This window comes from Macaca fascicularis, chromosome X, assembly GCF_037993035.2.
Source record: "Macaca fascicularis isolate 582-1 chromosome X, T2T-MFA8v1.1".
NCBI classification, from domain to species: Eukaryota; Metazoa; Chordata; class Mammalia; order Primates; family Cercopithecidae; genus Macaca; species Macaca fascicularis.
Genome location: NC_088395.1, coordinates 110007737 through 110146362, shown reverse-complemented (window position 1 = coordinate 110146362; position 138626 = coordinate 110007737). Strand labels below are relative to the sequence as shown.

Genomic DNA, 138626 nt, shown 5'->3' with positions numbered 1-138626 from the left:
CTTCAGAGACACCAGCCTGCTTTGCAAGAACTGTTTACTAAAAAAATCTGTCAACTTTGAGGAACACAAAATGGGCTTACTCCTCTTGTTATAAATGCTGATAACACTTTTGCTCCCAATATAGTCTGCATTCTACTAGGGTACTACTTCATATGTGGACATCAGGTGTCAATGTCACACCCTAACTTAGGCTGCAGGTTTAGCATAGTTTTTAGACTTTCAGATATTTAAAATTACCACTCCTTCAGAGGATCACGTTTCTCTAAAAATAATTTTTCAAATTATCCCAAAATTGCCCAATTACCTCCAAAATGAGGCACACAAGGCTGCTTTGAAGAACACCTAGATTGCCTCTTCATGCACATTATGCAAGCAGTGATTCCCACATTAGAAATAATACAACTAGGCCAGGCGCGGTGGCTCAAGCCTGTAATCCCAGCACTTTGGGAGGCGGAGGCGGGTGGATCACGAGGTCAGGAGATTGAGACCATCCTGGCTAACACAGTGAAACCCCATCTCTACTAAAAATACAAAAAAAAAAAATAGCCGGGCGTGGTGGTGGGTGCCTGCAGTCCCAGCTACTCGGGAGGCTGAGGCAGAAGAATGGTGTGAACCCTGGAGGCGGAGCTTGCAGTGAGCCGAGATAGCGCCACTGCACTCCAGCCTGGGCGACAGAGCGAGACTCCGTCTCAAAAAAATAAATAAATAAAATAAAAAATACAACTAGCAAAAATGGTTCAAAATGTGTTTCTTACCCTAGCAAAAGTCCTAAATAACATAACTTTTAATCCCAAAGCCCAGCAAAATATTCTAAATTTAGTAGCTAGGATTGTTATGGACAACTACAGCATCCTTGATTTCCTCTTAACTAGTCAAGGGGAATTTTATGCTATAGCAAATACTTCTTGCTGCACCTATGTACTACGAGATAAGTAGAACAGCTGAAAAATAAAGCCATTTGTTTCCTGGACTAATAATCATTTTGTTTTTGATAATTGTTAGTAGTACAGTTGGCTCACGTGTCCTGCCAAAGTTTCAAGTGCTACTGCACAAACATTGTCTTATTAGAGTAGGCAACAACTCATCCTGCAACATAATGAGCAGAACAGACTTATTCTAGTCCTACTACAAATTACATCCTCCTTTTTTTTTTTTTTTTCCCCAAGACAGGGTCTTACTCTGTCACCTAGGCTGGAGTACAGTGGCATGATCTCAGCTCACTGCAACCTCTGCCTACCGGGCCCATGTGATCCTCCCACCCCAGCCTCCCAAGTGGCTGAGACTACAGGCAAAAGCCACCACGCTCGGCTAATTTTTTGTATTTTTGTAGAGATGAGTTTTCGTCATGTTGCCCAGGCTGGTCTCAAACTCCTGAGCTCAAGCAATCTGCCCGCCTCGGCCTTCCAAAATGCTGGGATTACAGGCGTGAGTCACTGGGCAAGGCCCAGATTACATTCTCTAAACAACCTCCTGATCAGCAAAACCTTGGCAATGGTGAAAACCTGTATATCGTTGATTAATTATCTGCAGCTTGACTTTGTAAGGGAGGCACTAAGAAAGAAACAAGTAGCCCCTCCCTGTCAGCTAGGACCTGGCCTGGCCCTATCAGTTGGGACTTGCTGTTCTACTGCTAAACAATTTCACAGAATGTCAACATCAGACAAGGCCACTCTGGCCATGATGGATCAAGACATAACAACACCACTGTGTAATCAGATCTGAACACAGATAAAACATAAACAGTGTTTAAACCATAAACGTGATCAAACTTCTGGGTAATACGAATGGCTGCTGCTTCTTTAATTACATCTTTGTCTTTCCTCTAATCATCCCTTCTTATAGATAACACTTATTGAAATACCCAATTATAGAACTACCCTGCTTCCTGACAGCATCCAATCAAGAGTAAAGCCCCACTTCCTTAGACCCTCCCCAAAATCACTTAAATCCAAATCCTATAAGTCATTCCTAACGCTGTCTTACTGAGGTTCCCCCTGATTCCTCATGGTGTGCACTCTCCCTTACTGCAATGAGTAATACATCTATTATCTCACTTTTATCCCACAAGAAAGAAATGATCGTCACCCCCATTTTACAGATAATAAAAGTGAGGCTCAGAATTTAACATTCCCAAGACTGATCAGCTAGTCAGCTGAGAACCCACACAAGAACTACGACTTGCTTTTTGCAGTGTGCCACACTGCCCTTAAAAGAGTGCTTAAGGGGGAATTCTATTACGTTCCTGGCTATTCCTCTAAAGAAAATTTCATTTTCCAACAGTCTGCATCTTACTATTAGTTGACATATTGACATATCATCCCCTCCATGATTATCCTTGGCCACTTTGCTCCCATTTGCCTGGCACACTATAGTTGCTCATTTAACTCTGTGTGTGTGTGTGTGTGTGTGTGTGTGTGTGTGTGTGTGTGTCTGGGGCTGTGCCTGGTTACTAGAATCACCCTAACCATATCTGCACAGAACAAAAACAAGCAGAATCTCTTCCTTCAGGTCCCTTCCAGGCTGGTCCTAACAGAGCTGAGAACTTGGCAGGCTATGGTGAGGCTGCTGCTAGCTCAGCCCAGGGGTTTCGAGGGAGTGTGAAGAAAGGGGCCCAAGCTGCCTCTGCAGGGCTTCTGACTGTCTAGTGCTGACAGTGGAAAATGGCCATCAGTCACCCAGCAAGGATGAAGTGGATTCTTACTGCCATCAGCCTCCTGCCCACCATGTGCTGGACACAAGAGGAGCAGGAAGGGGTTCAGATGGGGTATAACATATGGCTTCTACTCTGGGGAGCTTACCTCAGCCTCTCCTACTGAGACTGTCTCCTTCCTTCTCTTGTTTCCTTCTCATGTGGGACCAAGTGTTGAGATGCTAAAAGAAATACTCTTGGGGGCAGAGGGTAGATATGCTGGCTGATGTGGGCATGAAGCACAGGCATGAGAGACTTTAGATGAAAAAGGAAGCATTCAGGTCGGGGGCAGTAGCTCACTCCTGTAATCCCAGCACTTTGGGAGGCCAAAGCGGGTGGATCACGAGCTCAGGAGTTTGAGACCATCCTGGCCAACATGGTGAAACCCCGTCTCTCCTAAAAATACAAAAATTAGCCGGGCGTGATGGCGGGTGCCTGTAATCCCAGCTACTCAGGAAGCTGAGGCAGAGAATTGCTTGAACCCGAAAGGCAGAGGTTGCAGTGAGCCGAGATCGTGCCACTGCACTCCAGCCTGTGTGACAGAGCAAGACTCCGTCTCAAAAAAAAAAAAAAAAAAAAAAAGTGTAAGCATTCATTGACCTAGGGATGTCAGCTCTAGGATAAAGACCAGACAAGAAAGTCTCCAGGGCTGGGGAGGCGAGAGAAAGGGAAGGAGGAGAGGAACAAAGTAGGGAAGAAGGAGAGCAACAAAGTTTTAGGCATTTTATGCAGCAGGGGCTTAGGGACAGCTATCTGAAATGTGTCTTAGGGGAACAAGGGAGTGTGCCTGGAGGCTGCATTTGTTTAAGGCTACCTTATTTGAATTATGCATTCATTTGGGGTGGCTTGCTGAGCAGTTGGTAGCTTGCATCAGTAAAAGTAGAGCTAAAGCTGCTCGCAGTCCCTGCCTTAAGGTGTTGTGAAAGGAAAATAAATCTCAGGACCCCAAAGTCACTAAGCCCGGGAAAAGTCAAGCTGGGACCTACATCAGGCAAACCTGCCTCCCATTTTATTCCTAAATAAGATAAAAAAGCTACATACCTCCCTCATAATTTGTCACAAGGAAATTTCTTGTGGGATTCAAGATCTTTACGCTAAAACAGTTGTTTAATTTCACCCTGGCAATGTAAACTGATAGCTTATCTTCACAGGTACCAGAAAACACACAGACAGAGCTCAAAGTTACTGATCTGCTCACCTGATTGCTTCCTCTGCCCTATTGTTTATGTAAAAATGTAGATTCACTAAGCCAGACTAAGGCATAAGTGACTATTCCTCTATCCACCTCTCACATGTAAATTGTATATTCAGTGAAAGACTAATCAGAGACTCAAAAGAATGCAACCATTTGTCTCTTATCTACCTATGACCTAGAAGCCCCCTTCTTTGAGTTTGAGTAGCCCGGCCTTTCTGGACTGAACCAATGTACATCTTACATATATTGATTGATATCTCATGTCTCCCTAAAACGTAGTATAAAACCAAGCTATGCCCCAACCACCTTGAAAACATGTTGTCAGAACTCCTCAGGCTGTGTCACAGGCACGAACTTAACCTTGGCAAAATAAACTTTCTAAATTTATTGAGACCTGTCTCAGATACTTTTGGTTCACAGTGTCATGAGAGTGACTCCTTCCCTGGGCCAGGCAGGAAACAGAGGAAGCTAGTGAGATGGGACCAAGGAGGAGGGTCTGGAGTTTTGAGAAGGGGCTGGCAGGGTCCAAACTGTGTCAGATTCAGTGCCTTTTTCCTGAGAACCAGCTGGGTCAGTGGCTGCTATGGGCTGTCCAAGATTGTACTCAGGACCTTCCCTCAAGGGCACTGTGGCTGGTAGGGGTAGAGATGTGTGCTGGACAGAGCCCACATGTAGGAGCTATAAGCACAAGACATCCTCTCCCCACAAGGCCCTAGCCTAGTGTCAGGCCTCTGAGCCCAAGCCTGCACAAATACATCCAGATGGCCTGAAGCAAGTGAAGAAACACAAAAGAAGTGAAAATGGCCAGTTCCTGCCTTACCTGGTGACATTACCTTGTGAAATTCCTTCTCCAGGCTCATCTTGGCTCAAAAGCTCCCCCACTGAGCACCTAGTGATCCCCACCCCTGCCAGCCAGAGAACAACCCCCTTTGACTGTAATTTTCCTTTACCTACCCAAATCCTATAAAACGGCCCCACCCCATCTCCCTTCTCTGACTCTCTTTTCGAACTCAGCCCGCCTGCCCCCAGGTGATTAAACAGCTTTATTGCTCACACAAAGCCTGTTTGGTGGTCTCTTCACACGGACGTGCGTGAAATTTGGTGCCGTGACTCGGATCAGGGGACCTCCCTTGGGAGATCAATCCCCTGTCCTCATGCTCTTTGCTCCGTGAGAAAGATCCACCTACGACCTCTGGTCCTCAAACCAACCAGCCCAAGGAACATCTCACCAATTTTAAATCGGGTAAGCGGCCTCTGTTTACTCTCTTCTCTAACCTCTCTCACGATCCCTCAACCTCTTTCAATCCTTTCAATCTTGGCACCACACTTCAATCTCTCCCTTCTCTTAATTTCAGTTCCTTTCCTTTTCTGGTAGAGACAGAGGAGACACATTTTATCCGTGAACCCAAAACTCCGGCGCCGGTCACGGACTCGGGAAGACAGTCTTCCCTTGGTGTTTAATCACTGCAGGGACACCTGCTTGATTATTCACTCACATTTCAGAGGTGTCTGATCACCACAGGGACGCCTGCCTTGATCCTTCACCCTTAGTGGCAAGCACCACTTTTTGAGGGACAAACACCCCCCCACCCCTTCTCTCCGTGTCTCTACCCTCTCTTTTCTCTGGACTTGCCTCCTTCACTATAGGCAACCTTCCACCCTCCATTCCTCCTTCTTCTCCCTTAGCCTATGTTCTCAAGAACTTAAAACCTCTTCAACTCACACCTGACCTAAAACCTAAACGCCTTATTTTCTTCTGCGATGCTGCTTAACCCCAATACAAACTCGACAATGGTTCCAAATAGCCAGAAAACGGCACTTTTGATTTTTCCATCCTACAAGATCTAGATAATTCTTGTCGTAAAATGGGCAAATGGTCTGAGGTGCCTGACATCCAGGCATTCTTTTACACATTGGTCCGTCCCTAGTCTCTGTTCCCAATGCAACTCGTCCCAAATCTTCCTTCTTTCCCTCCCGCCTGTCCCCTCAGTCCCAACCCCAAGTGTTGCTGAGTCTTTCCAATCTTCCTTTTTTACCGACCCATATGACCTCTCCCCTCCTCCCCAGGCTGCTCCTTGTAAAGCCAAGCCAGGTCTCATTTCTTCCTCAGTCTCCGCTCCCCCACCCTGTAATCTTTTGATCACCTCCCCTCCTCACACCCAGTCCAGCTTACAGTTTCATTCTGCGACCAGCCCTCCCCCACCTGCCCAGCAATTTTGTCTTAGAAAAGTGGCTGAAACTAAAGGCATAGTCAAGGTTAATGCTCCTTTTTCTTTATCTGACCTCTCCCAAATCAGTTAGCGTTTAGGCTCTTTTTCATCAAATATAAAAACCCAGCCCAGTTCATGGCTCGTTTGGCAGCACCCTGAGATGCTTTACAGCCCTAGACCCTAAAAGGTCAAAAGGCCATCTTATTCTCAATATGCATTTTATTACCTAATCCACTCCCGACATTAAATAAAACTCCAAAAATTAAATTCCAGCCTTCAAACCCCACAACAGGACTTAATTAACCTCGCCTTCAAGATGTACAATAATAGAGTAGAGGCAGCCAAGCAGCAACATATATCTGAGTTGCAATTCCTTGCCTCCACTGTGGGAGATACCCCAGCCGCATCTCCATCACACGAGAACTTCCAAACGCCTAAACCTCAGTGGCTAGGCGTTCCTCCAGGACCGCCTACCCCAGGAACTTGCTTCAAGTGCTGGAAATCTGGCCACTGGGCCAAAGAATGCCTGCAGCCCAGGATTCCTCCTAAGCTGTACCCCATCTGTGTGGGACCCCACTGGAAATCGGACTGTCCAATTTGCCTGGCAGCCACTCCCAGAGCCCCTGGAACTCTGGCCCAGGGCTCTCTGACTGACTCCTTCCCAGATCTTCTTGGCTTAGCGGCTGAAGACTGATGCTGCCCAATTGCTTCAGAAGCCTCCTGGACCATCACAGATGCTTTGAGTAACTCTTACAGTGGAGGGTAAGTCCGTCCCCTTCTTAATCAATATGGAGGCTATCCATTCCACATTACCTTCTTTCCAAGGGCCTGTTTCCCTTGCCTCCATAACTGTTGTGGGTATTGACGGCCAGGCTTCTAAACCTCTTAAAACTCCCCAACTCTGGTGCCAACTTGGACAATATTATTTTACGCACTCCTTTTTAGTTATCCCCACCTGCCCAGTTCCCTTATTAGGTTGAGACATTTTAACTAAATTATCTGCTTCCCTGACTATTCCTAGGCTACAGCCACACCTCATTGTCACCCCTTTCTCCAGTTCAAAGCCTCCTTCACACCCTCCCCTTGTATCTCCCCACCTTAATCCATAAGTATAGGACACCTCTACTCCTCCATCCTTGGTGACCCATAATGCGCCCCTTATCATCCCATTAAAACCTAATCACCCTTACCACACTCAACACCAGTATCCCATCCCACAGCAGGCTTTAAAAGGAGTAAAGCCTGTTATCACTCGCCTGTTACAGCATGGCCTTTTAAAGCCTATAAACTCTCTTTACAATTCCCCCATTTTACCTGTCCAAAAACCAGACAAGTCTTACAGGTTAGTTCAGGATCTGCACCTTATCAACCAAATTATCTTGCCTATCCACCCCATGGTGCCAAACCCATATACTCTCCTATCCTCAATGCCTCCCTCCACAACCCCTTCATTATTCTGTTCTGGATCTCAAACATGCTTTCCTTACTGTTGCTTTGCACCCTTTATCCCAGCCTCTCTTCGCTTTCACTTGGACTGACCCTGACACCCATCAGGCTCTGCAAATTACCTTGGCTGTACTGCCACAAAGCTTCACAGACAGCCCCCATTACTTCAGTCAAGCCCAAATTTCTTCATCTGTTACCTATCTCAACATAATTCTTCATAAAAATACAGGTGTTCTCCCTGCCGATTGTGTCTGACTAAACTCTCAAACCCCAACCCCTTCTATAAAACAATTCCTTTCCTTCCTGGGCATGGTTGGATACTTTTGCCTTTGGATACCTGGTTTTGCCATCCTAACAAAACCATTATATAAACTCACAAAAGAAAACCTAGCTGACCCCATAGATCCTAAATCCTTTTCCCACTCCTCTTTCCATTCCTTGAAGACAGCTTTAGAGACTGCTCTCACACTAGCTCTCCCTGACTCATCTCAACCCTTTTTTTTATTACACACAGCCAAAGAGCAAGGCTGTGTGGTCGAAATTCTTACACAAGGACTGGGACCATGCCCTGTGGCCTTTTTATCCAAACAACTTGAGCTTACTGTTTTAGCCTGTCTGCGTGTGGCAGCTGCCTCTGCTTTAATACTTTTAGAGGCCTCCAAAATTACGAACTGTACTCAACTCACTTGCTACAGTTCTCATAACTTCCAAAATCTATTTTTTTCCTCACACCAGATGCATATACTTTCTGCCCCCCTCCACTACCTTTCAGCAAGCTGAACTCATTGCCTTAACTAGAGCCCTCATTCTTACAAAAGGACTATGTGTCAATAGTTATAATGACTCTAAATATGCCTTCCATATCCTGCACCACCATGCTGTTATAAGGACAGAAAGAGGTTTCCTCACTATGCAAGGCTCCTCCCTCATTAATTCCTCTTTAATAAAAACTCTTCTCAAGCCACTTTGCTTCCAAAGGAAGCTGGAGTCATTCACTGCAAGGGCCGGCAAAAGGTGTCAGATCCCATCACTCAGGGCAACACTTAATGCTGATAAGGTAGCTAAAAAAGCAGCTAGCCTTCCAACTTCTGTCCCTCAAGGCTAGTTTTTCTCCTTCTCATCGGTCACTCCCACCTACTCCCTCACTAAAACTTCCACCTATCAATCTCTTCCCACACAAGGCAAATGGTTCTTAGACCAAGGAAAATATCTCCTTCCAGCCTCACAGGCCCATTCTATTCTGTCGTCATTTCATAGCCTCTTCCATGTAGGTTACAAGCCGCTAGCCCGCCTCTTAGAACCACTCATTTCCTTTCCATCGTGGAAATCTATCCTCAAGGAAATCACTTCTCAATGTTCCATCTGCTATTCTACTACTCCTCAGGGATTGTTCAGGCCCCCTCCCTTCCCTACACATCAAACTCGGGGATTTGCCCCTGCCCAGGACTGGCAAATTGACTTTACTCACATGCCTCGAGTTAGGAAACTAAAATACCTCTTGGTCTGGGTAGATACTTTCACTAGATGGGTAGAGGCCTTTCCCACAGGGTCTGAAAAGGCCACCATGGTCATTTCTTCCGTTCTTTAAGATATAATTCCTTGGTTTGGCCTTCCCACCTCTTTACAGTCCAATAACGGACCAACCTTTACTAGTCAAATCACCCAAGCAGTTTCTCAGGCTCTTGGTATTCAGTGAAACCCTCATACCTCTTACTATCCTCAATCTTCAGAAAAGGTAGAAGAGACTAAGGGTCTTTTAAAAACACACCTCACCAAGCTCAGCCACCAACTTAAAAAGAACTAGAAAATACTTTTACCACTTTCCCTTCTCAAAATTCAGGCCTGTCCTCAGAATGCTACAGGGTACAGCCCATTTGAGCTCCTGTATAGACACTCCTTTTTATTAGGCCCCAGTCTCATTCCAGACACCAGATCAACTCGGACTGTGCCCCAAAAACTTGTCATCCCTACTATCTTCTGTCTAGTCATACTCCTATTCACCGTTCTCAACTACTCATAAATGCCCTGCTCTTGTTTACACTGCCAGTTTACACTGTTTCTCCAAGCCATCACAGCTGATATCTCCTGGTGCTATCCCCAAACGACCACTCTTAACTCCCTCTTAAAGTAAATAAATAATCTTTGCTGGCAAGGCTATGCTGAACCTCCTTGGGCAGTCTCTAATTGAATGTCCTGGGTCCTCCCAATTCTTAGTCCATTAATACTTCTTTTTCTCCTTCTCTTATTCGGACCTTGTGTCTTCCATTTAGTTTTTCAATTCCTACAAAACTGCATCCAGGCCATCACCAGTCATTCTATACAACAAGTGTTTCTTCTAACAACCCCACAATATCACCCCTTATCACAAAATCTTTCTTCAGCTTAATCTCTCCCACTACAGGTTCCCATGCCACCCTAATCCTGCTCAAAGCAGCCCTGAGAAACATCATCCATTATCTCTTCATACCACCCCCCAAAAGTTTTCACTGCCCCAACACTTCAACGCTATTTTATTTTATTTTTCTAATTAATATAAGAAGACGGGAATGTCAGGCCTCTGAGCCCAAGCCTGCACAAATACATCCAGATGGTCTGAAGCAAGTGAAGAATCACAAAGGAAGTGAAAATGGCCAGTTCCTGTCTTAACTGGTGATATTACCTTGTGAAATTCCTTCTCCTGGCTCATCCTGGCTCAAAAGCTCTCCCACTAAGCACCTTGTGACCCCCACCCCTGCCAGCCAGAGAACAACCCCCTTTGACTGTAATTTTCCACTACCTACTCAAATCCTATAAAACAGCCCCACCCCTATCTCCCTTCTCTGACTCTCTTTTTGGACTCAGCCCGCCTGCACCTAGGTGATTAAAAAGCTTTATTGCTCACACAAAGCCTGTTTGGTGGTCTCTTCACACAGACACATGTGAAACCTAGTATGGTGCCTTGTTCATGGCTGGCCTTTATTAAATAATCAGAGAACATCCTCCCATCTCTATTCATATACATAGGAGGATAGTAGAATCATTGGTGTTCTTGAGATTTGATCCTTCAAGTTTTCATCCAGGAATTAGAATAGAGGGCTGACTTGGTCCATCTGTATATCCATCCTGTTGTTCATCCCACAACCACCATAGCCACCAGCACAGTTTCTGCTCCTCCTCTTAGAAAGCCCCAATTCCAACAAAGATACAATGCCTCTTTCCCTTTCCCCAGCAGCCCTGATGATACAGTCTCTATTTTTAAAGAGAACCTCCCTCAACTTCTTCTCCAAATAGGAGCTAATGAATAGGAAAGAAAGTATTGCCAGGCCTAGTGGTTCACACCTGTAATCCCAGCACTTTGAGAGGCCAGGGTGGGTGGATTGCTTGAGCTCACAACTTCAAGACCGGCCTGGGCAACATAGCAAAACCCTGTCTCTACAAAAAATACAAAAATTTGCCAGGCATAATGGTGCATACCTGTAGTCCCAGCTACTCAGGAGGCTGAGGGGGAGGATGGCTTGAGCCCAAAAGGCAGAGGCTGCAGTGAGCTGAGATCATGCCACTGTACTCCAGTCAGCAGTAGAGACAGACCTTGTCTCAAAAAAAAAAAAAAAAAAGTATTAATTGACATCCAATTGAAACATTTTTAAAGCACTGACAAATGTTACTAGAGCCGCTCACTGGAAAGAGAGTGGATTTTCCCAAAGCATGACCAGAGATTGTCAGCTCCACTGGATGGTGAAAAGTCTAATGTTAAAAAAAAAAAAAAAAAAAAAAATTCCGCAGGCAAATATATTTGGGGAAGGCTGGGTTAACTAACGTTTTTTGCTTTTGTTTTGTTTGTTTCTTTGTTTTAGTGTCTCTTTAGCCATGCATGGTGGTATGCACTCCTAGTCCTAGCTGCTTGAGAGTCTGAGGCAGGATTGCTTAATCCCAGGAGTTTAAAACTGCCATGAGCTAGGAGTATGCCACTGCACTGTCACCTGGGCAATAGAGTGAGACACTGACTCTTAAAATTTTTTTTTCGGCCAGGCACGGTGGCTCAATGCCTGTAATCCCAGCACTTTGGGAGGCCAAGGCACACAGATCACGAGGTCAGGAGATTGAGACCATTCTGGCTAACCCGGCGAAACCCTGTCTCTACTAAAAAATACAAAAAAAAAAATTAGCCGGGCGTGGTGGCAGGCGCCTGTAATCCCAGCATTATGGCCTCTAAAAGACAGAGATGATAGAGTTTGCAGCTTGATGCCATTAATTAAGCACTTACTGTGTGCTAGGCTCTGTACTAAGTGCTTCAAGTGCATTAATCCTCATCACATCCAGTGGATACTGATGTTATCTTCGTTCTTTAATTCCGTCCCACATCCCAATAGCCCAAGGTCTGGCTTGAGTTGGCAGGCTTCTTGTCTCTGTTACTAGCATCCAGCTCCCTCCTGGCCAGTGTCTTCTTGGCAGCATTTTCCCTTACCTCACCCTCAGGAACTAGTCCATGCTCCATCCTTATCCTATCCCAGACAAATGCCAAAGTCCCAAGTGAAGCTATAAAGACCTGATATGGTTTGGCTCTGTGTCCCCGGTCCAAATCTCGCCTTGAATTGTAATCTCCATAATCCCCATGTGTCAAAGGCAGGACCAGGTGGAGGTAATCAGATCATGTGGGCGGTTTCCCTGATTCAATTCTTGTAATAGTGAGTCTCATGAGATCTAATGGTTTTAGAATCATCTGGCATTTCCTCTGCTTGCACTTATTCTCTCTTCTGCCTCCCTGTGAAGTGATTCCTTCCACCATGGTTGTACGTTTCCTGAGGCCTCCCTAGCCATGCAGAACTGTGAGTCAATTAAGCCTCTTTTCTTTATAAATTACCCAGTCTCAGGTATTTCCTTATAGCAGTGTGAGAATGGACTAATACACCACCCAAGGCATTCTTCTTGCCTGCTACCTAGATAGAGCCAATTTATCAAGACAGGGGAATTGCAATAGAGAAAGTTTAATACACACAGAGCCAGCTAAACAGGAGACTGGAGTTTTATTATTAGTCTAATCAGCCTCCCTGAAAATTTGACGGGTAAGGTTTTTCAAGGATAGTTTGGTTCTGTGTGAACTCTGGCAGTTATCAACCTGCTTTTTTGTCCCACTACCTCCTCCCCTTTGAAAAACTGATAGCAGTAAACCTTATAGCCTAAAAAGGAAATAGGAATAGGAAGAATACAGATATGGATATTCAAGAGACAATCATAGGGCTGTGGAAAATGGTCCTCATGTGCTGATTCCACGTCTGGTTGGGACCACAGAGGAGTCACTGGTCCAGATGGAGTCATCCAGTCAGTTGTCAGAAATGTAAAAGTCTGAAAAGACATCTTAAAAAGCCAATCTTAGGTTCCACAATAGTGATGTTATTTACAGGAGTAATTGGTAATGTTGCAAATCTTGTGACCTCTAGAACAATGGCTATTAATCATTTAACTACACCTATATCTTAGCAAAATTCAAGCCCCTTTCATAATCTTAAACTTGTGGCCTTGCGTTAGTTTTATAAAGGCAGTTTAGTTTTGGGAAGAGCTATTACCATTTGATCTATAAATTTCTACCAAAGTTACCTTGGCCCACACCCAGGAATGACCAAGGGCAGTTTGGAGATTAAAGGCAAGATGGAGTTGGTTAGGTAAGATCTCTTTCACTCTCATAATTTTATCACTGTTAAAGTTTTTGCAAAGGCAGTTTCAAAGAGGTCCTCTCTACTGAGGACCTCTTTAGAAGCCTTTGTGGGATGAGTAATGTCCCTCTTCCAGACTGGAGCCCTCAGCTCCAACCTCCTCTAGAGTCCTCTGAGCTGACCCCTGTGGCTGAGCTGGGCCAGGGATATGCTGCCTCCCTCCACTGCCAGTGTCCAGTTGAATGCCACCTTCAATGCACAGGGACCAAATGTGTATTCTTCAAGTGTGAGCCAACCTGGTGCCACTGAATCCTGCAAAAAGGCATGCCCAGGCCCTGGAAATGTTATAGTAGGTAGTCAGACATGAGCAGGGCAGGAGAGGGCTCCCCCAAAACTAGGAATGTCAGGCGACCATTAAGTGTGATGGTCAGGTGATTGTTAAACTGTCTCTCTAAAATAATTGGTTGCAGTCGGCACCAGGGAATGTCTCCCAATAGATAGAAAAACCTGAAACTGGTTATCAGCAGCTTCCTGATAAGATCTCAGGAGTTGGGCTAGTGGGTTCAAGCATGTGCACTAAGAGGCAAAATGGCAGAGTTTAACTGGTATATGGCCTTCCTTTAGGAACACTCAACTGGTAAGGGAAGAACGCCTCATGTGAGCATGCTTACAACTTCAGTAAACATACTGTGCATGCGGCCCCTCCCAAGTACTGGCAGGCCAGAGCACGTGTGGACAGCCCACCCTAAGGGAAGAATCAAGAGAGAAGAGATGCAACCCCCCAGAAGCATGCCAACATATAAAACCGCAAGTCAAAGGTCAAACCATGCACTTGAATCTCTCACATCGCCTGCTTGGTCCTCTTACAAGTATACGTTGCATCCTTTTGTTCCTGCACTAAAACTTCTTCAGAAATTTTCACTCCTGCTCTAAAACTTTCCTCAGTCTTTCCCTTTGCCTTATGCCCCTCTATTGAATTCTTTCTTCTGAGGAGTCAAGAATTGAGGTTGCTGCAGACCCGTATAGATTTGCCACAAACAGGAAGACCAGAAGTTTCAACAGCTGCAGACAGAGGGTAGGGGTGAGGTGCTCAGTGCAAAGAGAATTCTGGTGGCAAGGGGATCCTTCACCTGTGGTGATGTGTGACCACTCTGGGCAGTGATCCAAAAAATTAAATTCACACACACTCACTTCTTTCTGGAGCAAGCAGAACAAATGTTTCTTGCATCCTACTCAGCTCCAGCCCTCCTCAAGCTCCACCCATTCCCCCACCACACCAAAAAAAAAAAAAAAGATTAAAAGTTCAGCTATTTTTAATTTTTTGCTTCTCCAAAAGTTGGCCTGGAGCTCACAACTATTTTCCTCTTTTCTCTACACTGGAGTTTTCATAAATTTGAAACTCTCTTAATCCTTTAGGCCATGGGCTGATGAACCTTCTGAAGTAACCTCTTTGGCAAACTGCATAGGTGGGTGTCAGTGGGGAGCATGCTCTTGTTGAGGGCAAGAAGGGCCTTCCTCAGCCCTTGCAGGCCAAGACTGCCTCTCTGACCCTTGTCTGACATTTCCTGCTGTTCTTGGCTATACAATTCCTAAAATCCTTAGAATCTCCCAAGCGATGCCTTTTTGTATGCTAATGAGTTGACTGATGGCTGGCAGCAGGTAGGTAGCCTCAGGATGGGAGTTGGTCACCAGAAAGACCAAGGCAGGATTAGAGGATTGTGACATTCAGCCACACCCCCAGCCTCCTAGGAGGGGAGAGGGGCTGAAAGTTAAGTTGATCACTGATGGCCAATGATTTAATCAATCATGCCCACATAATGAAGCCTTCATAAAAACCCAGAAAGACAGGGTTTGAAAAGCCTGTGGATAGCCAAACATGGAGTTTGAACATCTGCCCACGAGGAGGATGGCACATCCCAACTCCACAGAGACAGAAGCTCTTGTGCTCAGGACTTTAGATCTCACCCTATGTATCTCTTCATCTGGCAGTTCACTTGTATCCTTTAAAATATCCTTTATTGAACCTGGGACGCAGAGGTTGCGGTGAGCCAGGATCGTGCCACTGCACTCCAGCCTGGGCAACAGGAGCAAAACTCCATCGCAAAAATAAAAATAAAAATAAAAATAAAATAAATATTCTTTCCAACTGGTAAAATTAAGTAAGTGCTTCCCTGAGTTCTGTGAGCTGCTCTAGCAAACTGATCAAACCTGTGGAGGGGTTCATGGGTGTCAGGCCTCTGAGCCCCAACCAAGCCATCGCATCCCCTGTGACTTGTACGTATACGCCCAGATGGCCTGAAGTAACTGAAGAATCACAAAAGAAGTGAAAATGCCCTGCCCCGCCTTAACTGATGACATTCCACCACAAAAGAAGTGAAAATGGCCGGTCCTTGCCTTAAGTTATTACATTACCTTGTGAAAGTCCTTTTCCTGGCTCATCCTGGCTCAAAAATCTCCCCCACTGAGCACCTTGTGACCCTCCACTCCTGCCTGTCAGAGAACAACCCCCTTTGACTGTAATTTTCCTTTACCTACCCAAATCCTATAAAACGGCCCCACCCTTATCTCCCTTCACTGACTCTCTTTTCAGACTCAGCCCGCCTGCACCCAGGTGATTAAAAAGCTTTATTGCTCACACAAAGCCTGTTTGGTGTGGCACATGACAGTGGGAACCCTGATTTGTAGCCAGTTAGTCAGAAGCAGAGGCAAAATAACCTGGGGCTGGTGATTGGCATTGGAAATAGGAGACAGGCTTGGGGACTGAGCCCTCAACTTGCAGGATCTGATGCTGTCTCCTGGTAGGTAGCATCAAAATTCAATTGGAGGACAGTCAGCTGGTGACTGCTGCAGAATTGATTGCTTGCTTGGTGTGTGAAAAATTGGGAAACGCACAACACAGTTGGTCACAGAAGTGTTCCATGTTGAATGTTGTTGGGTAAGAGCATAAGAATAACAGCTTATGTTTTTTTCTACTCAGGCATCTATCTCTTCCCCAAATCTAGCTCCTTCTGTCCTCTGTGCGGAGAAGACTACTAGGACTTAAGCTTCTGAAGGAATCACAGCATTGGAGCCAGCACAAGCAGCACTTCCTAGAAATCTCCAAGGCTTCAGAGCTGATCACACTTGGCTAGGGCTGAGCCCAAGTTCCATGGAGAGAAAACTTTACAAGGTGCCGTGGCACCTGCCTTAAAGAGGGCAGGCACCCTCATCAGGGCAGGCAACTAATAGGAGCCCCTGGCAGCTTGGGAGTTGGAAACAAATCTTAGAAGACAGACTGAAACTAACAGCTATTAGTTTTTGAGTACTTGGTATATGTCCAGCCCCGTTCTAACTACTTTATAGATAATTAAGCATTGAATCTGTGAAACACTCTTATAAGGAAGGTACTGTTATCTCCATTTTATAGGCAGGGGAACTGAAGCACTGAGAGGTTACATTGGTGGTAGAATACAGAACAACATTGTGAACCTAGACAATCTGTCATCAGATCCCAGGCTTCTAACCACTAGGCACACCACATGTACATGAGTCCCCTCTCCTGCTCTCCACTTCCAGACTTAGTCCTTCACTCAGGACCTGGTTTCTGATGCCTGCAGGCTTTTTAGTGTTTTGCTGCAGTCGGGCTCTGGGACAGTGTAGCCTTAGGGCACAGAGCAGGGAGTGAGCCCCTGCCAGGAATCTGCGGAGGGCCAGGAAAGGAAAGGAGGGAGGGCAGCAAAGGCAAATACCTGGAAGCAGCTAGTAAGATAACAGATTAGTGAGAATCCTCTCCTCCCCGCAATACAACTGCATCCCCCACCTCTCCCAAGTATACAGCTATGCATGCACTCACATGCACATACATCTGTGCTCAATTATTCCAGCCGAAGGGGAGAGCAGGACTGCCAGAGAAGAGGTTGCTTGTTAGTGAAGCAGTTTGGCAGATGTGCCCTCCAGCTGTTTTTGAAAGAAGCCAGAGCTTTGGGGACTGGGTTACCTGCAGAACTCCTGGAGTTTAGAGAGTACCTCCAGAGAGGGCAGATGCTGAGAAGATCCCGGGCTGCGCTGCAGGACAGGCCCATTCAAAACTCTGTGAGCCAAGCTTTGTGGATGACCTCCTGGACTCTTCTTGATCAAGCCCTAAGACTCCATTCTGGAACCTTCCTAAGGCAGGCTTAATGGCAATTTTTCTCTGGCCCTGATTATTCTGCAGAAACCCCTCCATCTTCTCAGTCAGTGGGCTACCTGAAAATAGGACTCAGTCTTCATCAGTTCCTTAGGCTTTGACTCCTCTGCATAAAAACAGTCTCGGTGACCCCTCAGTTTTCCAAGAATAAGCTGGCTAAACATGAAAGCGAGGTCTACCCATAGTGCTTCTCTCCCAAAGGCTCACCGTGCTGTGTGGTTAGAACCTACCTCACATCATCAGACATCTCTGCAATTGGCACCTACTCTATTTTTATTCTTACTTTTACAGGCTCACATGTACTTATGCGACTCAGTTCACCAAAATGAAGATGATACTGTCCTGCATATCTCCTAGAAGTTTTGAGAATCTGATGAGCTAAAGTCCTGTATGCCCTTGTGAAGTACACGAAGTGCTCTATGTGCTACAAGACACATCCGTCTCACCCACCAGCCTGTGAGCTTCTTGTCTATCTGAGTGTTCCCTTCCTAGTGCCCAACAGAGTACTTTGTACATAGTAGACTCCCAATAAAATGGCGCTTCATGAATTCAAGATATAACTGGGAAGAACTGCAGCATTTTAGGATTGCAAATGACTATCAAGCCTCTGTTACTGTGAGTTGCTTCACGGCCCACGCCTTGGACTAGGCCCTACCCGTAGTCCCCAAGAGCAGCATCAGATGACACAAGTGAAGCCGACATCACAAATTTTTCTTTAGAAGGGTACACTGGGAGTAGGGCTATGCTGGGCTACGAGGAGATTGGGTTAAGCAACTGTCTCTCCCCTCATTAATAACAAGGAGGTGGGAATGAGAGCAATACCTGGGACCAACACTGTGATGGTAGAAAGTGAGGGGAGACAGAAGAAGGCATGGGGACTTTTGGGCTCTGACTTCTTGTTCATTCCAAACTGTTTCAGATCCATTCGATGTAAGCAGAGTGAAGAGAGAAGGCTGAGTGGGACCGTCTCCCTCTAGCAGCAAGCAGACAGCCTAAGACTCAGAGAGGGGAAATGATCACAGCCCCATAGACCTGCAGGAGCCCCTTTGAGGCCACCTCCTTCAGTTTACAGTTGAGGCCCAGAAACCTGAAGTAATTTTATCCAAGGTCAAGAACCAGGGAAGGACACAGCCATGACTGGAACCCAGGCAGCCCAACTCATAGATCAGGCTTTGTTTGATTCCCTACCCTCCCACAAAGGGGAATGGTTCTTTATTATTCCATATGCCTTAACCAATTTGACCTTCACAGCAAGCCCAGGAGTCAGGCAAAGGGCCATCATTCCCATTTTATACCAGAGGAATCTGAGGCCCAAACAAATTTTTTCATTAATAGTACATATTGGGCCGAGTGCAGTGGCTCACGCCTGTAATCCCAGCACTTTGGGAGGCTGAGGCGGGCAGATCACCTGAGGTCAGGAATTTGAGACCAGCCTGACCAACATGGAGAAACCCCGTCTCTCCTAAAAATACAAAATTAGCCGGGCATGGTGGCGCATGCCTGTAATCCCAGCTACTCGGGAGGCTGAGGCAGGAGAATCGCTTGAACCCAGGAGGCGGAGATTGCAGTGAGCCAAGATTGCACCATTGCACTCCAGCCTCGGCAACAAGAGCGAAACTCCGTCTCAAAAAAAAAAAAAAAAACAGTACATGTTGGTGACATGGCCAGGAACGTAAGCTAGTGCTCTTAACAGAGCAGCTGGCCAGGCGCGGTGGCTCAAGCCTGTAATCCCAGCACTTTGGGAGGCCGAGGCGGGTGGATCACGAGGTCAGGAGATCGAGACTATCCTGGCTAACATGGTGAAACCCCGTCTCTACTAAAAATACAAAAGGCCGGGCGCGGTGGCTCACGCCTGTAATCCCAGCACTTTGGGAGGCCGAGGCGGGCGGATCACAAGGTCAGGAGATCGAGACCACGGTGAAACCCCGTCTCTACTAAAAATACAAAAAATTAGCCGGGCGCGGTTGTGGGCGCCTGTAGTCCCAGCTACTCGGGAGGCTGAGGCAGGAGAATGGCGTGAACCCGGGAGGCGGAGCTTGCAGTGAGCCGAGATCGCGCCACTGCACTCCAGCCTGGGCGACAGAACGAGACTCCTTCTCAAAAAAAAAAAAAAAAAAAAAAAAAAAATAAAAAAAAATAAAAATACAAAAAAAAAAAAACTAGCCGGGCGTGGTGGCGGGCGCCTGTAGTCTCAGCTACTTGGGAGTCTGAGGCGGGAGAATGGTGTGAACCCGGGAGGCGGAGCTTGCAGTGAGCCGAGATCACGCCACTGCACTCCAGCCTGGGAGACACAGCGAGACTCCGTCTCAAAAAAAAAAAAAAAAAAAAAAAAAAAAAAAAAAAAAAAAACAGAGCAGCTGTTAAGGGCATTACAGCTGGTCAGCCACCTGCGTTTGAATCTTGACTCAACATTATTACTGTCTGTGAGACGTTGAGGGAAGTTGATTATCCTCTTTGGGGCTCAGTATTCTCAACTGTAAACTAGGGAACGATTAATATTACTAACATCACAGCCTGTTGTGAGCATGAAGTAAAGCAATATATGTAGAGTTCCTGACATGGTTGGAGGCACGTAGTGAGTGCTCCATAATACAGTAATTCTTCCTTTCTTTCTGCTCCCACCCCAACCTCAGTGCCTCTCTCTTCAGGAGTCCAGTAGGAGGAGGGGGAGGAGCAGTTTGTAATAGAGCTGAAGAAGCTTTGGGACACATAACCAACAGTATTCTCTTATCACCTGGCCCTAGCTCCTCCTGCCTCCCTCCTTCATCCCACCAAGGACATTGGACAAAAGAGTATCCAGAGCGGATTGGCACTCCATTTGTGTTCCTGAGCCGGCAGCATGCAAAACCTTTAAATATAAATTTAAATCAGCAAATCCCAATTGCCTGACGTTGGAGGCAGAAAAGACAGATAGGCAACAGATGTGGAGGAAGGAGCCAGGAGGACCAAATACCCCACAGCTTGGGGTTGGGGGAGGAGGTAGAGATAAAGACGAAATGAAGGCGAAGAGACAAGTGTGCACAAATACGGATGCTTACCATGTGGCCGAATCCCTTTTCCCCTAGACAGACAGTCAAGCAACTTTGTGGCCTGGTAGGACCAGGCCTCCTTGTTTCTTGGTATTGCTAAAACCAAGGTTAATGTCAGGTCCTGACACTGGCCCAATGACAATCCTAGCCAGCAGGAGCTTGACTCAGAAGAAACGAAAAAAAAAAAAGATAAGCAAGCGCTCTTTGCAGAAGTCTTTCCCTTTTATGACCCCATATATATTTGTCTGTTCCTTTCCCATCTATACCATTTTTCTAGTTTGTAGGAAACTGGCCTGCTTCTGTCTTGGGACCACTGCAAGGGAATGTTATTCCCCAGCTATAAAGTAGGTCAGAGCCAGACTGGAGACTTGCATTCCTGTGTAGTTGTCTCCATTGTCACCACTCAAGTATCAGGGATTGCTCTTCCTAAAAACCATGTCCTTGGGAGCAAGGCTTTGTCCATTGTTTTCTCTTCTCTTCTCTAGCAGAAGGTCTCTAAAGGCTACTATCCCAGAACTGGCCATCTTCAGGCTGAAGCTAGGTTGGGCTAAAATGATCAGCCTTCAGTAGAAATCAAGGCTGAAACAGGTGAAAAGCAGGCTGTCTGGCATTTCCCTACCAGGGACCCTTCAGCTTAATGTCTGGGTATACTCAAACACCATCCCTGCCTTTGTGTTCATAATCTGTGTCCCTATTCAAGAAAGGTAGTTTTCTTCCTTTCTCTCTCTCTCTTTCTTTCTTTTTTTTTTTTTCTTTGAGACGGAGTTTTGCTCTTGTTGCCCAGGCTGGAGTGCAATGGCGCAATCTCGGCTCACCACAACCTCCGCCTCCCGGGTTCAAGCGATTCTTCTGCCTCAGCCTCCCGGCTAGCTGGAATTACAGACATGCACCATCATGCCCGGCTAATTTTGTATTTTTTAGTAGAGACGGGGTTTCTCCATATTGGTCAGGCTGGTCTCGAATTCCAGACCTCAGGTATCCACCCGCCTCAGCCTCCCAAAATACTGGGATTATAGGCGTGAGCCACCACGCCCGGCCTGGCAGTTTCCTTAAACCAGCTGTCGGGTGTCTTGGCCCTCAGCTTTCTGAGCTATGCTGCCCATTTCTCAGAGCAGCCGGGGGAATCTCTGGGCAAATATAGTGCTGCATCTGTCAGAAGAAGAAATAAAGCTTTTTAATGATCCTTGAGTGAATAGAGAGAGTAGTTTCATTAAATACAGGACTGCCAAGCTGGCAGCCTTACTGATTAGGCTCCTTGGGTCAAGTTCTCAGCACAAAGATGGTGGAATTGGGATTATGAGGAACAAAGGGAGCTCACATCCCAGTGAGAAACATTCAGGATGTGGAGGCCCCTTGCTGGTCTCCAACGAGGTGCTTTTGTTTCACTTTTGGTGCCCTTCAGCAGGGGCACCTCTTCCAGGTGGACCAATTGACATCCAAGGACAGGTCTAAATGTTTAGGTGCCATGGACTCGATGTGTTCCTTAAAATTCATATGTTGGAAACTAATCTCCAAAGTGACAGTGTTGGAATATGGGCCTTTTGGGAGGCTCCAACCACATGAATGGATTAATGTCACTATAAAAATGGCTTGTGAGAGTCGGTTCACTCTCAAGCCCTTCTGCCTTATCCATTTGAGGGTGCAGTGTTGGGGACACAGCAAGGCCCCATCTTGGAACCAGAGACCAAATCTATTGGCGCCTTGATCCTGAACTCTCCAGCTTCTAGAACTGTGAGAAATAAACTTATGTTCTTTATAAATTACCTAGTCTTTGGTTTTCTGTTATAGCAGCACAAAACAGACTAAGACAACAGATGTTTGGCTTCTGGTCTCTTGGTATTCCCTGCTCATTACCACTTCCCTCTCAAGGAAGAAGAAGAATGAAGCAGGAAAGTGGAAATTTGCATTTGCTGAGCAAGTATTGGTTGCCAGACACTGCTTTGGGCACTTTCCTATACCTTATCCCATTTCTTTCTTTGTTTTTTTTTTTTTCTTTCTTTCAGGGTAAGGGGTGTGCTTCAGGTGCAAAGAATTTCATTGACTGGAATACTGTTAGAGTCATATTATCATTATCAGTTTATGCATGACCCACTTTGTATCATTTTATTTCTATTTTTTATTTATTTATTTTTTTCCTCTATATCACCCTTCTCAATCTGATCTTTCATGATGGATATGCACTGTGTTTTTTTTTTTTGAGACAGAATTTCACGCTTGTTGCCCAGGTTGCAGTGCAATGATGCAATCTCGACTGACTGCAACCTCTGCCTCCCAGGTTCAAGCAATACTCCTGTCTCAGCCTCCAGAGTAGCTGGGATTACAGGCATCCGCCACCATGCTCGGCCAATTTTTTGTATTTTTGGTGGAGACGGGGTTTCACCATATTGGCCAGTCTGGTCTTAAACTCCTGACCTCAGGTGATCCACCTGCCTCAGCCTCCCAAAGTGCTGGGATTACAGGTGTGAGCCACCGCACCCGGCCCAATATGTACTATTAATGATATGCACTCTTGTGTGTTTGATTTACATAAATGGTATTGTTCTGTACATCTTTTCTGCTTCTTTGTTTCGTGTAATATTACAATTACTGAAAGCTAATTCTGTTGATAACTGTGAAACTAATATGTTCATTTTAACCACTATATAATATTCCATGATTTGCATATTTTGCATTTTATTTATCCATTCTTCTGTTGATGGACATTTAGGTTGTTTTCAATTCCTCTGTATTACAATAGTGCAACAAACATTTCATGCAAGCTACTTTGTGTACCTGTGAGAGTAGTTCTGGGGAGATATAGAAATGTTGGCCAGGCACGGTGGCTCACACCAGTAATCCCAGCACTTTGGGAGGCCAAGGCGAGCAGATCACCTGGAGGTCAGGAGTTCCAGACCAGCCTAACCAACATGGAGAAACCCCGTCTCTACCAAAAATACAAAATTAGCCAGGCGTGGTGGCACACGCCTGTAATCCCAGCTACTCAAGAGGCTGAGGCAGGAGAATCACTTGAACCCGGGAGGCGGAGGTTGCGGTGAGCCAAGATCGTACTATTACACTCCAGTCTGGGCAACAAGAGTGAAACTCCGTCTCAACAAAAAAAAAAAAGTTCTACCTTATAATTAGAGAAAGACAAATTAAAATGGCAGCAAGGTGCTCTTTTCTCTATCAGGTTTCTTGTCTCTTTTTTACCCTAGATATTCTGGATTTTCATCAGTTTTGCTCATATACATCACAAATATTATTTTCTCCAAATCTGTCATTTCTATATTCAATGTGCCCATTCTGCCCTCTGTAGAACAGAAACATTTGCTTTTAATGGACTCTAATCAGATCCATTCACTTTTCCCTTTACAGTTTGTGATATCCATACCTTGTTTAAGAAAACCTTCTGGCCGGGTGCGGTGGCTCACGCCTGCAATCTCAACAGTTTGGGAGGCTGAGGCAGGTGGATCACCTGAGATCAGGAGTTTGAGACCAGCTTGGCCAACATGGCATAACCCCGTCTCTACTAAAAATACAAAAATTAGCTGGGCGTGGTGGTGGGCACCTGTAATCCCAGCTACTCTGGAGGCTGAGGCAGGAGAATCGCTTGAACCCGGGAGGCGAAGGTTGCAGTGAGCTAAGATCACACCACTGCACTCCAGCCTGGGCAAGAGTGAGACTCTGTTTCAAAAAAAAAAAAAAAAAGAAAAGAAAAGAAAGAAAAAACCTTCCTACCCCAGTGCTGCAAAGATATTCTCCTGCTTTTTTTGTTTTGTTTTGTTTTTTGTTTTTTTTAGACGGAGTCTCACTCTGTCACCCAGGCTGGAGTGCAATGGCGCGATCTCGGCTCACCGCAACCTCTGCCTCCCGGGTTCAAGCGATTATCCTGCCTCAGCCTCCTGAGTAGCTGGGATTACAGGCACATGCCACCACGACCAGCTAATTTTTGTATTTTTAGTAGAGACGGAGTTTCTCCATGTTGGTCAGGCTGGTCTGGAACTCCTGACCTCATGATCCGCCTGCCTCACCCTCCCAAAGTGCTGGGATTACAGGTGTGAGCCACCAAGCCCAGCCTCTCCTATATTTTTATAGTTGTATAGGTTTGCCTTTCATGTTTAAGTGTGCAATACCTCTAGTGTTTATTATGTACATGGCATGACATAAGCATTTAATCTTATTTTTCTATGTAATAAGTCAATTTCCCCTATTTTATGCCTGTTATTCATAGCATGGACCTTTCCTGTGGCTCTTGCTTCATGAGCAGTAAGTCAAGATACGTTCACCAAGCTCCTATTGTATTCAGAGCCCTGAAGAAGGATTCTAGTGGGGTTTGTGATGCAGAACCTGCCTTCAGGAAGTACGCCATCTAGCTGGGAAAATAAAACATGGACAGAAGAAAAGGTTTTGAGAGTATACACAAAGCAACACCTAAGTGAGGATAAATAGAAACCTTGGAAACTGAGAATACATGTTTGGAGGGTCAAAAAGGGAGCAGGGTACCCATTCCTAGGCTGGGATGGATAAAAGGATTGGACTAGAAGTACAGGGACACCATTCGATATTTTCACTCTGAGATGATCCTCGAATCAAGGTAGCTTTATGCAGTTGCCACAGAATGAAAGAGGAGATAGGAGATACTGAGACTTCACCATTGGCCACCATTTGGCCTTGCTGGTCCGCTCAGAGTTTCCTTCCCATGCCCTCCTCCTTTCTTATTGCTCCTCAGCCCCAGGGTACTAATTAATAAGGAAGCAAGGTCATTTTTTACTGCAGTTCAGGTACCCAGTCCAAAAAATCTCCCTGAATCAGCTCTCCATTCTCAGAACCATGGATTAAATTGAAGGGAACTAATTCAAAATAATAGTAATAACACAAAAACACTAATAACAACAGGAATAATTGTAACATAATAACCTCACACCCTTTCAGGAGCTCATGTCTTCTCTATGAATATGATCTACCTTGGTCACCAGTGGAAAGACAGGAAGCTGATTGAAGGAGATTTTGTGGAGTGGGTGCCTGGACTCTGGTAGAAAGGGACCTTGGGGTGTGGCAGACACAGGACAAGAGTTCTGGACTTAGCTGCCTTTCTCAGCCTAAACTGGCTTTTAGTTTGCCTGTGACTTTTCTATTTGGCCAGAAAGGAAAAACTGTGGAGGTTTCAGAGAATTTCAGCGCCCCCTCCTCCCCAAGCAGGCCCCTTCTGCCTCAGGATGCTGTGCCATGTCACAAAGGTGGTACATCTTGCCTTCCAAACTTGGCCCTCCCAGGAGTCTACATTGCAAAGTACACACCGATTACCCTCAGCAGGGCAGCCTGGATTTAGTGTAGCCCACATCAGGAGCTGATTCTGCTCCTAGTAATCTCCTTCTGCTTTAGCGGTTTGAGACTCTGGAGGGGTAGGTGGGAGGGGAACATGGGGGCAGGTGGGTGGAGGGAGAAAAGCAAACAAAACTCATCAAAACCAACAAACAAAAAAACTACAGCTCCCTACTCATTAATCCTCTCAGGGCCTACTTCTTACCATGGCAACCAGTAAGCCTCCAGGCCTCCTCAGCCCTCACTCCAGTTGTTAGTAAAGAGAAGAGGCTGGCTGCTTTGCTTAGGATAATTTCAATACTGGGCAAATTAAACTGGTCCTAGGGAGCTGTGGAAGTTGAAGGAGGAAAGAGGCAGAGAGAGGAAAGGGGATGCTGAAGTGAGGAATAGCAAGTTTCCATTAGGCAGCCTGTCTCAGGATCTCTCTTGGGAAGGTGGTGAGGGCCTCTAATGCCAACCTGTATTAACCCTCAATGGTCTTGATGAAGGCCAACCCTGCCCACTCTCTTCCCCATTCCCCTAAGGCAAGATGATGCAGTGTGTGGGGGTGTCAGTCAGCTCTTTGCAGCATAAAGTGATTTGCTCCGTCTTGAACCAAAGGCAAGAAGAGGAGACATAAAGTAAAAGTCAGCAGGGTACTCACTTTCACTTCACCCAGAAAGCAGCTGGTCATTGGTGAGAGTGTAACTCTCTAAAGAAACAGAAGGCACATTCCTCAGGAAAGGTTCTGGGCAACTTAGCTTCTCTGACCTCCAACTCCGCCTCACCAAGTCTCCCAAAGGCACCATTGCCACAGCCCTCATTTGGTTCCATCTGATCACAGGTCACTGAGCCCCATGGATGCCAAGGTGGGCAGTTTTTCAAGTTACATCAGAGGCTGTATAACTCCCACTGGCTTCTTTCCTAAGAAACTGAGGCTGGAGCCAGATTCCTTGATCCAAATAATGAGCTGAGATTTGACTATGACATCACTCCTGAAGCTAGTCCCCGGGCAATTCACATTGGTCCTACAACACAGAGGTATGAATGAATTCTTAGATCCTTTCTTAAATTCCTGCTTTGACAAGGAAAAGAAAGGCAGAATGTTGGAAAGGAAGGACTCAGGTGAGGCCCCTTGGTGTTTTTGTCCTGTCCACAGCTAGTGAAGGGTTACTTGTTCATTTTGTTTTCTTACTTGGTTTGGCTTTTCCTATCGCAAAGGGAAATAGTACTACTTCCTCCTTAAAAACACTACCTTTCTTCCTCTGTATGTCCTCCTGTGCCTGATACTGTCTGCACACTTTCCCATTCCTTTAATGAGTAGCTAAGTCCCAGAGTCTAAAAAAAAAAGCATCTCCGCTTCAACCTCAGCCTACAAGACCTTAATAGCTTAGGCATATTAATTTCTGAGCCAGAAAAGAGTCTTGCTTTCACTCACTGTCAAATGTTTATTGAAAGTCAGGTAATTTGGCCACCGCTGTATCTCTAGTACTCCTTGGCACGTGGTAGGTATTCAGTAAAGATCTTTTGTTTGTGTTTTTTTTTGAGATGGGGTCTGACTGTGTCACTCAGACTAGAGTGCAGTGGTGCAATCATGGCTTACTGCAGCCTTGACCTTCTCGGTTCAAGTGATCCTCCCACCTCAGCCTCCCAAGTAGTTAGGTGGGACTACAGATGCTTACCCCCACACCTGGCTGATTTTTAAAACTTTTTTATACAGATGGGGTCTCATTATATTGCCCAGGATATAGTGAAGAAATTTTAAATGAATCTTACTATATGTGTAATTTCAGAGTTTGTCGTTCACTTAAAATAACAGCAGCATCTAAAGCTTCCATTTATTGAACAGCTACTGTGTCAGAGCCTGTGCTGTGGACTACATATGGGCATTCTAATTTAAAACTTAGGACATTTTTGAGGGACAGAAACTGTTATTAATTCTGTTCCACAGATGACAATCATGAGGCTCAAGGATGTTGATTAATTTTCCCACATGGTTGATAAATGGCAGAGCCTAGTACCAAACACAGATACCTTGGACTCCAAAGATTGCCTCTCTATGCCTCTGGTGATAGGAAAGAGCCCTTGAGACTAAGATCACTATTTGGCTTTCTGACATGCCAGTTAGCTTTGCACAGAAACAGTTCCATGGCCACATACTTTGTTCTCAACCCTAGCAAATCAGTTTATCCAAAGGGGCTCAGGTGAGAGTGTGCTAAGTAGAGAGAAGTTGCCAAGTACCCCTTTCTACTTGTAAATATCCCTTACATAAGTACAAATTTTCCGTTTAAAAATTTTTATTTCCGGCCGGGCGCGGTGGCTCAAGCCTGTAATCCCAGCACTTTGGGAGGCCGAGGCGGGTGGATCACGAGGTCAGGAGATCGAGACTATCCTGGCTAACATGGTGAAACCCCGTCTCTACTAAAAATACAAAAAACTAGCCGGGCGTGGTGGCGGGCGCCTGTAGTCTCAGCTACTTGGGAGGCTGAGGCGGGAGAATGGCGTGAACCCGGGAGGCGGAGCTTGCAGTGAGCCGAGATCACGCCACTGCACTCCAGCCTGGGAGACACAGCGAGACTCCGTCTCAAAAAAAAAAAAAAAAAAAAAAAAAAAATTTATTTCCTACAGTCTTCAGAGCAAGCATGAGAGAGTTTTGTTACAACTACTCAGTTTTCAAATAAGGACACCGAAGATCAGGGAAGTGTTATAAATTGTCTAAGGTCACACAGCCAAGAAGTAGTAGAACAGGGGCTAAAATCCACTCTTCTGATTCTAGAACACCAGAGTATAAGCCACTGGATCCTTTTGCCACATAAAGCATTAGAAACCTTGCTTTGTGTCAGATGCCAACTCCCACAAAAAGATTGCTTCTTGCTGGTGGCCCATGCCTGTATTCCTGGCTACTCAGGAGGCTGAGGGGAGGATATCCTGAGCCCAGGAATTTGAGATCAGCGGAACAACACAGAAAGATTCCATCTAAAAAAAGACTGCTGCATTTTATTCAGACTAGGGTGAATTAGAGCCCCAGTTCTATGTCCCAAATGGCTAATTGACAATTGAGAAGAAGGCTTGCATCTCACATGTTCTGTCGGAATTCGAAACACATCATCAGGAAAACCTTTTTATGTCTTCTAAAAGTTGCTGTCTAAGGATTAGCAGCCTCCCTGCCACCCCACAACAGGCACTGAATGAGGACTGGGAGTGCACATCACTCCCCTCCATCTGTCCTCTTTCCCCTCTGAGTAGTCTTAATTATTTTGAAATTTCAATGAATTAAGAAAACAGGCTTCCACCTAGAGATGTCATCCACCTAGAGATGACAACACCTCTCTTTGGAAGTAGGTATTGGTCATAAAGAGATCACTGCTTTATGGGGCAAAAGCCATCAGATTACTGGGGATTTTGCACCAGCCTAAGTAGGCTTAACTCCCAAATGGCAAAGAGGCTTTGATAAGGATCCCTCAGAATTCTGTTAGTGATTCATGTGGGGCTTTCCTCCTCCTCACTTCTCTCTACTTCTGTCACCCCAGCCCCCACTCCTCCCATAATAAGAAGCAGTCCTTCCTTGCCTCTCCCACTGTCAAGGGATTCTTCTCTGAAAGAATAACATTCCCGGCCAGGCGCGGTGGCTCAAGCCTATAATCCCAGCACTTTGGGAGGCTGAGGCGAGTGGATCTCCTGAGGTCAGGAGTTCGAGACCAGCCTGGCCCACATGGTGAAACCCCGTCTCTACTAAAAATACAAAAATTAGCAGGGCGTGTTAGTGGGTGCCTGTAATCCCAGCTACTCGGGAGGCTGAGGCAGGAGAATCACTTGAATCCGGGAGGTGGAGGTTGCAGTGAGCCGAGATTGTGCCACTGCACTACAGCCTAGGTGACAGAGTGAGACTCCGTCTCAAAAAAAAAAAAAAAAAAAAGGGGGGGGGGCTGGGCCTGGTGGCTCATGCCTGTAATCCCACCAGTTTGGGAGGCCGAGGGGGGCAGATCACCTGAGGTCAGCAGTTCGAGACCAGCCTGACCAACTTGGAGAAACTCTGTCTCTACCAAAAATACAAAATTAGCTGGCCATGGAGGCTCATGCCTGTAATCTCAGCTACTCAGGCGGGTGAGGCAAGAGAATTGCTTGAACCTGGGAGCGGAGGCTGCGGTGAGCCGAGATACAGCCATTTGCACTCCAGCCTGGGCAGCAAGAGTAAAACTCCGTCTAAAAAAAAAAAAAAAAGAAAGAATAACATTCCCTGGGCTTCTTCACTGAAGTTTTCATCTTTGCTGCCTTGGTATCAAAACTTCTCATTAAAAGCCCTGAGTGAGGCCGGGCGCGGTGGCTCACGCCTGTAATCCCAGCACTTCGGAAGCCCAAGGCAGGCGGATCACAAGGTCAGGAGTTCGAGACCAGCCTGGCCAATATGGTGAAACCTCGTCTCTACTAAAAATACAAAAATTGGCCGAGTGTGGTGGCAGGCGTCTATAGTCCCAGCTACTCAAAAGGCTGAGGCAGGAGAATCACTTGAATCCGGGAGGCGGAGGTTGCAGTGAGTTCTGGCCACTGCACTCCAGCCTGGGCGACAGAGCAAGACTCTGTCTCAAAAAAAAAAAAAAAAACCCTCGGTGGGAGTGACCTACTTAGCGCAGCCCTCACAATTAGACAGAGAGAAGCCAAGGGGAGGAAGAGATGCAGTGGCAGGGGTGGGAAGCTCCCCCAGCGAGGTTGTGACAGGGAGTCCCCAAAACCCAGGGACTTGAGAGGCTGAATGGCACCTCTGGAGGCTCCTGGCTGTGGGGATGACCACGGTGCGCTGCTTACCTTTCATTCTTCATTCACTTGTACACATGAGAGGCAGCACACATGCTGCTGCCCTGAAGACCATGGGCTCTGGGGCCAGGCTGCTGGGTTTACATCCCACATATCTTCCGAGATACGTGACCCTGAAAAACCATTTAAGCTAGCCATGGTGGCTCATGCCTGTAATCCCAACACTTTGGGAGGCAGAGGCAGAAGAATCACTTGAGCCCAGGAGTTCTAGAGCAGCCTGGGCAACATAGTGACACCCCAGCCCTAAAACAAAACAAAACAAAAAATTTAATTAGCTGGGTGTGGTGGCGAGTGCCTGTAGTCTCAGCTACTCTGGAGGCTGAGGTGGGAGGATCGCTTGAGGCAGGAAGGTCGAGACTGCAGTGAGCTGTGATCACACCACAGCACTCCAACCTGGGCGACAGAATGAGACACTATCTCAAAAAAAAATAAAATAAAAGTAAGAGGAAGAGACTAGAGTGCACGCGCTCTCTCTCTCTTACAGAAAGAATGGGGGCTTGGAGTGGCAAAACAGGTTAACGGGAGAAAGAAGAGGAGGCCTGGCTAGCAAAGACGGTCTTGTTATGTAAATGAAACCTTACAGGTAGCAGCCCTCACAGAGAATAGGTGGTAAATGTTCCTTTCAGACCTTTAAAGTTGTCAGAATCTCAGTTAATCTTTCCTAGATCCCAAAAAGGAAAGGCCTTTGGAAACTCTGGCTGCAGTGATACAGATTTTCTCTACAAATGCAAATCTCCCCTACAAAAGACAGCTTTGCAAGGCTACTTGAGTTTGCAGGCCCTCTGAGCAGTCATTTCAAAGTATGTCAAAAAATTATATTTTGGGTAAAATACTTTGACTTCCTTCACTAGGAAGAAGGCCCTCAGCAGAACCTGACCATCCTGGCACCCTGGTATTGGATTTCCAACCTCCAGAACTGTGAAAACTAAATTTCACTTGTTTTTTTAGTCACCCAGTCAGTGGTATTTTTTTATGGCATCCCTAGCTGACTAAGACAATGATGCTGCAAGAAACTTTGCCACCAGAGCAGCTAAGATGAGCCCCCATGGAGCAACTGACACTCAGCACTGTTGTCCAAGCTGGGGCAGGCACCAGTGCCTCCTCATTCATTCTTGTAATTATTCATTCATGCATTCATTTACAAATATTTAGCTGGCACCTACCCTGTGCCTGGCCCTAAGCTAGGTGCTGTAGGGTGCACAGCAATGAGAAAATCAGGCCCAGGCCTCACCCTTGTGGAGCTTAGAGGCTACTAAGGAGGAGCATCTCTGAAGAATCACACACACCAATGTGAGACACAATAGAGTTTTTTAAAAACCCAAGATGTTGTGAACACCAATAAGATTGGGTAAGGGGCCAGGAAAAAACTCCGAGGCAGCTGGGTGAGGTGGCTCACGCCTGTAATCCTAGCATTTTGGGAGCCTGAGGCGAGTGGATCACTTGAGGTTGAAAGGACACAAAGATAGATGTGTACCCGCCCCCCACCCGCTACACCCTTGTTCTGCTCTCTAATCTTTGCACATACCAGAGATTTCGTAAGTTCTGTGAGTACCTGGTTTTCTGCACGTACCAGAGATTTTGTTTTGCACATACCAGAGATTTTGTAAGTTCTGAGGCAAGGTCACAAGACGTGTTTAAGTAAGATAAACTCTTGCTGCCATAAACCTGCTCTCCCCCCTCAAAGTTTGAACCAAAATATCAGAAATGGCGGGAACCAATCATAGTTAGCCAAATCGCCTTGTTCAAACACTAGCCAATCATATATCTGATTTGTATAATAACTCTATGCCCACTTTTCTTAGACTATATAACACTGCTCGGAGCTCAGTGGGGGAGCTCTCCTGCCCGTCTCGTTTCACGAGCGAGGGAGAGTTCCAGGTTCGAACCTGTAATAAAGATCCTTGCTGCTTAGCTTTGACTCTGGACTCTGGTGGTCTTCTTCGGGGAATAAACGGTCTGGGCATAACAAGGTCAGGAGTTCGAGACCAGCCTGGCCAAAATGGCAAAACCCCGTGTCTACTAAAAAAATACACAAATTAACTAGGCTTGGTGGCAGGCACCTGTAATCCCAGCTACTCAGGAGGCTGAGGCAGGAGAATCGCTTTAGCCCGGGAGGCAGAGGTTGCAGTGAGCCAAGGAACACCACTGCACTCCAGCCTGGGTGACAGAAGGAGACTCCATGACAAATAAATAAATAAATAAATACTCCAAAGAGGTGATGTTTAAGTCTGGACACTGGGAAAGAAAGAGAAGCCATCAAACAGCAAAGAGTGAAGGAGAGATTGGTGCAGGTGGAAGGGTGAAGTTAGTTCCTTTCCCCGGTCCAGGTCATTTCCAAACCGTTTTGTCTTAGAGTGGTGAGGCTCTCTGAGGTCTGGATGCTTGTTGGCTTTCACTTGCCAAACTCTGACTGCTACCACATGGGCTTTCCCAAAGCCTAGCCCACAGACTACACGTATCAGAGTCACCATGAAAACTTGATAAGATACAGATACCTAGGCTGCACTGGCCTGAGAGCATTTTAGTGAGCAGTCATGGTGGAGCCCAAAAATGGTGAGGCCCAAGCAGTAATGGTGAGACCCAAGAATGCATTTTAACAAGGACCCCAAGAGGTTGCTCGAACTTGGAGAATCTCTTTTTTGTTGTTTTTTTTTTTTGAGACAGAGTCTTGTTCTGTCACCCAGGCTGGAGTGCAGTGGTACAATCTCGGCTCACTGCAACCTCTGCCCCACTGGGTTCAAGCAATTCTCCTGCCTCAGCCTCCCGAGTAGCTGGGACTACAGGCACACACCACCACGCCCAGCTAATTTTTGTATTTTTAGTAGGTACAGGGTTTCACCATGTTGACCAGGCTGGTCTCAAACTCCTGACCTTAGGTGATCCACCTGCCTTGGCCTCTCAAAGTGCTGGGATTGCAGGCATGAGCCACCGCACCTGGCTGGGAATCTCTTGACATACTACCTAGTATGGGGAAAATGGGTTGGTGGCAAAAACTGAGCTAGTAAATCACTGCCCATGTTTACAAGCCTGGGTTTAATAGTGACTTTCTCTCAAAAGCTATCTCTGGTCTCTGCATGTCGTTTTTTCTAATAATCAGGCTCTGAAGAGTGTAGGCTCTCTTTAGCTTGGAATTTCTTTCTTTTTTTATTTTTTTTTGAGATGGAATTTCGCTCCTGTTGCCCAGGCTGGAATGGAATGGCGCAATCTCGGCTCACCGCAACCTCTGCCTCCCAGGCTCAAGCAATTCTCCTGCCTCAGCCTCCCAAGTAGCTGGGATTATAGCTATGTACCACCATGCAGAGCTAATTTTTTTTTTTCTTTTTTTGTATTTTTAGTAGAGACAGGATTTCTCCATGTTGGTCAGGCTGGTCTCGAACTCCTGACCTCAGGTGATCCGCCCGCCTCGGCCTCCCAAAGTGCTGGGATCACAGGCATGAGCCACCACGCCTGGCCAGCTTGGAATTTCTATGTGGATTTTTTTCTTAAGGAGACCAACCCTCCTGGTTTGCCTGATACTCTCCCAGTTTTAGCGTTGAAAATTCTGTGTCCCAGGAAATCCTCAGTCTTGATATTAATTGGTTCCCTAATATCTTTGGCAAATGAGGATGACAGGTTAACTTAGTGTCCTAGAGAAGTACCTAGCTGGGTTCACCTAGAAAAGGCAGGAGTCACTAAAACTCTCCCCAGTCTCCCTATGGCCAAGGTGCTCCCACCTGCTAAACTTGCCTTCTCGTCCATGTGACAAGACGTGCACAGAAAATCTTCTCCCTCCAACTCCCCAGTGTGCATGCTTTCTCCTGTTTCTTTCTGGACAGTGTCATATCAAAAAGGAGACATGACAATAAGCCAGTAGGTCCCACAGCATAACCAATGTACTTGAGATGGAATCATCAAAGCTTTACCAAGGGCTAAGTCCTGGTCTTAGAAACTGGAGCAGAAGGAAACTATCAGCTAACATATTCACAGGGTAATAGAAAAGAAGACATATAGCATCGCCATGGCAACCAGCCTCCAAAGGCCCCCAGCACCTGCTCCATTCTACACAAGATTTCCCCAAACAGGGATATTTCTTACTTCCTTGTTTTCCTTTTCAATAAAGATGTTAATTTTATTTCCCCTCATTTGTGCTTAATGTTCCAGTAACAATTTAGTTCCTTCTGAGCTTTCCCAGCCCCTCCCTGTCTCTCCCAAACCTTTTCTTCTCCTGTCTCCCATCCTTCCTTTCCCTTTGATCTCTGTTTTTTTCTCTGTCCCTACAATTCCTGTCCCTGCTTCCCTAGACAAATATTTCCAACCACCTCTCTTCTTCCAGAGCTAAGCCCTCTTCCAGGATGTTTTATCAGCTGTGGTTCTGATGGCCTAGTAAGTGCTGGTCTTTGCACTGGGTGAGTTCTCTGTGGGGCTCTCTTGAAATCCCACACCTCTGTTCTGGTGTCCTGCCACACCACCATCCCATCTCCCTGAGCTAGAGGACACAGTTTAGTAAAACCATTTCAGCCCACAGAGCAGATGAAGGGAAAGAAAGGCTGCAGGGTGGAGAATAATAACAGCTGGGGTTTGTTGAATGTTGATCATGTGCCTGACCCTACTCTAGAGCTTTATATGTATTATCACATTTAATCTTCATGACAATTCTGATGGCATAGGTTTGATTGATTGATTGATTGAGACAGACTCTCGCTTCATCACCCAGGCTGGAGTGCAGTGGCAAGATCTTGGCTCACTGCAACCTCTGCCTCCCGGGTTCAAGCGATTCTCCTGCTTCAGCCTCCCGAGTAGCTGGAACTACAGGTGCCTGCCGCCACGCCCTGCTAATTTTTGTTTTTTTAGTAGAGATGGGGTTTCACCATGTTGGCTAGGCTGGTCTCGATCTCCCAATCTCAAGTGATCCGCCCGCCTCGGCCTTGTAGGTATTATTTATGATTTCACTTCACACATAGGGAAACAGAGACTTAGACTGGTTATGACACTTGGAAAAGGTCATGGAGCTAGTAAGTGGTAGTGTCAGGATTTAAACCTACGCAGTCTCACAGCCAAGTCTGCCTCCTTTCATGAAGAGGTTTCAAAGGAAGATCTTGTCCCCATTCATTGAATGAGAATGGGGTCCTGGCAAACCCTTTCATCAGCATTATTTGAAGGGTGTCCCTGGTCAATAAAACTGTCCTGTACACAAAAACCACATGTCCTTCTGCTTAGGTCCATGGGAGCAGTGAAGCAGAAAGGAAGTGGAGGAGCTCTCACCGTGAGCCTCTTCTCTCTTCAGTTAATTCACACATTCCCTCATTTGTTCATTAATGCAATACACATTTAGCAAGTATTTCCCATGAGTTAGGCTCTGCCCAGCCTATCCATAGGCAACTGTGTTGTGGAGAGACCACTGAGTGTCAGGAACCCTGTCTATGAAGCCTGTCTCTCCACTTGCCATTTCTGAGCTTGTTTCTGGGGACAATGATGCTTACGAGTTCACAGAAATCATGGCTATAGAAGCACCTAACGTGATGCCTGACATAGAGGAGTCAATTTTCTAGAGGCATAATCACTTCTACACGGGAAAGTTGTACCAGAAACAAAGCAGGGTGGTGCTGAATTTTCTGAGGTGAGATGGGCCTGAGGGTGCTTGGCTCCTACCAACTCTCAGGGTTGGCTCTCTCAAAGCAGGGAAACCCAAGGCTGCCCATGGCATGACCCTACTTATCTCTTAGAGTGAGCAGCTTCCTCTTTCCAGATGGTTTACTTCTTGTGGTAGAAAAAGAGACCCAGCCCTGTGCAAAGCAAGCATTTGATTCCAAAACCAACCTTCTGTGCTGACAAAGTCTCTAGATACAGACAGACACTGCTGAGGCGACATTATTATTATTATTATTATTATTATTATTATTATTATTTTGAGACAATGTATGCCCAGGGTTGCAAGGGAAGGTGATTCCACAGAACAGAGATTAAATAAATTATTTGGGTAAGGGAGGAGAGTGCAAAGAATTTTAAGGAAATCTGGCCATTTCCATTTCTCTCTCTTGCTTTCCCCTCTCTTATCCTCTTTATTCTCTCAGCTCCGATTTTAGAAGGAGAATGAGTTACTGAGTAAATAGTGGAGGAAGTAGTTTGTGTGTGGATAATTTAGCTGACTTTTGGCTTAATATAAAAGGACTCCCTTGGCCCCAATGCTGAACATTTTCTGCAAATTAACAACCTGGGAAGGCCAGATTGCCTGGGCCTGTGCCTGTAAGGGAGAGTTCATGGCTACAAGGTGCAGTGCACAGTGTGTAGGAGTGCACATGGGTGCCTTGTGGAGAGGGGCCAAGGGGAAATGTCACAAAGCACAAAGCAGAGGACAGGTTTGAGCTTTTGGAGGAAAGCAGTAATGTGATGGGGGCAGCTGGCCTGGAAACCAAAGTTTCTGAGACCTTATCCAAATCCTGCACCAAATCGCAGATCACCTTGAGCCTGTCATTTCACCCTTCTGTGGCCTTCAAAAAGAGGAGATTGAATTAGATCTTTAATATCTGGTCATTTCTAACGTTATATAACTGGTGGTTTTGCATAAGATGTTGGGGAGTATGGGGGATTCTAGCCCTTCTTGTTCCTTTGCGCCAGGCAAGAATCTCCACTTGAATTTCAGTCTTTTTCCCTTTCCTCGCCAAATCAATATGTTTCAGGCACCAAATGGAAGCCACAGGGCACTTCTAAATCGTCGAAAATGACAGTCAAGGCTATTTCCACCTCTGCTCATGGTAGTGCTAGGCCAAGCTATAGAGCAGGGTTGAAGAGGGTTGGTGGCAGGAGTCAGGAGGTGGTGGAGCAAAGAAGATTTAACCCCTTAAAAAACAATGTACCGTATTCATTTCATCCGCGATTTGTCTGGTGGCTGAAAGGATCCCCTTACTAGGATGGAGACAACTTCACCATAAGTCACAGCAAAGTTTGATTGGGAGGAAGTATTGATCACAACTACTCACCGTTTCTTAATATTTAAGGATCCAGTTTGTTCCTACTTGACTAGAGCAGCCAGTTGGTGGATAGGCCTACATGGCTTTGTCTCTTGACTTGATGATGAACTTGTTTGACTTTGGGAAAAAGGCCTATGCCATCACCAAGCTCTGTGGAATGCAGGCTGGAGAAAGTTTCGTTTCTTCCCACGAAAGTCTCCAGGAGGTTGGGCACAGCGGCTCACACCTGTAACCCCAGCATTTTGGGAGGCTGAGGCAGGAGGATCACTTGAACTGAGACCAGCCTAGGCAACAAAGTGAGACCCCCATCTCTACACAATAAAAACTTAGTTAGGTATGGTGGAATGCACCTGTAGTCCCAGCTACTCTGGAAGTTGAGGTGGGAGGATTGCTTGAGTCCGGAAGGTCAAGGCTACAGTGAGCCTGTGGCTGTACCACTGTACTCCAGCCTGGGTGACAGAGTGAGACCCTGTCTCAAAAAAAAAAAAAAAAAAAGTCTCCAGGGGAGCATTTAATTCCTAGGAAAGCAGGATGCTTGTCCTTTCTCTACTCTCTACTCATCTGCTGAGCCCAGAGGGAGTTGCATGGCAGAATCAAGGCTCATGAACGGATCATTCTATACTTCCTATTGCCCCATTCTGCAGATGAAGAGAATGACCTTGATTCCTACTGGGTATCAGGAGACTTCAGTTGATCTCTGGAAGATGATACTCTGAACCTGCAGGTGAGTAGAGGTCTGAGTAGATGCAGAGCAGTGGAGAGGCCAAAGACTGAATATGAAACTGGACATGAGACAGACACCTAAATATTTTCTGAACACTAACTACAAAAAGAAGCCTTATATTATTTCTGCTCCAGTCTATCTTTTTGGTTGGCTTGATTTTCACCAACTTGCAAACATGGTATAGTTATGTTTGGGAAAGTGGAGGTGGAATGAGAGTGGAAGTATAAAATGTGAGGCAGAGAAGATACAGATGTATAGTTTTTAGTCTTCTTTTTCCCATCTGTAAAATGAATCTAAGAAATACTGATAATAGCAGATCACATTCAAACTAGGAGTTAAAGACACTGAAATTTATCTAGTAATTGATATGTATTCCATCAACTGGAAACAAAGGATTGTCCTGATCTCTGATAATTTGGACACACTTGAAGGCCAGAAACTTCTCTTTCATAGTAACTAGAACTCCTTTCCAGTCTTCATAGGGACAGGAGAATATTTTTGGGGTAAAGAAATGTGGAGGGACCTATGAAACCATTAGAATCTATGGTGAACTGAGTTCTACACCAGGATTATTACTATTACTATCATTATTATTATTATTATTATTATTATTATTATTATTATTTTGAGACAGAGTCTTGCTCTTGTCAACCAGGCTGCAGTGCAATGGCTCGATCTCAGCTCACTGCAAACTTCACCTCCCGGGTTCAAGCGATTGTCCTGCCTCAGCCTCCTGAGTAGCTGGGATTACAGACGTTTGCCACCACACCCAGCTAATTTTTGTATTTTTGGTAGAGACGGGGTTTCACCATGTTGGCCAGGCTGATCTCGAACTCCTGACCTCAGGTGATCCACCTGCCTCGACCTCCCAAAGTGCTGGGATTAGAGGCGTGAGCCACTGCGCCCAGCCTACACCAGGATTTAATTAATGCAATTAACATGAGCTAAGACTCCCCAGGCCCTGGCCTGCTTAGCACTAATTAACAGCTGTTCCAGGATTTGATCTCTGGTCTGAGGCTTATTCTTTCAGTTTAGCCTTCTCAGGAATCTTCTGACTGCTGCTGGTTGCTACTTTATGTTGAACAGAATCTCAGCAAACATTTAGCCAGAATCAGAGCCATCAGAAAAGAGCCACTTCAAATTCTCTACCTCCAGAGCTCAGGATGAGCTGAGCTCCCTGGCCCTCACTTCTAGTTTCCTCCTGGGTGTTTCTCTGCAGTGCTAAAATATTCATCCCTACTCAGTGGACTTTCTAAATAGTCCTCTTCTACTTTATCCTACCATTTCATATACCTAGTTCTGCACACGGAGAATAATTTGGTCTCCAAGTGCTTTTGCTTAAGGTGATGCAACTGAGTAGACTTCCTGGATCTATGCCATGGCTTGTCTGAAAATGTCAAGTCCTCAGCATCCTATTTGTCTTTCCTGAAACTGGACCATAATTGAGGCTGGTTGTACTGGATTTGCAGTTGTGAAACAGCACCTGCCTTTGACTCAGCAGTGGGCACACTGCTGTGGAAAGTGAGGGGATTATAGAACACGTGGGATTTAATGCATGGTTAGAAAGGCAATGTGAAGGTTACAGAAAGAAACTGACAATGGGCAGGAAAGAAAAGTCAGAGTTCTCAAAGCAACACTCTCTTGGTGTCTGACAATGATGTTGCTGACAGTGCAGGAGTGGGTGGCAGCAAAAGCTCACGTGTGTGACCTGCTGTGAGGTTTGGAGTTGCCTACTGTCTGATTAGCATCTGAAGTGACTCTTTAGGAGTGCCTGTCATTGATTAGAATCTGTGATTTGGGGCCATATGCAACATAACTCTGCAAAATGAATACCTCCCTTACCTTATACAAAGAGAAGTGACTTAATTTGGCATCTTACCTAGGGATTCCAATTATTCTGGGCAAGTGACTGGCTAGAAGCACTTCATTAGCACAGTAAATGTAGAGTTCTCAGCCACAAAACAAAGACAAGATCTACCTGCACTCAGGATAAAAAGGACTAGTCATCACACTCCAATTTCTTTGGCCACACACTCTTGGATCATAATTGTTAGCAACAGGGGTATCATCTTCAGATTACCAAGGAGAGTTCTGTGTATGTGTGTGTGTGTGTGCATGCACGTATGTGTATACTCAGATAATGAACACTACAGAAGTGCAAGTTTAGGCTAGTACATCATTTGTAATGTTAAATTTATAATTTTGGCGTATAACATTTGCCAACTATAACTATATGATTGGTGTTAGTAATGCAAATTCATATTTCTGCACAATTCTATGTAGTCATCAACCAAACCGTTCTTTACTTTAATGTCCAGTGTCCTATTACAACAAACATTGAATTTATTCATGATAAAACCAAAAAGGAAAAACAGAAGAAAAGACAGGAGAACAGACAGAAAGATAGACTGAAGGAAAGATAAAGTGAAAAGATTGAAGGGGGAAGAAGGAAGGAAGGAAAGATCCTAAATAATTGGAAACCACTCAGAGAAACACCCGCCTGACTCTTCTAGTGAGGAAGGTGCTTATTAACAGTTGCAGGCAAATATATATGCATCATCAGAGATAATCATAAGATTATCTTTTCAGGGTTCTTGGGCATGTGTGTTCTGTAGGGTTGGATTATTGAAGGATAAGCTTCTTGAAAGGGTGTCTAGCAGGTGGTGACCTGTGTGATGTGACTAGCAGAAATATTCTGGGATAGACAAAAATGAAGCTCATTACTGCCTGCTGAAAAAAATAGTCTATTTTCTAGGCCATATAATAAATGCCCTACTCATAGGCTGTGAGAGGCACTCAGGCCCTGGGGCATTGCTGATGACTCAGGCAGAAGCCTTCTTTGGGAAGGAATTACATTAGTGACCCACTAGAATGTTAAGCTACATGGGGGCATGGACTCCATCTGCTTTTCCACTGTTGTATCTCCAGAGCCTAGAATATCTGGCATCTGGCATATGATTTGCACTCAATAAATATTTGTTGAATGCATGCATGAATTAGTGGGAGTGTGATCCATTCCACACTGTAAGTATTCATTTTTCCAAGTTTTGTTGCTTTTATGTTATGTAAGGGCTTCATGCCTTACATAGCATGCATTATCACAATCCCCAAATGAGTAAAATAAGATATTCATGAGCATGATCACAAGCAAAAACCAATTTACCTTTGAGGAGAGGCGTGACATGGTCTTATCATCCCCGAACAAGAAAGTTGCAGAGTTACGAGAGCCAAGAGACAAGGAAAGTCAATGCAAACTCTGTGGAAACCTTAATGAAACTCTTCTGCACAGCTAGTGAATTGCTCTCAGGTGGCTGATGTGATGAGTAACGATTCTGAAGGTTCATCCAGAAGGAGAGAAACGATGCATATCTGGATGCTAGTCACTACACCTTCCCTAGCTGGAACTTCACCATTCTGTTGTTCCCTGGATTCTTAACAGAGAGCCCAGCAACAGAGGCAGGGCCATTGTTCACTGGTGCCATCCTGGTGCTGATATCTGGTTTGTCTTTGGAGACTGAGAGGAATTTGGTTAACCTCTCCACTGGCCTCCCCCAAGTTCACATGCTTCACGTTTTGTTTGCAAAACTCATACCTGAAATATTCTATTAAACAAAAGGATGAAGCCAAGTCTTCGAAGCATCAGACTTGAACCAGTCCCTGTCCAAAAGTCAAGAGAGCACTGAATGTGTCTATCATATTTGCAGTTTTGTTCTTCCTTACTCCACCTGAGTCTAGGACTGTGAAACCTCCACCACCACTACTGCCCCCACACACTAGGCACCATCCCCTTAACTCCCAAGGGTGAAAGAGCTTCCTGCCTCTTATGCCAGTGCTCCTCAGCACCAGAAGTTGAGCCTCCGCTTTCAAGTAAATTGTCATATCCTTGGTAGTTGAAAATAACCCTGAAAAGAAAAATTCACACACAGCAAAAAGATGCAGCCTTGCTCCTTAGAGATCCAACCGAAACACCACGGTCATTGTCAGCAGATTTTTAAAAAGGTATCTGTCTTTTTTTCAACCCCCCTCCAACTTCTTACCCTAGTGCTTCTGACGGGTAGCTAAAGCTCTGAGAATTTTCTCAGATTGGGGAACACAGACTGCCTTTCAAAGTACCCCTCAGCTCACTCTCTACTTCAATAAGTGAGATAGGCAATCCGGGGGCCATACCATCTGGGTAATTGGAGTCAAATCCAGAAAGGTATGCCAAATGGTTCTCCAACTTTGCCCCCCAAAATGTAGCCCTAGAAGTCACTGAATTTACCAAACAATACCCATCCCAATGCAGACCTGCTGCTCCTCAGACTGAGATTTCAGGGAGCCTGCTTGTCAGCAGGGCACAGTTGCAATTTTCCCTGCATAGGGCTGAAATGTGACAGATTCTTTTCTGGAATGAAACACTTGCGAAAATGCGCTTAATCCATTTTCAGCAGCTTGGTAGTTTTTTCATGACAAAATAATATCTTTCATTCGGAAAAACATTTTGCCTATTGTAGCTTCTACACAACTTCAGCACTGCAAGAGAGCCAGTTCTTGGGTGAGTATGGCAGCCAGGTGCAAAACAGGAAAAGGGTGCGATACATTTTGGGACATGACGATGCATATGCTCCATAGTTTAGTGATGAGAAAAGACAAAGGTTGTGGGGCGAGGCTCAACACAACTTTGTACCCTTCCCACAGCAGAAAATGCTGAGTTCATCTTTGGAGAGTGTCGCTTTCTGTTGTTACAGGGAACTCTTCCAATTCACACCTCTCCTGCTGCTTGTGAAGGCCTAGTGCAGCTTATCCAGTTCTTTACCTCCCTTTCTCCCTTCTATACCCCAGGAGCCTGCTTCCAGCACCCTAGGAAAGCTGTATCTCTTCATCATGTCAGCCAGACATTTGATCATAGCTACAGCCTCTCACAAGAAGGGATCTTTCCTCCCATGAAGCTGACCCTGCTATGATCTCAGCACTCAGAGATCCAATCTAGCACACAGGAGGTGGGACCCAAGACAATGGACAGGTCCCCAGGGGCCTATGCCTTCCATTGGCTAAGAATTCCAGATGACGGAGTGTAAGGCCGCAGACCTAAGGGACAAGGGAATAAAAACTGCTTTCTCATTTTTCCTTATTACCATTACCTCGTGCTGGCCTCTCTCTGTGTGTCAAACTTCTTGTTTGACAGAGAGAGATGCAGAGGCACTGAGCTTGAGGAAATATTCCTGCCCAGGATGCATCTTTTAACAAATGTTCACTTATTGCCTATAGTGTGCTGGGGATTTGGTGGATGATGTGTCTCTGCTCTTCAGGGAGCTCGAGATAGTAGGGGAGACAGGCAAGTAATCTGGTAATGTGACAGTGTGACAGAATGCTGCGAAGGTGAGCGTCCTGTGGGAACACATTGGAGAGTCTCCTATCCTAGACCCAAGGGACATGGGGGCAGCTCCGGAAGTCTTCCTTGACAAAATGACAACAAGACTCAGTCCAGAAGGGTAAGAGTGGAGGGAAAAGTACTTTGGATAAAGGGAACAACATACAAAAACAGCAGGAAGCTGGAAAGACAGAACAGGCAACTCTAGATGCATCAGTGGGACAAGCAGAGTGACCAACCTTGGGCTGCAGCCTGAGAGCAATGGGGAACTGTTGAAGGAGGAGAAGTGACATGATGAGTTTGCCAGAGGAAGTGAGTTGCACAGAGGAGACAAGAGCCACTCCCTCCCCGCCCCAGCAAGGAGCTCTGCCCTGGGACGTTCTGTAAGGCTCAGTTCCTGCCCGTGGAGTGGGGATCATGATGCTTAAAGGAAACAAGGAGAGGGGGTGAGCAGGTGAAAAGGCAGCTAAAGACGTCTTAGGATATTTTACATTTACTGACCATATAGGCATTATTTGAGACTTGTAATGTTCTCAGTCCGAACTCCAAAATCTCAACTCCCCTGTCAATATTTCAGTGTGTATTTAAAATTCTCTTCTTACCTTTTCATTTATGATTTGAAAATTTCTCTTCCTTAATAATAACACAGCCAAAAGGGAGCTACTGCACAGGTTCCACCCATGCCTGCCTCATTATTAATCCTTCCATATAGCCAATAGGCCATGTGGAGGAGCTTCCAATCCCCTCAAACCTTCTCTGGCAAGGTTGAGGAGGCCGCAGTCAGCTGCGGGATTGACCCTCGGAAGGTGGCACAGACCCCTCCCCACAGCATGCAATCAGAACTCCCCAGAGCTGGCGGGAGAGTCAGCTCTCCCTGAGGGAGAAATGAAAACCTTTGGCTTCTCACTGTTGTTGTTTTGGAGGAGAGTGTGAGAGAGTGAAGATACAGGGGAGGTGGAAAGAGAAAACTGGGGATGGAGAGAAAGTGAGGAAGAAAGAAGAAAGGGAGACAGACACAGAAAGTGAGACGCAGAGAAGAAACAGCAAGGAAGATTGGAGATGGAGATGGACAGAGGGTCCATGAAGGAAAACTTCAGGGAGAAGGGGAGGAAGAGAGGAGTAGAGTGAAAAAAAGAAGATAGAGCGAGAGGAAATGGGGGAGGGGAGAAGTCTCAGAGGTGTTTAGATAACACACTGGAACTTTTGAGGAAGGATCAGGCAGGAGAAAATGGAGCTTCCAAAGCACCTGGTTGCTGTAAGCAAATGTGCAGGAGGCAAGGGAGGAGGCCAGCCCACCCCTCTGCCTCTGTCCTCCATCCAGGGCTGAGGGCCGTTAGGTCACTGCTCTTGACCAGCTGCGATTCCTCTGAAGCCTGCAAAGCCTAATGTGTCCCAGCCCTGCTCTGCATCTCTGTCCCTTCCCATGAGCCAGGCTGGGGAAGGAGAGTCTGGGAGGAGGAATTCTGAGAGCTATAGAGGACCCCGAGAGACGACCTGAGGGAGGAAAGCAGGCAGGGGAATGGCTGCACAACTACAAGGGTGAAGTGGGATGGGGGCAGGTAGACAGACGAACAGACAGACAGACTGCACCTGAGGAGGGTTCCCAAGTTCCTCTGTATCATGCATCCTCTGTGCCTCTGTCCAGAGAGTTGGGGGAAAGCTGTCCCTACCCTCAGCCTCTTCACTTTCTCTCTAACCTGAAGCTGTCAGTTTGAGAATACCTGGTGGCGCTGCCTAAACCCTCTCAGGTCTTTTTCCCCCTGGTAAAAATCATTAGGACTTTACTGTTGGGCTCCAGCTTGGCTCCAGGATGAAAGGAAAGCTGGTCGGGGGTGGGAGGTGGGGGGCGGGGGGAGCAGGGCCGCTTACATGTCCTCCTGCAGCTGGGGAGTTAGAGGTTGGACAGAACACCTCCGGCCCTCCCCAAGCAGCCACGGCAGCCCAAGCTCCTCCCCGGCACACAGGCAGGCTCTGAACCCCACTCCAGCTGCTGCCGACTGTGCCTTTAAATTGCTGCTTTCGGAGGGTGCATCTGGGGGAGGTGGGAGGCAGGAAAACATCTTCCTACCGGTCTCCCTCCTCCCTCCCCACCAAGACTCTTCAGGGTTTAGAGAGTGATTGCTGCCCAGAGAGAGTCTTTTCCAGCTCCCGGCTGGCAGGCTAAGGCCCTCCGGAGCCCAAGGCAAGCCCAAGCAGAAGCCAGTAGGGTTATCTGTGTCAGGATCATTTCCAGGGGAACAGTTCTGGCCCCTGGCAGGTAAAGACGGGCCAGAGGAGAAGAGGCAGAAGAGGAGAGAGAGCAGGCTCTTTGCGAGCAGCCCAAGTTGGAGAAAGGCTCTGTACTTTTGGCGTTCCTGCAGGGATATCCCCTCTCACGTTGGCAGCCAGGCTGAGAAAGGGCTTCAAGATCCCCGCGGAATGACAACTCTTGTTCCTGCAACCCTCTCCTTCCTTCTCCTCTGGACCCTGCCAGGGCAGGTCCTCCTCAGGTGAGCTGAGTGGGGGTGAGAAGGAGGTGCATGCAAACACTAGCCAAGGGGAATGGGCAACCTGGGCATCTGGCACACTTTCCTCTAAGTTTGCACAAAGCCCACAGTCTGGAGGGCTTCAGGGGAGGACACGCCCTCCCCCCCCCCCACCGTTAGGACCCCAAGAGCTTCTTATTAGAGATGTCAAGGCCCCGGTCATGCTGGGAATGTTTCTGCACAGGTGGAGGTTTCCTAGGCCTGGGTAGGGGTTAGGCAACTAAGCCCCAGAATGGAGGGTGTCTGTCCAGCCGCCTAACCCTGTTTCCCTATCATCTGGGCCACACACTGCTGAGATCGCTAAAAATGACAGAAACATCTGTCAACTGCCAGCCCAAGAGGCTTCAAGTAGCAGGGGTTTGGCCCAAGACCACATCAGGATGGAGCTGGGCTAGACATTCTTTGGCCTTCTGCAGTCACCCTGCTTGTGCTCACTTGGTTGCTCCCTATTCCTTGAGGGGGAAAAGGTAGCAGTCACTTCCTGGGCTTGCAGGAAAGACATCCTTTGGGCTCCCTGTAAATGTTCCCCCACCAACTGCCCCTTTCTCATTAGACCAGGAGCCAGCCTAGGTTGGCAGGGTGAGTTGAACAGGAAAGATGGCTGTAGCCTGGGCTGACCTGGTCATAAGAGGAGTGCCTCCAAAGGTGGAGGGGGTCAGTGCCACTACAGCATACTCCTCCTCCTCTTAATCCAAGAAACGTCTCAGGGCTGCTTGCCTCTGCGAAGCCTCCTGCTCCACTGTTTGCAGACACATTGGCTGGCAGGCAGGCAGGGATGCAGAGCAGGGCAATACACTTCTAAAGAGTGAAAAGCAGCTCAAAGTGGAATGGCAGCACAGCTGGAGTTGACAGGAGGATGCAGGCAGAAGGGGGCACCACACTGGGCCTTGCAGGTCCTCCAGGAGGGGAGGCTGCCTCAAAGCCCAAGCTCCAGTAACAGCGTTCCCACTGGGACTTGGAAAGCAGAGGCAGTTAGAGCAAAACAGGCCCTTAGAGAGTCTGGAGTCCAAGTCCTTCATTGTACATATGGAAACTAAGGCCTAGAGATGGGGAGTGACCTGCCCAAGGTTGCTCAGCTACCTAGCACCAGAGTTAGAGTTCTCTCCCTGTGCTGCCCCAGAACCTTGTATGAGAAAAATTGTCAGCTCTGGATCCTCCTAGGTCCTGCAGGTGTTTAGGACTTTCCGGGAATGAAAGACAGGAGGGAGTGGCTGCACACTGTGACTGCTCTTAGGTCCTCAGACAAGTTAGCTCCAGAAGAGGGAACTGCAACAGGGGCTGGGGCCCAAGACTGCTAAGCCCATAGCCTGTCCCAGGATACTAGGTCTAGGATTAGCAGGAGAGGTGACCTGAGAGTGGGGCTGAGGACAGTGGGGAGGGTCCAGTTTCTCCATGTGCAGGACCATGTGGCCTCCCAGCAGGCAGGTGGCAGGTGGCCAGCAGCAGCAGCACCTGGCTAGTGTGGACATCCTGTGGTGAAGTCACAGACTTCTGCTTGCTCCAGCACCACCACCAGCCTCCTCGGATTTTCAGAGCCTGCCTCTGTCCCCAGGGTAAGGGCTTCCTCTTGCTTAGAACATTCAAGGAGGCAGGACTCTAGAAGGTCAGGGTGGGGCTGCCACTGACCTTCCCCTACTTTGGCTCCTTGGCAGCCCACCCTGGGCTGCCTGCACCATAGTAATTGTGATAGATAGAGCTAGTTTTGAAGTCAAGAGCTCTGGATTTGAATCCTGGCTTTACCACTCACTAGCTGCATGATCGTGAAGCATTCACCTCACCTTGCTGATCCTCAGTCTTCTCATTTATATAATGGGGGTGATCATAATACTTAGTCGAGAGGACTAATGTGAGAACTAAACTAGATAGAGTGTGTAAAGCATTTAGCATGGTGCCTTAGCTATTTTTATTATTCTATCGGTCACTGGATGGTACGTGGATCTACTGGGAAAGAGGAGCCCACTGGCTCAAAAAAGACTAGTCCCCAGCAGGACAGCAGTTACGCCACTGCTCAGTCCCATAGTGTGGCAGCAGCAGTGACAGTGGTGGAGTCGGCTATAGAGCAATGACAGCAGGCAGGAGGGAGCAGGAGGTGCCTGGCCCAGCCTGGAGTCCAGCTGAGCTCGGCCCTGAGCACTGCTCCTGTCCCCAAGGTTTTGCTGAGCTCCTAATCCCTAGTTTATCTGTTAACTGGCAAGTTGGTAAGTAGGCATATGGAAGGGGCTTTGCTGCTGTTAGAGGGAAACCTGTTAGGGGAAAAGGGGACTGGCTTCTAAGCTATGCCAAAGCACACTGGCTCCTTCCTCAAAATCAAGCTGTTAGCAGGGAAAATATGGGAGTTGACCTCAGCATGTCTACCCTACCGGGAGGCTTTTCCCCATCCCTAGAGTCCTGCTTCCCCACCATAGTTACCAAGACTAGTTCCCCTGCCTGCAGTGGCATGGCCCTTAACTAAAACGTAGCTCAAACATAGCTTCCTGCTGGAGCACACGCCAGAAGCCAAAACTCCCTCTTCAGATGCTAGGTCCTACTTCCTGAGCAGCCCAGCATAAAGCCCAAGCAACTGAAGCCAACTCTTAAAAATAAAAGTTGTCCTTGAGCCCTTCCCATCCTTGACTAGGCTAGACAGGCAAAACTTTGTCGTAGCCACATCATTTCCTGCAAGACATCACTCATTGAGTGTTTTCCAAGTACCTTCAGAAAGAGAACACTGGATGAGGCCTCAGCCTAGGGTATGAGTCCTGACCCTGTCACTAGCTCTGAGACTTTGAACAAGTCATTCCTCCTTTTGAAGCCTCAGTTTTCTCATCTGTAAAATGGGAATGACAGTCCTCACCCCCATCTCACTGAGAATTGGGAGGGTAAGAAGATCTACTGTCTGTGAAAACGCTTTTCTAGTACTAACAGGTAAGCTGCCGTGTTGATTTATGGCTGTTTTTGTTCTCGTTTTGCAAATGGCACCCAGAGACCCATCATCTTCTGTCCTCCTGCCTGAGGGGTATGGAAACGGAGAGTCTGTGATAAATGCAGCACATAACTGGCCTCAGACTTTTTTACCTCTCCTGTCCAGGGTGGCCTTGGCAAAAGAGGAAGTCAAATCTGGAACCAAGGAGTCCCAGTCCATGTCCCCCTCTGATTTCCTAGACAAACTTATGGGGAGAACATCTGGGTATGATGCCAGGATTCGACCCAATTTTAAAGGTAAGAAATCTTCATCCTATAAAAACTCCTCCCTCCCCACCACCTTTGGCAGCACACTACCCAGCCAGCCCCTATTGCCTCCCCTAAGGAAAGGAGGCTGGAGGTCCTGGGCTAGGGCTAGTTCTAACAGCTCAGAAGAAGCCTCCCCACCCCATTGCCCATGGGCGTGTGTAGCTGGCACTGATTTCTCCCAGCAGTGCCCTGCCCTGAAGCTCAGGGAGGGAGTTCTGGAAGCTGCTCCCAGCCTCCTGGAATGCCCTGCCAATGGCCTATGCTTTGTTACCCTCAGGCCCACCCGTGAACGTGACCTGCAACATCTTCATCAACAGTTTCGGCTCCGTCACTGAGACCACCATGGTAAGGGATCTCCCCACCCCCCACTTCCAGCCTAGTGTGAGTCGGAGGAGCCCACCAGATAGCAAGCTGGCATCTTTTGCCATATCAGCCCAAGGAAGGCTCCTTCTCCAGTGAAAAATGCCTACTGGCCGAGATATGCTTCCAACACTCCTCCTCATGGCCCTCCTGCCCATACAGGCTTGCTGGGCCCCTGGGAATGGCAATGTTTCTGATGGGCCCATATCTGCACCCTCCCAGGACTACCGGGTAAATGTCTTCTTGAGGCAACAGTGGAATGACCCACGCCTGTCCTACCGAGAATATCCTGACGACTCTCTGGACCTCGATCCCTCCATGCTGGACTCTATCTGGAAGCCAGACCTGTTCTTTGCCAATGAGAAAGGGGCCAACTTCCATGAGGTGACCACGGACAACAAGTTACTGCGCATCTTTAAGAATGGGAATGTGCTCTACAGCATCAGGTGCACCGGGTGGATGGCCAGGAGAAGAATTTAGATGAAGACCGAGGAGTGGGAGGAGGGTTCCCTTGTGCTGTGATGGGCCCCAGTAAGCCAAAGTCATTTCTTTCTTACTGTCCCCACTAGGTTGACCCTCATTTTGTCCTGCCCAATGGACCTCAAGAACTTCCCCATGGACATCCAGACCTGCACGATGCAGCTGGAGAGTTGTAAGTGTCTCTATAGAGTCACAGAGGACCTGGAATAACAGTGAGTTAACCCGACCTCATGACATCACAGACGAAAAGGGCTACCCAGAGTTGGGAAGAACTTACTCAAGCACACCCAGCCAATTCTTGGCACAGATGAGACTAGAAACCAGGGCTCCCTAACCCCTAGAACAGTGTGTTTTTCATCCCCACACTATTTGCTGATCTGGCTGTTCCATGGGGCTGGGGAACAGGAAGGCATCAGCCTTACGCGCAAATGCGTTTGTGCTGTTTTGGGGGGCGATTTGAGCGGCATCTTCTCTGCCCAAAAGTATGTCCCCTCTCACAGTGCCTGAAGTAGTTCCACCTTTACTTCCCTTGAGTTAAGGCATTGAAGATGCCTATAAAAATGCCAAAGTGGGCAGGGTGGGGGCACTCGTGGAGCCCTGGTTCCCCACAAACACAGATACCTTTGTAGAGAGGTAGGAGATGACAGTTCTAGGCACAGGACAGTGCCTAGAATGAAGAGGTCAGCCAAGGGCTCCTCTGTGGCAGGGGTGCCAGCCTGGAGGGGCTGCCCAAAGTGCAGAGGAACCAAGGATGACAAGGCTGGGACATCACTTATTTCCACTCCCTCCTCATCTCCTGGGTCGGGGGAGACTGTTAGATCTGGAGCCATCCACTAGATGTTCCCAGAAGAAGGCTTATAGGGCTGCTTCCAGTATAAAATAACTGTAATGAGTAGAATGTGTCTTGTGTGGTCAGCTCTTTAGAGTTCTTAAACCACTTTCACACCTGGGCTCTCAATATCCCTTCATGGCAACTCTGAAAAGTGGGTAGAGCAGCTACTATAATTCCCGTTTTACAGAAGGGGAAGTGACTTATCCAAAGTCACAGAGCTACTCTGGGTCAAGGCCCAACACTGGATGTCTGTGAGCCTTGGTGTTTCTGCTCCCATCTCTACCTGACATGTGCAAATATGGTCATATACGTGGCATGAGCCCTCATGAACTGCTGTGTATGTGTGAATAACTTGGCATGTTCAGATATTAGCTTTAAATTTGTCCCAACTCAAGGCCCTGGCTAGGATCTATGGTATGCACATTGTCCCATGCATGACTGGCAGGATATAAATAGCTGTCTCCTCCCTGAGGTGATGTTACAGAAGCTCTGGCTCTGAGGCTAGCTCAGCTTAAGACATGTGTTCGGTACACATGCTTACTCCCCTGGGCTTGAGATATGGCAGGAGGCTCCTAGCTGGGTTCCTTGACATCTTTCCAACCCTCTTGACCTGCTTTCTAGGTCTGCCAAAATAATTTCTCTTTGGGCTTTTCTCAAGCTTGAAAACAGGGTAGGAGTCTATAGTCTTCCTGATTTACCTGCCCACTCAGGATGGGCCCGTGAGACAACTGACCAAGTGTCCTCTCCGGAAAAGTTTCCCCTTCCATGATAAGCATGAAGCTCCTAAACCCCAGACCTTACTCCTCACCTGTTCTCTCCTGCCTGTTCTGATCCTACCCCTACCCCCACCCAACACCCACACTCTGCAGCCCTCTGCCATCTCTGTCACTTTCAGTTGGCTACACCATGAATGACCTCGTGTTTGAGTGGCTGGAAGATGCTCCTGCTGTCCAAGTGGCTGAGGGGCTGACTCTGCCCCAGTTTATCTTGCGGGATGAGAAGGATCTAGGCTATTGTACCAAGTACTACAACACAGGTAAAAACCAGGATCTTTATTGGCTGTGAGCCACAGGAGAACCTTCAGATGTGAGGCAAGGGGACAAGTCAGCTGGCCTCTATCAAAGGTTCAATTTATGTCAGATATGGGGCCAGGTGCTTCATATAACTTATCTATTTGTGATAGCAATTATAAATACCATTTTTCAGAAAGGGAAAACTGAGGTTCTAAGAAGTTAGTTAAATCAAGTGTCCAAGTCATATAGCTAGCAAATGGCAGATTTAGAATTTAAATCCAAGCCTTCTAACTCCAAAGTCCACGTTCTTGTTCCTGTCGCATGCTGCAGAGCAAACGACAGTGGGTGTAAAGTTTCCCACTTTTCCTGGGGTCAACTTTGTGGGGAAGCAGGGAATCCATATCTGGTAATAGGGAGTGACTATGCTGAACCCAGAGGGAACAGGCCTGAGGGCAGTGGCCAGCTTACAGTCCACACCTCCCACTGTGCCACCACTGCCAGCTCTCAGGAACTTCCCAGGTGTGAAATGTCAGCTAAGAAGTGGAGAAGGGCTGCTTTCCCAGCCTGAGCATCTGCCCCCCTGCAGCTTCTCTAAGAGTTGATGGCTCCACATTTTCCCTGACAATTTGTCTGCACAGAGCTCTGACCCTGAAATAGAGGCAGCAGCCTGAAGAGGGGAGATCCCGCGTCCCTTCCATGGTGGGCTGATATGTTTTGGGTACTGCCCCATGAATATGGGTGTGCATGTATGTGGGGGTGTGGGGAGTGGGAAGAGGAAAAGGCCATTGAATTTAGAAAATACAAGGGGGAATGAAAATTGATACAAACTTTTTGGAGTAAAAAGGTTGGCAATCTGTATATAGATCAGTGGTTTTCAAACTTTGGTGTTCATTATATTCCCCTGGGGAATATATTAAATATATTAAAATGCTGGCTCCTGGGCTCTACCTCTCAGAGATTCTGATTATGGTTACCTATTCTTGGAGTGATGCCCAGAAATCTGCATTTTAACAGCATCTTGAGGATTCTGATGCAGGTGGTCCAGCGAACATGCTTTGAGAAACTTTAGAAGCTAAAATTGTTTTTCTACTTATTTATCCAGGAATCCTACTCCTTGAAATGTATTATATGGAAATATTCCAAAATACTGCATTGGCCTTTGACCCCAAGGGGGCTCCTGGGTGACTGTTTATATTAGCAAAAACTTGGAACTGTTTTAAATATCCACCAATAGGGCAGAGGTTAAGTAAATTACATAGTGTGTCTGCTTAGTGGATTAGTATGCAGACGTTAAAAGGGATGGTTAACAAGGTGCTTATATCAATGTGTGAAAGTACAAGTGAAAAAAGGTAAGATTCAGAGGTATAAACACAGAATGATTATATTATGGTAAAAGAAATAAACCAAAAGCATGCATTTAAAAACTTTGGGTGGAAATAGCACTAAATGTCTCTAAAGTAATGTGATACAACAGACAAAAGCAAGAAGTTTGGAGGCAGATAGAGCTGAGTTTGGATTCTGGCTCCATCATTTACTAGTCGAGTGCCCTTGAGAAACATAACTTAATCTCTTCATGCCTCCATATTCCTATCTGTAATATGAGAGATAATAATTTTACTTGCCCCAAAGAGTTGCTATAGGATTAAATGAGATAAAGTATATGAAGTCAGGTCCTTAGTAGGGGTTTGATAAATATAAGCTTATGAATATTATTATCCCTTCTCTACTTCTCATTTTTTCTATACTAAACAAGCTTTAATTTTGGAATTAAAAACAAAACTGCTACTGCAAAAAAAAAAAAAAAAAAAAAAATAAGAAGGAAAGAAGGGAAAGAAAATATGGGTACCTAATAAAGGCATGTCACGACAAGAATCCCGGGGTGGGATGAAGTGAGGTGGATTCAGGGAACAGTAAGAGGTCACAGCATCATACAATGTGTCAAAACCATAATCAGTCATTGACGAAATCACTGGCTTTGAAGAATCAAGTAGGCCTGATAAGACTAGACCTAGGCCAGAATAAAATAACAATATATGCACCTTCTCCTTTTCACTTGGATTATCCTGAGCCTCTGCTTCCAAGAGAAGCTCTGAGCTAGTATTTTCTCAGCCCTAGGGCCCTGGAAAGCAGAGTAAAGTGAAGGTTGCCAAAGGAGGTGGAGCATTGGTTGGTGTGCCTGGGCCAATGCACTTTTTGCTGGTGGAATAGAAGGCCTGATGCTCTATGGGAACCCGCTCCCCGCAGTCTGGAGCTGGTCTCTGTTGGGCGGTTTTCAGATGTTTGCTATCTGGCTCTTCTCACTTGCTTAAGACACAAGCAGTGTTTATCCCAGTGAATTGTTGTTGCTAGAGAGCTTCTGGTGCACTAGCAAGCACAAGCATGGCTGCTGAGATCTAAGTGGAGTCTAAGCCAATTGCTTTGTTAATAATGATAATAGTAACAGCTACCTATGTGTCAAACACCTCAAATACATTATCTTGTTTAATTTTTCCAATAGCCCAGTGATGGAGTTGGTATCACTACTCTGTTTTACAGTCAAGGAAACTGAAGCTCAAAGCACAAAGTCACACAGTGGAAGGTTCAGGATTCAAACCCAGGCAGTCTGACTCTGGAGCCCTCCTGCTCCTTATCCTCTTGCTGTGCCGTCTTGTGAAAGGCCTTCTGCTGGAAATGAAAGTGCTGGGAGCGAAAGGCCAAGTCTTTGATGGTCGTTCTGAGAGCTTCCTTAGTATATACATCTGGCGCTGCCTGGGGCCATTATGAAAGGCTCATTCATTGGCCCAGCTGAGGTGCCCAGAGGCTGGTCAGCAGAGGGCTGCCCTCTTCCTGTCCTAATCCCCTTAGGCTCAGCTACAGACTGGGGACCTGGGGCCTGACTCCTCACCTCTGTCCTTGCAGGGAAATTCACCTGCATCGAGGTAAAGTTTCACCTGGAGCGGCAGATGGGCTACTATCTGATTCAGATGTACATCCCCAGCCTACTCATCGTCATCCTGTCCTGGGTCTCCTTCTGGATCAACATGGATGCTGCCCCTGCCCGTGTGGGCCTGGGCATCACCACCGTGCTCACCATGACCACCCAGAGCTCTGGCTCCCGGGCCTCTTTGCCTAAGGTGAAGAGACATGCAAGGGAACTTGCTTGCCATAGAGCACCCCATTTCCCATTCATCCCAATGTGCCCTCCTGCTCACCATTTACCTTGGATTTAAGGTTGAGAAGACCCACTGGGCAAGAGCTGGTGTCCTGCATTCTCTCTCTCCCTGTAATATACTGCTAATAACATTGTTGACAATGTGGAGGCTGGGGTTAGGGATGCTATCTGCCTAGGGAATGAGGAGAGACAGTGCCTTACTTTGACTCTCTTCAGGAAATATTAGCGTGTCCAAGGTCAAAAGATCCTCAGCAAGTAGAAAGTCCTACTCCCTCATGATACAGATGAGGAGAATACAGCCCAGAGTGGTAAAATAACCTTCTTAAGATCATGCCTTGTAAGAAACAACCAAAAGAATATCAGAGTTTTGAACCAATTTCTGTCGTCTTACTGTATCAGAAATTAGAAACTATCACAAAGCGCTCTAGAGACAGTATCCATTCTTTTGGGATGAGAAAATTGAGGTAGAAAATAGCAATTAAAGTCAGTGGACTCCAGTTGTCTGGGCCCGGTGATGTTTTGATTACGCAGGAAGATTTGTGCTGATGGGACTGGGCACAGATTCTCCCTGTCTCATGTCTTCATGTAGGGAATTTAGAGGTCACCTCAAAGTCCTTACAGTCAGCAAAGCTCTGAACAAATCAGGGAGCAATGCCATTTATTCATTCAATAAATATTTATTGAGCATGTACTATGTACCAGCCACTGAACTTTGTCATGTAGAAATAACAGGAAGTGCCGGGCACGGTGGCTCAAGCCTATAATCCCAGCACTTTGGGAGGCCGAGACGGGCGGATCACAAGGTCAGGAGATCGAGACCATCCTGGCTAACACGGTGAAACCCCGTCTCTACTAAAAAATACAAAAAACTAGCCGGGCAAGGTGGCAGGCGTCTGTAGTCCCAGCTACTCGGGAGGCTGAGGCAGGAGAATGGCCTAAACCCGGGAGGCAGAGCTTGCAGTGAGCTGAGATCCGGCCACTGCACTCCAGCCTGGGCGACACAGCGAGACTCTGTCTCAAAAAAAAAAAAAAAAAAAAAAAAGAAATAACAGGAAGCAAAAGCAACACAGTTCCTTGTGGATCTTACAATGAATATATTCCCTCTTGCACTGATTTGTTGGGAACCAGGCCCTATGATCTCCCATCTCTCAGTGCTTTTTCCTAAGAAGACTTTTTACTGGGGGCTTACACAGCAGGTAATTTCACACATCCATGGTGAATTTATGAATGTGCTACATGGCTGGGAGTAGGGTAGTGATTAGGAATAGGAGATTGGGATCAGCAGATTTGGGTTTGTCTCCCAAGCTCATCATCTACTAATAATTTACCTTAGGTAAATTCCTTAACCTCTCAATCATCTTGCCTGTAACATGGGAATAAGAATATTACCAGTTCCGGCTGGGTGCGGTGGCTCACGCCTGTGATCCCAGCACTTTGAGAGGCCGAGGCAGGCGGATCACATGGACAAGAGTGCGAGACCAGCCTGGCCAACATGGTGAAACTCCATCTCTACTAAGAATACAAAAAAAAATTTTGCTGGGTGTGGTGGCGTGTGCTTATAATCCCAGCTACTTGTGAGGCTGAGGCAGAAAAATCGCTTGAACCTGGGAGGCGGAGGTTGCACTGAGCCGATGCACCACTGCACTCCAGCCTGGGCAACAGAGCAAGACTCTGTCTCGAGAGAGAGAGAGAGAGAGAAAAAAAAAAGAATATTACCAGTTCCATAGGGTTATTGCAAAATATAATATATTAACACACAGGACAGTGTTTGGCACATAATAATCGCTCAATAAATGTTAACTATTGTTATAATTATCAGGTGTCAGGGTTGAAAAAACTGAGTGATGAATCTGGGGCTAAAGCAGCTGGTATCGTCCCTAAGTATTTTTGAGTTGTCAGAAACCCTTTGAGGTGGTCCAAAGCCCTATAGGGATAAGTGGTGATGAAACTCAGATCAGAATCACATGTCCTAGGAAACGCTGTTAGAGATCATTTTCTGTAAATGTGTTTCCTAGATGGACAGGGATATTGACAAGGCTCTGAGAGGCAGGCTGGAGTTAGGCAAGGGCTACACGGTCAGACCAGGCTGTGATGGTCATGTTTTGATAATGGTCTTGTAAGGAGACCAGAAGCAGAAAAGTAGTTCAGACCTAAGAACCCTGCCCTAGTTTATTACCTCTGCCACGCAAGGTGATTCATCTCTAAAGCAGGGAGGTACTGAAATTTATGCCTTATTCTTGCCAAGAGAACTTCCTTTTCTGGTTCCCTCCTGTGAGTGAACATGATCCATCTGCTCCCAGGAATCACTTAGTTTCCTTATTTGGAAAAAAACAGTCTTTGTTGGAGGGTTGTTTGCAGCATTTGGTACCTTCTTGTCAAATTTTAATGACTTCTTTATGGCCTCATTGGCCAGTAAGCAAAATATCCAAGCCTGCACCCTGAACTAAATAGCCTCATTATCCAGCCCCTCAGAGCAAGGGACTCAGTAAGCCAGGGACTACCTGCTCACTCTTGAGTTTGTGTAACATTAAGTTTGGTGGGGGCCGCATGAGGTCAGTCTAGGGGCTTCCAAAAGCCACACCAATCTCACACCCCCTAATACAACTCTAGTGTCCAGAATGAGAGTGGCAGAGGCTTACTTTGTAAGGGAACTCAGTTGGGGTGACCATTCCTCATGTTCCCAGGAAACAACTGTTACTTTGCCTTTATGGTGCCACCAAAGGCACTGATTACCATCTCTTTGCTGAGCCTTTGATCCCCTCAACTGCAGGGAACTCAAAGCAGGATGGAAGGACTAAATGGAAGTTTCTTCCAGAGGCTAGGAGATTAGACCTAAAGTTGCAGCAGGGAAGGAGCCACTTCTGTCTAGACCCTATCATCTCAATGGCCTACAGCTATTGGGGCAGGTAGTGGTAAAGAGGGTAGACAGCAAGCAGAAACCAGCAGATATGCACATCACATGTTGCTAAACCGTCTATCTGTTCATTCATTCAAAAACATATTTACTATAGGCCAGAAACTCAGCTAGGCATTGGAAGCAGAACAGTGATTGAGATAGAAACAGTCTGTGCCATCGAAGAGCTCACAGTCTAGTTGAGGGAATGGCCAGGTATGTGATGGATGCTAAGAAGTTGTAGGTAACCTGAGCACATATAGCAGGACAACCAACACAGACTGGGATGATTAGGGAAGGCTTCCCAGGGGATGTGGTGTCTAAAGTGAAAGCTGAAGGATAAGTAAAAGTTATCCAGGTAAATGAGAAAAAGGATAGAGGAGATTGGCTCTTTGGGAAACTACAGAAATAGTTTACCACAGCAGATTACAAGGGGTGTGATGAAATGAACAGGTAGGCAAAGGCTAGATATCATGATAAGGGGAGCATAGACTGTATTATAAGGGTAATGGAGAACCACTGAAGGATCATGAAGGGGAGTGATATAATCAGATTTACATTTTGAAAACAACTCTGGCTGCTGTTTGGAGAACAGATTGGAGGTGGCAAGAGTAGATGCAAGGAGACCATTCAGAAAACTTGCAACCCTTCAGATGTGCCAGGATAGTGAGTGGACAGATTCCTGAGTTTTTGTTTGTTTTTGTTTTTGTTTTTTAGACAGAGTCTCACTCTGTTGCCCAGGCTGGAGTGCAGTGGCACGATCTCAGTTCATTGCAACCTCTGCCTCCCGGGTTCAAGCAATTCTCCCACCTCAGCCTCCCTAGCAGCTTGGATTACAGGCATGCACCACCACACCCAGCTAATTTTTTGTGTTTTTAGTAGAGATGGGTTTTGGCTGTGTTGGCCAGGCTGATCTCAAACCACTGGGCCCAAGTGATCTGCCTCTCAGACTCCCAAAGTGCTGGGATTACAGGCATGAGCCACCACGCCCAGCCAAGATTTTCGAGATGTATTATTGACACACTTATCATTAACAGGACTTTCTTCCTAGTGCTTAAAGTGTCTTTTCCTTTGATGGTCTAAGGACCTTCACGGCCATCCTTTTATAATGATGAGTAATTACCTCATTATTGATCTTGCAGGTATTTGATATCCTTGGGGGCACTGTCAGACTGAGGGATGGTGAATGAAATAGGATGCCCTCTTAGTAAGTGGCAAAGTGGCAAAATGGAGACACCAAGGGATGCTTCATCAGGGGTGTCTAGTAACCCACTGCCACCATCTCAGTGACATTGCCCTAAAAGAGTTAGAGCAGGGTTTTTCACCCTTAGCACTCTTGCCATTTGGGGCCAGATAATTCTTTGTTGTGTGCGTGCATGTGTGTGTGTCTGTGTCTGTATGTGTGTCTGTGTGTGTCTGTATGTGCCTGTATGTGTGTCTCTGTGTGTGCATGTCTGTGTGTTGAAGGCCAGGCAGGGAGCTGTGTACTGTAGAATGTTTAGCAGAATCCCTGGCCTGTACCCATTAGATGCCAGTAGCCACCACCTCTTGCAAAATTGTGCCACCAAAAATGTCTCCAAATATTACCAGATGTCCCTGGCGGGGGGCAGAGTTGTCCCCAGTTAAGAATCACTGAGGTAGAGGATTTATTTTATACAGTGAAACTTGCTCCTTACCTGGGATCTGCAGCACTCTCACTTCCCATCATAGCAGCGGCTGATTAAAGAAGTGGCTTGTCCGAAATTCTGTTCTTGCTGGGGTGTCCTATGTGGTGAGCTCAGCAGCTGAAAGCTATGTAGCAGGTAATTTGGTTGAGGAGATGAAAAGATCTAAACCTGAGCTCTGTCCCTCACTCCTGGCCCCACCCATCTGCAATGCCTGGAAGAGGCCAGAAAGTGGGAGACAAAAGTATTTGGAGGCTGCCAAGGAAAGTAGTGAGGGGAGAGTACAAGGGACTGGATAGGTGGATGCCAACCACATCTTGCAACTAGCAAAGCATCCTTAAAGGGGTGGGTGGTGTTCCCTCAGTATCCCTGCCCTGTTCTCTCCAGGGTGAGAGATGAGGCCCCAGCTCACTACTGAGCCAAATTCATCAGCAAAGCCTTTCCAAAAGAGCAACAAGGAAAACCACAAGACCAGGGGAAGAACAGGGGTGGAGGAAGGAACTCCTAGTCTGTCAAGGGAAGAACAGGGGTGGAGGAAGGAACTCCCAGTCTGTCAGTGAGACCGCAGCCTAAGTAAATGGCAATGCCACTGAATTGAAAGCCCAGAACATCCAGGTCCTAGTGCCACCTTCTCACTGGGTAATCTTGGCTAATCTGCTCTGGGCCTTAAGTGTCCTCATGTGTCTCACATCGGTATTGTGAATGCTGCCTGACCAATTACCACTGAGGCTGTGAGGACCCTAGGAGATAACAGAGGGAAGACAAATGCAGTGTTCATGCTCATTACTGTTTATTGAAAGAAAAGAATCAAAAGAAGCTCAGAATGAAGACAATAATAAAAAGCAGAAGCAAAAGTTCAAGAAGAATAAAGAAAGAAAGGGAAAGAATTGTAGGAAGGAAAAACTTGTAGAGGTAGAGTATGAAGAGTGCAAAGAGGTGGAGTATGATGGGCAGTCCTATCTTTTCCATCTGGGCTTTCAGACGATGGGATATGTCGTGGAAAGCTTCTTTAAACACCAGAAAAAATTCAGGATAAAGTTCAAAAAGAGCAGGCAATCGATAGGGGTTGGAAATCGACTCAGTAGGCCATGGAAGGACTTCAAGAAGGTTGATAGTTCTGTCGTTGGATGTTGCAGGTGTCCTACGTGAAGGCAATCGACATCTGGATGGCTGTGTGTCTGCTCTTTGTGTTCGCTGCCTTGCTGGAGTATGCTGCTGTCAATTTTGTTTCTCGTCAGCATAAAGAATTCATACGACTTCGAAGAAGGCAGAGGCGCCAACGCATGGTGAGTACAACTAGGGAGGGGCCCACTGCCTTTCTCCTTTGGACTCCTTTCTCCCTACTCCTCCTCCCCACAAACCAAGACCCACCCCAGAGCTGCAAGGACTAGACAGGCAATCAGAAACCCTGGGTGCAGTGGCTCGCGCCTGTAATCCCAGCACTTTGGGAGGCCAAGGCGGGTGGATCACGAGGTTAGGAGTTCAAGACCAGTCTGACCAACATGGTGAAACTTCGCCTCTACTAAAAATACAAAAATTAGCCGGGTATGGTGGCGGGCACCTGTAATCCCAGCTACTCAGAAGGCTGAGGCAGGAGAATCGCTTGAACCTGGGAGGTGGAGGTTGCAGTGAGCTGCAATCACCACTGCAATCCAGCCTGGGTGACAGAGTGAGACTCCGTCTCAAAAAAAATAAAAATAAAAATAAAAATAAATAAATAAATAAATAAAAAGAGATTGCTTTGAGAAGTAGTAACTGCTCCCCCCACAACCTGGAGGAAGGTAGCCCAGGTTGTCATACACTAATTGGTAGTTAAGAATTCAACAGTCAGGCATTGGTGCCTTTCTAGGGGAGCATTATAAGAGGGCCCCCATAACTAAGTTGGAATTGAGAAACCACCACTTGCCTGTTCTGACTGTTGGATTTCTTCTTCTTGATCTTCATTGGGTTCATTAGAGTTGTTGGGCTTGGGTTGTTGTTCTTCCTCACTCTTTTCTGTTAACCTCATTTCTTCTACAGTAAAGTGATCACCTGGGGAAATATAAAAGAAATCTTGTCGTCATGACAACAGAGGCAGTTTACCCCCAATTGCCCAGACAATAGGTGCTAGGTAAGTTGTCATGACAACAGAGGTGCCTGGGCCAGCCTCACAGAAGCAAGTGTCCAATTATGAGCAAAGCTGAAAGGCTTGCTGAGCTACCTACTGGTCGTTTAATCATTAGAGACACAGAGTTCTGGTCTGTCTTCAGCTCTGACTCCATGTTTTCTGTCTAGTCTGGAGGCTCTAAAGCCAGAGAGGCAAGAGCATAATGACCTCTGGGGGATGGGAAACAATGCTTTGAACCCACTGTTAAAATCCTGACTCTAGCTTGTCTGGGCCACACTAGCACAAGGACTGTTCTCTCCTCCTAACACACCACCTTCCACCTCAGCTGCTCCAGGGGCACCCCTACCATATGTCCGCACTAAAAATATCTCACAAACTACAGCCTTGGTTTCATGTCCCTTGCTAAGGTCCCTTTCTGCTGAGGGTAGGGCTGCTGTCTCATCTAGTGGTTTAAATTTATCAGTCCCTGCCCTTTAGTCCTTTAGTTGGTCCCTGGGCAGTATGCCCTCTAGTGGACTACTCCACAACTACATGTCCTCGAGTAGGACTCATTCTTCAAGAAACCTAAAAGCATTTCCTAACCCATACCAAGGGTTAGGGAAAAAAAAAAAAAAAAAAAAAAAAAAAAATATATATATATATATATATATATACACACACACACACCTAGCAGAAGGGCAAGAAAAGGACACTCCATTTTCTAAGCTAACTGTCCCCACCCCCTCTTTAGCTGTGTCGAACAAATCTGCCTGCAGGTACCAAAATCTTATCTTTATAGGAGTTTTGATCTTGGTGCCTTCTCAATGCCTACCTTGGGAAAAAAAAAAAAGCAGACTGCCAACCAATCCAGAGTCCTTTCACCAGCTAAGTTGCCTGTATGTATGTCCCAGCAACAAAAAGGCTGCCATTGTTACTGTAGAGCTACTCCAGGTTGACACTAGTCCCACCTCCTTTCCTGAACTCCTGCAACCTGCAACTGCCTACAGCCTGTCCCCTCCTGCTCATATATATAGGCTGATCCTGAGCTCATAATGGCGTCTGTCATGACCAGTGCTCAATTATTACAAAGTTACAACAGCAGCCTGGGCCTTGCTTAGGACTCTGGGGCCTGCCTGAAAGTGGGTTGAGGCTTATTATTAATGTGAATAAAACTGAAAATCAAACCCGTGCCATTCATCATGTCCTTTTTTGAGTCTTCTAAAGTCACTGCTATCCCAGGACCTGTAGCAGGAATTTTGGAGGCACCAAGTAGGCTGAAAAAATTGATGGAGAGTTCATCCATTTATAGAACCTCTGTCTGGGCCCTACTGTTCCAGCTAGAGAAAAAGAATTCTTCAGTCTGAGAGGGCAGGGAGAAAATCCATGTGATCTCCAGGTAACCCTTAGCCGAGAGTCAGTTAGGAGTGTTCTAGGAGCCAGCCAGCCATTCACGTCTTTTCCTCTCAACTCTCTCCTCAACCAACAACTCCATAGCATGGTGGCTCCCTTTCATGTCACTGCCTAAAGTGGTTTACTGTTTACCCATGCGATCCTGCACTGCCTTCCCAGCTAGTCCGTAAACTTCCCCAGGAAAGGGAAGCCCTTTTTCATTTCCTCAGCAGGTCTTAGCACCAGGCTCTGGCCACAGCAGTCACGTAACCCAGCTCACCAGCTTTCACAGGCTGATTGGAGAGGACTGTCTCTCAAACTGGACAGAGCAAAAGCTTTGTCATGATCAATAGAATAATTTGATAACTGGAAGAAATTTCAAAATACTTCCCAGTCCTCTCAAGGGCTTGGTCCCAGAACGCTGCCCACCTCTCTTCATCCTCCAGCACCGTCTTCCTTCCCCATTCTGTAATCTCCTTTTTTCTAGCCCCTCTCACTTCAATACATATCACTCTTTCCCATCTCCACACTTTATCTCCTACACTGTGTATTCCCTCCTTAGCATGGTTATGAGATATCTTCTCTCTCTAGCTTCTCAGTCCTTCTCCCCTACAGATAGCCAGGAAAAAAAAAAAAAAAGTTCTATTTTAATAGGTATGTAAGCCACAAAGTGGTATTTAAGGTTCCAATGTCCCTTTCCAGCACACACACACCACACACAAACACCCCTCAGAATTTGGCCTAAAGAGAGAATACCCAAATGCAGGATGCCCCACCCCTGGATTTCAAGCCACTCATCTTTGCTCCCCCAGCTACAACAGGTACAATATGTTAATATCATAAAAAGCCAAGAGCAGCTTACTCTATTGGCCGTATTTTCTCTCCCGTGTGAAATGGCTTTTTCCAGCCTGGGAAATGTGTCCAGATAATTCCCTTTAGACTTACTATGATTGGAGAAAAGGGAAAATAGTTGGATCTATAGAAACAGAAATAGCAGTTGGATCCAACTTTCCCCCTCAGAGCTTTTTTGCCAACATCTTTTGCTTACATCCTCTAGCCGGGGTGGGGCTCAGGGAATCAGGTTGAGTACTGGGGAACAGGGTTATCTGAAGGACCCTGAACTGGAAATCAAGGGAGAAAACCATTTTACTTACTCCCCTCATTTTAAAATTATTGCAAAATATTTTGTTTGCCTCTGGTTCTTCACCTCGAAAATGGGTCCAGCACAACCTCCCCTGTCAGAATAGTGTAAAAATGAATTACAGAATACATATGAGGTGAACCAAGGCCTGTCTTTATGATGACAGGTCAGCTTCTAGTCATGTCATCATCAAGGGTTACTAGGACCTGTAACACCAACATCTCATACACAAAGCCACTTTTCTTTTTTTTTTTTTTTTTTTTTTTGAGATGGAGTCTCGCTCTGTCACCCAGGCTAGAGTGCAATGGCGTGATCTGCACTCACTGCAACCTCCGCCTCCCAGGTTCCAGCGATTCCTCAGCCTACTGAGTAGCTGGGATTACAGGTGCCTGCCACCATGCCCAGCTAATTTTTGTATTTATAGTAGAGAAGGGGTTTCACCATATTGGTCAGGCTGTTCTTGAACTCCTGACCTCGTGATCTGCCCGCTTCGGGCTCCAAAAGCGTTGGGATTACAGGTGTGAGCCACCGTGCCTGGCAAAGCCATTTTTCAATGTGTTGCTATAGCTGCAGAGGGCCCATGATAAAGACCCTGTGGTGTCCCTCTAACTGAGAGGGACAGAGTGTTTAAAATCTACTTTATCCACATTTTGCATATATCTATGTCATACCTATACAATATACGCATATCTTTTTCTTATAATTTATAATAAATACCTCAGGTAGCCATAGGATGACCAACTCTTCCTAATTTGCCTTGCACTTCCCCAGTTTCAGCCCTGAAAGACCCAAGTCTCAGGAACCCTTTCCGTCCTGGACAAACTGAAATGACAGTTTGCATCGTCCTCCAAGGGGCCATTGCACTTCAGGTGATTTCTTACATACCTGAAATTTTGACTCTAAAACCATGAATACTTTAAGAAATTACCACCATCTTTGAAGGAAGGATTTCTCAACTCTGTCCTTTAGAAGTAAATAAAATTAGGTTTGTTAGGGTTGCATATAAAATAAGACTAAATAGGCTGTGAATGGGGGCCTGAGGGCCTAATATAAGTAAAGCTCCCTCTATTGACACTCAGAGGTTTTGGTTCTCTCTCTCTCTGTCTTTCTCTCTCAACTTTATCTTTCTGTCCCTACTTCCTGGCTCCCAGCTGTGTTTAGCTACTGAAGGTTGTCAGCTAACTATTGGAAAATGGACTTTTGGCAGTCTGCCTCATTACTTAGTGCTTATATAAAATTTACCCCTCACTGGGCATCTGTTTGTCATAATGCACACATTATATATGAATGGAATGTGCCTTGGGTAATAAAAATTACCCTGTATGTACTGACCCCTGTGTCAAATTTGCTGATTTGCAGAGTAGCACACATATCTGCAATAAAGTGATCAGCTTTATCCTAATTTGGATAACTCATTGGGTTATTTAAAACTTTTGGAATTTTCAGTTGTAAATTGAGATAAATTTTCAAAGATACGATACAAAAGGGGAATGAATTCTGAAGCTTTTGAAAGTCATTAAAGTCGAGTTTACTAAGACTCAGCTTCACTATCTAATAGTTTTGTTGTTTTGTTTATTACCAGTCAGAGATAACTTGACATTGAGATGTCCTCTCACAGCGGCTGGCACTTCGCTGGATTTTAGATGGCTCTAAATGATGTTTTGCATTTTACATGGGTGGCTTGGAGCCTATCTGCAATGGAATCATAACATACACCATATGTAGCACGTATAGCTGCTTAGCATACATCTATCTCATGACTAGTGTTGTGACCATAAAAAGCATGTAGTGGGCCTGTGTACCCTAGGCACCTTGTCTGCATAACATCCCCTATGAGATATTGATGTGTGGTCTGTTCTCTATCCCTCTGCCTTTGAGCTTTGACCTCAAATTCTGCCTTTTCTTCCTTGTAATTCCAGGAGGAAGATATCATCCAAGAAAGTCGTTTCTATTTCCATGGCTATGGCTTGGGCCACTGCCTGCAGGCAAGAGATGGAGGTCCAATGGAAGGTTCTGGCATTTATAGTCCCCAACCTCCAGCCCCTCTTCTAAGGGAAGGAGAAACCATGCGGAAACTCTACGTGGACCGAGCCAAGAGAATTGACACCATCTCCCGGGCTGTCTTCCCTTTCACTTTCCTCATCTTCAATATCTTCTACTGGGTTGTCTATAAAGTGCTACGGTCAGAAGATATCCACCAGGCTCTGTGAATAGGGTGGGAGCTATAGAGTCCTGCTGCTGGCCTCCTGCTTCCTCCTGGGTGGGCTTTCTCCCTCAATTAGACTCCATTAGGGCTTGGACAGTTTCTTCCTGATCTCCCACTCAGAACTTCAACTACCAGTCCCAAAGCTATGTGGGCCTATACTGCATGGTGCCAATGGCGGCTGTACTTAAAAAGATGGCTTATCTACCCTAGTCCATATTTTCTCCATACTTTCCCATTTCTCATGAGACTAAGGTTTGGCCACATTCCTGGGGCCAGGATGACCTTATTCTCTTGCTGGAGCCTCTCTGTTTTCCAATACTCCAGTGGAGAATATTCAGAACACTGCTACTAGATTCTGGCATTTGTCATCTTAATCTGCACCACTTCTCCCCCTGCTACCTCCCATCCAGAGCCTGGCCATTACTCTGTCCTCTGTCCCTCCTGCTGCAGATTCAAATGGGGAGTTTTTCCTGTCCACAAGTACCGCCCTGTGGGGCCCAGTCAGGTTTCCGCGCAGTGAGAGGAAGGCAAAGCCACAGGTTCCCCAGCTCTTGACAAGGTTGGAACAGTCATAGGCTGCACTGGGCTAGCGACTATATGGCCCAACAGAGAGGTGTTCAGCCCCAACAGAGATGGGCTCTTGGGAAGCCCCACACTTTGTCTTTATCCCTTTTCCTATGGCGCTTGTCTGCTCTTTCCTGTTCACTGAGATATTCCTCTTGTCTGTCTCTTAGTTTTGAGGAGAGCATTCTGAGCTGACCAGGGTAGCTGGTCCAGAAATTACTGTCAGAATTGGGGTAGAGACTTTGGGCTCTCAAAAAGACTACCCTTCCAGGTCCACCAGAACATTCTGGTCTCAGAAATATTCGTTCCGTTTCCTAATTAACTAGCATGGTGGCAGGGTCTGTTGGACAGCTGGGGAGTGTAAAAAGAGAAGAATACTTGTTCTTTAAGAAACTTACTTGATGATGCTAGAAAACTTTCGAGAAAAGTGAGCTCCAAGGTAGTGGAACCCAGGAGGAGTAGCATAGAGAAACTATTCACAGAGTGTCTTTTGCTGGCTGGGCTTTCATTTGTTTCTTCTTTCTCTCCAAAGTCTCTATTTTCCAGGGCCCCTGATTTCCAACCGGTCCTTCATCTCCTTTTGGTGAGTAAATGGTGCCACTGCAACCTTGTTAAGGATAGAATGGGCTTCAAGTTTCCTGGGGAGGAACTAGGCATGTAGAGGACCCCATACTAGATCAACATTGATTTGACCAACATCAGGGTAGCAGTTGTAGAAGTTAAAGAGCCATAATTCAGAGTTGCTTCTTCACCCTTCTTGCTCCACAAAGAGAAGCAGTGAGTAGGTGTAGAAGTCAGTTGAAGCTACCAGAAATGCCAGAATGGAGAGGGTTGGTGTGGAAAAGCCCACTTCAGGCCTGACATACCACTGGGACATGCGGAAGCATGTGCCTGGCACACTGAGACCTTTGAAGTGACCAACTGTGAGCAACTGGAACAGGAGAGATTAAACTATGGAACTGACACTGGAAGAAAGAAGTGATCAAATGATCTCTTAGACATCTTGTCCTTTTCCCTGAACCTAGAATAATTAAGCACATAAGTCCAATCTCTCTCTCTGCTTCTCTCTTTCTCTCTCTCTTTCTCCTTCCCTCCCTCCCTCCATATGGTGATCCAAATTGAAAGTCAATAAATCCAATGGTGAAAGCAAATCCTATAATCAAACCAACAGCTTGACTTTGTCTTTATCCCTTTTCCTATTGCGCTTGTCTGCTCTTTCCTGTTCACTGAGATAGTCCTCTTGCCTGTCTCTTAGTTTTGAGAAGAGCATTCTGAGCTGACCAGGGTAGCTGGTCCAGAAATTATTTTTATTGGCAGTATTATAACTCTGGTGCCAAGGATATTTAAAACAAAATAACTGGCATAAGAGAGCAGATTGAATTGAGAAGGGCAGAAAACCCCTGTTTTCCTATTTCTGCCCAGGTAGTGCCAATCAATGAGAGGCCACAAGCAATACTCCTTTGAAAGGAGCAGAGAGCATCTCTTTGATACTCTCCATGGAGGGGCTGGGGTGTCAGGCTGCTGCAGCCCGAAGGCGGGGGTAGCAGGGAGGGTGAACTATGGAGATGAGCTTATTGCACAGAGCTCTACTTGTTATAGATCTTGTCCAGATGGGCCAACTGCACAAATCTGCCCTGTTGGAAGTCTCAAGAACAATGCCCTGGAGACAGCTACAGCACTGAGCAATAGAGCCTGCCCAACTGGGACTCAGATCAGGGCATCAGCTGGTGCTGGGAGCCAAAGAAGCCAAAGTACCAACCAACATAATAACCCACAGGAGCACACAAAGCTAGTCAGAGGCAATGCCAGGTGGAAGGTGTTAATTCCTCCCCATCAGAACCCCCAAGAAGGGAAGGGAGATGCATGGTGTCAGAATCAGGTGCAAATGACTTTAATTTTCCTCACCTTTTCAACATATGTACAGGGGCTGGGAAATACTGGATCTCCCTAGGAGCATCTGTCACCTAGCAATCTCTCAATCATAGAATAAAAATTGGACCCTTCTTACCACAGTGAATCGGCAGGAGGTCACAGGAGGCTCACTTGGAAGTTACTTCCATTCATCATCATTCTTATAGTACTTACCCCTCCGGAGGCCACACTACCTTCTGCCTAGATCACATCTGAAGTGATGCTGAGATTTAAAACAGCATTTTTTAAAGGGGCAAAAATTCCTACATAAATAAAGTGTTTTGGGTGTTTTCATTAATTCATTTTTAATATTTAATGCCAGCTGAATATTTTATACATATATTTTTCCAGGGAAAGCGCTTTATTTATTCAGTTGTTGTTAAGGCTATCAGTGCCTCCATCTTCCCTTCGGTTTGCTCTGCTCTCTGGAAAACCAGTGGTCTGTCATCTTTTATTGCCTCATTCTACAACCACAGCCTCTTGTTCTCCCAGAATTCACAGGCAAAGCAAAAAGAGCTTTCTATGTGGAAGAAAGGTAGTGAAGAAAATTTATTCCTTTAGCTTTCTCCTATAAGCATTTGTCCCTACCTGTCACCAAAGAAGGGGCACACTTCTGGTTGAAAGGTTAACTTGACTCTTGAAGTTATTTTCTCTTTTCACTGGGCCATGCAACTATCTCAACTTTGTCCAGAACATATCACCTCCTGGGAATCTTACTGTGTGTTCCCACTTGCCTCTCTGCACTCTCAATGGAATATTATTATCTTATCATTTCTTGCTATCAAAATATTAAATTTGATTTCACTATGTTAGGATTAATGGTCTTCCTAGGCTATGCTGCTAATGAAAGACAAATCAACCAAGCATGGGAACCACCAGGGAATTAGGAAGCCAGGTACCATTATCATCTGCTCAATGGAGGAAATGTAGAATAAGCTCTTTGACGGCAAGAACTGTATCTTATACAACTTTATTTTTATTTTTTTATTTTATTTTTTTGGTAAAGACAGGGTCTCACTATGTTGCCCAGGCTGGTCTTGAACTCCTGAGCTCAAGGGATCCTTCCACCTTGGCCTTCCAAAGTGCTGGGATTACATGGGTGAGCCACCATGCCTGACCATTATACAACTTTTTATCTCACATAGCTCCTGGTACCTAGCAACACTCAGTATGTACCAGTATGTACATGTAGAATGTACATGTAGTGTGACTTCCCATTCGGTTTACTGTATACCACATACATTCTCTTTCTGTGAACTTATTGGTCACAGAAAAAATAGACCTAGAAGAGATTTTATAAAATTGGATAGAGTTCACACACACACACATGCATGCATACATACCACACACACAAACTGCTCTTTGGGTGTAATAGAACCAAAGCTAAGAAGACAGCAGAACCTTGTAAATTGTATCCCTGAATTAAGAATGATAATGTTCTCAAGTGTACAACTTCCTAAACACACCGCACATACTCACTTCCCAAGGGTAAAGAGGGCACTGTGCATGCAGGCAGCCCACCCTAAGGGAAGAAACTTGGGAAAGCGACGCAAGACACCGGAGGTAGGCCAGCCTATAAAGTCCTAGGATCATGGTTAAACCGGGCACTTGTTCTTCAAATGACCCACTTGGATCTCTTCGAAGTGCGCTTTCCTTTCTTTCCTGCTCTAAAGCTTTTTAATAAACTTCCACTCGTGCTCTGAAAAGAAAAATAATGTTCTGATTAAACAAGTAATATTCCAAATCTGAAGACTAGTATCAAGCTATATTTCAAAAACCAATCACCCGATAAAAGCCCTGGCAGTGACAAGTGAGGATAATAGCACGGATTTTGGCCTCTGCATGCTGCACACATTGTTCTCACTGGAAAGCCAGTCATCTCTGAGCAGATAGCAATTAAACTGGTCTTCTCAGCTCATGCTCTTCGCTACATGATGATACTTCACAACGAGGATAATGCATATAGTCTATGAACTTGGGCTGGTGGTATCAGAACAGCTTGTTAGGAAATCCTAGAAAGGCATCTGAGCCAGGGACTTTCTCCTTCACAGAGCATTCTCTTCATGGAAGGATGATGAAGTAAATCTTATGTCAGGGAGCCACCTGAAGAAGTCACATGAGAACTCAGCTATTGTCACTCTGTGTGTGTAGCTCTGTTTTTCTCAGTCTCTGCTTTTACCATGAGGCTTTCTACAAATATCCTGGTTGCACTATACCGTATGGGGCATTACCAAGGAAGCACATGCTCTCACTATCAATTTTATGGAATAGGGCAAATTCTTACCATCATCTAAATTCAGGGAACATTTAGCCTTACAGAGCTGGGTCGAGAAAAATACACACATATTCTCTATTTTAATAGCTTCTATTCATGACAGTGTAGTGATTACTGGTGGCTTTGGTACCAGACAGAGCCTGGGTTTGAATTACAATTCCAGCACTTACTAGATACGGGTTCTTGGACAAATGACTTCACCTCCCTCAGTCTCAGTTTCCTCCTCTAAAGGGACACTTGAAGGCTCTGAAATATCCAGCATGCAGTAACTATGTGGCCTTCAGCAAATCATCAAATTTTTCTGTGCTTCAGTTTTTGCATCTGTTAAATGAAGGCAATAACAATACCTACATCATAGGGTTGTTGTGGGAATTAAATGAGATAATGCAGGCTGGGCATGGTGGCTCACGCCTGTAGTCCCAGCATTTTGAGAGGCTGATGCAGAAGGATTACTTGAGACTAGGAGTTCAATACCGCCTGGGGAATATAGCGAGATCCTGTCTCTACAAAAAAAAAAAAAAAAAAAAAAGTAAAAATTAGCTGGGCAGCCGGGCGCGGTGGCTCAAGCCTGTAATCCCAGCACTTTGGGAGGCCGAGACGGGCGGATCATGAGGTCAGGAGATCGAGACCATCCTGGCTAACACAGTGAAACCCCGTCTCTACTAAAAAATACAAAAAACTAGCCGGGCGAGGTGGCGGGCGTCTGTGTTCCCAGCTACTCGGGAGGCTGAGGCAGGAGAATGGCGTAAATCCGGAAGGCAGAGCTTGCAGTGAGCTGAGATCTGGCCACTGCACTCCAGCCCGGGTGACAGAGCCAGACTCCTTCTCAAAAAAAAAAAAAAAAAAAAAAAAAAATTAGCTGGGCATGGTGGTGCACATCTGTAGTCCTAGCTACTTGGGAGGCTGAGGTGGGAGGATTGCTTGAGCCCAGGAGTTTGAGGTTACAGTGAGCTGTGATTGCACCACTGTACTCTAGCCTGAGTGACAGAGTGAGACCCTGACTCTAACAACAAAAAAAAAAGTAAGAAAAAAAAAGAGAGAGAGAGAGAGATAATGCAGGTAAAGTGCTTAAGTCAGTGCTTGGCAAATAGTAAGTACTCAATTAAAATTAGCTATTACATGACCAGACTACATCATCATAATCTCTCTTCTACTCCTGTCAAATTTCTAACATGTGGGCCTGTTTGGAACTTCAAATTTCTGTGCTGTGAGTCTCACTTGCTAAACCCACGCTCACAAAAAGGGTCAAGCTAAAATCACTTCTCTTTATATTTTGTTTCTCAACTGACACTAGGTTCTTCCTGCTGGCATAAAATGTGTTTAAAAACTATGCAACCACAGAAAATGGCTTAATCTCTCTTAGCCTCAGCTTTTTCAGGTGCGGGGAAGAAGAGGAAGAAGGAAAAGGAGGAGGGAGAGGGGGAGGAGAAAAAGAAAAAGCCGTGAGTCTCCCATCCAAAAGAAAAAATAAAGAGACAAACTACTCTCCATTTGACTTTGAATTTCTCTCCATTGACCTAACTGACCTATTGCTCTCCTTTTATTCACCACCAAGTTTCTTTTTTCTTTGTTTTTTTTTTTTTGTTGTTGTTTGTTTGTTTTGTTTGTATTTGTTTTTGTTTTTGTTTTGAGATGGAGTCTCTCTCTGTTGCCCAGGCTGGAGTGCAGTGGCGTGATCTCAGCTCACTGCAGCCTGTGCCTCCCAGGTTCAAGCGACTCTCCTGCCTCAGCCTCCCAAGTAGCTGGAACTACAGGCGTGTGCCACCATGCCCGGCTAATTTTTGTATTTTTAGTAGAGACGGGGTTTCACCATGTTGGTCAGGCTGGTCTCAAACTCCTGACCTCAAGTGATCTACCTGCCTCTGCCTTCCAAAGTGCTGGGATTATAGGTGTGAGCCACTGCGCCTAGCCCAAGTTTCTTAAAAGAAATGTCCTTACTAGCCATTTCCACATTGTCACTTCTGCCATTTACTTCTTAACACACTGTAATCTATCTTCTGCCTTCTTCTCCCTACCCACCCCTCAAATGCTTTTCCCATGTTCCTCATACTACCTTCTTAATCGCTATGTCAAATCAACACTTTTCTGCCCTAATCATTCATGAATTCTCTGTAACATTTGTCAGAGTCATCACACCTTCTTTGAGATTCTAGTCTCCCATGGATTTCATTCTCTAATTTCTTCTCTTGACCCTCTGGCCATACCTTCTATGTGTTCTTATTCTCCAGGATTTAATCTCCTGATTTCACTTTTCCTCACCACACGCCTACTGCTTGTCTGTTCTTGACTATTTCCATGGTTGTGATAACCTATGTGCTGATGATTCTCACGTTTCTGCCTTCACCCCACAGGTACCTCAAGAGCCAAAAAATGGCCAGGAGCGGTGGCTCATGCCTGTAATTCCAGCACTTTGGGAGGCCGAGGCGGGTGGATCACCTGAGGTCAGGAGTTCTAGACCAGTCTGGCCAACATGGTAAAACCCCATCTCTACTGAAAAATACAAAAATTAGCCAGGTGTTGTGGCAGGCGCCTGTAATCCCAGTTACTCGGGGGCCGAGGCAGGAGAACCGCTTGAACCCCGGAGGCGGAGGTTGCAGTGAACCGAGATCGTGCCATCGCACTCCAGCCTGGGGGACAAGATCGCGACTTTGTCTCAAAAAAAAAAAAAAAAAAAAAAAAAGAAAAGGAAAAAAAAGCCAAAAACTCACGGCCTCCTTCAAACTTTCTCTGCCACTCTGTCCTCCAATCTTCCTAATCTTGATGAGTCATCTAAGCCAGAAACTTGGGAGTCATCTTTGAAAACTAGTTCTTCCACAGCCCTCAGATAAAATCAATTACCAAGTCCTGTTGTGTTTACCGTTCAAATATTTCTGAAATTCCTGCCTCCTTCTCTATACTCCCTGACTTCATCTTGGTTCAATCTTTGACTCCAGGGTGGTTTCCTATCCTCCACACTATTGCCAATTTGACCTTTCTAAAACAGTCATTTATGACACTTCCTTGCTTTGAATCCTTCAATGACTCCCTATTGCCTCAGGAAAAATCCCAAGTAGCTTAGGTTGGCCTACCAGAAATTTTCTTCTCTGGCTCCTGCCAGTGACTCCAGCCTCTTCTCTCATCACTCCCCTCACTCCACTAAATGCACCCTTAATTTGGCGATGCTGATCCACCCACAGATCCCTGAACTCAGCAACCTGGATCCTGTCTAATGCTCTGTGCCTTTGCACATGCTGTTCCTTAGACTTTCAACACCTTCCCTTGACCACCTGAGGTACTTCTACTCATCTGTCAAGGTTCTAGCCAGATATCATGTTCTCTGTGAGGCATTCTCAAACCGCTATGACTCCAACATCCTGATAGATTTAGGTTATCTGATAATGCCCTGTACATAGCTCTATATTTGTGCTTGTAAGATTAGATACTGTTCTTTTGTCTATTTCCCTCACAGATAAATGAGTTTGAGGTCAGGAATTATAAGGTACTTATCTTTGTATTCCCCATACCAAGCTCATAGCATGAAATGAATTAGTGTTTACTATATAAGTTTTTAAAAGTAATGAGTACTGTAGTTCAAAAAATTTTTTAACCACCCAATTGCTGTGCTAGTTCTCAGTAACTCTACTTTCTTTGCAAGGGTTGTGTCATGAACCACTACACTATTAAGGTAACAAGTATCCTTGTGGTTTTTTTTTTTTTTTTCCCTTTTCAAAGCTCTTAACTGCCATGTCATCCTCAAAGCAAACTTTGAGGTAAGATAACCATGTATCCATGTAAGAGGTGACGAAATGAGGCTCAGAGACCTTAAGGGACTTACCCAAAGTTACCTATATCTCAGTACAGTACAATACTTTATCTATTTGGCAAAGGATTTTCAAAGTCATTTTCAAGGAGTCCTAGGGTTTCATGGGAAGGGAAGGAAGGACAGGCAGTCATACCCATCCCCCACACACATATACAGACGTTTCAATTTGCATAACTCCACTCTCAGTTTATATACTTGCTTTACCATAATATTTTCTTTGGAGTGGGGTGAGAGGATGAGAAGAGAGTTTACTGCTTCTTTAAAAAATTTGAAAATCAAAACTGCATCATCTATAACTTTCAATTTAAGCCATTTAACAGGTCGAGGGATGTTTCAGCTGTATTATTTGGCTAATATTATAGAAAGATCATTTTTTGAGAATAGGCTAAAGTCAAGGGCCATGATGACAAAGAAATCTAACAATTGGGCATCTTTCTGACTCTAAGCCCCGCTTTAAGTTATCAGCCTACAGAAGTCCTGAATACTTGTCACCCTACCTCCCCTTTTATACTTACTAACAATGCCTGCCTAATGATCTCACTCTTATCAGTCCTCAGTTTAATGCTAATCCTTAACTATTTCAGACAATGAGAATCACTGTTACAAAGACAACCCTGACCATCAGAAGGGTAAGAATGCTTAAGACAATTGGCCACAGCAACACATTTGCTATCTTGACTGTATTTAACTCTCACCAATATGCCCATGCAGAGAAATAAACAATTGGCTCTTTTAGAAAAACGAATGTCTCATGGGATTTCCCATAAGACAACTGGCTCAACAGATAACAATGTCTTAGAATTTTAGAACCTGGCACAGCAGAGCTAGAAGGGCCTTCCCAGATCATTTAGTCTCGTCTGCTCATCAGACAACATGGGGATACTGAGGGCTTGACTGGGTAAAGCTCAGGCCCTCAGTGTAGTCCTCCTTTTTTCTCAACTTAGTTTAAGCTGTGAAAGGAGAGAATAGAACAGGAAGTGAAAGACCAGAGTGTGTCATCATTTATTAGCTCCAGAGGCTCACTTCTGGGACAGCTCTGACTTGTAGACAGCAACAGATTCAAGGCCAAGGGTAATCTGCATGGGAGAAAACTGTTTCTGTGATGACCATTCAGTTCCCAACCTCTGCCCTGTTCATCTGTTGACTGACACTCATATTATTCACAGTCCCCAGAGAAACGGAATATAGCAAAAATCTTGGCAACAGTTACAATAATATTACAGGTGTGAAATGGTCATGCCAAGCTCCAAGTAGTAGAAATTCAGGATTTCCTTCACCAGGGTTTCTTTGTGAATTTGTTAATCCCTTAGACTTATATTTCTTTTAGTCTTTGCCTAGCAGAAACACAACCCATTATCGTCATTTGATTGGCCTAAGTGAACTTCAGGTTGGTCTATTAAGGAAGGAGACAATACAGTTTCTCATGAATATGTTGGTATTCTTCTATGAAATGTACTTCGTTGATTTTGGAGTTAACCCTTCCTGTCCCATCTCATTAGGATGTCAAATTCCAGGTGTATGAACCCCCTTCACCCAAGGCTACCTAAGAGGCAAAAGCAATGAATCATGGAAGTTAATCTCATTTGTCTCCATCTGCTATATATATAGTCTCTCTCACTAACATCCTGATGGTGGATTCATGTTTAGGGTAAAGGATTCAAGGAGGAAAGAGAGGGTCAAAACTAATGACTATATCTTTAAAGTGTCACTGATACCACGTATGATGTTATTCTTCAGCCACGAGATATCCAGTTAGGACTTCAGCTACAAAATAGTATCTATTTCTTTCCTTGACCCTTCTTTGGGGGTGGGGGTGTGAAGGGGTGAACGTGCAGTAGCTCTCTGACGTCTTAATTTGCTACCCCCTAATTACCTGGGAACTGAATCTGAAATGAAAAAACCATGCCCTGGCATTAAGGGCTACCCCAGGGTGAGTGGGTGTCCTCTGATTACCCCCGGAAGGTTTCTTGGAGCTGTGTTATTTCAGCCCCCCTCAAACTGCAAGGCAGTGCCTCTATTTTTAATGAGAAATCCAATTCTTTCTCCTGTCATTCCTTGAGTTTTTCCATGCTGCTTCACTCAAGAGGTGCACCTTGGTGGCCTGTTTGCCTTAGTAAGCCCAACCGAATAAGGTTAAGGAATGACTGATGCCTAACCACCCTTCCAGACATTCACCACCCTGCCATTTAGCCTCCTCACAGAAAGGTAAAAGTCTAGTGTAAACTGATATAATGATCCATCCTCTGAGTCTCACTGAGTCCCCAGTTTTACAGATGGTCCTGAAATTGAGGTCTTTTGCAGGCTCCAGTACCCTGAAAAGTCTCCATCACTGAGTCCAGGTAAAGCAAAGCCCTTCACTAGAAATTTGAAGTCACAAAGTGAGTGATAAGTGTAAGGGGTTCACCTAATTGTGAGCACCATCAAGGTAAGAAGAAAGTCTCCATCTGTAGCTATGAGCACAGCGCTTGGAACAATGGAGGTGGGCAAAAAATGCCAGCCCAACGAACAACTACACATGGAAGTAACTGTATTTGGCCATACTGCCAAATTTCTCTGGTTGGAAGGATCAATGAGTAAGTTTTCTTGTGTTTTTGGAGGAGGGAGTAACAGAAAAGAAGAGAATATGAGTCTACAAGATCACTGGGAGGCTGGGTTTAAAGTAAGCTGAGGTTTGAGTTCTCTGGGTTTTGTTTGATAATTTTTTGCTTTGTTCTGTTTGTTTTGTCAGATGGCAGGGTTCTCTCATGACTTTTTTATCCCCCTAATTAAAAACTTTTAAAGATTTCCTTTTGCACAGAAGTGTCAGATTAATCCTTCAGTTGGCTACTAATATTGCCTTATCTCCCTTGGATTTATTCACAAATTTTTGTGGAGAGACTACACAATATGCCAGGCACTGTGCTAAACACACAGATACATGGTGAAGAAGAAACATAGCTCCTGCCCTCAGAGGGCTGATATTCTGGCGGGGGAGACAAACTTAGATGGAGACATTTAAGAAGTGACTAGAAGGAAAAGTAAGATGGAAAGAAGCAAGAAGGACCAGGAAGGCAAAGGAGAAGGAAGATGTTAGAGGTAGGAGAGTTTGCAAGAGGGAAGTGATGTAACAGATTTGCATTTGCCAAAAAATTCCAGCTGCGGAGTGGAGAACAAATTGTAGGGAGACATGAGTAGGTCATCAGGTGAAAACAGTCATGTCTTAGAAAGGGGAACGTAATGGGTGCTATGGGAACATAAAGCAAGAGTACTTAATCTGGCCCTGGAGATCAGGGAAGGCCTCCCTGAGGAAGTGACATTTAAGTGAGTTTTGAAGACTGGGTTAACTGTGGTGAGGAACATGATGGGGTGAAGACTGAAGAGAGTCTGTGTCATACCAACCTTCTGCCTTCACGAAGGCAGGCCTCATTGTTACTAACAATTTGGTCCTAGCCTGGAATGCCTGGTATCTTTTTTTCCCCAACCAAATCATGTCTATCTTTCTACAGCCCTCTCAAACCCCATTTTCTCTGATGATGACCAGATATAACTACTCTTGTTTCTAAACTCTTATTCTATGTCTGTCACTTAGCATTTAAAGTCATACTATTTGGTATTGTGACTTAAGGTTACACGTTTCCAAACTTCTTGTAAGTTCCTTGAATTTACAAGCTGTCTTGTATTACTTTGGCATCAGCCAGAGTACCTAGCCCAGTGATAGGCACATGAGGTATTCAATGAAAGAATGAATGAATGAGGCACTAGAGTCCCTGCAAGCCTCCTTTGGTAGTTCACTATTATCTGTGAAGCTGACAAGGAAACGGGTCTGCTTTCCCCATAAGATTTGCACTAAGTACTTGGATCCACAGACCTAAGATCTGAAATTGACAGCTCCTTCCCTCTGGTCATTGATTCTCATCCCCTTGCAATCCTGCCCCCCACCACCACCTTCTATTGTTTCTTCTGTCTTCTGGTTCTCAGCCAGAATGAGAAAATGGTCTAGCTGTCCTCAGAGACTTACGCCAGCCTGGACTGCTCTGCAGTGCCATGAAGGGCCAGGACTTTTGTTTACAGCTGGGAGCATGGTGAGGTGGTGAGCACAGCTGACAGCCCCACTCTGAAGCAAACATCAATCTTCCTCTGTCCTCTCGGCCAAGTTTCACAGACCAGCTCTATTGGAAGCTGGCTGTACCGGCCTGGGTCTCATTGACGTCCCACCCAGAACTCTGGCCTGGGAGCAGCGGGGTGAATCTCAGCTTTGTACCTTTTAGGAACTGCCCTTGCTCCTTTCTCTGTCCCCAGTTTCAAACCATTTTATCTCAACCTCAGGACCTTGAGAGAACATGTGCTCTGATTTCCCCATGCCCTAAACAGTGCGCCACCTCCCCAACCATATCTGCTCACTCCCAGCAGTGTACAAACCCGTCATTTGCTCAGTCACACAGTGAAAACACAAGAAAGAACGAACCAAACCACACAGTTTTCAATGGGTACTCTATGGAACCTGCCTTTCCAAGCAGGTTCAGGTTGGACCTGGAACGGTCAGGTCCCAAGTCCTCGAAAGTGTGTGTGTGTGTGTGTGTGTGTGTGCGTGTGTGTGTGTGTGTGCGTGTGATCTTTGCCTTCAGGCAGCTTTCCCAATGTTTTATTTTTGTTGTTGTTGTTGATTTTTGTGTATGGTGACAGATAGGGATCCACTTCACTGTTTTAAAAACTGCAGGTCAGCTGGGCGTGATAGCTCATGCCTGTAATCCCAGCACTTTTTGAGAGGCCAAGGCGGGTGGATCACCTGAAGTCAGGAGTTCGAGACCAGCCTGCCCAACATGGCGAAACCCCATCTCTACTAAAAATACAAAAAGTTAGCTGGGTGTGGTGGCAGGCACCTGTAATCCCAGCTACTTTGGGGGCTGAGGAAGGAGAATCACTTGAACCCAGGAGGCGAAGGTTGCAATGAGCTGAGATCGCGCCACTGCACTCTAGCCTGGGCGTCAAGAGTGAAACTGCGTCTCAAAAACAAAAAACAAAACATCAAAATAAAACAAAAACCTGCAAGTCAGATGGGGCCCGGAGCCTTCCAAGAATACCCTGAGGTCCTGAGTGAGGGCCTCTTTGCCCCATATTCTGCTCCCTAGTGTCCTCTGTCTTTAGCAGCTTTGTCCTCTCCAACACTCACCTGGGGTGATAATGAAGCCCCATTACACTCCTAGTTCCATCTCCTGCCCCAAGATTCCCTTTGCTTGTGTTTCTCTTCCTGCTGGCTAACAGTTTTTGCCAATTAGCTGAGGTCTGTTTCCATGGTTTTCAAGCTCCCTCCACTCTCAGTCGCCCAAGTGATATGATATACTTCTTTCACCAACAGTGGTTCATTACAGCAAGGCTTACCTGTGGGGTTTGGTGGAGGGGGACTGCAGGCAGGAGGATATTTCCCTTCTAGAAGACCTAGTCAGAATTTTTGGCAAAGGGGCTTTTTCAATCTAAAATGCCCCCCTCCCCAGATTTTTACAGGGTATGTCTCTACTAAAGGCTGTGCATTCTACCCAACTCCTTGGTTAATAAGTCCTCTTCTAAAGAGAAACCCATGTGCGTTCTCTTCCCCAGGACTGATGAAGCACTTAAAACATTTTTTGTCTTTTTAAATGTTTTATTATGGAAAACTTCAAAAATACACAAAAGTAGGAAAAATAGTATAATGAACTCCCACATAACAAGCATTAAGCTTCAACAATTTAGATGTGGCACTTTACTACTGGTTTGTCCTCTTTAATATGACAGCTTATATTTTCAAAAGGCATAGCTTTTATCATTCCCAGTGTAACAGGGACTGTAGGTGGAGGTTAGAAGCATAAGCAAATTTAACTCTGGAAAAATGACTCAAGACATCCTCTTGAGGCAGTGCTCAGATTGTAGGACTCAGCATACACTGGGAAAAAAGCAGTCCTCTTTTCTGTGGGTTGGTGTGTAGCACGGATGACTTTACATGATCATTCCAAGTGAAGTCTGTGGCTCAGGAAACCACACATTCTGGTAAATTGTATGCTCAACTATTAACTCAGGAAGGGGACAACAAGGAATTATGTGTGAGTCTGGCATCCCAAGGTCACTGAAGGACATTACTGATTAGGTTCAGGATCTCAGTGTTTTGGGTCATTTGAAGAAGTAATCTCTTTCTGTCAAATGGGTGGGTCAGTCTCAGGGTGGGGATTTGTCATAGGAGGAGAGAGGAACTAGAAGAGGATGGATACCCCTAAAAGGATAAAACTTTCCCATGACTATTTTCATCTTTGCCCTGGTCTCACAGGCTAGCAAACTAGGTTGACTCAGACTACATTTCTGGACTGGCTTTACAGAATTCCTGTGGAATGAGGCCGGTATAAATAGATAGAAAAACATCCTTATTAAAGAAATACCATTTGCTTAGCTGAAATATTAGGTTTTATTTTTAACCTTTACATTAATGAAATGTTCTTCAAAAAAATCCAGTAAGCTAGTCAGAACCAAAATTTTAAAATATCAAATTAACCTCAGAATAGACCAATTTTATCTACTACCCAGAAACCATGGGAAAACACTGGTGTCTCTCTCCACCTTCCAGAACAGAATGACTACTACCTTCCAGACTTAGGAAGGCTCTTAGTCATGAGGTAAGTCATGAGGTAAGACAGGGCCAGCAGAAAATGTTGGGCAGGTTGCACCCTCCCCAAGGGTGCCCAACTAATAAGGTAGAGTCCAGGCTGAAATTCATTCTTCAGCTGCTCTGGTGAGGCTGCAACAGCCTACAGAAAGAAAAGTTATTTTTTCTCACTGTTCCACTGGAATGGGCCCTTCTCTGCAATTTGTCTGCCCCCAGGTGGCATGCTTTTCTAATTAGCACAAAAGCAACGTATGAGCTAATGGTGGCCTTGAAAATTAACACAGAGTTCTCAGATCCATTGCCTGTCCTTTGAAGGCTGGGACCATAAATATTCTCTGTCTGGCCTTGGGCCTTGGAGCCAAACATTGACCTAAGCTATTTTTCCATTCCAGTTGAAACAGACTGTGAAGACAGCAGTTCAGCTATACATTCAAAAGAGGAGTAATTCCCATTTTCTGAGAACCCACTAGTAAGTGGAGGTGGCAGGGGAAAATTCAAATTTGAGGCAGTAGCATGACATAATGGGAAAAAGCCTGGGCTTGGTCTGCCATTTACTTACTGAGTGTTTAACTTCTCTGGGCTTCAGTGAGGATTCGCTAAGATAACAGATGTAAAAAGCTGGGCACAGTGCTGTGTGACACACAAGAGGCATTCAGTTCCTATGCCTTTTTCTGTTACCACCCTGACTCCAAAGTTAATTCACACTGTTCACATGCTTGGCCTTGAAACCTCACTCAGTAAAGCATAAGGATGGGTATACTAGACAGAATGTTAGAGCAAGAGTCAGGAGATGTGGGTCCCAGTGCCAGACATATCCCCTATCACAGTACCTTGGGTAAGTTACCTCCCTCTCCTGACACCATCAGTAAAACAGGAGAACACCCCTAGCTCTGATGCTGAGAGAAAAAAGCAGACATCACTTTTCTTGGGCATCTGCCATGAGATATGCGCCGTGTTAGGCCCTTTTACATATCCTCTAAATCAGCACTGTCCAGTAGAACTTTTTGTAGTGGTGGAAATGTTCTATATCTGCACTGTCTAACATGGTAGCCACTAACTGCAAGTAGCTATCGAGCCCCTGGAATGAGACTAGTGCAACTAAGGATCTACATTTTAAAATTTCACTGCATTTAAATTTAGCCACATATGACTAATGGCTATAGTATTGGATAGTGTGGCTCTAAGATTATGAAATAGAAATATTTGTTCCTATTTAATATGTGACACTGAGGCTTAGAAAAGTTAAATAACTTAAAGTCACTTAACAAGTAAATAACTAAACCAGATTCAAAGCCAAAAAGTAGAAAGCTTAGTAAAATAATATGGGCAGATATGCCAGGAATTATCCAGGCTCCGCTATTTACAAGTTATATGACCAAAGAAAAATAATTACACACTGCAGAATGCACTTTCATTATCTATAAAATGATGATATCATCCAATTTGCAGGCCTATTGTTGAGATTAATGGGTGTGTAGAGTGTGTGGCCCATAACAGGTTTTCAACAACTGTTTCCTCACCACCCTGATAACTTCAACACACATAGAAGAGATTTAGACATATGGCTGGGTGCAGTGACTCATGCCTGTAATCCCAGCACTTTGGGAGGTGAGGCGGGTGGATCACCTGAGATCAGGAGTTCAAGACCAGCCTGGCCAACATGGTGAAACCCCATCTCTACTAAAAATAGAAAAATTAGCTGGGCGTGGTGGCGCATGCCTGTAATCCCAGCTACTCGGGAGGCTGAGGCGGGAGAACTGATTGAACCGGGGTTGGGGGTAGGGGGAGGGAAGGGCGGAGATTGCAGTGAGCCAAGATCGCACCACTTCACTCCAGCCTGGGTGACAGAGCGAGACTCAGTCAAAAAAAAAAAAAAAAAAAAAAGAAGAAGAAGAGATTTAGACATAAATAAAAAAGGCAATTGCAGAGTAAAGAGAACATTGGGGAATTAAAAAACAAGAAAGAAAACATTCAGAAGCTTTTACGTGATATCCTATTATAGAATGGAGATGAGGAAGGGTATGAGTAGGAAACACCGAAATATTTCCACTTACTTGGTTTCCTTTCCTGCACTCTTCTTGACACTCCAGTCAACATTAGCCAAAGCAGGGAACAAGTTATTTCTAATGTATTTTGAGGCTTGGAAAGACAAGTCATTATGGTTACACAACAGAGTACTATTAGGGGCTTGGGCTAGAGGCAGGTGAAGTTCAAATCCTGGTTCCCATACTTGTTGTGTGCACTAAGAAAATAATTTGACATCTCTACACATTAGTTTTCAATCTGTAAAATAGGACTGATAATATGGATGGTGTGTGAAAACATATACTGTGCATCATTTATTATTTTGCTTTACATTCTGTAGCACCCTCTAGTGGTGTATACAAAAATATGCATTGCATTTCTACTCTCCAAAGCAGTGGTTCTCAAACTTCAGTGTGTGCTGGAATCACTGGGATAGTTTGTAATAACACAGATTACCAAACCCCACCGTGCGAACTTCTGATTCATTAAGTTTGAGGTGGGACCTGAGAATGTGAATTTCTGACAATTTTTCAGGTGATGCTGATGTTTCTGGTACATCCAGGAAACACATCTTGTGAACCACTGCTCTAAAAAAATCCCTCTTGTGTACAAGTATATAAGATAGATAATTGAAAGGGGTATGATTTTTGTTGTTTGACTTTGATCTAGTACTGCTCATCTAATAAGGACTTGGTGATAAATTTAAAAAAAAATCGACATGAAGGATATAACACAGCATCTAAAATATAGAAAGCATACAAAAAACTGAGGATCACAGAACATAAATCATTTGCCCAGGGTACTGAGACTAGTAAGTGGTGGAATGAGGTTAACAATTAAGTCTCTTTCTCTCACTCCAAAGACACAATAAAATCTACCAATACCACTACAGAAAATAGGGTGCAAACACACATATCTGATACAAATTTCAAGAGAAAAGGAAAATCAGTTTTCTTTTTTTTTTTTTTTGAGACGGAGTCTCACGCTGTTGCCCAGGCTGGAGTGCAGTGGCGCGATCTCGGCTCACTGCAAGCTCCGCCTCCCGGGTTCACGCCATTCTCCTGCCTCAGCCTCCTGAGTAGCTAGGACTACAGGCGCCCGCCACCGCGCCCGGCTAATTTTTTTGTATTTTTAGTAGAGACGGGGTTTCACTGTGGTCTCGATCTCCTGACCTTGTGATCCGCCCGCCTCGGCCTCCCAAAGTGCTGGGATTACAGGCTTGAGCCACCGCGCCCGGCCTTGGAAAATCAGTTTTCAATACCAGGGTCCAAGTTTTACTGATGAGTTCTTATCTCTTTACTAAAGTAACAGCTATCTGTATTTTCAGTTTGGGTGAGTTGCGAGCATTTGAAAAGTTGAGGAAAAAGGGTTAGGATCTTCAGCATCAGTGCTTGGGTCATTCATTAACTCTTTGATTAAACAAGGCAAGGACAAAAGAAGCGAGGGATGGAGAGGGGCCTTCCCCCCCGCCCCCCCACCCAAGGAGAAAAGGAAAGAAATGAGTAAAATTATTTGGATCTTGGGTCACAGTTCCCTGCCTACTAGTGCTATTCACAGAAGCTGATTTTATTTTTTCCTAGGAATGAACGATATCAATGATGCCTTAGATATTAGCGTTCAGCAAATCAAGAAAGGGGAGGGGGGAGGGAAACAAAATCCCAGAATCCCAGGGACCACACAGCCAATCCTTTGCTGGGATTTGGCGGCATCTAGTGGCGAACTCGAGAGGTATAAACCTTACCCACAGAACTTTCTGGAAAATTAACAGTGCGTATTTGCCTGAAGAAGGTCAGTGTGCTTGCTTGGAGATCAGAACGCAAAGGTAAGAGCGCCCTAGTCACCATAAAAATCCGGAGTCTCTAACGGAGGGGAAGGCTGTCATAGATAGATATTCTCATAGGAAAATTGTATTTGTGCCAAGAGAACTGCACGCAACCTTGAAGGGAGGGGGGAGGTGTGGAAGAGGGGAGGGAGGAGGATACTAGACAACTTGAAAGAAGTCTCCCTTTGGAGTTGCTAATGTGACGATGGAAGGCTTTGGCTCTGAATCATTGGAGGGCTGTGGTTTACGACCGGATTTTGGCACAGAGGAGTATTTAAATCAGGGAAAGCCAAAATATTTCTGACAGTGCCCCTTTATCTCTGTTATTGTCGCCTTGCCTTAATTATTTATTTTCCTTTTCATTAGAACATTTTCAAACAAAATACAGAAATAGATAACCTGCGCGCAGTAGCTAACCCCTCCCCGCAACTCCCACCCCAATCACGCACGCGGGCGCGCGCCGTGGCTCTCACCAGTCCAGACGCCAGGGGCGCACGCCTGCGCAAACACATCACCTCCAGCGCCACGAGGGCCGCTCACACAGCAACCCCAGGGGCACTCGAGCCTGCCCGCGCACTAACACACTGGCCTTAATGCCTTGCGCCCGTTGCACTCACGACCCTAACTCGCAAACACAGCAGAACCCCCCACTGCGCCTTTTTTTTCCATGTTCGGGGAGTTGCGCCACAGGCCTGGGGGCGTGGCTCCAGATTTGACCTCGCGCTTCCCCACTCGCGGGAACCTTAGCTCATTTCCGCCTATTTCCGCAGGCCACGTAGACACTTCCTCTCCCAGTGGGGGGCTGGGGGGAAACACAAACCCATAATGCCTCCCTGCAGGAAAAAAATTAAAAAAAAAAAAAAAAGGAAAAGGAAAAAAAAAAAAACCTTCTGGTCAGAGGAACTCTGGGTCGTGAAATAGGCCACGTGAACATTCTGCCCTATAGACTTATGACCCAACGGCTGTCACGCTTTTGGAGGGCGGGCTAAAAACCTAAGAGGGCGAACGTCATTGGCCGGAACGCGCACTGACGGAGGAAGAGGATTGGTTTGCTGTAGGCCTTAACAGTGAAGAAGCAGGTTGCTAGCACCCGCCTTTACTGCGGCGAAGTGTCATTGCTGACGTGGGGGTGGTTGTCCAATCATTTGGTTATGGAACATTCTAAAACTTAGACAAGACGATTGTGATTGGCTGAAGGGCATACGCCCTCCTCCAGGGTGACGTGTCTGCCTATGGATATCAGTTGCCAGAGAAACCTGGCTTTACTATGGCGGTTGGAGGAACGGCAGTGATCACACGTCGTCTGCTGGGAAGATCTGGATTCTCGTTTCAGGTTTCGGGGTGGGGGTGGGGAGAAAGGGTCGATGATTTCCTCTTTTCGTCGGGTATAGACGGGATTAGCTAGTTCCTTCACAATCGGTCAGAGCTGGATTCAGATTCCTGCTCGCCAACGCCCAGCTTGGGCAAGGCTCCTGTTCTTTCTGTGTCTCGGTTTCCATGTTTGTAAAATGGTGATAATAATAGTATCTACCTCAGAGACGTGTACTGTATAATGGTGCGTATAAGGCACGTAATATGAAGCCTGGCCCCTGAAGATATTAGCTATTGTTATGGAGATAAATAATACACGTAATAGAATGAGAAAAATTATAAATTATATAAATTCGCTAATTGTAGTGCCCTTTCTGCCATCAACTTCTTTCCTAGAATAAATTAAAGATAAAAGAGATATATCAATTTTTACCAATGAAATAATTTGCTCTTTGGGAATTGCCTCAAAATTGCAGAGATTGTAATTTTCCCATGTTGAAAAGTTAAATAAAAGGTGGGGGGGTGGAGTGCGAGAAAGAAAGAGATGGAGAACGAGAGCGAGCTGGAGATGAACCACATGCGATGAGTAGGCCTTGTTTGGATCCTGAATCGAACACACCAACTGTAAAAATATGTTTAAGACGCATCGGGAAAATTGGAACATGGATTCGATATTTGATGTTTTTTAAGGAATTGATGTCAATTTTTTTAGGCGTCACAGTAGTATTGTGATTATGTTTTCAAATTGTCCTTTTTTGTAGAGACATATACGAAAATATTTACGGATTAAATAATATAATGTCTGGGATTGGCTTCTAAATACATTAATGACTAGGATTTGCTTCAAAATAATCTAAGCGGTAGGGGGAAATGGGGAGGGGTATAGATGAAACAAAATTGACCCTAAATTAATAATAGTTTTTGCTGAGTGATAGGCAGTGGGTTCCGTATATTAATCTGCTTTCCTTGGTATACGTTTAAATTTTTGTATAATAAAATACAGAAGTCAGATATTCCCGTGAGCTTGAAAAAGTCGGGGGTGGGGGGGAGCAGTGGGTGGGGTTATAGATGAAACAAGATGGCCTTCAGTTGGTAATTGTTGAAAGCTGGATGATGGATTCGTGTAGGTTTGTAATACTATTCTTTTATTTCATCCATTTGAAATTATCTTTAAGGAAAAGTTAAAAAAATTGTCAGAAGTTATATAAATATACAATAAGTTAAATTTGAAAATGTAGCCACAAGAAAGGAAAAAGAAATACTTGTACATTATTTATCAGCTTTGGTGTCCTTTGTGTGTGATGAAATTGCATTGGCTGATGTAGAAGAAAGCCATATCTCATATCTTTTTATTTTATGTCCTTTCCTGTCCTTTTGTTTGACCTTCTAGGTCACCATCAGAAAAGCTAAGTTTGCTGTATAGTGAGGATCAGGAGGTCTGATCCTGATTGCAGAACCTTCCCTGATTACAGAATCTTGGGTAAGTGCCTCCCTTCTGGCCTCAGTTCTTAAACAAGATAATACCACATAACCTTCCTAACTGTCCAGGAATATTTTGAAAATTAATAAGCTCCTATCTGGGAAAGTAGTCTAAATTCTGAGAAGAGAAGGATGGGGCTAAGTCCATTGGTAGTTTCAGTATAGAAAGTACATAAGCAACAGAGGACTGTGTAATCTTACATCTCTTGATAAAAGATATTACAGTCAATCCCCTGTAGTAGTTCCACAGTTCCATATATTACATTTTTCTTTGGAGCATCCTATATGCAGCATAGTTTAGTGGTTAAGAGCAAATACTTCCTGAATTTAAATCCTGGCTCTGCCACTTAACTATGTGATCTTGGGTAAGATACTTACTCACTTTATACCTAAGTTCCTCATATATGAAGCAGAGATGATAATAATAGTTCCTACTTCGTAGGATTGTTGAGAGCATTACATGTAAAGTACAAGGACAGTGCATGGCACATATAAGTATTTGCTTTAATAATAATTATGGTTCTGTTAGTCCTGATAATCTCCTGTTTTATCTACACATTTACACCTACTTCTAAAAGCAGTGGATATCTCTTTTTGGAATTGTGTAAAAATAATAATAATTAATACTGTTGGTTTCTCTCCTCGTTTTCCAGAAGCAGCAGTTACCACTAGAACTGAATTCCGAAATTATGACTTCTGGCTTGTCTTAACAATCTAGAAAGGTTTTAAGTATATTGATCATATTTATTTATGAGAAAATTTCCAGGAGCTATAATTTTAGCTAGCAGTTCAAACCAAATTTATAAATAAGCAAGTCTTTTCACTGAATATTCAGTCTGCTAACAGCTTTTACATCATTCCTCCTTTGTCTCAGACTTAAAAAAAATCTATTAAATGTAATGGAAATGTTTCAAGATCTAGAAGAGAAAATTGATATGAATGTAACTGATATGGTATATGTGCATTTAAAGGTTTATTCCAACAAAATGTTATTCACACTCTTTTCTGACATATGCATACACAAAAGATGTTAGCATTTGCAGTCTGATTCCCAAATGACACATTGCTTGTGTGGAGAGATGAAGTAAGGTTTGAAGGTTTTTCAACCTTTTGACAGCTACATATGGAGTCACTGTAATTTCCTTTTTTTCCTCCCTTCTGAAAAGTAGGTTTCAGCAGGTAGGTTTCAGAGGAGGGCCCTGCCCTCGTGGAAGAGATGCATTAGATCGGTAGGCACCGAATACCTTTACATGAGACCATTTAGAGAATGATTAGGGGCTAAAGGTAGGAGGTGGACTGTTGAGCCAACAGGGACTCAGAGAAAGCAAGGGTCAGGGTGACCTGAAATAGAGAAAAAAAATCTCACAAAGGAAGAGGACCTTGACCTGGCTCTCAGAGAATGGGTGGAACTTAGGAGGGAATGAGCCCAGTCTGAATGGTATGTCTACAAAGTATACTATGTGCAGTGATGATTAACTGAAAAATTGGGCTGACCATTTGTGAGATCCATGAATAAGAGTAGATCAGAAAGTCAGTGTGAGTTTTAAATATATATATTTTATTATAAAATGTTAATCACATAATATGTGAAGTCACTATTGATAACCTTTTCTATTGGTCCTAGTGTTTTGCTATTTAAAATAATACTGCATTAAATATTCTTAGTGTAGCCATCCATTTACAAGTGTTATTCAAGAGCAACATTTATGCCTTTAAGCTGTGATAATTAAATTAATACGGGGGAGAACTGTCAGATATACCACTGTGACAGAACAGATGGCCTAGAGACAGTGATACCTTTAAAAGTTAAATAATTGCTGAGCGCGGTGGCTCACGCTTGTGATCCCAGCACTTTGGGAGGCCAAGACGGGTACGAGGTCAGGAGTTCAAGACCAGCCTGGCCAAGATGGTGAAACCCCCGTCTCTACTAAAAATACAGGCGGGTGCCTGTAATCCCAGCTACTCGGGAGGCTGAGGCAGAGAATTGCATGAACCCAGGAGGCGGAGGTTGCAGTGAGGCGAGATCGCGCCATTGCACTCCAGCCTAGGTGATAGCGAGACTCCGTCTCAAAAAAAGAAAAAAAAAAATTTAAATAATCAAAAATAATTTGGAAGAGAGTACCTTGAAAGACCCATATACCTCTGAGAATTTAGAATGTTATAAAGTGGTATTTCATACCAGTGGGGAAAGAATAAACTCTTCAGTGGTTAATATTAGAAAAAGTTAGTTATATATTTGAGGAAAACTATAAAAGTACCAATAATGGGTAGGAAATCACTTCTACAGTATTTTTGGAGCATTTTCCCTAAGCATGATGTAAAAGCCAAAGGTCACAAGGGAAAAAGCTGATAGATTTGTCTGTGATATTGAGAGATGTATGCACATATACATACAACAGTCTTACAGTAAGACACCATTAGACAAACTGATGGTTTGGAAAAAAATTTCCAACATAAAATAAAACTAATATTTAATTGTTAGAAAATAATAGCAAACAACCTAGTAGAAGAGAACAAAAATATTCATATAAGATAACGTATGTGACCAGTGAATGTATGAAAAGATGACATCACACAAATTCAAATGAAATTATCTTTTTTTTTTTTTTTTTTTTTTTTGAGACGGAGTCTCGCCCTGTCTCCCAGGCTGGAGTGCGGTGGCCGGATCTCAGCTCACTGCAAGCTCCGCCTCCCGGGTTCACGCCATTCTCCAGCCTCAGCCTCCTGAGTAGCTGGGACTACAGGTGCCCACCACCTCGCCCGGCTAGTTTTTTGTATTTCTTAGTAGAGACGGGGTTTCACCATGTTGGCCAGGATGATCTCGATCTCCTGACCTCGTCATCCGCCCGTCTCGGCCTCCCAAAGTGCTGGGATTACAGGCTTGAGCCACCGCGCCCGGCCTCAAATGAAATTATCTTACTACATGTTAGGTTGGCCCAAGAAAAGCCCCTCTCCTTTTTTTTTTTCAAAAAGATGTTTTTCCAATGTTCTTGAAGTCATGAAAAAATGAACTTTTATATTTTTGTTAGGAGTACAAATTAAAACAGTTCTTTGTGAGATGAATTTGGCTCTATCTCATAAAAGTTATAAATAAGCAAATCCTTTGGCTAAATAGTTCCTCTTGGAATATATCCTTCAGAGGTACTTAATGCTCTAATATTTGTATACACTGATGTGCATTGCAGTATTTTTGTGATAATGAAATATTGGGAAAAGCCTAAATGTTCAGAGACTGGTTATAGTACATAACAGATTAAAGAATGTGTTATGACTATTAAAAAGAAAAGGTAGGTATGTACTGACATGGAAAGATGCCCATGATAAGTGAGCAAGGCAAGGTGCAGAGCAGTATGCATCTCACATTTGTCAAAACAAATAAATGCATGCTATATATTCACATACCTATGTGTATAATATACACATTGAGTCTTTAAAGTTACGTTTTATGTGAATGTGTACATGAAAAGATTTGAAGGCCTACATGCTCATTCAGAGGATACTCCTAGGATTGGGGTGGGAGAGGGGTAGGTGATAAGGGAAGAATGTTCACATCTTTATATAATTTGTTATCTATAGGTATATAAAAGAAATATAAATGGTACCACAAGATCTAATTCATTGAGGTGAACGAAGATTGTCAGTTCATAACTTACAAACTACTGGATGGATTAAGGAGTTAAAATAAAAGAAATCTATCAAAATATTTGTTCTTAATTTTTAAACTTAAAAATGAAAGGAAAAAAAGTATTTTAAAATGATCCCCAGTGCTGGCCAGAGCATGAGGCATAGTAAATATTTTTACACACTGCTTGTAGGATTAGAAATTGGCACAACTTGTGCAGAGGGAGTAATTTGGCAGTGTATTGAGAGTGTTCTATCTCTTGACTCACTAAGCCCACTTCTGAGAGTCTTAAAGGAATAATAGGAAGCAAGAGTAAAAAATGTTTACACAAAATGTTTTCATTGATTATTAAAGAATATATTGGTGGGAGGTGTGCATTGGATATTTCCAGGGAAGGAGTGGCTAAGTAAATTAAGGTATGCTCATTTGATGGAATCTCTTATATGACTCAAAATGGATGCATATTATAACCTTAACATGGGAAGATTATTGGTTATCATAGTAAAGTTTTTAAAAGAAAAAATCTAAGCTTTGATAGCCATTATGAGCTCACCTCTGTTTAAATGTATTATTTATACAGAGATTAAACTGTTGTAAAAATTAAAGATAGAAAACTAAGACAAACATAAGTACAAAAGTGTTTTCTGAATTTCTGGTTTACCCTAGAGCTGACCTGTAGGGAACAGGTGGGAAAATAGTTAATGACTGTTGTCCCTAATTTATGCCCCAATTTTCTCCATGTGTTGAGTCACAGCTCCCTCCACCCCTATTCACAATTACATACCCACCAGGGACCAGTCTGACTTCCAGAATGGTTTTTGTCCAGCTTGGCTCTACTTAATGTGTTTTACACAGTCTGGTTGGCACTAGGTCACGTTGCTTTCTTTAGGTGATATTTTCACTATCATCCTTTTGTTTTATGGAACCTCTGCACTATGAGCCCCAAGATGGGCTTTCTGGATTTACTCATGCAGGTTGAGTATCCCTAATCTGAAATGCTCCAAAATCTGAAACTTTCTGAGTGCCAACATGCCACTAGTAGATGATTCCACATCTGACCTCATGTGACAGGTGAAAAAGAATGTTTAAAATACTATATAAAATTACCTTCAGACTATGTGTATAAGGTGTATATGAAACAAATGAATTTCCTGTTTACACTGGGGTCCCATCCCTAAGATATTCTCGTGCATATGCAAATATTCCAATATCTGAAACACTTCTCATCCCAAGCATTTTGGATAAGGAATACTCAACCTGTAGTAACAATTCTCAGAAGTCTTCAGATACTGTATCTGCTCTGTCCTGGTCACAAAGCAATTCTTTTAGAAACATTATTCTAGAAGCATGATAGCTTACAATTTAATGCCATGATACACTGGCCACTATCACCACTGTCTGATCCTTCACAGGATGTGTCTCCGTGTCCCTCTCAGCCAGAAAGTTTCTGATTCCCACAGGGATCAGTCTCCATATTTACAAATTTTGATGCTTTCTGAAGACTGACTTTACCCTTGAATTTCTGCTCAAAGCTTTGTGCTCTTTCAGTTAGAGGATATTGTTTGCTTAGTGAAAGTACTAGCATCCAGGCCTCTCTTCCCAATAACTGGCTTTCCTGATTCAGGGATCTAGTCTTCAAGCATGCGTGCATATTTATTTATTTATTTGACAGAGTCTCACTGTCACCCAGGCTGGAGTGCAGTGCCACAATCTCCTGGCTCACTGCAACCTCCACCTTACAGGTTCAAGCGATTCTCCTGCCTCAGCCTCCCAAGTAGCTGGGATTATAGGTGTGCACCACTATGGCTGGCTAATTTTTATATTTTTAGTAGGGACGGGGTTTCACCATGTTGGCCAGGCTGGTCTTGAACTTCTGACCTCAAGAGATCCACCCACCTCAGCCACCCAAAATGCTGGGATTACAGGCTTGAGCCACCGTGCCCGGCCTTCTTTTCTTTTCTTCTCTTTTTGCCCACAGGTGCTACTACCAAACATTTCTTATCTCTGATTTTCTTCTCAGAGCCTCCCTGATGCCTGCCTACACAGTGTTAACGGCTACAGAATGGCTGATGGGCTTTTTCTTTAGGTGAAAGTTGTAGTTACTAGAGAAACCTGGTTTAAGGCTGGTCTACCATCATCCCTTTCTCAGAAGTTACCCTGATTTTAACAGGCTGGTATTTATCTGTCTAGATATTTCCATGCACATTTATAGACATCTGTTTAAAACACACACACAAATGAGAGCACACTCTTCCCAAAAACTATTTCACACTAATGTTTATTTCTGTACCTGTACTATCTTTTTTTTCTTTTTTTGGAGATGGAGTCTCTGTCGCCCAGACTAGAGTGCAGTGGTGCGATCTCAGCTCGCTGCAACCTCCGCCTCTCGGGTTCAAGCAATTCTCCTGCCTCAGTCTCCTAAGTAGCTGAGACTATAGGCGTGCGCCACCATGCCCGGCTACTTTTTTTGTTTTTTGTATTTTTAGTAGAGACGGGGTTTCACTACATTGCCCAGGCTGGTCTCAAACTTCTGACCTCATGATCTGCTTGCCTCGGCCTCCCAAAGTGCTGGGATCACAGGTGTGAGCCACCGCGCCCGGCCTTATCTGTCTCTTTACGATCGTATTGCATTTGGGATCCTATAGTATTACGCCATCTGCCTATTTACCTAATATATATTGAACATCTTTCCATGTCAGTACATGGATCTCTGCTTAATTCATTTGAATGTTCTTCTGTAGTAGTCATACATAATTTATGTTATCATTTTCCTATTGAAGAATAGGTAGGTGTTTTCCAGTTCTTCAGTACTGCAAACGCCACTACATTGAACATCTTTGTATCCATGTACAAATACTCTGGCAAGGTACTGTGCTAGCTGTTCAGCCTCATCACCTTTATGAAATTCTCACAGGAGCCTGTGAAGGCTATGGGTAATTTGCCACATTCCACAGATGAGAAAAAGAGGCTAAGAGAGCTTACATGTCTTGCCTGAGGTCTCACAACTCATCAGTGATGGAGCCTAACTGAAGTAAAGGTCTGTCTGACAGCAGAACTCAAGTATTTTCTCTCATACCACGATTTACAATTGCAGTATATGATTGATATATGTGTTTAAACATATAAACCACATGTTTATAAATTACTCATTTTTTTCTTTTCCTTAGATGATTTCACAAAAGTTCATCTTCATTGCAGATACCTGCCTTTCTTTCTAGGTTGTATCTCCCACTTCACCCTTCTAGACCATCCCAGAAGATCTATAAGATTTCATCTGGGAAATCACTAGGAGTTCTTGGAAGGGAAAGAAGGAAGATTGTGTAAGTCAAAGGAATTGTTTCCTCTGTCACACCGTAAGAATAATGGAAGACTATTTTTGCATCCTTTTCTCACTAGCACTCCCTGCTGCACTTTACACTGTAGATTATACCTGTTTCTTCTTGGAACGCTCATCTTCTTTGGCATCCAAAATGACATTCTTCTAATTCTGTTATGGCTACTCTTAAAATTTTTGTTTCATTTGTGGTCTCTATGCATCCCTTAAATGCCTTTCGTCCTTACGTTTTCCAGAATTCCATACTTGAAGTTCTTCCTCTCTTCTCCCTGATTTCATTGGCCCTCGTAGTGTCTACTACCAGCTATGTGATGTTTACTCTCAGATCTCCATTTCTGGCTTTTACTTCGCACCCGAGCTTTAATTTTGTGTGTGTGTGTGTGTGTGTGTGTGTGTGTGTGTGTGTGTGTTGGGGGGGTACCCAGTTAGCTGGACGAAACTGAGCTTTATAATTTTATGTTTAACTGTACACCTCACACGCAATAGGCCCAACACAACTTTTCCTTCAATCCATTTTCTCCTCCTGTAAATGGAGTATTATCATTTGGTGATAATACTAATGACCTAATCACCCATACCTGGGAGTCATCACTGACTCCTCCCTCACCAATCTTTTTTTTAGCTTCTTCAACAATCACTGACGGTGGTGTCATGTACCATTTCTTGTATCTGCTCCCAAGCCATTTTGTGCCTATAACTATCATTATACTAACCTTATTGTTTTATAATTGTCACTTTAGATATTTGGATCTCTAGCACCTACCATAGTACCTGTCCCAAAGCAGATATGCAGTAATGTATAATGACAAACTGAATAGATTAATGAATGGATGAATTACCTATGTTCTGTCATTTTATTTCTGATTCCAAACTAAACCCTAAATTCAGTGCTTTTATTAAATTCTTTAATTACCCAGGTTTGAAATTGCAGATTCCTCCCTCCTTTGTTTACTATATTCTTAATGATTTCTGTATTCTTCAGTTTCTCTTGCCTCTGTCATCATCCTAGTTCAGACCTTTCTGGACTTACACAAGAACCTTTACTGTTACTCATTTTGCCCTTAGTCAACTAAGTATAACCTTCCCTATTCCATATTGTCATTTCTCCTGTTCAGAAGTCTTAAATTTCAACTCCACTGCCTTTTATAGTTTCTTTTTCATTTAATTCCTTCTTTCTTTAAAATTGCTTTCCTATCTTGTGAGTGGCATCAACAGAGTAATTTGTGGGTAGATGTGATGAGTATTTGGGTGAGATGAGAGTAGTGGCTGGTAGTGAGGATCAGAGAGAGGGAAAGGAGGTAAAAAAAAAAATCACTTATAAAGAGTCCTGAAATGGGATTTGAAATCCAGATTTTAAGGGAGTTAGAATGTGTTATGCTCTGATGGGCCTTTATGAAACATAAAGGTTGCCATAGAAAACAACCAAGTAAAATATTTTATATATTACAGTGGTTGGAATAAAAACAGGGTTGAATGAGTTCCAGAAAGCAGGGTTCTCAACCTCGTGGACAGCAATCTGCAGAAGAAGAGAACTTCAAAAAACCAACTAGAAGCAACATGCAGAGAAGTAAGATGAGAGGGGCCTCCTCGGGAAAGAAGACAGCTGGTCCACAGCAGAAAAATCTTGAACCAGCTCTCCCAGGAAGATGGGGGGGTCGCTCTGCAGAGAATCCCCCTTCAGGATCCGTGAGGAAGACCAGAAAGAACAAACAGAAGACTCCTGGAAACGGAGATGGTGGCAGTACCAGCGAAGCACCTCAGCCCCCTCGGAAGAAAAGGGCCCGGGCAGACCCCACTGTTGAAAGTGAGGAGGCGTTTAAGAATAGAATGGAGGTTAAAGTGAAGATTCCTGAAGAATTAAAACCATGGCTTGTTGAGGACTGGGACTTAGTTACCAGGCAGAAGCAGCTGTTTCAACTCCCTGCTAAGAAAAATGTAGATGCAATTCTGGAGGAGTATGCAAATTGCAAGAAGTCGCAGGGAAATGTTGATAATAAGGAATATGCAGTTAATGAAGTTGTGGCAGGAATAAAAGAATATTTCAATGTGATGTTGGGCACTCAGCTGCTCTACAAATTTGAGAGGCCCCAGTATGCTGAAATCCTCTTGGCTCACCCTGATGCTCCAATGTCTCAGGTTTATGGAGCACCACACCTACTGAGATTATTTGTAAGAATTGGAGCAATGTTGGCCTATACGCCCCTTGATGAGAAAAGCCTTGCATTATTGTTGGGCTATTTGCATGATTTCCTAAAATATCTGGCAAAGAATTCTGCATCTCTCTTTACTGCCAGTGATTACAAAGTGGCTTCTGCTGAGTACCACCGCAAAGCCCTGTGAGCGTCTACAGACAGCTCACCATTTTTGTCCTGTATCTGTAAACACTTTTTGTTCTTAGTCTTTTTCTTGTAAAATTGATGTTCTTTAAAATCGTTAATGTATAACAGGGCTTATGTTTCAGTTTGTTTTCTGTTCTGTTTTAAACAGAAAATAAAAGGAGTGTAAGCTCCTTTTCTCATTTCAAAGTTGCTACCAGTGTATGCAGTAATTAGAACAAAGAAGAAACAGTAGAACATTTTATTGCCTAGTTGACAACATTGCTTGAATGCTGGTGGTTCCTATCCCTTTGACACTACACAATTTTCTAATATGTGTTAATGCTACGTGACAAAACGCCCTGATTCCTAGTGCCAAAGGTTCAACTTAATGTATATACCTGAAAACCCATGCATTTGTGCTCTTTTTTTTTTTTATGGTGCTTGAAGTAAAACAGCCCATCCTCTGCAAGTCCATCTATGTTGTTCTTAAGCATTCTATCTTTGCTCAAATTGTTGAAGGATGGTGATTTGTTTCATGGTTTTTGTATTTGAGTCTAATGCACGTTCTAACATGATAGAGGCAATGCATTATTGTGTAGCCACGGTTTTCTGGAAAAGTTGATATTTTAGGAATTGTATTTCAGATCTTAAATAAAATTTGTTTCTAAATTTCAAAGCAAGTAATTTGCAGTGTGCCTTTCATGTTACTGAGGCTGGTATTCTGTGGTTATTGTAGAAATTTTAGAAAACATAGTAAGAACAAATGCAAATAAGAATTGTGTAATTCTGCTGGATCATTCAAGATCCAAGCAATAAATAAATGGAACTCAAAAATGGATGATTTGACGAGAGTTAAAGAATTTTTTCCCTGAGTTGTCACCAGAGGGGTAGGGTTGTGGTGTATATTAGCTGGCTCAGGCTGCCATAACAAAGTACCAGAGACTGAGTGGCTTAAACAATAAATTTATTTTCTCACAGTTCTGGATGTTGGAAGTCAGATCAAGGTGTTGCCAGAGGATTTTTTTTGAGGCCTCTCTCTTTGGCTTCTACACAGCTGTCCTCCCTGTCATCACATGGCCTTTTTCTCTGTATCTGTGTCCTAATCTCTTCTAAGGACACTAGTCACTGGATTAGGACCCACCCCAATGACCTCATATAATTTAGCTATCTTTGTAAAGACCCTATTTCCAACTACAGTCACATGCTGAGGTATTGGGGATTAGGACTTCAACATGAATTTGGTGGGTGTGGGGAGGGGTGGGTGCACAATTCAGGGCATAACATAGTGTTACTACCCCTCTGCAAAGGAGACGAGAGGAAAGGAAGTGGGGAGGAGCAGAGGGAGTGGGAGGTAAGGGAGGGGTTACTGGAATGGTATACAGCTGTGTGGAAAGGTCCATCTGACAGTAGCTGTAATCTTCAGGATGCAGTCAGCTCACAGCAACCCTGAAAGAGAAAATGAAATGAGAGGGAATAAATGCTTGACTTCGCGCTCTTCCGAACATCTACTAGGTATTTCTCTTGGCCAAATTGGAAGCTGGAGGGCAAGGAAGACCTTTTGTATAGTCTGTGTTGGTAAGTGTGGGGGACACAGAGCAGGAAGGAAAGTAGATGGTGGGGAGGGGGCCGGAGGAGGGTGGTTGTGGGTGGTGAGTGGGAGGAGGACAAACGGGAGATACAAGCACACACCTGAAATAGTTAATACTTTACCATATATTCTTGGAATTATGTGTATACATAAATATTTGTAATAAAGATCACACAACTTTTTTTTTTTTAACAAATTGGGATCAGATTATATGTATGGTTTTCTAAGTATTTTTCTCCCCAAATTGATATACAAAGGAAATTCAAGGCTAATAAAACTAGTTTATTTTTAAATGACCTAAAACATGAAAATGGAAAAATTCTGAGATTGGAAATTAAGGAGAAGTTGCCACATAGAAAAATTTGTTATAAAATGGTACCCTAAAAGTGTATTTTGGACACCAAAACAAATCAGGGTAACAGAATGGAAATATCTGTATCTGTGTATATGTGTTTAATTTGTTAGATATGTTAGAGGGAATATTTGAATTAGTGAAAGGATGGGATAGTCAAAATATTTGAGGGGAATGTTAGATCTTTTGCTTTACACTTTATTCCAAAGTACATTCCAAATGAATTAAAGATTTACATTTGATAAGTGAAACCATAGATTGTTTGTTTAAAATGAAGGATATTTTATCATGGCTCAGATGACCTTTCTAAATATTATTGACAGGATACCTACAGGAAAAGGTGGATAGATTTTCATACATAAATACTTTAAATAACTTTATTATAAAACAACATGAGAGGAATTATTAGGCATGCAACACAGAACAGAATAATCACAACACATAAATACAAATTGTTAATATCTTTAAAATTTAAAGGATTTTTTTACAAGTTATAAGAGACAAGGGAGATAGGCCATAGATGCACATAAGCTAATTTTGAAAAGAAATGCAAATTGCAAGTAAACAGGTTCATTTTCCCGAGACATAAATACTTAAAATAATGAAGTATTTTCTACCACTGTTGTCATCCCCCTTGCAATAGGTGCTAGTAAGTTATTGAACATACTTTTAGGTGTCTAGTCAATATATTGTCAGAGTAGTAGAAACCAGGCTAGGTTGTAGGCTGGCTACATTGTGACCATCACACCATCAAGTGATGACTAGACCCATCAGGTGTCAATTATTCTTCCCCAAATTCTGGACTGTTTTGGTTATGGTGTAGACAGAGAGGGGGAGTGGCAGGAGAAAGGATCAATGTAAAGAAGAAAGGAGGTTTGGTAATTATATGCAGCCCATTGATTACTGAACCTAATTATCACATTTCTCTAACACTGGTACACAGCACATAGAAGTTGCTCATTAAATGTGCATTCAATAACGACTACGTCTTAGACCTTGCATCTTAGTGAATACTTCATTTAAATAGGCAAATCCCTGGCGTCAGATGGCTGAAATGATTCAAATTTTGCATTAGTGAATGATAGGTGACCAGATGGGCAGGCTTGGGGCCTCTCATCCTCATGTCCTCTGTGGAATCTAGGACCTAGCCAACTAACTGAGTTCTTGACCCCTATCCCATTAAGAAGACAGTTGTAACATAGCCCACGATATTCATGAAAACATTCCAAAAGAAAATAAGGATTTGTTAATGTAAGTTTGAATAGGAGGCCTACCAAACAGATATGGATTTTAGTTCACACCCTTCAGCATATAAGAAATGTCACATTTTCAAAGCACCTTTAAATGAATATAAATATGACTCTGATATCCAATCCTAGCATGCTAGTGGGAAATCCACATCAGTTATTACTGGGGATTCCTCATCTCCATTAGTTGTACAGGCATTCTATGGTCTTATCTAGCACCAAAGCCTGAGGAGATCCCTGCTGTCTTCAGCTGTCTGTCCACACTGATTAGGGATGAGGTGCTCATTTACTGAACTGGCATGGTATCTTCAGATCCCTTGTCCCTGCTGCTTCTATCCAACCCTCTGGGTAATGGAATGTTTGCCAAGACCAGGTGACCAGCTTCCCCCGGCCCATCACAGAGTCTTCTTTGGGTCCTGATACAGAGAAATGCTCATGTCTCTGCTACTGAAAGGAAGTATAGACCCTGACCTCTATTCTCTTGCTGCCCTAAAATGCCCTCCATTCCCATCCAGGGACATCTGGCTTGACTTCATCAATGAATATAATCCTTTTCAGAATATATGGGCTGGGCACAGTAGCTCACGCCTGTAATCCCAGCACTTTGGGAAGTCGCAGGAGGATTGCTTGAGGCTAGGAGTTCAAGACAAGCCTGAGCAACATAGCAAGACCTAATTTCTTTCTTTTTTTTTTTTTTTTTTGAGACGGGGTTTCGCTGTGTTGCCCAGGCTGGAGTGCAGTGGCCGGATCTCAGCTCACTGCAAGCTCCGCCTCCCGGGTTCACGCCATTCTCCTGCCTCAGCCTCCCGAGTAGCTGGGACTACAGGCGCCTGCCACCTCGCCCGGCTCATTTTTTGTATTTTTAGTAGAGACGGGGTTTCACTGTGTTAGCCAGGATGGTCTCGATCTCCTGACCTCTGATCCGCCTGCCTCGGCCTCCCAAAGTGCTAGGATTACAGGCGTGAGCCACCGCGCCCAGCAACATGCATGTTAATATATATTTCTCTTTATTTTTTTAGAGAAGTGGGGTCTCACTCTGTCACCCAGGCTAGAGTGCAGTGGTGCCACTATAGCTCGCTGCAACTTTGAACTCCTGGGATCAAGGGATCCTCCTGCCTCAGCCTCTCAAGTAGCTGGAACTGAGGATGTATGCCACTAAGGCTGGCTAATTTTTTTGTTGTTGTTGTTTTGTAGATGGGGGTCTTGCTATGTTGCCCAGGCTGATCTCAAACTCCTGGCCTCAAGCGATCCACCTCAGCCTCCTACATAGCTGGTAATATCTCAAAAACTGATAATTTAATATGTCCCAGTTAAATGTATAGGTAGTTTCTTTTAGTTTGGATGATTTATTCTTGTTAATTGTTTCATTAAAAAAAAAAATCTTAGGAATATTCAGGAAAGTCATAAAGTACTTTATTAGGTCCAAAACTAGGCCATCCTATTGATTTTAAAAAGGGGGCAGTTATAATAAGTGGACCCAAATTCACATATGGACTCTGTTGATTTAGCAAGTTTCTCTATTTTAATACTATAGAGATGATGTTGCTTTATCTATCCAGACATCTAGATGGTTTCCCTTCTAAAACTGAAGGGCAATTTAAAGAGTATATTTACCCCCATGACATTCAGTGCCTAGTTAACAAGGTGGGTCCATAACAAATAGCTGTTATAACTGTTATTTATTATTGTTATCAATGTCTTCGTCATCAACAAGAATAATCCTGTTTTCATTCAGGAGAATGTATGTGGATTGGTATGGAAGCATGTTGTGAAATAAGTTGCATGACACTCATAAAACACCTGAAAAGGAAAGTAGTTAGTAAATGTAAGGTTTGTCTTGCTTACAGCAAGTTTTTGACATAGAATAAATGTTCAGAAATTACAATTCTCTTTCCTTCCTCCCTTTCCAAAAGGAAAGGGTAAACAATATATTCCTAAGATCTGTAGTTCTCAGCCTGAGATCCCCAGACTCTTAAGGGTCTTTGAAGATACCATTAAGAATTGAAGAGCTCTCTTCTCTTTCCATATTGTCTCTTCTTTCTTTCTTTCTTCCTTTTTTTTCTTCCTAATTCATTATGGAGGTAATACTTAGCTGAACTTTTTCTAGAATCAAATGAGATAATATATTTAAAAGTGTATTATTAACTATGAATTGTGGCCGGGCGCGGTGGCTCACACCTGTAATCCCAGCACTTTGGGAGGCTGAGGCGAGTGGATCACGAGGTCTGGAGATCGAGACCACGGTGAAACCCCGTCTCTACTAAAAATACAACAAATTAGCTGGGCGCGGTGGTGGGCGCCTGTAGTCTCAGCTGCTCTGGAGGCTGAGGCGGGAGAATGGCGTGAACCCGGGAGGAAGAGCTTGCAGTGAGCCGAGATCGTGCCACTGCACTCCAGCCTGGGCGACAGAGAGAGACTCCGTCTCAAAACAAAACAAAACAAAACTATGAGTTGTAATAATAATGATGATTAATAGTTAGCTTGCTTATACAAATGTCAATAATCAGAAGTTGTATATACATGTATGTAAGTTATATATATATTTTTGTATATATATTTGTATATAAGTTGTGTGTGTGTGTGTATATATACATATCTCTCCAAAATATAAAAAAATATGTATAAGGAAGAGGATAGAAGTTAGAGATGCTCTAAATTTTGTTTAAAAAATATAAAGTTGGCCGGGCGCGGTGGCTCAAGCCTGTAATCCCAGCACTTTGGGAGGCCGAGGCGGGCGGATCACAAGGTCAGGAGATCGAGACCACAGTGAAACCCCGTCTCTACTAAAAATACAAAAAATTAGCCGGGCGCGGTGGCGGGCGCCTGTAGTCCTAGCTACTCAGGAGGCTGAGGCAGGAGAATGGCGTGAACCCAGGAGGCGGAGCTTGCAGTGAGCCGAGATCGTGCCACTGCACTCCAGCCTGGGCAACAGCGTGAGACTCCGTCTCAAAAAAAAAAAAAATATATATATATATATATATATAAAGTTAGATAAATAATTTAGAAAAGTCTACCAGATGTGGTGGTGTGCACCTGTGATCCTAGCTGCTTGGGAGGCTGAGGCAGGAGGCTCTCTTGAGCCCACTAGTTCGAATACAGCCTTGGCAACATAGCAAAACCACAACTTAAAAAAAAAAAAAGAGGCCAGGCATGATGGCTCATGCCTGTAACCCCAGCACTTTGGGAGGCCGAGGCAGGTGGATCACCCGAGGTCAGGAGTTCGAGACCAGCCTGGCCAACATGGCAAAACCCCATCTCTACTAAAAATACAGAAACTAGCCCAGTGTGGTGGTGTGCACTTGTAATCCTAGCTACTAGGAAGGTTGAGGCAGGAGAATTGCTTGAACCCAGGAGGTGGAGGTTGCAGTGAGCTGAGATCATGCCACTGCACTCCAGCCTGGGCAACACAGCAAGACTCCATCAAAAAAAAGAAAGAAAGAAAACAATCTTAGGATAAGCACTACAAGATTAAAAATGGAATATGTGTCTTAAGCCATTTTGTGCTACTATAACAGAATACCACAGACTGGATAATTCATAAATAGAGATTCATTTCTTATGTTTCTGGAAGCTGGGAGGTCCAATATCAAAGTGCTATCATCTGGTGAGGGCCTTCATCCCATGGTGGAAGGCAGAAGGTCAAAAGAGCAGGGGGTGGGGAAGAAGGCAGCAGAACTCATCCTTTTATCAGGAACACACTCTTGAGATAACAAACCTACTCCCACAATAACAGTGTGAATCCATTCATGAGGGAAGAGCCCCATGACCTAATCGCCTCCTAAAGGTCCCACCTCTCAACATTCTTGCATTGGGGATTAAGTTTCCAACACATGAGCTTTGGGGGACACATTAAAGCCATGACAATATGTAAATTCCAAAACTCCAAAGAAAACTCCATTGGTCTAACAAGGCAGGAAAGGAGGGGAGGGGAACATGCAAATTAAATACATGGTAAATAGAAAACACAAAGTAAAAAGGTAGAAATATATCTACAGTGGATCAGTAATAATAAATATATGTGGATTAAACTCACATATTAAAAGAAAACCTCAGTTTTTTTTTTTTATAAGACACAGAATCCAGTTTGATGCCTTTTCTCAGAGGCACACTTACAATTATCCAGAAAAGCTCAAAATAAAAGGATGGAAAAAATATACCAGGCAAATACTAAGCAAAAGAAAGATGGTGTAGCAAAATTAATGCAAAAACAGTAGTAGTTTTCATCCACAGGAGTATGGCACATCATAAACACCACACCAAGCAAATGTAGTTAGTATATTGAGCAAGAACTATTGGTGAGATACAATCAAAATGTAACTTTACTTTTGTCTAATCCTGTACTTTTAAAATTACATTTCTCTCAGGCCCCATGGCTTTCCTGCCACCTTACAGTCACTTTAAATCACAAATTGAGCCTCAATTCAGTGATTAGAACACCAAGTTCCAAATAATAAAGGGCCACTGAACTTGATTTAGAGTTAAACCTTCTCTGCTAACCTAGCACCAACTTAAGGCAACCTCCCATATTTGAGCAAAGGGATGCACTGAGTTTCTTCTCTTTGCCCATCTTCCTTCCCCAGCTTGCTAATTTTGACTTCAGGCCTGTCCGGGGTTGGAGTGATGGGAAAGAGTAAGGGGGAAAGGAGCAGAAAATTCTTGTCTGGTTATGTAGTAAGTTGCCTTTAGTCTGTATGGATCTAGCTGTTTAAACGAGACTCTCATCAGAGGCTCCCTTACTGCTACCTCTGTATCAAAAACAAAACATGCTATTGCTGTTTCTCCTTCAGCTCTGAGTTTTTCAGCTGTCCATTCCATAGGGTTTTTCAGCTGGAATCTGTAGCATCCCCAAACAGCTCTCTTTGAGAGCAGCTCGCTCTCCTTCATGGCCCGCTTCTTGTACATGGGAAACATGTATCTATCTTTTGCCCCCAACAAACTGGAAATGCAGACAGATCACAACACAGTTACCACTCCCACCATCACCACAGCCACATTCTCTAGCCAGTAAGATTTGTCAGTCTAGAAGCAGATCACATTCCACTGTGCCTTCCAACTCCAGGAGACACATATCAAGCTTTAGGGGATCCAGTTGAATCCATGGACTGAAAAGGAAAGCACCTCAACTCTTCCAACTTGGAAGCTCATTACAAAGAAATCTTCCTCACAAAACTTCCTTCTTCATATCTCCTCTTGTCCCTTTTAATCCTCCTTGTGAGTTTTAGAGCCGCTTGGTTATTTCCTTTGAAAACCTGGCTTTGATTTCATATCTGTTATATCTTAATGCCTAAGAGGAAACTTTTAATTTAACATCCTGTCATGGAAATCTAAACCAACTAGTCCCTGAGCCCTGGAAGGTCACAGTATAACGTTAAAAAAATTTTTTTAAGGTAGAGTGGGGGAGAGTGTGGGTTTTGGAGTGTGACAAACCTGGGTTCGAATCCAAGCTCTCAAACTTACTAGATTTAGGGTCTTGGAATATATACTCAACCTCTGAGTTCCGTTTCTTCTTCGTTTAGGGAAGATACTGCTGCCTACCTTGGTAGAAAGCAATTCTGCCTACCTACAGAATTATGGGAATTAAAGAGAGAACCAACTTAAAACACGAAACACTTCATCTGGCCCATAGTGGACACTCAAACAAATATTAGTTCCCTTCCTACCTGCCTCCTCCTTTCCTTGAAAGTTATGCCTTTGACATTCTTTACTTTCTAAAGAACATTTGTAAATGCAATAACAAGAAGGAGAAAACACAGGTATGATCTTCAGTGCCATTTCTGTATTCTAGAATGAGCTGTCTGATGGATCCTACAGGAAAAGGAACAATATCGTCATACCATTTTCCTTTTGGGAGTTACCCATCCAACGAAGTTGAAAGTAGGGGGCAACAATAATCAAGCTATTTAACTGTTTCATATGTTTTCCTGAAACTTAATTTTAGCTTATAGGTTAAAAATCAATAAAGCACGTGTACTTAGAGCTCCAGAACTTTAGAATGAGAGTTCCAGTGCCAAACCCTTCAATAGCTACTGGACCTGGTAAGATCTTTCCCCCTTCTCTGACTTTATCTATCAGAGACGGTAAACAAACAAACAAACAAACACCCAGCTGATATTTATTACTTACTATGTGTTGACACTAAATGGACTATGTAATAATTTATGTAAACCTCACAGCAACCCTAAGAGGAAGTAATGGAATTATCACCATTTTACAAAAGAGGCACAGAGGCACAGCTAAGAGTGGCAGATCTGGGATTTGAACCCAGTTAGTGACTACTCTTGACAACTCTTAGCTACTGTACTATCGTGGCTCTCTGAAAAGGAGCATATTTTGAGAAATGTGAAACTTGAGATCTCATTTGTGAAAGCACCCTGACTGTATAACAGGCCCACCTAAAAGCTGATGTCAAAATAAGATTAGACATAAATAGATTTACTGGAGAAACACGATAGACAAAGGGAGAAAGAACAAGAGAAGATGGGGAGAGCCTTTAGACTGTGATCCACATGTCACATCTGGAAAGCAGAGGGAAGGAAGAAGAGTTAGGTAGAAAGAGTCTCAGACTTCAGTGCATTTGAGAAGCTCTGGACCAGGCCAATGGGGAGTACAAGCAAAGATTAAAAGTCTCCCATTGAGCAGAAATGGCATGGCTCTAGTGGCTCAGCTGTGCTAACTCATGGTATGGGAGCAGTCTGGGAAAAGTGTGTCCTTAGCATGAATCATGAATGTAAGGGTAGATTCAGTGACTGTTTCCTTGCAGTCCACTTACCTTCTGCTGACTGAACCCTGAATATTTTGCAAAGACCCTGAGCCTGATCCCTTCTACGCTTCCTCATCAGAGGGTCTCACACTCTTTTGCACTGTCTCCTAAGAGCAGGGGGATCCTGGTTAGCACAGAGCTCTCTCTCCAAGGTTCTAGATGTTCCGTGCTTTCTGCTCTGCAATTGGCCAGGTAAGTAACTGCTTGGATATGTGATTGACATTCCAGCCTTCTGTGTGGGTAGGGAGGTGGTGAGGGGCCCACAGCAGCAGGCTCTGGATGCTGCTGACCCTCCACCACCAATGCCTTAAAAAGCACCTTCACACCAGTTCACAGCTTGACTGTCCTGGCTCCCAAGTCGTGAGCTGGGCCTGCAGTACATGGGGATTTTCAGATAGGAGGTGATACCCCCTTTCTCCTAAGTTGTAGGACCACATGTGTTTGCAACTTCCCTTTATCTGGGGTCTTCTGTACTTCTGGGCTTGGGATGACTGAGGCATCAGATGCACTGCACCAGGCAGACACAGAGCTAAAGTCCTTGCAGAACCAACCAAACAGGCCAGTGCACATCAAGTTCCTTCTGCGAGCCTGAGCAAGGTGGGTGGGAGAGGGATGGGTGAGGTTTTGTGTGCTGTCTAACCCCATTTTTGCCCCAGTCTTCTTGGGGGCTACTTCACTGGACTCTGAGAAAAGGGTCAGCCTCTTCTGCTTCAACCCCAAGTTACCTGGTCAGATCTGTTCAGACATCTGTTTGCTCAAAGACTATCCCAATGAATGTTTCCTGCCAGGACACTTTGGGGCTTTATCTCCTCCCCTGCAAAATGTTCCCCAAAAGAGAGAGGGAAAAGGAGGGAAAGGCAAAGTGCTCTGACCTGCAATAGAGCAGTCAGTTCTCCTCCCCCAGGTATGTCTGTGCAGGGCAGCTTGACCATTAGCCTAAGAGGGCCCTGTGCCTGCTGTAGGCTGGAGCAGAGAAACAACAGTCAGACCCACCCCAGAGGGGAATGTGGCCTGAGTGAGCCCTTCCACCTCCTGCCTAAGCACCACCACTCTTAGCGTTAGGGGGATGGATTTATCCTTTCTTATAAAACTAATTCCAGTGAGCCTGGAACCTGATCTCACTCCAGCCAGAATTCCAGTTTGACTATTACCCATCAGGCTGCCATTGGCCTTGAAGAATGGTCTGGAGACATGAAGAGCTCCAAAATGGCATCACAGAGAAAACCAAAAGCAAAGGTCACATTCATTCTTGCTTTGCTCCATAGAAGCTTAATTTTCTTATATTACACTTGCTACTTTTTCTTTAGAACTTTTAATTTTTTGTTTTGTTTTAGTATTTTAGAAAGGCATTTTCCCCTTGAATTCTTATGAATATTTTATTATAGTTTCTTTTTCTCACTTTACACCCACCCTACACAGAAAACTATACTTTCTAGTCCCCTGTCCCCTCTATCCCCTTACTGTGAGGTGAGACCATATGACAGTTTTGGCTAATCAGCTGTCAACCGCAGTAACAGGTTACTTCTAGACTAACCTATAGTGGGATGAGAGTCTTCCATTACTCTCTACCCCTGCCATAGTGATCCGTGATGTTCCAGGCTGTAGAGCTTCTGTCAGCCTGAGGTCCTGAGACTGGGGACCAGGGCCCTTTCACCCCACACTTTCACCAACACATGTTGGGCATTTATTGTGAGCTAGAAATAAACCTTTGCGTGTTAAGCCGCTGAGATTTTTTTTTTCCCCAAAAGGGAATGAGGAGGCAGGGCAGGAGTGTAGGGAATGCAGTTTCAGAAAGGCGCCCGCCCCCACCCACCACTCTCACGCCCACCTTCAGGGATGGGGTGCTTACCTCTTTTTCCATCTTTCGCTCAAAACTCCCACATCCTCTGTAATAGGAAGCTAACATCCACACAGGGTTTCTGCTCATCTCCCCAGCATTCCCCACTGCCCACCATTTTCTGAATTAAAATGGGCAGGGGGCGTGGCTGTGGGAACTGCAGTACAAGACCCGCTGCGGTGTCCGTTTTCCATTCCAGAGGTTTGCAGGTGATTCCTCCCCTCACACCGACTTGACTTGCGGAGAGCCAGGACATTTTTCTCCTCCCCTTTCCCTGAGCGAGAAGCTAGCTTGCTTTCAATACAATAGGGGCCCGGTACACAAACCTGACCGCCATTCCCATCCCAGATCCCTCCCCCAAGCCCACCATTTTTTCCCCCTAAAATAAATCGGCGTAGGGGCCGGAAAGGGGTATAGTCAACGCAGTCTTGGACGCGTTATGATCTTCTGCTTCGCCTTCAGATAGCCTGTAATCATTCAAACCTTTTCAGATCCGCGGCCAACAGTAGTCTCCTCCTTTTCTGTTTAGTAGCAAGAAGCGCTCCCGCCTGCCTCTAAGGCAATAGGGAGATGGTGCTCAGGATGGAAAGAGAACTCAGACTATATACTGACTTCAATTCACGTCAGCCCTTTGTCCAGTGAGGCCCGTGTGTTAACAGTGAGCTCGGATCCCTAATAAGCCCTCCCAACAGCACTTCAGCAGAAGCCGGGTTGCCCATCCCCAGCCCAACCTGACAATCTGAAAGGGTATCATCTTCCTAGAGTATTTATTCGCTTTTCTCAGATTATCAGGGAGGATCAGCCTTTTAGAGTTAATTGATCCTGTCTTCTTTTTTTCTCTCCTGTCTCTAAATTCTCCACCTCCCCTCCCCCAAGATCCTGAAGTCTAGCAGTTCCCTGGCAGTTCTGTCCAGACGCTGAAATGGGGCTCAGGAAACAAACTGGGAGGGAGAGTGAGTGAGGTTTCACCAATTCTTTTCAATATTTGTATGTTCTGTTCCTTATAGTTATTATCTTTACTATTATTACTAACAGCCTACATCCTGTTTGTCACTAGAAAATAGAAAAGAGCTATTTATTTTCAGATGGGAAGCAGGAGGTAGATTCAAGTATGCATGTGGGTGAATAACCCAGCCAACTGTTTTTGCTGCTCAATAATAATACAAATATAGATACTCTAGGCGCCACTATTTTGGATGTTTGAAATGTACAGAGCAGCTGGAGGCTCCCCTTATGAGGGGCCCCTATGTTGTGTGAGGCTTTTCCATGAAGTCAGACATTGAGGTCACATAATCCCATAGTACAGAGGACACCTTGGATTTTCAGATTTCAGTAGATGGTCATAATGTTGTAGTCTTTACAAATTATATTAATTCAACTTCCACAATTGCTATATTTCCCAGTTCTCAACCACATCCACATCCCTATTAACCCTTTCCAATTGCAACTCAAAAGCTCCTACTTTTTATGACCTCAGGGACAGATCCGGATTTTGGGTACTGAAATTTATAATTTGGAGGACTCTAAGAAAAAGAATATTAAAAAGTATGAACATTTCAAGCAACTATGTACAAAAGTTAACATTTACTTATTATGAGAAATCACAACAAATTACAAAATTGAACAGCTGACATATTTTTAAAAAATTTCCAGAAAAATAACATTGTCTTAATTAACTGCCTGGCATACCTCTACAGTGATTTTTTTCACTACAATTTTTGACTACAAATTCTTTGATCTTTTCTTCATATGACATTTTTGTAATAACATATTTTCTTTCTTTTTTCTTTTTTTTTTTTTTTTTTTTGAGATAGAGTCTCGCTCTGTCGCCCGGGCTGGAGTGCAGTGGCCGGATCTCAGCTCACTGCAAGCTCCGCCTCCCGGGTTTACGCCATTCTCCTGCCTCAGCCTTCCAAGCTCCGCCTCCCGCCTCCCGGGTTTACGCCATTCTCCTGCCTCAGCCTTCCGAGTAGCTGGGACTACAGGCGCCCGCCACCTCGCCCGGCTAGTTTTTTGTATTTTTTAGTAGAGACGGGGTTTCACCGTGTTAGCCAGGATGGTCTCAATCTCCTGACCTCGTGATCCGCCCGTCTTGGCCTCCCAAAGTGCTGGGATTACAGGCTTGAGCCACCGTGCCCGGCTGTAATAACATATTTTCTAGAAAAAAAAGATACTCCAATCTTTCCTTTGGCATAGTCAAGCAATTTTAAAATTATGATTGATAAAAGTTTCAGCTTTACAACTTATCATTGGCAACCGGTAAATTTTTAGTTTTGTCAAATTTGAGGAAACTGCTGTCAACCTCTGTCAAGTTTCTTTCTTATATGGGTTTTAAGATTTCAGAACATTTCAAGTTTTCTTGTGCAGATACTAATCTTAAGTATACTCAATGGCATACACAAATCCGTGTAATGTTAATGTCCTCATTGTAGTATATTTTGTGTTTTATGGTATTTTAGTCAGTGTCAGTATTTCATGCCAATTCATTCAAGAAATTAATATGAACCAATTTAGATGTGATTGGGCAAAGCCACAGGCATGGTTGGTGTAAAAAAAAAGACCAATAGTCAATTTTTGATTAATCATATGTTGCTTACTTATTGGGCAGCAGTGGGAACTAAGACTAATAAAACATCAGGTAGGAGGAAATAGTATCAAATGCTGCCAGGAGGTCGATGACAGACCACCATGCTTTTAAAGTAAGGTCTAAGATTTTTCAATGGTTTACTAAGCATATGAAAGACAATTGAGTATAGTGTTAGACTTATTATAATTAGAGTCTGACAACCCTAGTTTGAATCTTAGAGCTTCCACTTGCTACCTTGAGAAATCTTACTGGTAATTGCTTAATTATACATGAGATTAAGACACAAATGAGTAAATTATCCAACTAAAATCAAACTAAATGTAATTCCAAATCAACTTCCCTCTTAGCTTGCTCTCCAACATGCTGGCATCCATCTCATCACCAAGAAGAGGAGGGGAATTTGAAGTAGAAAGAAACAGTAATCTTTTTTCTTTTTTATTTCACTCAGATTAGAAAAACCTTCTTGTAGGAGCTCCAAGAATTTTATTTACTTTGAGTGTCTTGCCTTAGACGGTTTTTAAAACACAAATGTCATCCTAGACCTGCTGTGTCAGAATCTTTGTTGCTAGGGACTCAAGTACTGTATTTTCAAAAACATGCACAGATGATTCTGCTAAGCATACCTTGTTATGAACTGTATGACAGACTTTACAAATTCTATTCTTGCCATCCTCTGAGGAGTAATTATTTTTCTTTCCAACTTTTATTTTATGTTCAAGGGGTACATGTACGCATTTGTTACTTGGGTAAATTGCATGTCATGAGGGTTTGGTGTACAGATTATATCATCACTCAGGTAATGAGTTTAGTACCTGATAGGTAGTTTTTAAATCCTCTCCCTCCTACCACACCCCACCCTCAAGTAGGCCCTGGTGTCTATTGTTTCCTTTGTGTCCATGTATACTCATTATTTAGCTCCCACTTATGAGTGAGAGCGTGCATTATTTGGTTTTCTGTTCCTGCGTTAATTTGCTTAGGATAATGGCCTCTAGCTCTATCCATGTTTCTGCAAAGGACATGAACTTCTTTTTATATGGCTGCATAGTATTCCATAGTGTATATGTCTCACATTTTTTTTAATCCAGTCACCTCTAATGAGCACCTAGGTTGATTCCATATCTTTGCTATTGTGAACAGTGCTATGATAAACATATACATACATGTGTCTTTATGGTAGAATGATTTATATTCCTTTGGGTATATACCCAGTAATGGGATTGCTGGGTTGAGTGGTAGTGTTTTTTAAGTTCTTTGAGGAATTTCCAAACTGCTTTCCACAATGGCTGAACTAATTTACATTCCCATCAGCAGTGTATGAGTGTTCCCTTTTCTCCACAACCTTGCCAGCATGTTATTTTTTGATTTTTTAATTATAGCTATTCTGACTGGTATAAGATGGTATCTCATTATCTTTTTCATTTGCATGTCCCTGGTGATTAGTGATGTTGAGAAGTTCATGTCCTTTGCAGCAACATGGATAGAGCTAGAGGCCGTTATCCTAAGCTTATGAGCTAGAAGGTAGGACTTGACTCTGGAGGTGGAGCTCAGACACCGGACCAAATTGAGGACTAGCTAAAACAGGGACAGGGTGGAAGTAGCCTTCCATAAGAGATGCCCACCAATGTGTCATATCAGTTTACCATTGCCATGGCAACACCTGGAAGTTACCACCCTTTTTCTAGAAATATCTGCATAATCTGCCCCTTAATTTGCATATAATTAAAAGTGAGTATAAACTTTACTGTAAAAATTACTGAGCTGCTACTGTGGGCACACTGCCTGTGGAATATTCCTGCTCTACAAGGAGTAGTACCTATGCTACTCCTGTATGCTGCCACTTTAATAAAAGTTGCTGTCTAACACCACTGGCTCACCAAGAACCTTCCCTGGCTAAGCCCCAGTTTGGGGGCTCAAATGCCCTGCATCATTTGGCCACCAACGAAGGGATAAAGACAGTGAAAATGGCAGCAATCGATGGAGAGGTGAGATGGCAAGACAACAGAATTGGTGGCAATCAGTGATCAGCTGAGAGGTGGTAATTGGTGAGAGACAATGAAGAGAGATGGCAGTCAGTGAGACAAGTAGACAGACGGTGAGAGATGGTGAAGCTGCAAGAGCTATAACACCAAAGCTGTAACAGTAAAGAGCTGCTAACACTACAGAGCTATAACACTAACCAAAGGCTCTTTTCAGAGCCATCATTTTCCCTGGCAGGTGGTGAACCTGAGCAGATGAACCAGTAGTCATAGTGCTGCTGTCTTATGTGAGACCCACCATTCTGACCAGCAGGCTGGTGGGTTACTGGTTCATGCCAGCCCCCATGTGGCAGCCAAGCCCACTTGTCTGTTCTCACATTGCTATAAAGAACTACCTGAGACTCAGTAATTTATAAAGAAAAGAGGTTTAATTGACTCACAGTTCCACAGGTTGTACAGGAAGCATGGCTGGGGAGGCCTACGAAAACTTACAATCATGGCAGAAGGCAAAGGGGAAACAAGCACATCTTCACATGGCCAGCAGGAAAGAGAGAGACAGAGACAGACAGAGAGAGAGAGAGAGAGAGAGAGAGAGAGAGAAAAGAAGAAAGAAAGAGAAAGGAAAGAAAAAGAAAGAAAGAAAGAAAGAAAAGAAAAGAAAAGAAAAGAAAAGAAAAGAAAAGAAGGAAAGAAAGAAGGAAGTGCTACACACTTTCAAACAACCAGATCTCATGAGAACTCACTCACTGTCATGACATCATCCAATCACCTCCCACCAGGACCCTCCCCTAACATTGAGGATTATAATTCAACATAAGATTTGGGTGGTGACACAGAGCCAAATCATATCACCACCCAAGTTGAGGAAACCTGGAAGACCTTTACCCGGGTCCCACATAGAACATTGGTCATCATGATTTTGGCTACTGTGCATGAATGAGTGTCCTCCACCCTCTCCCACAATATTAGGTAAGCTGGGGAATAAAAGCCTTTGGCTATGTGTTCAGTTAAAAGTCGCCCATTGTTTGAGTGCCCTGAAACACGTCCTTGTCACCCCCCCCAGTCCTTTCTCTTATGACTTCATTTTATTGCTCTACCAGTTGTTTTATTTTCAGTTCTAAAATGTGTGTTTTGTTTGCAGTCTTATGTTTGCTTTGATTTTCTGTTAACTGTATATGGGCATTTGTTTAAAGCAGGACACTTGGTTGTGGGAGGCCCCCTATTGTGTTGACTCTGGGACACCAGAGTCACATTGTTCTCTGACCCCAGCTTGGGTTTGGGTTCACTGGTGGCCACCTCCTGGATGCCCCTGGTATTTGGTGATGGGACCCTCATTGGCTGAAACTCCGGCACTCTGGGTTTCCAGCACTGGCATTTTCGGCTACCTTCCAGATGCTCTGGGGTTTTCAGCATTGACATTCCCTCTAGGATTGTAGGTTATAATCCCTCTCCCTAGGGGAATAGTGGTCTTGCCTTTTTCTGCCCTGAAGTTAGAAGTTATTATTTTCCTAACAGGCAGTCGCAGGCTCCTTCTTGTGTGCTGACTTATAACTGCTTTGCTCAAACACCCTCTAAGCTGAAGGAACAGGGAGTTCCTAGGCTCCTGGCCTGACAGACAACCACCTACAATGGTAGAAAAGTGGCTGCCTGAACATTTATTTTGGTGTCTCCACTGCTGGATAGGTTCTCCAGCAAGTCGATACCTCTGAGGTCTCCCCTTGGGTAACACTGTTTACCCCCTTCCCCTCCTCCCTTCCCATTCACCAATTGTTTAGCCCTCCTCTCTGCTTAACCCTCACTGTCTGTGGATTTTAGGCTCAACATGCTACTGCCCATTTGTAACTTGTAATCCACTTTTGTAATGCCTTGCTACCTATACTTACACCTTCTCTGCAGGAAGTGAGAATCTAAAAGTGAAAAATAATGACTTAGTTGCTTTCCCTCTTGCTAGACTTAGGAAGACTTCTGTGTCCTCTAAAACTTCTGTATCCATGGGGACAATGACGAGCATCTCAGAGGACTCACCACTAGGATATCTTTTAGGCTATTGGAGCAAATTCAAATTTGACTTAATGAAAAAGAAACTCATTTTCTATTGCAACACGGTTTGGGTTCCGTACTAATTAGAAAACCAAATTTGGCGTAAACATGGTTCTATATATTGTAACGATAATTTACAACTGGACTTATTTTGTAAAAAAGAAGGAAAATAGGAAGAGGTCCCTTATGTACAGGCTTTTATGACCCTTTACTGGCTCATGTTACTTCCAGGCACCAGAAAGCTCCACCCGAGGATCCCCTCCTTGCTGGTTCCCCTAGAAGGCATATGTCTTTCCCAGAGTCTCCTCAGTCCCCCAGTTCTCAGGGGGTCCTGCCAGTACTCTAACGAAGGATTGTAGCTCAAGGTCATCAGACACTCCTCCCCCTCACCCAACTAGCCCAAGCCTATACCCCTATTCCCCCCAAAATAAGCCCAATCAATACCACCAGGACTGGAGCCCCATATTAGCCCCTAAAGTAAAATCTGTGTCCATTGCAGGAGGTAGCTAATGGAAATGGGGATACATGTGCCATTTTCTATGTCTAATGTGGATTTATATGAGGAAAAATTTGGCCAGTTTTCAGAAAATCCAGGAAAGTTTATACAAGCGTGTGTTATGTTGACCATGTTCTTTGATTTAACTTTCATGACTTAGAAATATTATCATCTGTTCGCTGTGCTGTGGGAAAAAAGTGGAGGGAAGTATCTGTGGTTAATCAGTCAATTATGACAGAGTTAGAAATATAACTCAGGTAAAAGATGAAAATTCTGTTCTGTTTCTGGGTCATTTGATAGAGGAACTCGGGAAATATACCAGTGCATACCCAGGCTCCCCAGAAGGGCAAGCTCTCCTGGGTGTACATTTTATTACTAATCCTGCACCTGACATTAGGAAGAAGATAAAAAAGCAACGATGAGACCTCAAATCCCAATGAGCTAACCCTTTTTATTTATTTATTTATTTATTTATTTATTTATTTATTTATTTATTTATTTATTTTGAGACAGAGTCTTGCTCTGTTGTCTTGGCTGGAATGCAGTGATGCCATCTTGACTCACTGCAACCTCCGCCTCCCGGGTTCAAGCTACTCTCATGCCTCAGCCTCCCGAGTAGCTGGGACTACAGGCACCCGCCTCTATGTCTGGCTAAGTTTTGCATTTTTAGTGGAGACAGGGTTTCAACATGTTGACCAGGCTAGTCTCAAATTCCTGGCCTCAAGTGATCCACCCACTTCAGCCTCCCAAAATGCTAGGATTACAGGCATGAGCTACCGCACCCAGACCCTAACATCCAGATCTTACACGAGGACTTTAAAGTTTATAACAATAGGGACAGGGCAAAATAGGTGAGAAAGCAAAAACAAAAACTAGCCAAAAGGCGCAATTGTTAACAGTTGCTTTAAGTCCCCTGCCACATCAGAATTACCCATGCCAAGAAAGAATCACGAGATTGGCATCTGGGATGCCTAGATAAGAGCCCCTGACTCACTGGCATACTGATTCACTAGGCCAGAATCAGCGTGCCCAGTGTAAACAAAAGGGTCATTGGCAATGAGAATGTACTAACTGCCCCTGGTGACACAGAAAAATAGCTCCCCATCACTACTGGAGCTAACCTTCTTTTTCTAGCCCCAGTGAGCGGGAATGTTGGACCCTTGGTCCAATGGACAGCTTTCCACAATGGCAGTTTTTTTTGCTCTAAGTCTCTTGGCCAAAGGAAATTCCAAAGAAGTCTAAAACAAACAAACAAGCAAATTCAGGCCATGAAGGGAAACAGGAGGTTGGACACACCTCACTATGCCCTCTTTGAAATTTAGGCTTGGTTCACAAGGCCCTTCAATAATATAGAAATAAAGTATCGGCCGGGCGCGGTGGCTCAAGCCTGTAATCCAGCACTTTGGGAGGCCGAGACGGGCGGATCACGAGGTCAGGAGATCGAGACCATCCTGGCTGACACGGTGAAACCCCGTCTCTACTAAAAAATACAAAAAAACTAGCTGGGCAAGGTGGCGGGCGCCTGTAGTCCCAGCTACTCGGGAGGCTGAGGCAGGAGAATGGCGTGAACCCGGGAGGCGGAGCTTGCAGTGAGCCAAGATCACGCCACTGCACTCCAGCCTGGGCGGCAGAGCGAGACTCTGTCTCAAAAAAAAAAAAAAAAAAAAAAAAAAAAAAAAAAAAGAAATAAAGTATCAGCTCTAACCAGGAGACTTAGTCTTACTAAAAAGAAGGATCCCCTGAAGATCAATTACAACCCAAATGAAAAGGTCCCATATCAGGCTGTTCTCACAGCTATAGAGAAATACCTGGGACTGGGTAATTTATAAAGAAAAGAGGTTTAACTAGCTTATGGTTCTGTGGGCTATACAGGAAGCATGATGCTGGCATCTGTTTGGCTTCTGGGGAGGCCCCAGGAAATTTACAATCATGGTGGAAGGCAAAGGGAGAGCAGGCACTTCACAGAGCCAGAGCAGGAGCAAGATACAGAGGTTCCATACGCTTTTTTTTCGAGATGGAGTCTCACTGTGTCACCAGGCTGGAGTGCAATGGCAAGATCTTGGCTCACTGCAACCTCTGCCTCCCGGGTTCAAGTGATTCTCCTGCCTCAGCCTCCTGAGTAGCTGGGATTACAGGTGCATGCCACCATGCCTGGCTAATTTTTGTATTTTTAGTAGAGACAGGGTTTCACCACATTGGTCAGGCTGGTCTCGAACTCCTGACCTCATGATCTGCCCACCTCAGCTTACCCTTTAATTATTTCCTGGGCTAAGCCAAGAACCCTCCCAGGCTAAGCCCCAATTTTGGGTCTTGCCTGCCCTGCATCACTCATTGGCTATGTGTATGTCTTTTTTTCAGAAGGATCTGTTTATGTCTTTTGTCCACTTAAAAAATGTTTGGGACCGGGCACAGTAGCTCACACCTGTAATCCCAGCACTTTGGGAGGCTGAGAAGGGTAGATCACGAGGTCGGGAGATTGAGACCATCCTGGCTACGGTGAAACCCTGTCTCTACTAAAAATACAAAAAATTAGCCAGGCGTGGTGGCGGGTGCCTGTAGTCCCAGCTACTTGGGAGGCTGAGGCAGAAGAATGGCATGAACTGGAGAGGTGCATCTTGCAGTGAGCTGAGATCGTGACACTGCACTCCAGCCTGGGCAACAGAGCGAGACTCCATCTCAAAAAAAAAATGTTTGGGTACACAGTAGGTATATATATATATATATATGGAGTATATAGATACTACGATACAGTCATGCAATACATAATAATCACATCCTGACAAATGTGGTATGCATCCCTTAAATCTGTTGTGTTAGAAACAATCCAATTATACTCTGTTTGTTATTTTAAAATGTATAATCAAATTATTATTGACTATAGTCATGCTGTTGTACTACCAAATACTAGGTCGATAAGAATAACATTCTTTCTGGTGGACAGGGCCATGGCAGTGACCTGAGCTGCCACCTGACATGAATTTGCTGGAGCAGGCAGAAGAGCTCAAGGCTTTTGAGAGAAGACTTACTGAGTATATACATTGTTTACAACCTGCTACTGGACATTGGAGAATGCTTCTTCTAGTGGTATCTGTCTGTACAGCTACTGGTGCCTGGAACTGGTTGATAGATCCTGAGACACAAAAGGTGTCCTTCTTCACATCATTACGGAATCATCCATTTTTCACCATTAGCTGTATCACTCTAATAGGCTTGTTCTTTGCTGGAATACACAAGAGAGGAGTTGTACCATCAATTATAGCTGCTCAATGTCAAATGATATTAGCAGAATACAATATGTCTTGTGATGATACAGGAAAACTAATTTTGAACCCTAGGCCTCATGTTTAACGCCAATCTTCACTAATTGTTATTGGATGTAAAACAACCTTTATTTGAATAAGTGATACAGCAAAAAGCCATAAAGCATTCCTTTTGCGGTTAGATATGTAAAGGTCATAGCAACAACTGACAAGATGTGTGCAATATTTACCCAGATTATCTTGATGATGATGATTGACATTATCAGTGCTTTGGTACCTTTTATTACCTGTTTCAGTATTAGTGTCACCTTAGTACTTCAGATCCTTCAAAGATTTTTGCAGATGAAGTTTGTATATATGTTATGAAGTTAAACTTAAGAATAGAACCTCATTCAGTTTTTATAATGTATTTTTGCAAACTACTGTAAATAGCAAATCAATGCCAATGGTAAACAAAGAGGAAAATGTTGCGTGGTCTTTGTTCTGTACCAGTATTTCAGGAACATCTGCTTGCCATCTCCACAGCTCTTTAAAACTGGCTATTATGTGTGCCTTTCATTCTCACACTTTTAATCATACTGCAGGAAAAACATTGGATTCAGCTTAGACTGAGGAAAACTCCTCTCCATAATGTTGTAAGAAATTATAGGTGTTTTGCTAAACACTTTTTGTTAAACCAGATATTGAACTCCAGCAACTGTTGTGGTTATATTTTTCAGTTCATTGTTTTCATTGAGTGCTAAATATCCTTTATATTTTAAAATAATTTTTAAATACCCCCAAAGGCTTGTGAATATGCAAGTCTACTTATAAATTATGTATTGTCTGGGACTTTGATAGTTATTGTTTTAGATAACTGGATTTTACACTGTGGTAGACAGGCTGTGACGTTAGTGTTGCACGGGTATAATTGATCATCCTGCGCCATCACCAGAATAACATGGGAGTGGTGCCACAAACTAGAGTCTACAATTCTCACTGTTTAGAGAGTGTTAATGACATGCCGTGTATGCATAATAACCACATGTACTATAATAGCCCTTAAAATTAAACTATTGGGATTGATATACATGCTTTACAGCACTGGAGGTGCTTTTACCTGTTTATTAGAAGATTTTGAAAAGGTTTAAATTATTTCATGAGCAATCTTTTAAATTTCATTTAATATAAAACCGAAAATTCAATAACAGGATAAAAAACTTTGTTACAAGACTTTCACGTAAATGTGTTCATCTTAGCTTCCACATGGATAAAATGTTATTCTTTGAACTGTAGCAATAAAACAAATAAGTGATACAGCTTTGCTGTAAGAAGTCTGAAGAGGGTATTCTATATATTCTGCTTTGTTTTATTTTCTGTAAATTTTGTAGGTAAATATGTGCATAAAATAAATACTTTATATGAAAAGGAATAACATTCTAACTACTTTTTTGCTCTTTAACCATCCCCACTCCCCACCTCCCCCACTACCATCCGTAGCCTGTAGTAAGCATCCTTCTACTCTCTGTTTCCATGAATTCAATTGTTTTGATTTTTATATCCCACAAATAAGTGAGGACATGTGAAGTTTGTCTTTCCATGCTTGGCTAATTTCACTTAACAAAATGACATCCAGTGCCATCCATGTTGTAGCAAATGACAGGATCTCATTCTGTTTTGTGGCTGAATAGTACTCCATTGTGTATATGTACTACATTTTCTTTATCCATTCAGCTACTGATGGACACTTAGGTTGCTTTCAAATCTTGGCTATTGTGAACAATGCCATAACAAACATGGGAGTGCAGATATCTCTTTGATACATGGATTTCCTTTCTTTTGGGTAGATACCCAACAATGGGATTGCTAGATTGCATGGTAGCTCAATTTTTAGTTTTTTGAGGAAACTCCAAACTGTTCCTCATAGTGGTTGTATTAATTTACATTCCCACCAATGGTGTACGAGTGTGCCCTTTTCTCCACATCCTCATCAGCATTTGTTATTGCCTATATTTTGAATAAAAGCCATTTTAACCAGGATGAGATGATATTGTAGTTTTAATTTACATTTCTCTGATGTTGAGCACTTTTTCATATGCCTGTTTGCCATTTCTTTGTCTTTTTTTGAGAAATGTCTGTTAAGCTTTTGCTTATTTTTAATCACATTATTAGATTTTTTCCTATAGAGTTGTTTGAGCTACTTATATATTCTGGTTATTGATGCCTTATCATGTCATGGGTAGTTTGCAAAATATTTTCTCCTATTCTGTGGGCTGTCTCTTCACTTTGTTGATTGTTTCCTTTGCTGTGCAGAAGATTTTTCATCTTGATGTGATCCCGTTTGTCCATTTTTGCTTTGCTTGCTTGTGATTATGGGGTATTATTCAGGAAACATTTGTCCAGGACAATATCCTGAAGAATTTCCCCAGTGTGTTCTTGTAGTAGTTTCATAGCTTGAAGTCTTAGAATTAAGTCTTCAATTCATTTTGATTTGATTTTTATATATGGCAAGAGGTAGGGGTCTAGTTTCATTCTTCTACATATGGATATCCAATTTTCCCAGCACCATTTATTGAAGAGACTGTTTTTTCCCCAATGTATATTCTCTTCAACTTTGTCAAAAATGAGTTCACTATATGTGTATGGATTTGTTTCTGGGATCTCTATTCTGTTCCATTGGTCTATGTGTTTGCTTTTATGCCAGTACCATGCTATTTTGGTTACTATAGCTCTGTAGTATAATTTGAAGTCAGGTAATGTGATTCCTCCAGTTTTATTTATTTATTTATTTTTGCTCAGGATAGCTTTGACTATTCTGGGTCTTTTGTGGTTCCATCTAAATTTTAGGATTATTCTTTCCATTTCTGTGAAGAATGTCATTGGTATTTTGATAGGGGTTACATGGAATCTGTAGATTGATTTGAGTATTGTAGACATTTTAACAAGATTGATTCCTCCAATACATGTACATGGAATGTCTTTCCATTTTTTGGTGTCCTCTTTAATTTCTTTCACCAGTGTTTTACAGTTTTCATTTTAGAGATCTTTCATTTCTTTGGTTAAGTTTATTCCTATGTATTTAATTTTATTTGTGGGTGCTGTAAATTAGATTACTCTTTTATTTCTTTTTCAGATTGTTCACTGTTGGCATACAGAAATGTTTCTGATTTTTGTGTGTTTATTTTGTATCCTACAAGTTTATTTATTTATCAGTTTTTATAGTTTTTTGTTGTGTCTTTAGGTTTTTCCAAACATAAGATCATATCTGCAAGCAAGGATAATTTGACTTCTTCCTTCCCAATTTGGATGCCGCTAATTTCTTTATCTTTTCTGATTGCTCTAGCTAAAACTTACAGTACTATGCTGAATAACAGTGGTGAAAATGGGCATCCTTTCCTTATTCCAGATCTTAGAGGGAAGGCTTTCCAGTTTTTCCTATTCAGTATGATACTGGCTGTGGGTCTGGGTCTGTTGTATATGGCTTTAATTATATGGAGGTATGTTTCTTCTATACTCAGTTTTTTGAAGGTTTTTATCAAGAAGGGATGTTGATTACATCAAATGCTTTTTCAGCACCAACTGAAATGATCATATGGTTTTTATCCTTCATACTGTTGATATGATGCATCACATTGATTAATTCACATATGTTGCACCATGCTTGCATCTCTGAGATAAATCTCACTTGATCATGATGAATCATTTTTTAATCTGTTGTCGAATTCATTTTGCTGGTGTTTTGTTGAGGATTTTTGCATCAATATTCATCACAGATATTGGACCCTACCTTTTTTTTTTTTTTTTTAAATCTCTGTTTGTCTGGTTTTGGTATCAGGGTAATGCTGGCCTTGTGAAATGAATTTGTGAGTACTGCCCCCTCCTCTGTTTTTTGAAATAGTTTAAGTAGAATTGATGTTAGTTCTTCTTTAAATGTTTGGTAGGAATTCAGCAGTGAAACTATGAAGTCCTGGGCTTTTGTTTACTGGGAAAATTTTTATTATGGCTTCAATCTCATTGTTTGTTATTGGTCTGTTCAGGTTTTGGATTTCTTCCTTGTACATTCTTGGTAAGTTTTATGTTCCTGGGAATTTATCCATTTCCTCTGGATTTTCCAATTTATTGTCATATAATTGCTCACAGTAGCCACTAATGATCCCTTGAATTTCTGTGGTATCAGTTATAATGTTTCCTTTTTCATCTTTGATTTTATTCATTTGAATTTTCTTTCTTTTTTTCTTATTTGGGCTAAAGGTATGTCAGTTTTATCTTTTCAAAAAAAAAAACCAACTTTTTGATGGATCATTTGTAGATTCTTCATTTCAATTTCATTTATTTCTGCTCTGATGTTTATTATTTCTTCTACTAATTTTGGGTTTGCTTTGCTCTTGCTTTTCTAATTCTTTAAGATGCATCATTAGGTTGTTTATTTGAAGTTTTTCTTCTTTTTTGATGTGGGAACTTAGAGATATAAATTTCCTTCTGCTTTTACTGAATCCCATAGGTTATGGTATGTTGTGTTTCCATATTCATTTATTTCAAGACATTTTTCAATTTCCTTATTAATTTCTTCTGGTCATCAGGAGCCTATTGTTTAATTTCCATGTTTGTATGGTTTCTAAAATTCGCATTGTTATTTATTTCTAGTTTTATTCTATTGTGTTCAGAGAAGATGCTTGATGTTATTTCAAATTTTTTGAATATTTTATGGCTTATTTTGTGACCTAACATATGGCATGGCCTATCCTGGAGAATGATCCATGCAATGAGAAAAGGAAAGCATAGTCTACAGTTGTTGCATGAAATTTTCTGTAAATATCTGTTAGATTCATTTGTTCTATATTGCAGATTAAGTCTGATGTTTCTTTGTTGATTTTCTGTCTGGATGATCTGTCCAATGCTGAAAGTGGGGTTTGTAGTCTCCAACTATTATTGTATTGAAGTATATATCTCTCTTTAGCTCTAATAATATTTGCTTTATATATCTGGGTATTCCTGTGTTGGGTGCATATATATTTACACTTGTTATATCTTTTTGCTGAATTGACTCCTTTATCATTATAGAGGGCCTTTGGGAGTTTGCCTTATCATTATATAATGGCATTCTTTGTCTCTTATTGTTTTTGTCTTAATCTATTTTTTCTGATATAACTACTCTTCCTGTTTATTGGTTTCCATTGGCATGAAATATCTTTTTACATCTCTTTATTTTCAGTCTATCTGTATCTTTATAGGTGACGTGTGTTTCTTCTAGGCAACAGGTCATTGGGTCTTGATTTTTTATTCATTCAGTCATTTACATTCAATGCTATTATTGATAAGTAACGATTTACTCCTGCCATTTTGTTATTTGTTTTCTGCTTGTTTTGTCATCTTCTATTCCTTATTTCCTTCCTTCCTGTCTTTGTTTTAATGAAGGTAATTTTCTCTGGTGGTATGGTTTAATTTCTTGCTTTTTATTTTTTGTGTATCCATTGTAAGTTTTTTTGATTCGAGATTACTATGAAACTTGCCAATACTATCTTATAACCCATTATTTTAAACTAATGGAAACTTAACACCAATTGCATAAACAAAGAAACAAAGAAACTAAAAGGAAAATAATAAAAACTCTACACTTTAACTTCCTTCACCTCCCTGCTTTTTATCTTTTTGTTCTCTATCTTTATGTCTTATTGTATTGTCTATGCCTTTTAAAGTTGTTTTAATTATTATTTTTGACTGGCTCATCATTTAGTCTTTGTACTTAAGAGAAGAGTAGGTTATACACCACAATTACAGTGTTACAATATTCCATGTCTTTTCTGTGCTTACTATTACCAGTGAGTTTTGTACCTTCAGATTACTGCTTTTCTTTTCCTTTATTATTTTTTTTCAAGACAAGGTCTTCCTCTGTCGCCCAGGCTGGAGTGTGGTTTGATCATGGCTCACTGCAGCCATGCCCTTCTGGGCTCAAGTGATCCTCCTGGTTCAGCCTCCCAACTAACTAAAACTATAGGCATGTGCCCATATACCTGCCTAATTTTAAAATTTTTTGTAGAGATGGGGTCTTGCTATGTTGCACAAGCTGTTCTCGAGTTCCTGGGCTCAAACAATTCTCCTGCCTTGGCCTTCCAAAGTGCTGGGATTACAGGTGCGAGCCACTGCACCCAACCCAGATTATTTTTTATTGCTTGTTAACATCCCTTTCTTTCAGATTGAAGAACTCCCTTTAGCATTTCTTGTAGAACAGGTCTGGTGTTGGTGACATCCCTCAGCTTTGGATTGTCTGGGAAAGTCTTTATTTCTCCTTCATGCTTGAAGGATATTTTTGCTGAATATACTATCCTAGAGTAAAAAGGTTTTTCCTTCAGCACTTTAAGTATGTTATGCATCTCTCCTGGCCTGTAAGGTTTCCACTGAAAAGTCTGGTGCCAGATGTATAGAAGCTCCACTGGATGTTATTTGTTTCTTTTCTCTTGCTACTTTTAAAATCCTTTCTTTATCCTTGACATTTGGGAGTTTGATTATCAAATGCCTTGAAGTCGTCATCTTTAGGTTAAATCTGATTGGTGTTCTACAGCCTTCTTGTACTTGAATGTTAATATCTTTCTCTAGGTTTGGGATGTTCTCTGTTATTATCCCTTTGAATAAACTTTCTACCCCTATCTCTTTCTCTACCTCCTCTTTAGGGCCAATAACTCTTAGATTTGCCATTTTGAGGGCAAATTTCTATTTTCTAGATCTTGAAGGCATTCTTCATTCTTTTAAATTCTTTTTTCTTTTGTTTCTCTGTGTATTTTCAAATAGCCTGTACTGAAGCTCACTAATTCTTTCTTCTGCTTGATCAATTCTGCCATTAAATACTCTGATGCATTCTTCAATATGTTAATTGCATTTTAAACTCTATAATGTCTGCTTTATTCTTTTAAATTATTTTAGTGTCTTTGTTAAATGTATGTGATAGAATTCTGAATTCTTTCTCTGTGTTATCTTGAATTTTTTGAGTTTCCTGAATACAGCTATTTTGAATTCTCTTTCTGAGAGGTCACATATCTCTGTTTCTCCAGGATTGGTCCTTGGTGCCGTATTTAGTTGGGCGAGGTCATTTTTTCCTGGATGGTCTTGGTGCTTGTGGTTGTTTGGTGATGTCTGGGAATCATAGAGATAGGTTTTTGCTGTAGTCGTCACAGTCTGGGCTTGTTTGTACCTGTCTTTCTTGGGAAGGCTTTCCAGGTATTTGAAGGGACTTGGGCCCCAAGCCCAATAATCTTGTGGCTTTTGCAGACTTTTACAGGTATTACCTTGGTGATCTTGGATAAGATCTGGAAGAATTCTCTGGATTACTATGCCGAGGCTCTTGTTCTTTTCCCTTACTTTGCCCCAAACAAACAGAGTCTTTCTCTTTGTGCTGATCCACCTAGAGCTGGGGGTGGGGTGATACATGCTCCCCTGTAACCACCACCACTGGGACTGTGCTGGGTCAGACCCGAAGCACTGGGTCTCACTGAAGGCCTATTGTGATCACTACCTGGCTACAGCCTATGTTTACTCAAGGCCTTAGGGATCTACAATCAACAGGTGGAGAGTCCAGCCAAGTTTGTGTCCTTCCCTTCAGGGTGACGAGTTCCCCCCAGGCCCCAAGCAGGTCCAGAGATGATGTCTGGGAGCCGGGGATTAGAGTAAAAAACCTTAGGAATTTACCTGGTGTTCTACTCTACTGTGGGTAAGCCTGCCTTCAAACCACAAGACAAAGTCCATACCACTCTTCTCTCCCCTTTCTGCAGCTAAAGGACTCTCTTCCAGTGGCCACCAGCACCACCAGCCCATGGGAAATTCTGCTAGACCACCACCAATGTTCACTTAAAGTTCAAGGACTCTTCATTTAGCTTCTGGTGAATGCTGCCAGGTCTATGACTCACCCTTCAGGGCAGTACACTCCACTCTGGCCCAGGGCAGGTCCATAAATGCTGTCCCAAGAGCCTAGGCCTGGACTTGGGGACCCCAAGAGCCTGCTTTGTGCTCTATCCCATTGTGGCCGAGTTTGTATCTAAGGTGCAAAGCAAAGTCCTGTTTACATTTCCCTCTGCTTTTCTGAAGCAGAAGGAGTCTTTCATGGTAGCCACCACAGCTTGGAATGTGCTGAATCTCATTTGAGACCAGCACATCTGAGTCTCACTCGAGACCCACAGCATACAACCTGGGTATCGCTGTTGGTTATTAAGGGCCCAAGGGCTCTTTAGTCAGCAGGTGATGGATTCTGCCAGGACTGGGCCCTTCCCTTCAAGGCAGCAGTTTCTTTTATGGCCAAGGATATGTCTAGAAATGTCATTTGGGAGCTAGGGCATGAAATAGGTGCCTCATGACTCTGTCCAGTGCCCCATCCTATTGTGACTGAGCTGGTATCCAATGTGGAAGACAAAGTCTTCTTTACTTTTCATTCTCTTTTACTCAAACAGAAAAGAAGGAGTCACTTTCGTTGCTGCAAGCTGAGCTACCTGAGGTAGGGGAGGGGTGGTGCAAATACTCCCTTAGCTGCTCCGGCTGGTATCTCCTTAGGGCTTATGTTGCCCTGGTCCACTGGCTGTAAGCCCAGTGCAGCATTAGGACTTGTCTAGAAATTGTAATCCTTGTGTCCTAGACTGCCTTTCAAATTTACCTAGGACCTTAGAGCACTTTAGCCCAAGGTGGTGAGGCTTGCCAAAACTTCAGTTCTGACTGCTAGGATAGATGATTACCCTCTGGCTAGCACTGGTCCAAATGCTACCTCTGTGTGCAGATGCTAGCTGAGCCCTGTACTGCTTTGCCCTCTGCAAACTGCCTCTTCTTTTTTCCTTAAAAATCTTCTTGTCATTCCTGTTAATTGAAGTGTATATTCAGGACACCTTAAATCTATGCTCCAGTGTGGCCATCCTAAAGTTTTGGGTTCAAATAAACTCTACACTTAATCATATTTTAAAAATCTCATTATTTGAGGTTGACAAATTTTGATCAATATTCTTGCTTTTACTAACCTAATAAAAATATGAAACACATGTCTTCTACATTAGTTTTCTATTTCCATGTAACAAAATACCACAAACTCAGTGGCTTAAAATAACCCATGTATTTGGTTCACAGTTGGGTGAGTTAGAAGTCTAGGCATGATGTGACTGAGTTCTCAGCTGAGGGTCTTGTGAGACTGAAATTGAAAAGGTGTCATTCAAGCTGCAGTCTCATCTGGAGCTTGGGGTCCTTTTCCAAGCTTACATAGTTGTGGCAGAATTTAGGTTTTTTTTTTGTTTGTTTGTTTTTTTTTTTTTTTTTTTTTTGGTAGCTGTAGAACTGAGTTCCTATGTTCCTCCTGGCTATCTGCCAGTTGCCACTCTCAGCCTCCAGATATCACTCACATTCCTTGACACACGGCCTCTTTATCTTCAAAGCCAGGAATGGAAAATCTACCTCACACTGAATCTCTTTTATGCTTCAAATCTCTCTGACTTAAGGAAAAACTAGTCCCTTTAAGGACTAACATGATTAGAGCCGACCCATTTAGTAATTGCCCTTTAGATTTAACTCAATGATTTGAGATTTTGATTGCATCTGCAAAATCCCTTTTGCCAAATAATGTAACATAATCATAGGAGTGACATCTCGTCATACTCATAGGTTTCATCTTTAAACAAGAAGAGGGAATTATACAACTGTCAAGGTCATAGGGGATCATCTTAAAATTTTGACTACCACAACCTTTCTTAGAGGCCTTAGATGATGCCCATATAATTCAAGGGGACTTGAAACTTAAGTGCCATTAGCTTCAAGGTGAATTCACCTCTGTATCGCCAATACCCATTCACTTTTTCACTTCTCTCATGCAAACATGTTCTGCTAATGAGCTCCTAACCATGGATTAGTTACTGCTTACAATTCTAACAGAAGTTACATGATTAATTTCCTGACATTATTTTTGCTGCTAAGATTTTTAGCATTTACCTAAATTGGAGATGATAGATATTCACATCTTGTGCCCTCAACAAAAGGCAATCGTAATGATTTCTCATATATCTACTGAAGTATGGCAGGTTAGGAGAGACACAAAGGCCAACTGCAAGGTAAGAGTACTTGTTCTCTAGAAACCTCTGGGAATCTCACCATTCCTGAGTATCTGCCGTGTGCTGCACATGGGGACAGCTGCTTTATGTGGGCTGGCTGGCTAACCTTTATGCCCCCTCACCAGTGTGTGAGGTAGGGATTGTTACCAGGTAAATAGGAATTTGGAGAAGATAATGTCTAGTGTGGACTGGAGTTATTAGAGAAAAATTCAAAGAACAGACTGGGTGTGGTGGCTCACGTCTGTGGTCTGTAATCCCAGCACTTTGGGAAGCCAAGGCCGGCAGATCACTTGAGTCCAGGAATTTGAGATCAGCCTGGGCTACATGGTGAAATTCCATCTCTACAAAAAGTACAAAAATTGGCTGGGCATGGTGGCACGTGCTTGTAGTTCCAGCTACTCAAGAGGATGATTGAGCCTGAGAGGTCAAGGCTGCAGTGAACCATGATCATACCACTGCACTCCAGTCTGGGTGACAGAATAACACCCTGTCTCAACAACAACAAAAAAAAATCAAAGAACAAGTAAATGACCAAATTAGTCTGCTTTATTTTCTGATTTTGCCTTGTCATTCTCCTGTTCTCAAAGGCCCTGGCATTTAGGGCTCTTCAGAATCCAGCCTGAATCACAGATTCTAAGCTTTGTCTTTCAATTTTCCTCTGCTTCAGCTGAAAGAGACCCCCGTCATCATTGTGACTCAAACATACTTTACACTTACTTCTGTGCCCTTGCTGTGCCATTCTCCTAGAATGAGTAATTCTGCTAGGCCTGGTAGCATACAGGTCTATATCACATAAAGGCTTTACTCCTTGGGATATTTCAGGAGCATGAAAATAGACCACAATTTCTAAGAACCATTAGTAGCCAGCCCTACGACAGCACAGGCTTTACATCATCATGTTTCTGGAGAAAACCAGCTAGTACAGCTCAGGCTAGTGAAAAAGGGATGCTTGCAGAACATTATGGACCCATTTGTTTGTAGTTTGTGTCTGGTTTCATCACTTGATATGGTACATACAGATCTCCTTCACTTTGAATATCTTTGACCTCTTCTCCTATCCTTCCTTACACGTCCTCTTATGCTATAAGTTCCTCAATTTCTTTTCATTTGTTCTTTGGATAAATACATGAGGACTTTTCTTCTGCCAAACTGAGCATAGGTAGAAAAATGTCCTTCCTACTGAAGAAGATCATAGCCAGCCTTGTCCACAAAAGGCTCCTAAGTTGACATGCATTAAAAAATGTCTCCCCTGAAGAAAAAACACAGAGGAGAGACATTCCCAGTCCTGTCACAGAAAGAATGTTAAGACCATAATGACATACAAGATACACAATGAATTGCTGCATTCAATCACTTGCACCATCATCTCTTATATATTCTTTGCATTGCATATTTGCCACTTATTTTTATTTATTTATTTATTTTTGAGACAAGGTCTGTCTCTACTGCCCAGGCTGGAGTGCAGTGGTGTGATTTTGACTCACTGCAACCTCCGCCTCCCTTGCTCAAGCCATCCTCCCACCTCAGCCTCCTGAGTAGCTGGGACTACAGGCGCACACCACCACGCCCAGCTAATTTTTGTATTTTTAGTAGAGATAGGGTTTCGCCATGTTACCCAGGCTGGTCTCAAACTCGTGAGCTCAAGCGATCCACCTGCCTCGGCCTCCCAAAGTGCTGGGATTACAGGTGTGAGCCACCACACCCAGCCACATATTTGCCACCTTAGTAATAACCAACCTAACACCTGTCTGAATGAAGTCAAATTGTCATTTTTGCACATCCCTGAATTCAGAATGGATTTTGAAAATTTACAAATATATGTTTATAAGTGCTATAAGGATACAATTCTATAAATCTACTGTTGAACTCATTTATAGATGAGAAAACAGAAAGAGATGAAATAAACTGCTAAATTCATCTAGCAAGAAAAAAGGCCACAAAAAAGGTTGGCTTTGGAACCCACATCTATGGATTCTCAGCTGTTCTTATTATACTCCATAATGAGCCTGTATAATTCGGGAGGGCCTTGCTCTCAATGTTGCACTTTCTAAAGTTATTCAGAATGTATTTCAAGGTTCGGCCCCTGTTGAAAGCTGCTCCCGGGAAAGTGAGCTCCAGCCACGGTTGCATACAGCCAGGGTGGGCAGCACAGATCTTTTCAGGAAGCAGGAGCTGAAAGTATCAGAAGGCAGGCAGGACAGCCATGCAGGAAAGGGAGAAGGGAGTTACCACTGGGCAGCTGCTGCCATGACAACAGTATCCAGGGGGTGTGGCCTTTCTCTGGCGGATCTGAGAAAGCCCAGGGTGGGTTTCTCCTCCAGGGATTCCTGTTGCTGGGGAGGCTGCACTTCTGTGGCAGAAACGGAGCCCTTCTTCTTTGCGAGTCCCCTTGGTTTCACTTTGCAGGGCCTGTCTGCCTGGACTTGAGGAGTTCTGCCCTCTCCAGCCCGGAGGCTCCCTCTGTGGCTGCTGCCTCTGCATTCTTTCCTAATGGCACTAATGGCAGTACCTGCTCTCAGACTTGCAGCTGTTGACTGCCGCAGGCCCTGTCCAGCCTGTGGCTCTCATGGGCTCCTCCCCTTCCCCAGGGGAAATACCCAAGCAGGAAAAGCAATGACAGAAACCTCCTGTTTTCTGCTTGTGGCCTCATCCTAATTGGGGCCTAAAGACACGCACATACACACACACACACACATACACACACACACACACCCCCTGTATATGCTCAGAGAAACAAGGAAGGGGCTCTGAGGAAAGGCCAGGTAGCAACTCAGGCTGTTGGAAATGCACAGGGACAGGGAAGATGGGTCCAGACCTGGGCTGAAGGGAGACAGTACCAGGCTTGGGTCTGGGCAAGACTTATGCTGTCATTCACTCCCTGGAGGCTCTGGAGATGTGGCAGCCTCCTACCCCTCTCCTTGCCTCTGTTTGTATCATTTTTTCTCCCTAAATGGTGGGGGCGAGGGCTGTGGTAAAACCATGAATGAGGTCCCTTCCAGCTCTAGGAAGCTATGATTCCACCCTGCCCACCATGCTGAGGAGGGAGGAACACCTTTTGGCCTGAGTGGGGACCACCTGCAGACTGTGGCTGCTGCTGCATTTCCCGGAATCCAGACAAGCTCAGAGTACAGAACTCATTCTATTTTGGCCTTCCATGCTGTGCTCTAACACAGTCATAGCTTACTCTTTACTTCAGGTACTCTTTTTTGTTTTTTTTTTTGAGACGGAGTCTCGCTCTGTCACCCAGGCTGGAGTGCAGTGGCTCGATCTCAGCTCACTGCAAGCTCCGCCTCCTGGGTTTACACCATTCTCCTGCCTCAGCCTCCCGAGTAGCTGGGACTATAGGCGCCTGCCACCTCGCCCGGCTAGTTTTTTGTATTTTTTAGTAGAGACGGGGTTTCACCGTGTTAGCCAGGATGGTCTCGATCTTCTGACCTCGTGATCCGCCCGTCTCGGCCTCCCAAACTGCTGGGATTACAGGCTTGAGCCACCGCGCCCGGCCAACTTCAGGTACTCTTTAAAGGGCCAAAAACAACCTCAGTCTGAGGTGTGGGTGACAGAGGTTGGAACAGAGGAGATGAGTCAGTCCTGGATATTTGGTTCAACAAGCATATATTGAATGGGTGTTCTGTCCTTTGTCCTGTATATGCTGATGAGTAAGCCACAAATGTCCTTGAGCAGTTCATTAACTTATAAAGGATATATGTGCTTAAACATGGTTTTAGTACATAATAATGAAGTCTAAGTCACCGGATACTCCAGGCAAGAACACCTAACTCATCTGAGAGTAAGTGGTACTTTAGTTGAGTTTTAATGATTTAATAGAATTTTGCTGAACAGAGAATGGAAGGGCAGTCTAGACTGAAGTAGCAGCATCAGCAAGGGCATGGAGGCCTAGCCTCAAAGGCTTTACTAGACCAGACCAGTCAAAGTCTCACAAGAATTCAGATGACAAATGTCCATTACAGAAGCCAGTTTGGCAGTGCCCCCTAAATGCACCTTATGACCCAACAATTCCACTTCTAGTCACCAATCCTAAGAAATGCAGAGATATACAAGGAGGCATGAACAAGAAAGGCCATTGCAGCGTGTTTGTAATAGTAAAGCACTGGAAACATAAATCTCTATAATTAGGGAATACATTGCAGTATGTTCAGAGTCTGCAATGGGTGCAGCAGCTACATATGAACTAGATCTATAGGTAATAATATGGATAGATTTCCAGGATATACTATTGAATGAAAAAAAGAACATTTTGCTGAATGAAACGTAGGATAGGATGCCATTTATGTAATGTCATTTCAAGCCTATGAATATATATGTATTTATATTTATATATGTGTAAGTATATTATATATGTATATATGGCATCTATTAATATGTTTTTTATAACATATAGTACATAAGTGTGTGTGTGTGTGTATATATATATAGTTTTTTTTTTTTTTTGAGGCAGAGTCTCGCTCTGTCACCCAGGCTGGAGTGCAGTGGCCGGATCTCAACTCACTGCAAGCTCCGCCTCCTGGGTTCACGCCATTCTCCTGCCTCAGCCTCCTAAGTAGCTGGGACTACAGGCGCCCGCCACCTCGCCCGGTTAGTTTTTTTGTATTTTTTTAGTAGAGACAGGGTTTCACCGTGTTAGCCAGGATGGTCTCGATCTCCTGACCTCATGATCCACCCGTCTCGGCCTCCCAAAGTGCTGGGATAACAGGCTTGAGCCACCGTGCCCGGCCTATATATAGTTTCTTATGTGAGTTACTGCTCCATGTACTTTGCCCATTTTCTCTTGGGTGAGCAGTTTTTTACTTTTAAAAGATATTATGTCTAAATCTATATGTTTAAATATTTCATTACAGTTTCTCATGTGCCATTTAACATTCTTTGAGATACATTTTTTACTTTAAATATTTTGAAAGAGATAATTCTTTTTTTTTTTTTTTTTTTTTTTGAGATGGAGTCTTGCTCTGTCGCCCGGGCTGGGGTGCAGTGGCCGGATCTCAGCTCACTGCAAGCTTCGCTTCCCAGGTTCACGCCATTCTCCTGCCTCAGCCTTCCGTGTAGCTGGGACTACAGGCGCCCGCCACCTTGCCCAGCTAGTTTTTTGTATTTTTTAGTAGAGACGGGGTTTCACCGTGTTAGCCAGGATGGTCTCGATCTCCTGACCTCGTGATCTGCCCGTCTCGGTCTCCCAAAGTGCTGGGATTACAGGCTTGAGCCATCGCGCCCGGCCGAAAGAGATAATTCTTTATTAATTTTTCTGATTGTAGAAGCATGCTTGTAGCATAAAATTCAAACCCTGTAACAGTGGGGCATGAGAGTAGCAGAGTGTTCACAAATTTTCTGACATCTAAAAGTCGAATGCCACTAGACTCGGCAATGAGAAAGAAAGTGTGAAATTTTAGGAGCAAACAAAGCATAATGGTCTGACTTAAGAGTCAGACAAATTTGAATTCGAATACAGGTTTCTCCACTGACTGGCTGTGTGACCCTGTGTAAGCCACCTTAACTTTTCTGGGCTTCAGTTTTCTCATCTATGATAAGCAATACCTTCCTAAAAGTGTTAAAAGGATTAAAGGAAACTCCAAGTATGAAGTGTCTGCCCCAAAGCAGGTGCTTGACCATTTTAAATTTCTTTCCTCAACTCCAAACAAAGCCAGTGATCTTTCCCTCGCCTTATGCTTTTTGGGGAGCCGGTCCGTACATGTGGCCCTCAGACATAGGTCTCTGAGACCAAAAAGCACAATTTTATTTTCATCATTGACATCACCATCAAGGAGTGTGGTTGATGGAATACTCATACAGATGAATGTCATGGCACATATGTAAATAAAAGTAAGAGAATAAAGAAAATAGGCCAGGCGCGGTGGCTCACGCCTGTAATTCCAGCACTTTGGGAGGCTGAGGTGGGTGGATCATGAGGTCAGGAGATCAAGACCATCCTGGCTAACACAGTGAAACCCCATCTCTACTAAAAATACAAAAAAAAAAAAAAAAAAAAAAAAAAAAAAAGACGCATGGTGGTACGCGTCTGTAGTCCCAGCTACTCGGGCTGAGGCAGGAGAATCACTTGCACCCAGGAGGTGGAGGTCGCAGTGAGCCGAGATCGTGCCACTGCACTCCAGCCTGGGTGACAGAGTGAAAAAAAAAAAAAAAGAAAATATATGCTCTGTAAGATATAATTACATGCATAAAAATGAATACATAAAGGCATTTAAATGTATTTTTTATATAATATAATATACATGTATACTTTATAACAAAGTAAATGGATCGAATACAAAAAAGGAGATATACACACAATGTAAGTACATGCTCCTCAATATTAATAATTCTCTTCTCTGGGTAGAGGAAGTATAGGCATCTTCTTCTTACACTTTTCTGCATTTCCATATATTTTCTAGTAGAAACATGTAACTTCTACAATCAGAGAAAAAGTGAAAATAGTATAAGACAATTCAGTTAAAACACACATACATGCACACGCTTATCTTGACTTGAGACAAGGAAAAACCACCTAACTATATGTTGCTTCTTGGGTCACCTCAATCCCCAAGAAGAGCCTGATACTTGTGTGGGTCCAGTGTGAGTCGGGGTTGAGACATTCCCTTCCCAAATATCAAGCCTCTCCACCAGCTCTCCTATCAGTTTCTCTCCTCCCTGCTCTCCTTTGTTAGCCGTGTTTGACCCACAATTCTGACTCTGGTCACTGGGTGGCACTTACTTCTATTTGTAAACATTCTCCTGAAACAGGTATTGTCTTGGTAAAAAGAAAGTTTAAAGAAAAAGTTTATTTTTTTTACACACAAGATATGAACCAGTGTGTTCAGTAGAATCCCACTTCTGTTTGAAAAATACGTATTCATGGAAAAGGATAGAAGAGCATACAGTTGCATTCTTCATTCATTCATTTAATTCAACAAATACTCCTGGGCCACTTGCTATGTTCCTGGTATCATAAACCAAAATTGATATTTCCATTCTAATCTCTTTTCTAAACTTCAAACACATATCTAACTGCCTGCTAGACATTTCTACCTGGAGTGAGATAAAAATGCGAAAACTCACCCAAATCCACAAACCAACAAGAATATCATACTCAGTAAGTCTAAATCAATGATTCCCTCAGCCCTAAAAAGCTACCATCTAAATTGGTGGTCGTGTGGTAGAAGTGGAAAAAATGCATAGAATTTGACGCAAACAAATCTGAGCTAGAAGACAGGATCTGCCTCCTATTTATCTGTGAAATATTATCCCTCATTTGTAAAATAATTATTTGTTTAGATTAGTATTTCCCAATGGGGGAAGGAGTTGTCTCTGGTCCTTTTCTAGGGACCCTGAGCCTGATCCTTTCTATGCTGCTTCACCACTCCAGGGAGTTCCCAGTCATATGCATTGTTTCCTAAGAGCAGGGGGACCCTGGTTAGTAGAGGACTCTCTCTCCATGATCCTGGACCCTCAATGCTTTCTGCTCTGGAGTTGGCCAGGCAAGTTGCTGCTTGGACATGTGATAGAGATACCAGCCCTCTGTGTGGGCAGGAAGGTGGCGAGAGGCTGTCTTAGTCCATTTTCTGCTGTTATGACAGAATACCTGAGACTGGATTTTTTTTTTTTGTTTTGAGACAGGGTCTCCATTGCTCAGGCTGGAGTGCAGTGGCACCATCATGGCTCACTGCAGCCTCGACTTCCTGGGCTCAAGCAATCCTCCCACTTCAGCCTCCCAAGTGACTGGGACTATAGGCACACACCACCATGCCCAGCTATTTTTTTTTTCTGCTTTTTGTAGAGACGGCATCTTACTATGTTGCCTAGTCTGGTATTGAAATCCTGGGCTCAAGCGATCCTCCTGCCTTGGCCTCCTAAAGTGTTGGGATTACAGGCATGAGCAACCATGACCAGCTCTAGGATAATTGATAAAGAATAGAAACTTATTATCTTACAGTTTTGGAGGCTGGGAAGTCCAAGATCAAGACACTGGCATCTGGGATGGGCCTTCCTATTGCATTCTTACATGCAGGAAGGCAGAGGGCAAGAAAGACGAACTCTGTGTTTTCATGTGGCAGAAGAATGGGAGAGAACCCATTCCTGCAAGCCCTTTTTATGATGGCATTAATCCATTCATGAGGGTACAGCCCTCATGACCTAAAAACCTCCCATTAAGCCCCATATCCCACATCCGTGTTTCACTGAGGATTAAATTTCCAGCATATGAATTGTGGGAAACACATTCAAATCATAGCAGAGGCCCAGGGGCTCTGGATGCTGCTGACCCTCCACCACTAATGCCTTAAAAAGCATCTTCACACCAATTCACAGCTTGACTGTCCTGGCTCCCAAGTCGTGAGCTGGGCCTGCAGTGCATGGAGGTTTTCAGATAGGAGGTGACACCCCTTTTCTCCTGACTTGTAGGACCACATGTCTTTGCAAATTCCCTTTATCTGGGGTCTCCAGTACTTCAGGGTTTGTACTAACAAACATCAGATGCACTGCACCAGGCAGACACATAGCTAAAGTCTTTGCAGAACCAACCAAACAGGCCAGGACACATCAAGGCCCTTCTGGGAGCCTGAGCAAGGTGGGTGGGAGAGGGATGGGTGAGGTTTTGTGTGCTGTTTAACCCCATTTTTGCCCCAGTCTTCTTGGGGCTACTTCACTGGACTCTGAGAGACGAGTCAGCCTCTTCTGCTTCAACCCCAAGTTACCTGGTCAGATCTGTTCAGACATCTGTTTGCTCAAAGACTATCCCAATGAATGTTTCCTGCCAGGATGCTTTGGGGCTTTATCTCCTCCCCTGCAAAATGTTCCCCAAAAGAGAAAGGGAAAGGGAGGGAGAGGCAAAGTGCTCTGACCTGCAATGGGGCAGTCAGTTCTCCTCCTCCAGGTATGTCTGTGCAGGGCAGCTTGACCATTAGCCTAAGAGGGCCCTGTGCCTGCTGTAGGCTG

General features: G+C 43.9%; 2 protein-coding genes, 3 long non-coding RNA genes and 1 pseudogene across 18 annotated transcripts; 4 read left to right on the top strand and 2 right to left on the bottom strand.

Annotated features, from left to right (window-relative positions):
* Positions 1 to 45579: 45579 nt before the first annotated feature.
* On the top strand, positions 45580 to 68155 carry LOC102126768 (glycine receptor subunit alpha-4). Of its 7 annotated transcripts, none has more exons than XM_045384120.3 (10): positions 45580 to 45966; positions 47424 to 47555; positions 49070 to 49200; positions 49490 to 49557; positions 49795 to 50018; positions 50142 to 50224; positions 51780 to 51920; positions 54796 to 55010; positions 60742 to 60891; positions 66141 to 68155. In XM_045384120.3, the coding sequence occupies exons 3-10, from the start codon at positions 49122 to 49124 to the stop codon at positions 66429 to 66431; spliced, it is 1251 nt and encodes a 416-aa protein (XP_045240055.1). In that variant the 5' UTR covers positions 45580 to 45966; positions 47424 to 47555; positions 49070 to 49121; the 3' UTR covers positions 66432 to 68155. The 7 variants fall into 7 exon arrangements, with proteins under 7 accessions (XP_045240055.1, XP_045240054.1, XP_005594297.2 ...); XM_045384119.3 differs by having other exon boundaries at positions 47421 to 47555; XM_005594240.5 differs by lacking the exon at positions 47424 to 47555.
* Positions 60686 to 85921, bottom strand: LOC135969172 (uncharacterized). The gene is made up of 3 exons (XR_010584246.2): positions 85907 to 85921; positions 61512 to 61636; positions 60686 to 60820 (listed from the first exon to the last, which is right to left on the bottom strand). It is a non-coding gene; the product is annotated as an uncharacterized lncRNA (long non-coding RNA).
* MORF4L2 (mortality factor 4 like 2) lies at positions 85375 to 98177 on the top strand. Of its 8 annotated transcripts, none has more exons than XM_005594248.3 (4): positions 85375 to 85433; positions 88135 to 88224; positions 95064 to 95165; positions 96629 to 98177. In XM_005594248.3, the coding sequence occupies exon 4, from the start codon at positions 96653 to 96655 to the stop codon at positions 97517 to 97519; it is 867 nt and encodes a 288-aa protein (XP_005594305.1). In that variant the 5' UTR covers positions 85375 to 85433; positions 88135 to 88224; positions 95064 to 95165; positions 96629 to 96652; the 3' UTR covers positions 97520 to 98177. The 8 variants fall into 8 exon arrangements, with proteins under 8 accessions (XP_005594305.1, XP_005594304.1, XP_005594303.1 ...); XM_005594247.3 differs by having other exon boundaries at positions 95044 to 95165; XM_005594246.3 differs by having other exon boundaries at positions 95013 to 95165.
* Positions 98178 to 98445: 268 nt separating this feature from the next.
* Positions 98446 to 109409, bottom strand: LOC141409422 (uncharacterized). The gene is made up of 2 exons (XR_012430031.1): positions 109294 to 109409; positions 98446 to 98943 (listed from the first exon to the last, which is right to left on the bottom strand). It is a non-coding gene; the product is annotated as an uncharacterized lncRNA (long non-coding RNA).
* LOC141409423 (uncharacterized) lies at positions 98961 to 114436 on the top strand. Its single transcript, XR_012430032.1, has 2 exons — positions 98961 to 99072; positions 114287 to 114436. It is a non-coding gene; the product is annotated as an uncharacterized lncRNA (long non-coding RNA).
* A 266-nt stretch (positions 114437 to 114702) lies between these two features.
* On the top strand, positions 114703 to 119841 carry LOC107128548 (nuclear envelope phosphatase-regulatory subunit 1 pseudogene; annotated as a pseudogene).
* Positions 119842 to 138626: the final 18785 nt, after the last annotated feature.

Bases quoted from the DNA above. Each gene is read 5' to 3' on its own strand.
- LOC102126768 (XM_005594240.5), top strand. From the start codon at position 45,896: ATGACAACTCTTGTTCCTGCAACCCTCTCCTTCCTTCTCCTCTGGACC. The intron at 49,201-49,489 runs GTAAGAAATCTT...TGTTACCCTCAG, and splicing joins GATTCGACCCAATTTTAAAG to GCCCACCCGTGAACGTGACC. The intron at 60,892-66,140 runs GTGAGTACAACT...TTGTAATTCCAG, and splicing joins GGCAGAGGCGCCAACGCATG to GAGGAAGATATCATCCAAGA.
- MORF4L2 (XM_005594244.3), top strand. From the start codon at position 96,653: ATGAGTTCCAGAAAGCAGGGTTCTCAACCTCGTGGACAGCAATCTGCA.